This window comes from Dama dama, chromosome 6 (assembly GCF_033118175.1).
Source record: "Dama dama isolate Ldn47 chromosome 6, ASM3311817v1, whole genome shotgun sequence".
NCBI lineage: Eukaryota > Metazoa > Chordata > Mammalia > Artiodactyla > Cervidae > Dama > Dama dama.
The window spans coordinates 14,495,811-14,639,989 of NC_083686.1; the positions used below are offsets into that span (position 1 = coordinate 14,495,811).

The 144,179-nt window shown below is 40.3% G+C and overlaps 3 protein-coding genes across 4 annotated transcripts; 2 read left to right on the forward strand and 1 right to left on the reverse strand.

Annotated features, from left to right (window-relative positions):
- The first annotated feature begins 12,843 nt into the window (after positions 1-12,843).
- Positions 12,844-63,326, forward strand: SPARCL1 (SPARC like 1). The gene is made up of 11 exons (XM_061145535.1): positions 12,844-13,267; positions 40,278-40,341; positions 43,734-43,901; positions 44,409-45,374; positions 46,837-46,906; positions 47,915-48,033; positions 48,764-48,884; positions 50,999-51,135; positions 53,232-53,380; positions 54,509-54,657; positions 62,880-63,326. Exons 2-11 carry the CDS (start codon positions 40,288-40,290, stop codon positions 62,906-62,908), a joined length of 1,962 nt encoding a protein of 653 aa, XP_061001518.1. The 5' UTR covers positions 12,844-13,267; positions 40,278-40,287; the 3' UTR covers positions 62,909-63,326.
- Positions 63,327-66,827: 3,501 nt separating this feature from the next.
- SCPPPQ1 (secretory calcium-binding phosphoprotein proline-glutamine rich 1) lies at positions 66,828-76,452 on the forward strand. Its single transcript, XM_061145554.1, has 7 exons — positions 66,828-66,888; positions 68,586-68,618; positions 68,709-68,786; positions 70,972-71,016; positions 71,846-71,872; positions 73,760-73,789; positions 76,396-76,452. The coding sequence occupies exons 1-7, from the start codon at positions 66,832-66,834 to the stop codon at positions 76,450-76,452; spliced, it is 327 nt and encodes a 108-aa protein (XP_061001537.1). The 5' UTR covers positions 66,828-66,831.
- NUDT9 (nudix hydrolase 9) lies at positions 75,611-111,508 on the reverse strand. 2 transcript variants are annotated; one of them, XM_061145538.1, is made up of 8 exons: positions 111,395-111,508; positions 103,968-104,204; positions 93,633-93,728; positions 89,847-89,933; positions 87,359-87,470; positions 85,421-85,567; positions 83,885-83,969; positions 75,611-78,546 (listed from the first exon to the last, which is right to left on the reverse strand). In XM_061145538.1, exons 2-8 carry the CDS (start codon positions 104,162-104,164, stop codon positions 78,371-78,373), a joined length of 900 nt encoding a protein of 299 aa, XP_061001521.1. In that variant the 5' UTR covers positions 104,165-104,204; positions 111,395-111,508; the 3' UTR covers positions 75,611-78,370. The 2 variants fall into 2 exon arrangements, with proteins under 2 accessions (XP_061001521.1, XP_061001519.1); XM_061145536.1 differs by having other exon boundaries at positions 111,074-111,439.
- Between the last annotated feature and the right edge of the window lie 32,671 nt (positions 111,509-144,179).

Here is a 144,179-nt window from a genome sequence, read left to right on the forward strand (position 1 = left end):
ATAGTTCGTTACTGACTTCTCTTTAAAACAATAAAATGATCTGGCAACACTGGACATTTATTCCCCCATGGGAATAAGGATGCAATAGTAGAAGAACAGCTGACCACTTTTAGATCAGGGGTCCCCAAGCTCCAAAATCTAATGTCTGATGATCTGAGGTGGATCTGATGTAATCATAATGTAAATAAGCTGCACAATAAATATAATAATCTCCAAACCATCCCCCCACCCTGGTCCATGGGAAAATTGTCTTGCATGAAGCTAGTCCCTGGTGCCAAAAAAGGTTGGGGACCACTGGTTAGACGGATCATACTTTACAGTCCCGAAGTCCCAGGCACTTCCTCTTGTCTTCCTGACACAGGGCCCAGTGTCAGCTGCCGGTCGTCATTGTCCTGAGTGTGCTGCTTTCTTGCTTCTGACCTTCTCTATTCATTCCTGTGTCTTCCCTGGTGCTTGTGGGCAATTACATCTGTGAGTGTGAATCCAGAGGGACAGAAGAGTTGGCTGTGAGGTGACCAGTCCTTCCCAACAGGAAGGTGATCACATGAATGAAGAAGAAGGCCACGTGCTAAAAATATTTACCCTGCTGTTTTTTGCTGAATCTCAAACTATTAACATATAACCTAAGAAAAGCTGATAAAATGGAACAAAAAATTTATGAAAAATTTGACTACATTTCTTCAGAAAAGCAACTATAATATTTTCAGAAAGTTTACTGACCCTGTTCCTTTATATAAGTTTTAGAGTAATGAATGCTATTAGATATTGGAAAAGGTGTATGGATTCATTACATATTCTAATGTATTGTCTATAGATTATAAGATAAAATCAAGCATGTACCTGCTGATACTTTTTAAGTTGACCTGTCTTTATACTTAGAAATGTCTCTTAATAGTAGGCTTCCCTGGTGGCTCAGATGGTAAAGAAATCTGCCTGCAATGCAGGGGACCTGTGTTCGATCCCTGGGTTGGGAAGATCCCCTGAAGGAAATGGCAACCCCCTCCAGTATTCTTGCCTGGAGAATTCCATGGACAGAAGAGCCTGAAAGGCTACAGTCCATGGGGTCACAACGAGATGAACATGACTGAGTGACTATCACTCATATATATTAAAAAGAGTTCAACAGGAAAACATAAATGACTCAATCTTTCCAACCATGAATTATTATAGTCAATTGATTGTGTGTGTGTGTGTGTGCACACTAAGTCATGTCTGACTCTTTGCAGCCTCATGTACTGTGTTGTAACCTGCCAGGTTCCTCTGTTCATGGAATTTTCCAGGCAAGAATACTGGAGTGGGTTGCCATTTCCTACTCTAGGGGATCTTCCTGAATCAGGGATCAAACCCACATCTCCTGTTTGGCAGGTGGATTCTTTACCACTGTGCCACCTGGGAAAGTGATGAAAGTGAAAGTCGCTCAGTCATGTCCGTCTCTTTGCGGCCCCATGGACTACACAGTCCATGGAATTCTCCAGGCCAGAATACTGAAGTGGGTAGCTGTTCCCTTTTCCAGGGGATCTTCCCAACTCAGTGATCGAACCCAGGTCTCCCACATTGCAGGCAGATTCTTTACCAACTGAGCCACCTGGGAAGCTTCAGTCAATTGATTACACCACAGTAAATTGTATATTTTTAAGCATGAGATGTGCTTTAGTCAATTGTTGAGGCTGTTTAGTCCAGGGCACAAAACTGATTCTTGGGAGAGGTAAAAAAAAATCCTATTCTTTTTAAAATATAAAACACAAGTATGGATAGAGTACCTAAATGCATATCTAGGATAGCTATAGTATTACAGTTTCATGAAATGAGAAGGGTGGAGGCACTCAGGAAAACAGTTTCAAAGGGCCTTTGGGAGAGTGATAGTGAAAAAGAAGTTTTGAGAAATACTAGACTAGAAAGAACAGGTATTGTTCAAATCATCCATGTGTCTCCATTTGAGTTGCCAGCCAGTTAATGCCAGTGCAGATGCTGTGATGTTTGTGCTTCGTTGCCCAGTCGTGTCCGATTCTTTGAGACCCCATGGACTGTAGCCAGCTAGGCTCCTCTGTCCATGAGATTCCCCAGGCAAAAATACTGGAGTAGGTTGTCATGCCCTCCTCCAGAGGATCTTCCCAACCCAGGGATCGAACCCAGGTCTCTTGCATTGCAGGTGGATTCTTTACCATCTGAGCCACTAGGAAGGCCTTCTGATCAGTCCTGATCAGCCTCTCTCGTCATTTTCTAGAGATGGAGCCTCAGTTGTAGCACTGCCAATGCTCATGTGTACAACCAGCCCATGTGAAACCTCTCTAACAACCCCAGTGCTCTTCCATGACTGAATTATTGACAAAAATACAAATGCCCTTGCTCAAAACCAAGAAGAAAACACAAGCACTGGAGCACAGTTCCAGAACAGGATTGAATTATTACACAAACAGGACTTCTTAGTCTGAAACATCTTGCTCTGGGAACTTGACGCTACAGCCAAAAAAAAAAAACATCAGACAGATTTAGAGGGCGGCCTTTGGCTAAGAACAGCAAAATGACCTCACCCTTGAGATGGCCTGAGTATAAACTTCAGTCTTAGTGAACAAGACACATCCTGTGAGTCCAATGCACAGAAATATGAAGTCCAGCTGCACCTCACTTGGACACGAGATCCAAACACCAAATGTTTGGTAGATTGCGTTGTGTGTCTAGCCCAAAGTGGGATCAGAATGAGGGCAGCTCCATGGATCACACTGCTAGTGCAGGGCCACCCAGATTCCCCCAAACTCAATGAGGGCTCTGTCTGAGAAAAGACAGCAACCCAGGCCTCCGGGGACGGATGTGAGCAGCTGCTGTGTTTGTAGAGCTTAACTGAAAGGATGTGTTTTATCCCTCTGCCTAAAAGCCATCATCCCTCACACGGTTTATTAGCAGTTTTTGTGAAAGGACAAGGTGTTCTAATCTCTACAGCAGAAGGCTCCACAACGGTGGTTTCACCGTTTATTTATTCCCCAAATAAATCCACCACAGTTTATTATTATTATTAAGTTATTGCTCCTATTCCAGTCACGCATTAGACAAAGCATTATGCAGACATCATCTCTTCCTCAAAATTACTCAATGAGGTAGGTATTGGGTTGGCCGAAAAGTTCTTTTGGGTTTTTCTGCAGCATCTTATGGAAAAACTTGAGCTAACTTTTTGGGCAACCCATTATTATTAACATCTTCATTTGACAGATGAGCACTTGAAGACACAGAGAGGTTAAGTAACTCCCTCAAGGTCACACAGCTAGCAAGTAGCAGAGCTAGAACTTGAAGTCAAGTCTGTCAGACTCATCAATTCTCTACTGTACTTCATCCTGGGAGAAGAAGGATTTTGAATACATGCTCCATCAACTGAGAGCTGGATTTGTATAAATCATATTGAGAGGTAGTAGAACTTGTTTCTGATGATTTTCAATCACATCAGTGGTTAGAAATATCCTGTAGGCCTTTTTAATATTCTTTGATAATCTGGCATCTGATAGGGAAGTCAGCACAAAAGATTGAAGGTAGAAGAAAATGACAGGTATTGAATTTCAACTTTAGATGTCCTTCAATTTAGAATTTACCAATTCTGAGTCAAATCACTGGATTTATGTATCTACAGGTAACTTTTTAGACTGGGACTCTGACATGTGTCTTGCATCTTGGTAATGAATTTAACAATTCATGTTCATAGTCAAATACTATTTCACTGGGTCCTTTAGGAATCTTTCAGTGGTGATTAAAACTTCTCAGGGGACAAAAAAAAAGAGAGAGAGAAAAGATTTCTTGCTATAGTGATGAAGGACTTCAGGAATACAAAAATGGAGACAGACGCGTAACTACTAAATGAAAACCATCTGCTCATAAGCAGGTGCAAAAATATCATCATGAACTGGGCGGCATAAAAAACAGCTGTGGATTTTGATTAAGCTGAGAATAACCTTAAGCAATTAGAGAAGACAAAAATATGTATGAAATTCTCCTGTTTCCTTTCTCAAGCCATTTCAGCTTCACTTTTTTGAATTTCAACTTTATTCTTTAAACTCAGCTCTCAAGAACAGAGACACAGACATAGAGAATGGACATGTGGTCACAAGTGGGGAAGGGGAGGGTGGGAGGGACTGGGAGATGAAGACTGATGTATACACACTGCCGTATGTAAATAGATAGCTAGTGGGAACCTGCTATAAAGCCCCAGGAGCTTGGCTCGATGCTCTGTGATGACATAGAGGGGTGGGATGGAGCTGAGAGGGGGAGGTCCAAGAGGGAGGGGAATATATGTATACATACAGCTTGATCTCCTGAAGGAGATCAACCCTGAATATTTATTGGAAGGACTGACTTGAAAGCGGAAGATCCAATACTTTGGACACCTGATGCGAAAAGCTGACTCACTGGAAAAGACCCTGATGCTGGGAAAGATTGAAGGCGGGAGGAGAAGAGGGCAGCAGCAGATGAGACGGTTGGATGGCATCATTGACTTAAAGGACATGAATGTGAGCAAATCCCAGGAGATAGTGGAGGACAGGGAGGCCTGGTGTGCTGCCTGGGGGTCCCAAAGAGTTGGACACAACTTAGTGACTAAACAACAGCATAGCTGATTCACCTTGCTATGTAGCAGAAACAACACAATTTATAAAGCAATTATACACCAATAGTAAAACTTAAGAAAAACTGAGCCCGCCACCTGAAAGTTACACACAATCATTATTGTCCTTACATCCTTAAAATCTTTTCGCACGTTCCCAGATTCTCAATAATCACATCTCCAACTTTGTAATCTCTTGCATGGCTCTTCCGGGGTCATCCACTGTCTGGGAAGCTACTTTAGGTCCTGCTCTGAGACCCATGACTGGGTCACCTCTCACCAGCCATTGCCCCCTCTGATTTAGTTCCTGTTTAGCGCCTCTGCTGGGCACCACTGTTACTGCTTAAGCCACCAACCTCACCAGGCACTCTGCCTCTGCCCAACACTGTCGCTGCTGGTCGACATCACTATTGCCATTGCCCCAAGGGTCTGCACTGTACACTGTTGCTGCAGCCATTGAGATGCCCCAAGTAGCTCCATATGCTCTGGAGTCCTCCATACACCAGAGCCTGCAATGCCGTGCATGACCCTGAGTCACGTGGTATGCAAGCAGGACTGCTTATCAAATCAAGAGACCTAATTAAATAGCTTGTTCCATTTAAACCTAGTGTCCCTCTCTTCCCAGAGTGCACTTGAGTCCACTGAGGACTGGCCTAGGGTTAAATCTAAGAGAAATAAACTATTCCACCACTCCACAGGCTACATTATTGAGCTAATCTTATCTCCCTGGCTTCCTGTTCCCTTAAAATGAGTCTTTCCCAAGAAGTCCTTAGTTCTTCCCAAAGGATCCATCCCACTCATCCTGCAGGCAAGCCCAAATTTTTCAGTTGTGCATACAACTAGGGGCCGACTGAACCAAGATTTAATTGCAAATAAGAATTACATTTTTTTTTGGAGTTTTGCTAATATCAAAACTCAAGGATAAAAATCAAACTGTCACAGATTGTTACTGTCTCATAGAATCTTTCACTTCACTAGATTTTAACATTTTCCCATTACCTATCCACCTTAAGGATGTTGTAGGAAACAGCAAAAAGAAGTGTGATATTATAAGCATGCTCTAAGGGTACCATTTGCTTTTCTATATAGTACCTTATATATATATTTTTTTGAAACTTTTTTACCCTATGAGTTTACCATTCATCATAGTTTCCATATTCCTTTAGTCAACCAGAAGTTTATGGTTAAATTGCAACCCACCTTGTAGTAGGTCAAATTGTGTCCCTCAAAAAGATATTCAGGACCTCCCTGGTGGTTCAGTGGTTGAGACTCTGCTTTGCAATAAAGGGAATGCAGGTTTGATCCCTCGTCAAGAAACTAAGATCTTACATGCCATGGGAAATTAAGCCTGTGCCCTGCAACAAAGCCTGGGCCAATGCAGCCAACATTTTTTTTAAAAGATATATTCAAGCCTCACTATATTCAAGCCTTTGGTCAATGAAATGTGGACAAAAGTGATGTGTATCACACCCTGGCAGAAACTTTAAGAACTAAGCAGAGTTTCATCATTGATCCTATGTATAAAATAAGTAACTATTGAGAACCTGCTGCTATTCAGTGGTGACCCAAATGGGGAGGAAAAACAGGGGAATATATGTATACATAGAGCTGATCCACTTTGTTGTACAACACAACATTGTAAAGCAATTATACTCCAATAAAAATTAATTGAAAAAAAGAACTAAGTATAGTTTGCCATATTTCTTCCTCCTGTTTCTGGGTTGGTCAACCCAAATCCTGGAGTAAAGACAATGCAAAGCAGAATTTCAGTAGAATACAATAAACTTCATGGCAAATAGATGGAGAAACAATGGAAACAGTGACAGACTTTATTTTGGGGGGCTCCAAAATCACTGCAGATGGTGACTGCAGCCATGAAATTAAAAGATGCTTGCCACTTGGAAGAAAAGTTATGACCAACCTAGACAGCATATTAAAAAGCAGAGACATTGCTTTGCCAAGAAAATCTGTCTAGTCAAAGCTATGATTTTTCTAGTAGTCATGTATGAATGTGAGAGTTGGACTATAAAGAAAGCTGAGGGATGAAGAATTGATGCTTTTGAACTGTGGTGTTGGAGAAGACTCTTGAGAGTCACTTGGACCGCAAGGAGATCCAACCAGTCCATCCTAAAGGAAATCAGTCTTGAATATTCATTGGAAGGACTGATGCTGAAGCTGAAACTCCAATATTTTGACCATCTGATGTGGAGAGCCGACTCATTGGAAAAGACTCTGATGCTGGGAAAGATTGAAGGCACAAGGAGAAGGGGATGAGAGAGGATGAGATGGTTGGATGACATCACCAACTCAATGGACATGAGTTTGAGTACACTCCGGGAGTTGGTGATGGACAGGGAGGCCTGGGTATTGCAGTCCGGGGTCTCAAAGAGTCGGACACAACTGAGAGACTGAACTGAACTGAACTGAACAATAAACGTGGAGCAGAGATGAAAACAAAACTTTGTTGTAGGCTCCTGATATTCTGGAGTTCTTTGTTATCACAGCATAATCTGTCTTGATAGATGTATTTTATGTTTTTGCCTTCCTTTTTCTAATCTTCCAGAGCTCCTTTTTACCTAATGATAAAACAGCCAAATTGCTTAGCCTGACATACAAAATTCACCCAACCCTAACCAATCTTCCTCTTTTGATTTCTTTTTTTTTTTTTGCTTTGAGTTATAAGGAGAAAGATGGCAGTTAATTACATTCAGCACCTGATATTTAGCAAAATACTTTGCATATTTGCAACTCTCTTGCTTTTTAATTACTTCTGTGAGTCAAGTCTCTGCTTAAGACCTAGTAGAGGGTATGACTAAGCTCATAGGTGTGCTGGGCCAGGGGAGGATGGCTAGAGCAACTTCTGCAAGTATCCATAGTCAGAAATTGACCCCACATCTGAGACATTAGAAAAACTAATTCAGCCTCTCTCAGCACAGTCATCTCATTTCTAAAACAGGCATTTAACATCTACTGGGCTATTATGAAGATAAAATAGTCATATCTGATTCTTTGTGACCCCATAGACTGTAGCCCACCAGGCTCCTCTGTCCATGGAATTCTCCAGGCAAGAACGCTAGAGTGAATAGCCAGTCCCTTCTCCAGAGGAATCTTCCCAACCCAGGGATGGTACCCGGAACTTCTGCATTGCAGGTGTGTTCTTTATTGTCTGAGCCACCAGGGAAGCCATAGGAAAATAGAAAATAGTGATAGAATAAAGAAAAACTATATTCTCTAACAATAAAAAAGTACAAAGGTAAAAAAGAGAAAGTAACTGAATGAGTTGATATGATAGAATAAAGAAAAACTATATTCTCTAACAATAAAAAAGTACAAAGGTAAAAAAGAGAAAGTAACTGAATGAGTTGATAACCAAGACAGAACTGAGAAATCTGAAATGGTTCATTGTCAGATACGATGGTGGTGCAGAGGAATGGAAGAAATTCCATGGAAAGAGGCCAGTGACTAAGCCAGAACTGAGAAATGAGTGTGGTTTTCAGAAGTAAGGCCCATAAAGAAATAAATTTTAAAAATCTGAAAAATACATGGGATGTTATGGACTGAATTATGTCCCCCCCAAATTCATATGCTGAAGCCCTAAACCCCAATGTGACTGGATTTGGAGAAAGATCCTTAACAGGTAATTTCAACTAAGGTGAAATGAAGTCAAAGGGTGGGACCCTAATCCAATAGGTCCAGCACCCTCATAAAACATGGAAGGGACACCACGGGTGTTTGAGAGAAGAAAAAGGAAGATAAAGTGAGGACACAATAAGAAGACAGCCATCTACAAGGGAAGGAGAAAAGCCTCAGGAGAAGCCCACCCAGCAGCACCTTGGTCTTGGACTTCCAGCCTCCAAACATAAAGAAGGCTGAGCACCAAGGAACGGATGCTTTCAAATTGTGGTTCTGGGAAAGACTCATGAGAGTCCCTTGGACAGCAAGGAGATCAAACCAGTCAATGCTAAAGGAAATCAACCACGAACATTCATTGAAGGACTGTTGTTGAAGCTCCAATACTTTGGCCACCTGATGTGAAGTGCCAACTCATTGGAAAAGACCCTGATGCTGGGAAAGATTGAAGGTAAAAGGAGAAGGGGGTGACAGAAAATGAGATGGTTAGATCACATCACCAAGTCAATGGACATGAATTTGAGCAAACTCCAAGAGATAGTGGAGGCAGAGGAGCTGGACAAGCTACGGTCTATGGGATCACAAAGAGTCAGACACGGCTTAGCAACTGAACAACAACAAAGCTTCCCAGTGGGTGCGCTTTGTTATAGTGACCCTAGAAAACTAATACAGGGCATCAGCAAGGAGAAGGTCCTACAGGATAGGTCTTGGCCAATATAATCGCCGACACTCTGTTGTCACTACATCTTCCCTTCATCCAGACTCACTTCCTACCTGGGACTCTCCCCTATGTGAAATAAAATTCATATTTTATGGGACAACAAGAAAAATTTAAACGTAATTCTTCTCGGCCCTTCATTCTCCTCTCTCCCTCACTGTGCACTGTGTATCTATACTATACAAGCACCAGCCCTCCCCCATCAGCAGGATTACCTGCTCAGCCATAAAGAGCAATGTTCTCTCAGCACCAACACAACGACTTCTTAAAAAAATCACCTTCCTTCTTGATCTTGTGCAGGGTCATAGGAACCACCACGAGGACACTCAGATCTGGAGCAGGTAAACTGTCAGTAATAATGTCATCTGATTGTTCTATAAGTCTGTGAGTGCTTATATTTAAAATGGATAACAAACAAGGACCTATTGTATCGCACAGGGGACTCTGTTCAGTATTCTGTAATAACCTAAACGGGAAAAGAATTTGAAAAAGAGTAGATACATGTGTAAACATAACTAAATCACTTTGCTGTATTCCTGAATATAACACAGCATTGTTAATCAGCTATATTTCAACATAAAATAAATTTTCAAAAATATTATGTCATTTCATGTACAGCCCTCTGTCTCAAAAAACTTATATAACCGTGCCTTGACTTCTAATGGGTGGAACAAGTCTCGGAGCTTGCTGAGATGTTCTTCCTGGGCTATAATCCTCATATCTGGCTCTATTAAAGTTTTCCTTTTTTTTCCTTAGGTCAGCTGGTTGTTCATCGACAACTTGTCCAAGGGAACCATGCCCTCTTCTGACAATGACTGTACTCTTGTCTCTTAGGTTCTTAAGATGCAGGAACTATGACATTTCTCTCCTAATCAGAGATTTGTGCTGTGTATAACAAAAGGACTTATCCAATGCTTGAGGACTGATGAATTTGTTCCCTGGCCCTTAACCTGAATCAAAGGTTCTTAACTTCATGGAATCCCTTGGGGGAGGGGAGGGTCATGGATGAATTTTAGGAGCTTGGCCACAGCTTTCACTAAGGTAAAAGGGAGTCCTAGCATTAAAAGCTTGAAAAACCACCAACTTTGAAAAAACACTTCAAGGGTCTGACTTTTGTTGGACCCTTCTGACCAAAGCTGATTTTATGTGGGTCAGTTCATATGCAGGAATGTAATAAGCTCCTTTTTATCAAAGTTCTCCCATCACATTTACATACTGGATAAGTTTCTAAATCCCTTCCACAGCTCCATCTGTTAGTGCGGTATTGGTGTGGGCTTATTGTCCTCAGCTTCATGAGCTGTAAACTATTTTAGAAACAACAATTTTAGAAACAATTAGTTTGGACATCTGCCCATAAACATTCCCAAAATAAAGTCATACTTAGATATTGTGGATTCAAGGCCCTTTTACTAAATTCACACACTCCCTCTTTTCTCTATTATCTAGTTGTAAAAAATACAATGGGTCTTTTTATCATTATAGATTAATAAGACCTAGAACAAAATCCTGAGTCAAAATTCTCAAGGTTTGCCACCTACAAATTCCCTGGATACATATTTACATTTGAGAGATAAATCCAGTTTGCTCTAACCAAGTTATTTGTTATGTTAACAGATTTCTGTAAGAAATTTTATTAGGATCATTTGGTAAATACATAAAATATCAATTTTAGTATTAGAAAAAATAGTTTCCTTGGTCAAATCTTTTCCCCATAGCCCTGCAGCTGAAACTTTCCCTACATTCTCATTGAATTGATGTAATTACCTGAAACCAATCTCATGAAACCATGTCAAACAAACAGGGAATGTTGTTACAAGAAGTTAACACTTTAGGTCCCAGAGAAAATTCCCTTTAGCCTTTCCAGGTAAAATCTTTAGTAAAGCTTGACCTTCAGTAACGCTTGTCCTACGTACCCTGTAGGGCTTCCCAGGTGCCGCTAATAGTAAAGAACCTGCCTGCCAATGAAGGAGACTTGAGAGACATGATTCCTTCCCTGGGTTGGAAAGATTCCCCTGGAGGAGGGAATGGCAGCCCACTCTGGTATCCTTGCCTGGAGAGATATCCCATGGACAGAGGAGCCTGGCGGGCTACAGTCCATAGTGTCACAAGAGTTGGACACGACTGAAGTGACTTAGCTCTCACACACATACCCTGTAAGAGTCCCACCACACCTGAGGTCCTCAGAGCTTTTGAAGAAATGGTGCCCATGTCTCCCACACTCCTCAGACTCAGATGTGTGCAGAGGCAGAAAAGAACCAGAGTCTAACACAGCCCACCCCATTGATCCTTCTCTGAGGAGACTGCTCACACCCCAGACCTTGGCTAAGGAAAAACATCCCATTGTCTGAGGCAAAAGGACATCACGTCATTTCATCCTGCGCCTGGCAAGGCGGTCTGGAACAAGCGATCCTGATTGCAGAGACATTGAGACAGTTCCCAGCTGCACCGTGACTTGTTCGCAGTTCCTAGGCAACTTGCCCAGTTTCCTCTGCTCCCAAATTTTCCCAACTGCAAAACTGAGATAATTCTTATTACCTTTCTCTTGCAGCGATCTGAAAAATAAATAGGGCCAATGTTTCTAAAGTGACTAAAGACAATTGTCTGAGGGTGTATTTGCCTAGAATTACAGGTGGGGTTTTTCCTTCTTTTTGATAATGTTGTTTGGCTTTTGTGCTGATTTTGGCATAATAAAATTTGGCGTAGTAAAATTTAAAGCTACATTAAACTCTGACCTACCTAATGTTAATGGAACATTCACTTTATGCCAAGCACTGCGCTAGGCACATGGAGAAAACACAGAGGCACGTTCCCACCCTCAGGGACCTTGCAGCTCACTGAGAAGGAGGTGTTAGAGCCTAGATATTGAGTAGCATCAGTCAGCAAGGTAGCTGGGTTGGAATCCTGCCCCACAATCTACAAGCTAGAGACCCTGGAAAAGTCACTCAGCTTCACCAAGCTCCCGTCTCCTTATGTAAAGCATAATCACTAACATTTAAGGATCTGTTGGGTGGCAGGAGGTATTTACCTACTTACGATGCAGAACAGCTGCCTGAGATGGACACTATTATCATCTCCTTATCTATATCCCCATCTTATAGATAAGGATTCTGAAGCTTAGAGACATTATGTGACTCATCCCAGGTCATACACAGTTAGGAACCAATGTGCAAACCCACGTAGTGTGGCCTCAAACGTGCAGACTTTCCCACCAAACCACACTATCATCAAATGGATGTGATGGTCACTTCCTGCAGGCTTGGCAGGATCAGCTGAGATGGATGCATAAAAAACTATTAACCAGTGTCTGACACATAACAAATGTCCAATAAATGTAGAAGTTGCAGTGGAAGAGATGAGACACATATAGAAGTAACGAAAATGCTAAGTCTATTTCATGGGAAAGCTCCCTCTTACAGATCACACATTATACAGGGGGTTATGGTAGGGAGTTGTGTTGCGGAAAGAATAGTTTATGAACTGCAACATTTCTGGATCAGCATATAAGCGATCCATACTATGAAGGAATAATGCTTCATATATATGTAAATTTCTGAAGGTCATCTTTTGAAAAGGTTAAAGTACCTGCAATATCCTGCTGATACTAAATTCAGATGCATTCGTGAGAACAGTTTTTGCACAGGGGAGGTAAAAATGCATCTGCTACGATTATTCTTTCCCCTTCCTTAACCTCCCCACCACCACCACCCCCTCCCCCACAATTTCCTTTAGGAAGAAACCACAGCATGGAGTCTCTTTTCAGTCTCTTTTAAAATTAAACACCATCCCGCCCCGCCCCCACCCCAAAAGAGATCTTGCTTGTAAAACCTTTTAGAGTTGTTTGAAAAAGAGAAGGGGAGGGGAAAAAAAAAAAAAAAAAGCATAAGGAGCCAAGTGCTTATATTCTGGCCAAGTTATGAGCCTCTGAGAACAAGAGCTTGAGGGGAGGACAGTTAACCCCATTCTCTCGGGCAGAGTGAGCTCCTTCCCGCGGGTCTCCACTGCCTGCGACGCTCAGCGCACCCTCGCCCTCCTCGGGAGAGGCTGGACCGCCCGAGAACTGCGGGAATCTGCAACAAAAAAAAACGATGACAGTCTGAAATACGTCCCAGTGCCAACCTCCGAATTCGTCTGTCACCTCAGACCCTGACGAGTTGACAGAGCAGCAGAATTTCAACTCCAGTAGACCTGAATGTGTTTCTGGGCAAAGAAGCAGAGCTAAACAAGGAGAGATTTAAACAGTATTGGGCATTTGTCAAACTTATTTCCAGGCTGTGTGCAAACACAGGATTCGGCTGCAATTTTCTGCCAAGGCTCTGGGTCCAGCCACCTACCTGAAGGTAAATTTTAAGAAGTTTACTGTATCGGCTTAACTGTATTTGATAACCTAGTTTGCATGGTCGGATAGAGAAATCTAATATTTTTGCCTAATACAAAACCACTTGTTAACAAGAACAATGAAAAAAAAAAAAATCTTTTTGCATGATTTACAGAAAAACTACTTACTAGGGAATTTTAACACTAGAATTCGTGTTTTTTTCCCTATGGTTAAAGAACAAATACTAATAAATGATGCTTAGAAATGTAAAAATATTGTTGGCCAGACTAGCATTCAGATCTTGGTGAAGTCTGAAATCCTGAAATGTGTTTTGCAGAAATACTTGACTAACTGTACTAAATAAATCAAAAGGAAAATGGTTGTTAAAAATAAACTTTCAAATCAAAGTAATTTGGGTGTTTTCCCTGTTTAAGTTATCTGAAGTAATTCAGTCATCACCACTGTACCAGTCTTTTACCTAACAGCAGTGTAGAAATGGAACATTTTGCTTTTCCAAAAGATAAGGAAATTTCTATAGTATTATATTCATCTTTGATAATTTCTTTGGCTATTGTGACTATTTTTTTTCCTGATTCCCTTTTAGGGTTTTTTGACTCATTGTCTCTGGTCTCCTTCCATTATTTTTTAGGATACATACTCACATACACAAAATTCCTAATTCCTAATAATGTCTTATTTAGGAAGGGATTAAGGGGGAGGGGAATCAAAGAGCTAAAAAATTTTCATAACTCATATATTGTAAGGTGCCTTCATTTCTGACTCTATCTTCTAAAATAAAACAATAATGCAAGCCATGCTCCCTCATTCCTCCTGGGAATTAGAGGTCACCCTGCAGGAGAAAATCGTGCTTTCAACTGCAGATCAACGTTGTTGATACTATAACCAAGAGGTCTTGCAGAGAGTGTATCCCTTTTGAACTGCCATTAATCTGCAAAGAGGTTAAATATGTCACCTTGGCATTATATCCGCGCTCCCCTCTGGCCCAGGGCCTAAGTACGCTGAATAGAAATGTTCATTTGGTCCAAGTCAGCAGAAATCGGTTTTTTTTTATTCTCCCCTTTCTCATGGATATCAGTCTTTTTCAGTTCACAGCTTATTCAGCTCAACCCTGATGGTTATGATTACCATTTACTATGACTATTGAAAAAAAAAAAAGGACACCCCTTTCAGGAAAGATTTAAGTTTATATTTCTGTCCATTCAGTAAGATCCAGCAAAGCACAGCAGTCTGTTTCATCTACTGACCATCCAGTGCTGCTTTCCGCATTTTGGAAAAGAATATATACATGTTATTAATGAATCTTGTTTATTTTCTTTCAGGGAATTTTTGTACAGCCATTTAGCAATTCAAGACCTGGGCTTTCCTTTCCAGATCCTTTGGTGTTTAATCCCCAATAGGCACTCAGGCACAGTTTCACTTATCAACTAAGTAAAAATAATAAATAGTGATGACATAAATGAAATGAATAGTGATGTGTCTGGACAGTTTCAAACATTTTTCATTTCATTTCCTCTCAACTGCTTGTTATTTTTATTCAGTTGATCTGTAACGTAAAACATTGCTATTTTATTTGTTTAGCACAGGGTCCAGAATGTGTTGGGAATCTTTTTCCCCCAAGAATATAAGTGACTGTTTTTCAGACTCCACATATCATTTTGGAACAACCTCCAGTGAAGGAGAAGGAAGCCCCCGAAAGGAAGCCCCTTACAGAGGAGCTTCCCCTGTAGGCCTGACTGCCCAAGGGATGTCCAATTTGGCTAGAAACTGGTTCACACAAAGCCCACAGCGCATCTTCCCCCAAGGGCTGTGCTTGCAATAGTGGTACCATCTGAGGCTAACCTGATTTTTATCTTGGGCATCAAAAGATGGTCAGAAGTCTGGGGAATAGAGTGTGTGGTATGGGCTTGACTGATTGTAGGGAGATGGTATTATAAAGTGAGTAAGATCATGGGCTCTTTAAACATACAGATCTGGTTTACATCTGGGTTTTACCAGGGTCTGTGACTTTGTGAAAATGACTCTTTGATCCTCAATGCCCTCATTTGTGGAAATCGGGATCTTAAGATTGGTTACTGCTTAGTGATCTGTTGTGAGAATTGAGAAGAAATTAACTATGCCTGATACATTTGAATCAATCTATCAATCATAGCTAATATGAAAGCACTAGACTACCTATATGTTCCTAATGGAACTCTGTAGAAAGGGAATTTACTCCAGGTTTTCCCTCAGGGTTTCTTCCTTGTAGTTACACACTTGCTGTAAAATAAAATGTAAATGCCAGGTCTATGCCCAGAAGAGTAGGCAGAGCATGGGTTTCAGTGCCTTATACACCTGAGTTTAAATCCTGACTTCTGCCTCTTACGGGCTGTGTGAGCTTGGGGGGTCACGTCACACATTCTGGACTGAATTTACCCATCCATTAGGCAAATGTTGATAATAATGCCTACACTAGGGTCGTTGTAGGATTTAAATAAGATGTTTTTTTAATGTCAGGTACAGCACCTGGCAGAATACTAGACACAGAGTGAAGAAGTTTTTGTTTTTGTTTTAATTCATTTTTTGCAACATAGTTGTTTTGCAATGTTGTGTTAGCTTCTCCTGCACAGCAAAAGAAATCAACCGTATGTATACATATATCTCCTCCTTTTAGATTTTCCTTCTATGTAGGTCGCCGCAGTGCGCTAAGTAGAGTTCCTTGTGCTATATAGTATGTTCCCATCAATTGTCTGTTTTATACATAATATCAATATTTTATATGGGTCAACCCCAATCTAGTGAGGAAGTGTTTGATTACACACTTGGAATAATTTTTCTTGCAGTAAAATTGGGGGTCAAGAAAGAAATATTCTTTGAATTGTCTCTTGATCCAAAGAAATGAAAAAATAAATAAATCTGACCCTAGTGAATTCCCTTGTGTGTGGGTGGGTGGCGGCGGGGGGGTGGTGGGGGGAAGCTCAGCATAAAGTATTACTGCTTTATCAATTAGTTGCTTCATAATGGCCAAGTCAAGTGAAACCAAAGTGAGCTTTCTGTTTCAGGTTGTTGTTAAGAAGGGTGAGACGAAATGGGGCTTTGTGCTCAAATCTGTTTTATTGGCTACTTGGATGGGAGAGAAGGCCCCAACATTTCTCCTTTCTTATCTTTTCTAAAGGCAAGAATAGGGGTTTTGACTTGCTCTCAGGGGTAGTTTTTTCTTTCTCTCTCTCTAACTGAAATTCACACGCCAGGGTTTGGGTTTTGTTTTTTGTTTTTGTAAACCTCTCCCCTATGTTCCTAGGACCGAAATGTCAGCTGCTTTTTCTGGCTACATGCAGCAGGAGCCTCCTGTCGTCATAGCAATGAAAGCGTATAGAGAGACTCGAGTTTCACAACCCTCTCTGTGAAATCACTCTTAGTCGGCTTTAAAAAGCCTTCTTTAGAAATGGAGCCTCCCGTCCTGGCTTCTTTCCTTCCTATTATGCAACCAACTTATGTACACCAGTGGCAGTAGCCAAACATTTCCTTTAAAGAGTCAATGAATGGATGTAAAGACAATGAACAAGAAAGTTACTAAACGCTGACCATTTTACTGTGGAGTGCAGGGAACAACCACCAGGAAGGCCAAGGAGGAAAAAAAAAAAAGCAAGGACTTTCACTTTCTAGCACAGGCTGCACGCCCCACAATAGAGCCATTTTCTGAGTCCCCACTACCTCCTCCCAGCTTCACCATGCGTTTATCCAAGTGGTTATCAATCAAGGGGTATGATACAGGGGTAGGTTTCCTGGAATCCTGGCACTCAGACTCTCTAGATTTTTATCTTCTCCCCTCTTCACCTCATCCTCCCATATATAAAAGAGAGATAATAGTGGTCATAAAATTGTCATGGGAATTGAATGAGCTACTGTGTGTAAGACTTTTATTGCAGATTCTGCCCAGTGGTAAAGGTTGGCTGTAAAGCTCACCAAGCCTCAGTTTCCCTGGAGTCTTAAGTGGGAATAACAGCTAACTCATAGATTGTTGCAGGGTTCACTGAAACAATGGATGGAAGTGCTCAAGAAGTCGAAGCCCTTTTAATTCTCCTCTCATTAGGTCTAACTCTGATAAGAATGGCTTTTTTGAACCTTGAATCTCCCAGTAAGTAAACTACAATGAAAACAGGCCTCAGAATTGCCACTGTTTAAACATGAACCCTTGAGTATCTTAAGAGAATAAAAGGGAATAATTGAGGATTTTTACATTTATAAAGAATAAAAAAGATTCTTCTCAATTAATGCTAGGGCAAAAGGTATCTTTCATTAAAATGCTTTTTTTTTTTTTTTTTTTTTTTAAGTTTCTGGTAGACCAGTGGTTCTCTGGCTGACCAGTGGTTAAGGCTCTGTGCTTCCACCACACACTAGTTTGGGCATGGTTTGATCCCTGATCAGGGAACTAAGATCCTGCTTGCCACATGGTACAGTCAAAAAAAACAAAACAAAACAAAAATCCATTTTAGTTTCTTCAGTGTTGAAATATTACTTATTTTTTCAGGTCATGAAACAAATATTTTTATCTTATGTCTCAAACGACTGATATGATGGCATCACCAAATCAATGGGCGTGAGTTTGACCAAACTCCGGGAGATAGTGAAGGACAGGGAAGCCTGGTGTATTGCAGTCTACAGGGTCACAAAGAGTTGGACACAGCTGAATGAATGAACAGCAGTTCTGTGTGAAAAGCCTGGAGTACTATAGATGCAAACAGAGAAGGGTTGTGTTCTTGTGGCACTTACTATGTAGTTAGGGAGACAGGTAATAATCAAACCATCGCAGTAACAAAAAGTGGAAAAATATATATTTTTGTAAAGAACATATATGTGTGCGTGTATAACTGAATCACTTTTCTGTATAGCAGAAATTAACACAAAATTGTAATTCAACTAGACTTTGATAATTTTTTTTTTAAAGTACATTTGCTCAAACATAAGGTGACCTCAAACAAAAAGTCACCTTCATTTTTCTAATGAAAAGATCCTCAGCCAAAGTCTTTGGCCAGCATAAATGCACAGATGGATAATATATTGTAACGCATACCTAGGACACTTACTCTATTGTTACAAATACGCTATTTTAAATCCCATATCACTTAAAATATTTTATGCTTCTAAAAATGATTTTTCCATTCTCCTGTTTCATGAAACAATGTTTTTAAAACTCTCTCTGTGTATCTTTAGCATCATTGTGTTCACTGGATCCACTCTGTAATTATCTAATAGAGAATAGTGCATCATCTGTCTTCTCTAAGTCACTTCTCAGAAATCTGCTGCTGCTGCAGATTTGAGCCCCAAGCATAAATTCTCATCCTCTGGTTATGATCTCTACATTTAATTACCTACTACATGACTTTTTTCCAGTGCTCTTTAAAGGGCTTATTTAAAACCACCTGAGTCTATAAAGTGTGGTTTTCTAAAACAGTGTGATTCCAACACTTGCAAAAATGAAGTCATGCCTCAGGAATAATTACTAAATCTACTTTAAATATCTTCATCTCCTTTTTTCTTGTCCAGGTGACCTTCTTAAGATCAAAAATAAGCCTTGCTTGAGATCATTTCAGGCTGCTTGCCTGAAATGGTACTTTGTTGCTGAAAATGAAATAATTGAGACCATGACCTTTTATGCAGGAGACATCAGAAGTACTAGAATATAAGGCAAATCCCTCTTTTTTTGTGGCTTGATTTGGGGCGGGGGGTGTTTGCATTATATGGAGCATGAACTGTGCATAATTATATGCTGATTAATAAGTGTTAGGAAGGCAAAGCACCTTTGTTCTAAGAAAGTATATAAGGAAACTGACCTCCATTCAAGGTCAGTGATGGCTTCCCTTGATCCAAAGGGTAAACAAAGATTAACTCTATGAGAACTGTGTGTGCTGGATGGTAGTGGTCGGGGCAAGTGGGTGCTGGCAAAAGAATTCTGAGTGTGTCAGTACTTTGTGCAAAGACCCTGTAGCAGGAGGTATCATGGTATATTTGAGGGACAGAGAGAAAGCCAGCTCCTCTGAGAGGTAGAGCATGGGAGACATGAAGCCTATGCAGGTCCCCATAACACCCTATTCCCTAAGCAATAAAAGTACTTATCCTCTGCTTGAAAGGGAAGGAAAAGGAAGTCGCTCAGTTGTGTCTGACCCTTTGCGACCCCGTGGACTGTCGCCCACCAGGCTCCTCCATCCATGGGATTCTCCAGGCAAGAATACTGGAGTGGGTTACCATTTCCTTCTCCAGGGGATCTTCCCGACTCAGGGATCGAACCCAGGTCTCCCGCATTGCAGGCAGACGCTTTAACCTCTGAGCCACCAGGGCAGCCCTATCCTCTGCTTGAATCATGTTTAATATTCACTTCTGGTTAGAGTTGAAGATCCAGTGGGTATGAACCGTATCTATCCCTGCCTGCTGCTGCTGCTGCTAAGTCGCTGACTCACATCTGCTGTTGTTGTTCAGTCGCTCAGTCTTGTCCAACTCTTTGCGACCCCATGGACTTCACCATGCCAGGCTTCCCTGTCCTTCACCGTCTCCCAGAGCTTGCTCAAACTCACGTTCCTTGAGTCGATGATGCCAGCCAACCACCTCATCCTGTCGCCCTTTTCTCCTCCTGCCCTCAATCTTTCCCAGCATCATGGTCTTTTCCAAAGAGTCAGCTCTTTGCATCAGGTGGCCAAAATATTGGAGCTTTAGCTTCAGCACCAGTCCTTCCAATGAATATTCAGGGTTGATTTCCTTTAGGATTGACTGGTTTGATCTCCTTGCTGTCCAAGGGACTATCAAGAGTCTTCTGCAACACCACATTTTGAAAGCATCAATTCTTCCATGCTCTTCATGGTCCAACTTACATCTGCATAGTTGCTTAAGAGAGAAGACAGAACACAGACACATCCTCAAGTCTGAAACATCTTTGTTGAGTCCAACTCAACATCTGTATGGTCCAACTCTTACATCTGTACACAACTACTGGAAAAACCATAGATTTAACTATATGGACCTTGGTTCCAAAGTGATGTAGGTTCAGTTAGTCAAGATGACAGGCAGGTGAAGGTCAGAGCCTTAGAAAAGTCTGCATCTTTGAGTCTGAGTGTATCATACACTAGCAAGTCTGGAACACTTTGATGTCAAATGGTGATTCAGCAGAGAACTCAAAATAGAAAGCCATCTTTCTTAATCCTTCAGATTACTGTAACACCCAGCTATAGAGCTCTCCCAAGAGATTCACTAATACTTTAAAAGCCCTGAAGCAACAGAGTTTACTCTGGATCAGGTAACAACATGTATACCTTAGCCAAAATGTGACTAAGGGATTTGCTCTCTGATAACAAAGCCTTTGGCTATGTGTAAAGGCAGGGTGGAGGAGAATGTTCTGCTGGAGTCTCATAATGAAGTATCTATAATAACCATTTTGTTCACTCCATTCCCTTGAAGGGAAATTTTTCCATAGTTGCAATAATTACTAAAAATAGCAGCCTACAGTCTTCCCCTGATATAAACAAACTTCACAAAAGATACCTGGCCTTATTTGGAAGTGTGGACGTACATACTCCGGGAAACAAGCTACTAATAGTAAGAAGAAAAGTGAAGTAACAGGGAAAACGGTCAGTGCTTTTTCCTAGGGCATGTGTTATGTCGTGCTGAGTTCTTCTTACTTCCAATGAGGCAAGATGATCAGATCAAGTAGTCATCATCTGCCTTGAAAACCGAAAATGGTAAAGGACGTTTCTTAGTTCTCAAAGAGAAGGAGTAGGACTTATAAGTTTGGCTGAGGCGGCCAACGAAGGAACCAACAATGGTAGAGTAGATACTGGCTGCCTGGGGAACTCGAGTCAACATGAGGACAATTCAATCAGAAAAACTTGGAAGAATAACTGCCAGCACTAAGATTTCCAAGGAGTTGACATAGCCAACTCAAGAGATGGAAAAGAGTAGACTCCAAGCCCATTCCTGACTTCAAAGGCATGGAAGGCCATGTTTCCATTCCAGTTCAGTGGTCAGACAGCTTGTCAATGCTTAGGAGAAAAAGAAAGAGCAGGGGGATAAGAAGAGAGAAGAGATGTAGCAAGATACGGAGTACCCCATGGAGACAGATGTTTGGAGTAAGTAGATTTATATGGCAAGGCAACAAGCAGAACTTAAATAAAATGTGACATTTTAAATGTAAATTTAAACTCATGTTCTTTTCTAAAAAATCTATAGGAACTGAAAATAAATCAAATACAATACCTACTCTGACCCAACCCTATTCCAATTTAAACTTCTAGAAAATATTATGGAAACGAAAAAGGAACCAATACAAATAAGAACTCAAAATGAACCACAGTGCCCAAAATGTTTTCTGGTTGTTTGTTTAAATCCCGTCTAAATCTAGATGGAGAATGCCAAATTCTAGAATATGCCAAACTTTAGGTGCCCTTGCCTTCTCTAAGAGGTAGAAATTTTAGGAAACCAAGAGACAGACCAAGAGTCAGAGGGCTTCATTCGGAGGAATATCCCATGTTTCCTATCAAATGCCAAGCAATATTTAGCTGTTACTTGCACTGCTTTCTAGCCTCAACCTGAAGGACCACACACTTCGTCTTGGAGACCAGAGCTGACATTACTCTATCAGAGGTCAAGAGTAGCTGACACCCACATGGCCCATTCTACCTGTTTCTTTCAGACCAATCTGTGCAGGCTTGGCTGGGCTACCCTTCTAGCTAGAGGGAAGATTATTCAGACCCTTTTCTGTTTTTTTCCAGTGACAGAACTCATAGACCTGCTGAGAAATCTAATTACAATCTCCTTTCATGGTGAAATCCAATTACAACCTCTCCCACCGTGAAAGCTAATCCTTTAGATACAAAAGGAAACTCAACAACGCGGTTTCAGACTTGAGGATGTGTCTGTGTTCTGTCTTCTCTCCTAAGCAACTATGCAGAAAAGTTGCAGTGATCTTGACCTGCCTTGTTTAGGAACAATGGTCATACTATTACTACTGCCATTCCCATAAGAAGGAAAAATATGTTCTTATTTGATCCCAGGAGTTTCTAAACTCCTGTCTCAAGGATCCATTAGTTGAGCAAAGCAAATCCTCCACGTATACATTCTTGATTCTGCAAAGCGACTTCTCTTTTTGAATGAATGTGGAATGTCATGTCAAACAAGAAAAAAAAAATAGTGAGTTTGTAAAGTCAATATCTTCCTATAATCTTTTCCTGACATCTTTTTTAACATTTATTGATTTTCATTTCTTTATATGGCTGCTCCAGGTCTTAGTTGCTGCATTTGGGATCTAGTTCCCTGACCAGAGATCGAACCTGGGCCCCCTGTATTGGGAGTTCAGTCTTAACCAATGGATGGACCACTAGAGAAGTCCTTTTCCTAACATCTTTAATGCCCCATGCCACCCTTTCAGCCAACTCATTCCCTTGAGGATAATGAGAAACTGCCGTGCTGCTTGAAGAAGGGTCACCCCAAATTCCTAAAACTTAATTGAGATAAATGGAGACACTTCTCAAGATAGTCATTTATGGAAACACATATTTTACAAATACCTGGCAAAAGTCTGTAATTGTTGAAACAATGAAACTACCAACCACATTCCAATCACATCATTATTGCTACCACATAATCACTCTAGTCCACTGAACAAGTGTAAGACCCAGATTTGCAGCCTAACCCCCAAAATGGGCAATATTTTTAGAAGGAGCATCCAATCAACTTGCAAGTTTTTTTTTCAAGGGGTCACTTATTTATTTACTTACTTTTGACTCTGATGGGTCTTCGTTGCAGTGTGTGGGCTTCCCATTGTGGTGGGCTCTCTTGTTGCAGAACACAGGCTCTAGGGTGTGTGGGCTTCAGGAGTTGCAGCTTCCAGGCTCTAGAGTACAGGCTCAATAGTGTGGTTCATGGGCTTATTTGCTTCAAGGCATGAGGGATCGTCCCAGACCAAGGATTGAACTCATGTCTCCTGCCTTCGCAGGTGGATTCTTTACCACTGAGCCACCAGGGAAGCTCAACTCATATGTTTTTAATTGAGTATGAGCAGAACAAGAACACACAAATGCTTTTGTTTTGTTCTGTTCTGTTCTGTTTTATAATAGGGTAAAGTTTACCATGGGCTTCCCAGGTAGCTCAGCTGGTAAAGAATCCACCTGCAATGCAGGAGACCCTGGTTCGATTCCCAGGTCAGGAAGCTCCCCTAGAGAAGGGATAGGCTACCCACTCAAGTATTCTTGGACTTCCTTGGTGACTCAGATGGTAAAGAATCCACCTGCGGGAGACCTGGATTCAATCCCTGGGTTGGGAAGATCCCCTGGAGCAGGGCATGGCAACTCACTCCAGTGTTCTTGCCTGGAGAATCTCCAAGGACAGAGGAACCTGGCAGGCTACCGTCCATGGGGTCACAAAGAATCAGACACAGTTGAGAGACTAATCACAGCACAAAGTTTACCATAGTTTCATAATACTGCTATGCCCATAGAGTTAATAAAAGTAAATAAACAAGGATAAGAATCCACCATTCCGAGTGACCCTCAATAGCCCCCAAAGTAATGTATTTTTAACGTGATTCAAGTTGAGTTATCTAATTATCTGTATAAAATGATAGAGACACAGAGGGAAGATGACCTAAAATCTATAGAAGTCAGAATTGATCTTGATTATGGGTCAAAGCTGATTTCAAGACATCAAATCTTCATACTGCCTCTCTTGTTGTTGCTCTTTATTCGCTAAGTCGTGTCTGACTCTCTGTGACCCCATGGACTGTAACCTTCCAGGATGCTCTGTCCGTGGGATTTCCCAGGCAAGAATACTGGAGCGGGTTGCCATTTCCTTCTCCAGGGGATTTTCCTGACCCAGGGATCAAACCTATGTCTCCTGCATTGGCAGGTGGATACTTGACCAGGAAAGTCCCTCATGCTGCCTTAGCACAGTGGAATCATTTTTAACTCTCAAACCATTTGTGCAGTAGATTTTGCAGCCTTTTACTGGGGACCAAACAACTTTGAGCTAACTCTAAATCGACAAAACATTCTGTTGGAATTCACAAGGAACAAAACACAGATGCTGAACCCCGAGTGTCTTCTTTCCTTCTCTTTTTCTTCCTTGCTTCCTGGTTCCAGCACACATAAAAGCAAGCTTTTAAGGGGATATAGATTAAGATCTTTCTAGGACAACATTTCAATGATTTCTAAAATATAGGCAGAGAAAACTATGGGAAGCTTTTGTTTTAAACCAGGAGCTTAGAGCTTTTTGGCATAGACCTTGGCATACCCAATGGTCTTGCATCAGTATCTTTTTAGATAAGTACAGGGGGACAGAGAGGTGGAAAGTACGAGCATCAGCTCACCTATAAAAACAGATGATTGATGTCTTTCTGTGATAGGAAAACAATGCAAAGTGATTGATTTCAAAAATAAATGGTTTCTTATAATTTGAAAAATAACCTGGGTAGAAAGTTGGAGATTACCATGGCCTGAGATCTGGATATAATTAACTTCTTTTCTTTCTCAAAAGGTGACACACACAATTCCAGCCCATGCTTACTCTAAATTTGGTTCTTTGTTGTTTTATTTTTCCCAAATCCTGTGTTTAGATGGTGGCCAGAGTAAGTTCTGATGTCGTGGTCATGGCTGGAGGTGGCAAACTCACCTCACGCTTCCCAGCATCTTGTTAGAGGGGTTAATATCTCTAGAGATCCATAGCCAGTTATTGAATGTGGTGTGTACGTATCAGTGCCATGAAACCCAAAATAGCCATTGTCCAAAAACAATTAACAACAGATTCCCTTGTGTAGTATTTTTCACCCAAAATACAATTTTGTTTTAATTTGGCTAAGTAGATTACTCTTGATTAGGCAAATTTCTACACATTCTGGGACTAATCATCTAAAACCAGTATTCTTAGAAGTGTTCAGTCAACCTAAGCTAATAAGTTGTGTTTCCTTTGGTGTGGGAAAGGAAAAGAACAGAGAGACTCATTTACTTCCCAAGTCTCCAGATTAATCCTGGTGTCAGGACATTCTAGAGACTGCATGAAAAGGGAAATGGAAGAGTAAAGTGAAAAATGCCAAGTTCCAACACAAAACATTCCCAGAGCTAGTTGCCCATATTTCTTTCTAAAATTCTTCTATTCTATAACACCTTCAAATCCTGTGTGAAATCATCTTAATTGAGTGCTAATCACACGTAATATCTTGTATTTTTTATTGTCTCCAAAGAGAAGGACGGATATGTTCCATTTAAAAAGAAATATGTGCACTTGCTAAGATATGTAAGGGAGGAAAAACTTTTTCCTCTACCCTCTTATGTTAAGTAATTGGGGTCTGCAAATTAAACTGACCAAATACAGATTAATAGGAGAAAAGGGTTATTCCCACATATAGAGAAGCCAACAAAGGTTCAGTTCAGTTCAGTTCAGTCACTCAGTCAAGTCCAGCTCTTTGCAACCCCATGGACTGCAGCACACTAGGCTTCCGTGTCCATCACCAACTACCGGAGTTTACTCAGACTCGTATCCATTGAGTCAGTGGTGCCATCCAGCCATCTTATCCTCTGTCGTCCTCTTCTCTTCCCACTTTCAATCTTTCCCAGCATCAGGGTCTTTTCCAATGAGTCAGTTCTTTGCATCAGGTGGCCAAAGTATTGGAGTTTCAGCTTCAGCATCAGTCCCTCCAATGAATATTCAGGACTAATTTCCTTTAGGATGGACTGGTTGGATCTCTTTGCAGTCCAAGGAACTTTTAAGAGTCTTCTCCAACACCACAGTTCAAAACCATCAATTCTTTCGCACTCAGCTTTCTTTATAGTCCAATTCTCACATCCATACATGACTACTAGGAAAACCATAGCTTTGATGGACCTTTGTTGGTAAAGTAATGTCTCTGCTTTTTCCTTAAGTTGTTAAAGGCTTGCCTACCTAACACAGTGGCAGTAAGAGAAGGGAGAGAAACAGCTTCTATGGGAAGAGCAAAAAGATTTCTTTAGGAAAGACAAATAGTTTTTAGAACAAATGAGATAAGAGTTTGTGATACTTGCCTATAAAGATGTAAGTGTTTTTTCTATCTTCTTCAAAGTCATAGAACTCCCCTGAAGAGGAGTAGATCTTATGGTAGATTAACTCTTGGTCTCTCTTCTGGGAGTAGAAGCCACACTGAAGAGGGAATTTATATGACAGTTCTCACTTCTCAAATTTTCTGTTTTTAGTTAGACAAGGGAAGCTCTGAGAAGGTTTCTTTTTGCTTCTATTGAATTTCAAATGTCTTCATCCTAATAATCTGTATACCAACTCTAGGATTCTGAGTGTGTCCCTATAGCTACTATAGAAAGACTTGAAACAGGGCAGGACAGGGGAGCAGGAGGAAGTTTTGTTGGCAGTGGCTCTGAATTATATTTAAACCCATGAATCCTAAATTTGAATCAAAGACTGTGTGGTTTAAAGTCCCAGCAAGGAAATGATGGATCCAGGCAGGAAAATTGAATTTGTGGACTTGAGTGTGTTTCAGTCGTGTCTGACTCTCTGCGACCCCGTGGACTGTAGCCCTCCAGGTTCCTCCGCCCATGAGATTTTTCAGCAGGAATAGTGGAGTGGGTTGCCATTCCCTTCTCCAGGGAATTTGAGAAGAGTGAAATTAAGGGGTGATTTACTAAAGAGTGAGCAGGGCATAGCGAAGTCACAAGGGGTTGTAGGAATAGACTACTAAGAGCTAAACTTGTATGAAGCAGGGAGAGGAAAACTTTTTGAACTCAGAAAATGCTGTGTGGAGGACACTGATCTTCAGGTGAGGGACATAGTCACCAAGAGGGTGCTGAGAAAATATATTCCCTGATTTTACTCTCCTCCTTCCCTCCAAGCTCTCCTGACAATGCACCCCATTGGCTGAACCCAACAGAAACCATCATGCAAGAAAACCTGCTGATGCAGTTCACACAGGCCCTGGGGCAGCTCAGGAAGAAGAAGGCCAGAGAGTGGGTGTGGAATGAATCTGAGGGAGCAAATGGAAGATGTGTGGGTGTTCAGAGGAACAAAATCTCTTCCCAATGTGGGAAAGGCAGAATGCACAGCTGTAGACCAGCTGTGTCTTCTTCTTGCTTGAAAGAATTTTCTAGAACATCCCCTCTGACAGCATAAATAAGCCTAAGGGTTTCACCCTATTTTCAAAGAACTCCCCAAACCCCAGCCATGAAATCCATTAGGGTTTATTGTATCTGCGGCTTTCACAGAAGGCAGATGAGGAGTAACATTGCACCACTGGGGTGGGCCGTTGTTCTCTGATGCAGCATGTTGGCCACGTGAGAAGCCCCTGTGACCATGAACGGAATTCTGAAGGGACTTCTGCTTGGAGTGAGTGCTCTCATTAGCGGTTCCCAAAACTACTCCTCAAAGCCCACCATTGTTCCCCAACACCATGAGAATGAGGTTACTTGGAACTGTTCTTAGGTATGACTTGCTGTTTTTCTTAATCCTGGAAAAGAACGACCCCAGTGAATGATTCTTGGTACATTCACAGAGCCGAAAGCACTTGAGATTCTTTTCCCAACTAGCTGAACTCAACAACCAACTTACTCTGTTCACAAAAGAGCAGGGACAATTTCCATTGAATCCAAAGAGGTTTTATGTGCTGGTAGAGTTTAACTAATAAGGGAAATTCAAATAAGAGCAGTCAAAGGAGAAAGCTAAGAACCTGGCGTTGAGAGAAAAGACATTCCAAGGAGGTTGGGAACAAAATAAATTAGGGGGTTGGGAGAGGAACTAAAGGCAGGCAAAGAATGGGACTAATGTAACTGATCATTTCAGGGGCTAGGTCGGCTTTGAAAGGTGACTCGTCATGCTACGAGCCCTAGGAAGCAAATCACTTAGATATTAATTCTGTAATTGACAAGTGCCACAGGCCTTCAGGTGAGCCCTACTCAGGAGTGGATTCAGAACTTGCAAACCAGAAGTTGACACAATGTGTGGGCCCTTCTTTTTAAAAAATAGAAAACTTGAAAGCAGGCATAGGGTTTTGTAAGAAGCCTGCACAAGTAGGGAGCCCTGGAATTTGAGCTTCTTGGCTTTGTGGCACATCCACCTCTGACCGTACTCAGAAGTCTGTGCCTCAAAGGATATGCAAGAAAAGGGAGAGGAATGAATAAACATAAGTATGAGAAACCCCCACACTCACAGAGAAAAAGGAAATTGACAGATATCAGAATATGATTTGAGGAAAGAAAAATAAATACTGCCCAAGTCATTTCTTCCCTACACCCCAGGGCAGGGACGGGTGATGATTTTCCAGAGAACTGTCAAATGCCTCAGGAAGAGAACAGAGCCCTGCCTCCAAGAGTCCATCCCATACGAAGCTGTGAAATGAGACCGAGGTTGCTCTGTGGATAAAGAATCCACCTGCCAATGCAGGTGGGAGCAAATGGAAGATGCAGGTTCAATCCTTGGGTCGGGACATCCCCTGGAGGAGGAAGTGACAACCCACTCCAGTATTCTTGCCTGGAAAATCCCATGGAAAGAGGAGCCTGGTGGGCTACAGCCCATGGGGTCGCAGAGTTGGGCACATGTTAGCAGCTGAGCACGCACACTTGAGATTAGTGGGTGGCAAAGTAAGATAAGGAACTCTGAAAGGAATGATGAAGAGATGTCGAAACAGGATTATCGCACAGTTTTGCCTAAAATAAGTCTGTGGAGATCCTCTAAATATAGTTAAAGCAATCCCTCAATTACACATTACAGGATGGAAAGAATGTACTAATTTCTCCTGTGCTAGAAAGAGATAGATCCTTGAGAATGTCGAAGCCACCCCTTTGGAAAATCTTGCATCCTTTGGCTTCCATGCTCCTCAGTCACAACTGCGCACAGTGGTCAGAAGGATGGGCAGGAAGCTCTCATTGAATGGATGGATGGATGGATGGATGGATGGATGGATGGATGGATACTCTATGAAGCAGAAGTGAGGTGACAAGTGGGAATACATGAATGATGCATGGGTGAAATACTTACGATAGTACCTGGCACATAGTAAAATCTCAAAAAAGATAAGCCATTGCTTCAGTTACTATATTAACCAGCCAAGGGTGAGAACCTATTTTTTCAATAAAATAATACACTGATGTATATAAGTGTTCTACTTCTAAAGAATATTTCACTCAAGATATTTAATGCCCATGCCAATTCTTCATTGCTGCTTACAAATTGTGACTTTCAAGTAACACTTATTGCACAATTTCTCAAGATTTCATGGGTCAAGAGTCTGGGCACGTCACTCAGGGATACTGAATTGGCAGGTGAGCTGCTCTGCAGGGTCCATAGTGGCTCCACTCAGACACACTGTGCCTTTGCAAGCTTTGAAAGCTGGGGTCAGCAGGGGTCGTTAAACAGTGTCTACAGTAGGGTGACAGTCTCTTACAAAATGGCTTGGAACTCCCAAAGCAAAACGTTCTGAGAGATTCAGGTCAAAATTCCGAGGCTTCTTATGAGCTAACCTCCAAAGTCCCGGGGCATCACCTCCACTTCAATCATTTGGTCAAGTAAGCCACTAAAGCCAGTCCAGATTCAAGGGGAAGAGAATTTGACTTCACTTCTCAATGGAAGATGCAGCAAAAAGTTACAGTCATCATTACTATATCATATGTTTATGCATATTAAATGAAAAATGTTAGAAATTGTCTCAAGACAGCGACTCACATGAATTAGAATAGAGTTGACATTCGTGGGTATTTAGTTCTTAATGGAAGACCTGTTTCTGCCATATCAATGTCTCACCTGGATATTTGTTTTGGTGGTCTATGGGCCAGCCAGTAGAAGACCTCCAGGCATTTGAAATTTCAAATCCTGGGCTTCCGCAGAAAGGCCATACCTATGAAACAGAACATACCTGTGAACATACCTATGAAACAGCAGTCATCTTGTAAAACCCCAGATGAGTTCTTCTAAAAATTTGGTAATGAGACATTTTGTTTCTAAGAGAAGGAAAAGGCTCTCCTTGAATTTCCCCACCATCTCTCATCTTTAACCTCTGTATTCCCATGGGGGGAAAATTGGACAAAGGGAAGAAAATAATAACTGAAGGGAATTCCCTGGTGGTGCAGTGATTAGGACTCCATGCTTTCACTGCTAAGAGCCTAAGTTCAATCCTTGGTTGGAAAGCTAAAGTCCTGCAAGTCACGTGGCACAGCCAAAAAAAAAAAAGAAAATGATGATAGTTTAAGAACTCTGGGTAAAAGGATGAATTAAAGTCTCTGTGAATTATTACTTATTACAGTTAATTAATCTATCTTTAGCCTTATGAATGTTTCAATGAAATGATATCTTTTTTTATTTTTATAGTTAGTAAAATTGTCAAATGACTATTTGATCACATTTGAGTCTCAAAACAACCCTAGGAGATAAATAGGAAAACTACTATCGTTTTTCCTGGTTTGTAGATGAAGAAACCAGTGACTTGACCAAAGTCTCTTGGCTAGTAAAAAGTTTATAGTTCATGTCAGTGGACTTTCCTAGTGGTCCAGTGGCTAAGACACTGCACTCCCAATGCTGGGGTCCCAGGTTTGATTTCCGGCCAGGGAACTAGATCCCACATGTCTCAACTAAGATCCAGCACAGCCAAAAAAATAAATAAATGTTTTTTAAAAATTTATATAGTTCAGGTCTAGACTTAGATCTTCCAATTCCATACTATACTTAAATTCCAGGACTCCTTACTTTCAGCTATGCTGCTGCCTTTGAATAGTTCATACATTTGGGCAAAATCACATTTATCTAATTTCATATAAACACTGCATATTTAAGTCTTCAAGAATAATAACTCTATATTCAAAAATTTTTCTCACTTCTGCATTTTTATACAGTTTTATTTGCTCTTTCTGCAAAAATAACAATTTGTATTCTGTAGAGTGCACACCAAATTTGACTGTCTCAAAATACATGTCTTTTTACTTACCCAAGAATAAATGGTATTCATCATACTTAGCAAGAACATCATGGGTTTCATTTTCAAAGTATTTTGCAAGCATCAGCTAATTAAACCTTCTACAGTCTCCAGTCTGACTGTTGTTTTAAAAAATCTCTCATTTCCCAGAAAAGTTCTCCACTCTGTCTTATTTACACAAATCAGTATACTTGTTCAGTTCTTAAAATAAGAAGCAAAAGGCTGTGAAATTATTTTTGATCAGTATGTCGCAAATACAATTAGCTCGGTGACTAATCAATTAGCTAATACAAAAATGCTCAGTGACTAGTCTGAAGGACAAAGTGGAACACAGCAGGAGAGCTCAAGGCCTTTTGCCTTCTAGATACTGGACGGTTCCACAAAGTTCTGTCTTTAAAAATACAATACAGGCATCTGCTTTACAATTAAAACTTAAGGTGGTTTCCTGCTTGGATCATTCTAAATGACATAACCATAGTCTTCCTTTAAATTTTGTTTTTAACTTCATGTGGAAATAAACATGAGACCCCTAAAACACAGTTCCATCCTGGGACACAGTAAAGAATCAGGGACCATGCAAGAAAGGTTGAAGTTGACTCCCCAGAAACCTGCACAGCTGACCACTGAAGCTCATACAACAAACTCATCCTGTCTTCACATGTCTTCTCCATAGCTCTGCCAAGATTCTCAGCATTCTATAGTTCATTTGAGATAAGGCGAATGTGAAAATAGCTCTTAACTAAGACTAGAAAGACACTAACTTGCAAATTTTATCTCCTACCAATGGATTAGATGTATGTGCAAAACTAGAATTTAAATGTGTGGAATATAGGGCAAGTGAGTTGGTTTTACTGAGAGAACTAAATGTGAACACATTCTGGAATTAGGACTCCTGGGCAGCTTGAAATCCACAAGGGGAAGAAGACTTGAAAAGGAGGAGGAGAAAAAGTAAGGAACACTGAAGGCTGATTTCTCTTATACCACACTAAATATAGGGCTTCCCTGAAAACTCAGTTGGTAAAGAATCCACCTGCAATGTTGGAGACCTTGGTTCGATTCCTGGGTTGGAAAGATTCCCTGGAGAAGGGATAGGCTACCCACTCCAACATTCTTGGGCTTCCCTTGTGGCTCAACTGGCAAAGAATCTGCCCACAATGTGGGAGACCTGGGTAAGATCCCTGGGTTGGGAAGATCCTCTGGAGAAAGGAATGGCTACCCACTTCAGTACTCTGGCCTGGAGAATTCCATGGAGTGTGTACTCCATGGGGTCTCAAAGAATCAGACACTACTGAGCGACTTTCACCTTCACACAAAATATATGACATAAATGGCTATAATGATACTATTATTATGGGATTTTATTTTATTTATTTTTTTTTTTTTTTTGGCTTACTGGACCTTAGTTGAGACATATGAGATCTTAGTGTCCTGACCATGAATTAAACCTGGCCCTCTGTATTGGGAGCATGGACTCAGCCCGTGGACAACAGGGAAGTAGTCCCTATAATGATAATCTTGATGGCAAGCACCAGACAGAGCAATAGAAATAATACTCATTTACACATGTATGTTTTGAGTTTACAAAGAGCTTCGCTGCCTCAGTGGTGCCCTTTGACACTGGACTTGTTACTCCCATTCTGTAGATGAAGTTTGGCAAGATTCAATAATTTGCTCAAAGTTGTATTTAGTACTTGGCAGAGCCAGGGCCCAAAGCCAGACTTTGGATTTCCAGTCTGCAGCCTGTTCTATGAAACCATCTGAGAACCCCGGACTTGGAGTCCAGAGTGCCATGTTCTAGTCCTTACTCCCCTCTTAAGCCTTCACATGTGTGCTCAGTCACTCAGTCATGTCCGACTCTTTGTGACCCCAAAACTGTAGCCCACCAGGCTCTTCTGTCCATGGGATTTTCCAGGCAAGAATACTGGGGTAGGTTGCCATTCCCTTCTCCAGGGAATCTTGCTGACCCGGGGATTGAACCCGGGTCTCCAGAGTTGCAGGCAGATTCTTTACCATCTGAGCCACCACGGATATATGTAGCCAAATAAGATAGATACTTCAAGCTTCTGTTTCTTTTTTTTATTTTTTGGTCACACCATGCTGCATGTGGGATGTTAGTTTCCCAACCAGTGATGAAACCCACGCCTGCTGCAGTGGAAGTGCAGAGTGCTAACCATTGGACCGCCAGGGAATTCCCAAGCTTCTGTTTCTTTGTAGTTAAATGTTATCTATTCTCGTTTCCTTATTGGATAAAATGAGATGGTATGCAAGAAAATATTTTACATGCTGTGAAATGCTATATAAATGTGAGGAAGGTGTAAATATGTCCAACTTAATGAACTGATATTTCTAGGGGCCTCACCTCAACAGATCCCTACAATTAAGCTTTCTTCCCTCTTGTCTGGAAGAACAAAGAATCTCTCCTCTTCTGAGTATTATCAAAGGCTTCAGTTCAGTTCAGTTCAGTTCAGTCGCTCAGTCGTGTCTGACTCTTTGCGACCTCATGGACTGCAGCAAGCCAGGCCTCCCTGTCCATCACCAACTCCCGGAGTTTACCCAAACTCATGTCCATTGAGTCGGTGATGCCATCCAACCATCTCATCCTCTGTTGTTACTGAGCAAATATTTATCAAGGGCTTACTGACATTTTATCATCTTACTTAATCTCCATCATCACTTTACAGATAAAGAACTGAGGCTTCAAAAAAGCTGAATAATTTACCCAAGATTAAACAAATTAAGTACTAAAGCCCAGAAAGTCCCCTTTCAGAGCCTATGCTTTTAATCACTGAGCAATACTGCCTTCCCAATGACTGAGGCAGCTTCTCTGTTTTTCCCCCATTTTCATTATCTATTACTGCATAACAATCCACCCCAAAATCAAATGGCTTCAAACCGATCCCCTTATTTGCACGGGACTCCGCAATCCATTCTGAGTTCACCTGGGTCTTTCCTCTGTTGACTTTGTCTGGAGTCGGTCGGGAGGCTTCAGCCAGCTGGGAGCTCTGCTGGGGCTGAACCTCCTACAGGCTCTCATCCTCCAGGCTCTTCTTCGTGTGGCCACTTACCGGTCAGCAGTCTGGACAGGCCTCCAGTCCAGGCTTTTTTACATCATGGCAGATGGCTTCCACAGGACGACAAATCCCACTGTGTAAGTGCTTCCCAAGTCTCTGCTGTCATCATACTAGCTGACGTCTCATTGACCAAGTAGTCACAAGGCCAGGGGCAAAATCACAGTGTATGAAACCCAGGAGGTGCGGTTCAGTGGAGGTCATCGTGTTTACCACAGCTCCTGTCTTCCCATCTACCTTCTCATTCATTACTTATGCCTTCCCCTCCGCATAGAAAATGCTTGGATGACCACGTAGGTGTCCAACCCTTTGTGACCTTATGGACTGTAGCCCGCCAATCTCCTCCATCCATGGGATTCTCCAGGCAAGAATACTGGAATGGGTTGCCGTGCCCTCCTCCAGGGGATCTTCCTGACCCAGGGATCGAACCCTCATCTTTTATGTCTCTTGCATTGGCAGGCGGGTTCTTTACCACTAGTGCCACCTGAGAAATGGATCGGCATATTGGAATACAAATAAACATTTCCTGTGACTGCACTTTCCCCTCTAGCTATCATCTTACTCTCCTTCCTTTCATAGCCAGCTATCTTTTTTATTATTATTATTGATTGATTGATTTGGCTGCGCTGAGTCTTAGTTGTGATGTGTGGAATCTTCAGTCTTTTTCGTGGCACGAAGGATCTTTAGTTGTGGGATGTGAACTCTTAGGTGAGGCATGTGGGATCTTGTTACCTAACCATAGATCAAACCCCAGCCCCCTGCATTGGGAGCAGAATCTTAGCCACTAGACCACCAGGAAAGTCCCTCCCAGCCAACCATCTTAAGAGTGAACTACTGGCTGATTCATGTCAATGTATGGCAAAAACCACTACAATATTGTAAAGTAATTAGCCTCCAACTAATAAAAATAAATGGAAAAAAAAAAAAAAAGAGTGGACTACACTCACTGTCTCCACTCCATTGCTGTCTATTTACTCCCCAGTTACTGCAGACTGGCCTCCATTGACAGTATCGCACCAAAACTACCTACTCTTCTTCAACTCTCCATTAACCTCTGCATTTCCAAAGGTAATGGATAATCCTTAGCCATGCTTACTTTGACCTCTCAGTAGCATTCAACATTTTCTTTTTCTTACGTGACTCTCCTGTATTTGTATCTTTAGTTCTTCCCATTCTCCAACAGCACCTGATGATCTACACTAACCAGTGTGCTGGCTCCTGCCCCCTGTTCTATTCAACAGTATGAAATGTAAGCTTTTCATGCTTTCTTCCAGACCCGTTTATCTAAGTATGTGGAAGTCTCAGTTGCTCAGTCATGTCTGACTCTTTGCAACCCCATAGACTGTAGCCCACCAGGCTCCTCTGTCCCTAGAATTCTCCAGGCAAGAATACTGGAGTGGGTAGCCATTCCCTTCTCCAGGGCCTGGAACCCAGGTCTCCCACACTGTGGCAGGCAATCTCTTTACCGTCTGAGCCACCAGGGAAGCTGCTTATCTAAGTATATCTCTACTCAAATTCAACAAGTTCAAAACTAATTCATCATCTTTCTTCTAAAACTCTTATAATCCCTTGTCTTAGTATTAACACTACTGTGTACCCAGTGGCCCAAATTAGAAATATAATAGCCCAACCCTCTTCCTTCTCTTCTTTCCACAGTATACAATTTGTCATTAAGTCCTAACAGTTCTCAAAACTATCCACCGGTATACCAGCAAATGTTTTTACAACCAGCTTTTGCAGGGAGATGGTGGAATTAGGTAGCATTTGAAGATTTCCACAGTGTAATCCTCCTGCCATGGCTGATTTCAAGCTACTAATGTGACATCACTGAATAGACTTGGGAAGAGAAGTGCATTATCACACATTATATAGTATTTCCACCTACAGATACAACAGGCATAAATAACCTTAAGAGAATAAGTGGTAAAGTAGTAAAAATAAGTATAAAGAGGTGAGTTTTTAGTATTTCTTTTGTTTTTTAACATAATTAAATTGTAAGTGTATATAATTTAATTTTCAATGATGGCTTTGTTTAATAACCAGCTCACAAGATTCCTGGAAAGTTAGCAACTGGCTCTCACGAGCCAGGACAAGCTGGATCTGTCTCTCTGTTTTCCGTTCTCAAGACCAGAGGCAAAATTTAAGGCTCTGACCATCTCTCATCTTGATATTGCAATTTCCTCCTGGTAAGCCTTTCTACTCATCTGTCCCACACATCATTGCACCAAGGATCCTTTCTAACATTCAGATGTGATTATATCATTCCCCCACTTACAATCAGTCATTGAGGCCCCATAGTTTTTCAGCTGGAATTTAAAATTCCTAGTTTAACACACAAAGACTGGCCTTGTTTTGAGCCTTATCTCCCTCTGCTTCACCCACTAACACCCTAGGAACACAAACATACACTGTCTTACGACTCTGGACCGTCACCCATGCTGTTTGCATCCTCAGATTGCCCTTCTGTCTTTCATACAGCTAACTAGTACTGACTGGTTTTTCAAATCTCAGGTCAAAAACGTCCTCTTGTGAAAGCCTTTTCTATACAGGAGCAGTAGAGTGCAATGGTTAAGAACACAGCATAAAAGCCAACTCCTAGGTCTCAAACATTGGTTCTGCCACTTAGTAGTAACCTTGAACATGTTACTTAACCTTAATTTCCTTACTAATACAATGATGAAAATCAAGTGTTAGCTGGTAGAATTATTTAAAGGATTCAAAGAGTTAGTATGTGCAAAACCCTTAGAATGGTACCTAAAATTTAAGCCCTTAAGACTCAGTAACTGTTAGCAGTGTGTGTGTGTGCTAAGTCACTTCAATCTGGTCTGACTCTGTGTAGCCTGCCAGGCTCCTCTGTCCATGGGATGCTCCAGGCAAGAATACTGGAGTGGGGTGCCATTTCCTTCTCCAGGGGATCTTCCTAACCCGGGTATCAAACCCATGTCTCTTATGTCTCTTGCATTGGCAGGTGGGGTCTTTACCACTTAGCGACACCTGGGAAAACAATGTTAGTGTTATTAACTACCTAATTGTAAATGCTTCTTATCTGTATTTCCACTGCATTATGTACACACTCAACAGATTATACTAAATCATCAATTTACTCCATACCCTCGTTTGTAACTCTTCAGACAGGAACCAGGTGGCCCTGTGCTTAGGCAGTCTAGTAAGTGCTCAATAAATGAATAAAAGAGTGATTGAGTAATGCAGGCTCTGGCCAACTAGATACATTTTTCCTTTTTATTCATTTGGTTTCATTAGATTTGAGAAAGTGAAGGGAATTTGTGAGATCCTGTGATTAAATCAAAGGGAAATGTGTTCTCAAATGTAATTACCTATACATACTGCTATTAAAACTAAAATCAGAAGGAAATTAGCCTTAAAACCCACAATATTTTTGCTGGTTGATTCTGCATTTGTGTTGCTACCATTTTAAAGAAGAGTAGTTAACAGTCTCTTAGCCTAATTCCATCGTTACTTGTGATGAATGTCAGAAAGACTCCTGGAGTTAAAGGGAGCTTTGGTCAATGTGTGAGCAAAAGGACTTTAAATGTTCCACTGGAAAATTCTTCTGACCTCACAGCAAAACTTAAATTATATTATTTTCTAAGGCTCTACATTGTTGTCCAAGAATTGCTATTTGACTTTTATGGAAAATGAAAAAAAAAGAAAAAAGATGAATTGAGCACCTCCTAGGCATCAGGCATTTTTATAAACACAATTTCTTCTTCTTTTCTTTCTTTTTAACTGAAGGATAATTACGATACTGTGTTGGTTTCTGCCATACATCAACATGAATCCGCCGTATGTATACACAGTCCACTCCCTGCTGAGCCTCCCTCCCACCTCCCACCCATACTATTTCTTCTAATCTTCACAGAACTGAATTAGATGTTGTACTAGGGTTCTCCAGGGTGGTGGGGGGTGGGGGTGGATATATATATGTTATGTGTACAGAGAGAGAGAATGAATGTAAGAAATTGGCTCATTCAATTATAGACACTGGTAAAGTTCTGTGATTTGCCTTCACAAGCTAGAGACCCAGTAAGCATGGTGATCCCAGTTAACTTTGCAGCTCTGGTCTGATGGCCTGAGCACCAGGGACTCTGATGAATATATGTTCCATCCAGAGAGCGTCCATCCAGATCAGTGTTCCCGCTCAAACAGTGAGGCTGAGGGAGCAAATTCTCACTTATTCCAACGTTTTGTTCTATGCAGGTCCTCACCAGATTGGATGAAGTCCACCCACACTAAAGGGCAATCAACTTTATGCAGTTGACTGATTGAAATGCTAATCTCTTCAGAAACACACTCACAGATGCACCTAGAAATAATGTTTAACCAGATACCTGGGCATCCCACAGGCCAGTCAAGTTGTCACATAAAATTAACCATCACATAGCCAACAAAGACCTACTGTATAGCACCGGGAATTCTGCTCAGCATTATGTGGCAGTGTGGATGGAAGGGAGTTTGGGGAAGAATGGATACATGTTGTATATGTCTGAGTCCCTTCGCGGTCCACCTGAAGTTGTCACAACACTGTTAATTGGCTATACTCCATACAAAATAAAAAATTTTAAGAAAAATTAACCATCATAGGTGTTATCCCCATTTTCAGATGGCGAATCTGAGTCTCAAAGTGTTATGTAACTTGCCAAAGATTCCGTGGATGGCAAGTGTGGGTTCATGTTCAGATATATATGTTTCTATCCCAAAGTGCCATGCTCCTTCTACTAAGCCAGTAGTTCTAAATCAGGTTAGTTTGCCCTCCAGGGCGACTTGGCAATGTCTAGAAACAGTGTTGGTTATCATAACTGGTGGGGATCGGGGGACTTGCTATTGACATGCAGTGGGGAGAAGTCAGCGATGCTGCTAAGTACATCCTACAATGCACAGGACAGCCCCCACAACTAAGAATTATCCAGCCCCAAGTGTTGCTAGTGCCAAGATAAAGAGACCCTGCAGTAAACTGTACTATTTTATATTTTAACTGTTTTCTAAAACAGTAGAAAAATAATGTGCCGATCTAAAACATAAATGAATAGAGTTCCATAAATCTAATAAATACTGATGGAATGAGTGAGTGAATATTAAATTGTAGATTATGATTTTAATAGCTGTACCTGCCTTGGAAAATTTGGGAAGAGTAAGTGATGGGTACATGAGAAATTATTTTTAAAAGGGAGTCAATTTCTAGGTACAGACAAAAGCAAAATATTGTTCAAGAAAAGAAACATAAGTATGATTCAACACAAGAAATTACTGTTTGGCTCAGTTGTGAAAAATATTTACATTGTTATAATGCTAAATAATGACTTAAATAGGAATTATGATACAATTACTTTAGGAAGAGGGGAAAGAGGAGAAGAGTATTGTGTATATGTGTGCATGTATGTTATGTGTGTGTGTGTGTGTGTGTGTGTGTGTGAAGTGATAGCTGATACAGTATTAAATCAGTTGGAAAATGTTTATTATTAATACATTTTTAAATACCTACTTAAGCATTTATTTTAAAATATGAGTAACTAACAGAAGAAACTGCTCCCTTTCCTTAAAGCATCAAAGTATTATTTAAGCTCTAGGGATGCATTTATATATAAAACTCTGATTGTAAGAAAAATCATCTTAAAAAGTCATCTCCCATTTCTGAAACTCTGCCCTAAATGTGTGAGTTTCTCCAATACCAAGAAGCAGTTTGTTGAATCCAAACCTAACACACTATATTACTTCACTTTGTGACTTTTACATTCACTGTGAACACTTAAAAATCTTCAGACCTAAGATCTGCATACGCCTCCATCTAAGGAAGCACAGTCATCAACAGAGAGAGATTCTGCCGAACACAGCTGGGCCAAAAAATCCAGGAGTCATTCTCCCTGGGACACGATTCGGTGAAAACTGTCATGAATCTGTCTTTTCAGACACACAAAGACAAGTGCCTTTAAATACAAAAGACAGTATCAAGCTCAGTATTTGCTAAGAGTATCTTTTAACTTCTTACAAAGAAACTTTTACCCATGACTGTTAATTATCTTTTTGATTTACAGGTCTAGAACAATGAAGACTGTGATTTTTTTCCTATGCATTTTGGGAACTGCAGGTGCTATCCCGGTAACTGTCCTTTCCTCTGTTTTTACTTAAATCTCTCCCTCCTGACATTCAGTTTAAGAATCCTCCATTTTAAAAAAATGTTCTTGAGCTCGTGCTATTTACTTAGTAATGTGTTAATCATATCACTTGATTTTATAAAGCCTTAAACTGTTAAGAAGTAAATAGATCAAGGACAGTCCCAACCAAAAAATAAATAAGTAAATAAAAGTGTTCTTACATAATAGTTTAAAATTCTTTTTTAATTTTAATCATATTATTTTTCCCATGCAGGGAATGAATGACTAGTAAAAATGAAATAAGGCACTTTTTAAAAATAAATTTCTTTAAGAACTATCAGGCTCTACAAATATAAATATAAGTGAAACTGTTTATTAACAGTTTGTTAGCCAAATACCAAAGAGAAAAGGAAGAAATAAATTCTCCTATGGAAGTTCACCATACTAATATTAGAAATCTAAGAAATTAGTTTGAGAAATCTTGGAGCAAATACCCACCCTCTCCAGCAGTATTTTCTGCAATATCATTACATACCGACTGAGAAATGCTGAGTCTATAATAGAAACAGGAACCAAACGGTTAGGCACAGGAAAATGATATAAATAAATCAGATCCTAACTCATCCTTGGAGCTATGTCCAAGCAAGCATGCTGAAAGCAGACAGGACTAAAGCATTCTTTTCTTCACAGCCAGATATACTGGCCCCAGCATTCACCCTGTAATAAATCAGCCTCACAGAAATCAGATCATTTGAGACTGTGTCAACAGCCTCAAAATACCTGAAGGCTGTCTTTGTTTCTTTGTTTGATTATAGCTTGGATGATCATTTGGCTATCTCCCAAGAGATCTATATCAACCTTAATCAAACTAAGGGATTTGTGCCTTTTTTTCCTTTTCACCAAATAAAGGAATCAACCTTCTTAAAACAGACAAAGCATTTTATCTCTTATCCCTTCTCTCCCTCTCTATTACATCCAAGATTCTGTCCTTGCTTTTTGGATAGCTTCTGGTTGCCATCTGTGTCGGCAGAGATAAACACCATGCCATCCGGACCAATAGTTCTTAGAAAACAGAATTTGTGGCCACCCCTGAGAATCGTGCTTAAGTAACAAGGAGCTACTCCAGCTGGAATTATACATTGTCCTCTGAAATTACAGAAGTGGAATCACTATTTTCAGCGTAGAGGGAAGTTCCCACAGAACCATTGTTTTCTTGCCCTTGCAGCTGTTGTCACAAATGTAAACAGGCATCAAAAGTGTCTTTGAACCAAATGTTTGAATGACACGCCTGTCTACAGACACATTCCAGATGTTTCCCTATTAGGAAAACGGGTTTTAATACAGACTCAGTCCAATGGCAAAAAGCTAAGCATCTTTTCAAAGGATGTACCTATTAAAAATATTGTATCATTTTCCCCACCCGCCTGAATTCTCCAGAAATCAGTGGGTTCTGTATTGTTAGGAGATAACCATAACAGAATGATGAAACAGAATTTCGCCTTTGAAAATTCCTGAAAGATAAGCTTTCATGTTTTTCATGCATTTTTTCCAGCTTGTTGAGGGGGAGTGGAGGAGGCAGGGCACAGGCTAGGGGAGCAACTCTCCACGAAGCCAAAGATCCCCACCCACTACTGTCATCCATCAGGCCAAACTGCCACCGTTCTTTCTCCACATTCCCCTGAGGGCTTTTCTGGAGGGGTCTTCCCTGGTGGCTCAATCCGTAAAGAATCCACCTGCAATGCAGGAGACCCGAGTTTGATCCCATGGTCTGGAAGATCCCCTGGAAAAGGGAGTGGCAACCCACTCCAGTATTCTTGCCTGAGAAAATCCCATGCACAGAGGGGCCTGGTGGGCTACAGTCCATGGGGTCGCAAGAGTTGGACACGACTTTGCAACTGAATCACCACCACCTTGTGTTTCAGACTTTGCCTTCCAATGCAAGGGGTACAGGCTCAACTCCTGGTCAGGGAACTAAGAACTCACATGCCTTGCAGCCAAAAAACCAAAACACAAAACAGAAGCAATATTGTAACAAATTTAATAAAGACTTTAAAAAATGGTCCACATAAAAAATCTTTTTTAAAAACGGTTTCTCTGGATACTTTATTCAAATATATGATCATCCCTTTTAGTTGAAAAGGTAATAAGCAAGAGAGGAAGCCACATCTCAAAAAACCTCATACACTATATATTTCTTTATATTATACAATCAACAATATAGGACCTACTAATGGAGTAGACGAGTCAATTCAAATAAAATCTGAGTTTTATACCTACACTTGGACCTGTCTGATATCTGAATGTCCACAGTATCTCTCTGATAAAGATCTGTGATAAATACCTGCCTAAGATACCAGACAGTTCATATTATTACCACTGTAGGATATTACTACTGGCTATAGTGATTTTTCACTAGGATTATCCCTTTAAAATTCAGGAAATGTGTTATATACTTAGCCTTATCTTGATATTTCTGCTCATTGCACCTTAAGAGATGAGAAAGTAGAGATGAACAATTTGTCAAACCACCAACAGATAGTAAATAGCACAGTCAAAACTTGAAGGGAGGTCTCTTGGCTCTACGTCCAGTTGTTTGACTTTCCCATCAAGCCTCACTGCCCAACTCTTCATCTATGCCTCCAATCTTGCTAGAAAGAGAACCATTCCTCTAGAGGAAACAATATTCAATAGCTATTAAACCCTACTAGACCTGGCATCCTGTTTCATATAGTTTATTAATTAGTTTAAGATTTAATTATTTTTTACTGTTATACTTGATTTCTCAATGGATATAAGATGGATAGTGTTACAAAAATATATAAATACAGAATAAAGGATTTATAACTTTTTCTTCTAATTATCAGTGAGCACTTATAAGTTAACTTATAATTTATAAGTTATACGATAAGTTATATAATTTATATATAACCTTTAAGTTACAAGTTATAACCTATAAGTTAACTTAAGAAAATGTTCAATGCAATGATAACCTATGATTAAACTGACTTCAATCTGACTTTATGCTAAAGAGTTTTCAAAATCACGAAGTTTAAATGCTTTGTAAAAGTTTGAAATAATTCAGAAAATTATTTTGGAAATAATTTGAAAATAATTCCAAAAGTCAAAAGTTGCTATTCTTGAGATCATTTTGCCCTATTTTCCCCTAGTCTCTGCAATGTAACTTTTTCTTAGTCATGATTGGGATTTTGTTTTCACTTAAGATCATATTCTGACTGTTTTCTTATATCTTTAAAAATTCTAGAGAGTATCTTTTAGCTGATGTTACAAATGAAATATGTTACTACTAACAATGATGACAAGAAAAGATAACTAGACATTTTAAACATTAACATCTAGGCATGAATAACACAAATCAGTTTTTAATTGTTTTTTCAGACACAAGCAAGGTTCCTATCTGATCATTCCAACCCAACTGCTGACTCCTTGAGTTCCTTCCAAGAGGCTGAAACATCCGAGCACACTGCAATCCCTCTTGTAGAGGTTGAAGATGCAGAAAATGAAAAGGAAACTGCAACATCCATAGAAGACCATTCCCATCTTAAGGTAAAAGGAATATGGTTGTACTAGTACAATGTTTTCAGTTTCCAAAGGCCTCAATTTTAAAGCATGGTTAAACAGACTACCTTATTCACTCTAAGTTTAATTTTTTTAAGATGATGATCATAGAAATACATGTATACGTATGACTGAGTCCCTTTGCTGTCCACCTGAAACTATCCCAACATTGTTAATTGGCTGTACTCCAATATAAAATGAAAAGTTTTTTAAAAAAAGATAATGATCATATCAGCTGCCTCCAATCTCTAAAAGAATTGTGAGGATTAATGAGTTTTACTTCTTGGGCTGAAGTGGTACATAATTCTTATGTTTCACAAAATTCAAATTCAGGTTAAACTCACAGTTGTTGAATGTGAAAAACATCATAAATAAGTTTATAAGACATTGTGTGGAAAAAAAGAATAATGACTATTCAATGTTGCTTATGAATTGCAAATATGATGTGGATATAACATTATCACTTGTTTCAAGAATAAACTTTTTTCTTTTCAGCCTGAAAAATCTTCAGTGCTCAAGTCAGAGGAGGAAAACCATGATCAGTCAGAAGATCAGGAAGAGAGTTACAACCAAAATCTGGGATTACAGGACCAAGAGAAAACTGAAAGTGACTTAACCGAGAATTCGGAGTATTCACCACCTGAAGGCACATCGGACCTAAAAGAAGACATGAGTGAACCTCAAGAGGAGAAACTCCCAGAGAGCTTCCTTGCTCATGATGTTAGTTCCATTGTAGATTCTAACCAACAAGAAAGCATCACAAAGACAGAGGAAAACCAAGAACAACCTGTAGATGACTCCCATCCTCAGTTGAACAGTCAAGACCTAAGTGATCAAGGAAACCAAGATCAGGACACAAATGGGGAAGAGGAAGGAGGAAAAGAGCCAGGTGAAGTTGGTACCCACAATGATGATGAAGAACAGGAGACAGAGGTTCCCAAGGAGCCTTCTAACAATGAGCAAGAAGAAGACAGTACCCAATCTGATGCTGTTTTGGAAGAATCCTATCAACCAACTCAAGAAAGCAAGATGCAGAAAGAGGAACTTGAACAGGGTAGCCGAGAACAAGAAGAGGAAAACACCAATGCAGAAATGGAAGAAGAAACTGCATCAAAAATTGATAAGCCCAGTCAAGATACAGAATGGCAGAGCCAAGAAGGAAAGCCTGGCCCTGAAGTTATCAGCAACCATGAGGAGATGGATAAAAAGACCCTTTCTGAGCCTTTACTGGTGGAGCCTACTGATGGTGGTAACATCATGGCCAGAAATCATGGGGCTAAGGATGACAGTGATGATGGCCCCAGACACAATGCAAGTGAGGACTACTTCATCCCAAGCGAGGAGTTCCTGGAGAATGAAAGAGCTCAGTCCATTTACTATCACACCAAGCATGAGGAGGAAAGGGAAGAAGCACAAGAGAATGAGAACGTAGAGACCAGTGAACCTGTAGGAAACCAACAGGTGAGATTATTTTCAATGATGCTTGTCTGATAAAGTGGTTAGCTTTATAAAAAAAAAAAAAATAGCCATGACCTTTCTCTGTGCTCTTGCAATCTCTGTGCTTATCTCTCAGTACCTTAGTAAAATATCTGATAATTATGTATTTTTCTTTGTATCTCCATCATTAGCCTGAAAATGCCTGTTTTATTTGGGTTCCCCTAGAAGAGACCCTGGATTTTAGTGCAGTTTGTTTGAGAGGTACAAGGACAAAGAGGAGTGGAGAAGGGATTCAGGGAAGAAAAGGAAGGTAATCAGTGGTACATCAGTAAAACCATGTAAAGCAGGTTTCTCTGAATTATTGAATTTGGAGAGTGAAGGAGCTATGGCTTTTACACAAGCTGAAATTTACTAAGAGAGGTGTCAATTTCCAAGTATTTCCAATCTATCCTTGAGAAAGCCTTCTAGAGTATCATGGGTTTTCAGGCACCGAGATGCAGATACTGGCAGCTGAAAGTTCCTGGTGCTAACTAGAAAGGTAAATTCTAATAGATATGCGGGATGGGAGACGTGACAACAGCTGCTTTCATGCCTTGAGAGCAGACACTAGGTCATAGTCAGGCTGAATCACCAATATCTTGCAAAATGCCTCTAACATAATAGATCCAGCAATGTTTGTTGATTTAGCTTATAGGCAACGAACAAAGACTTCAGCCACAACTTTATTAAGCAGCCATGCACCAAAATCAGGGAATAGCAACAGGGAGGGGGAAAGGAAGAAACATACTGTTATTTGGTTGTTTAATCATTTGGAGCTTTCATGCAAAACCCTGGCAGGCACCCACTAGAAGCACCTGATACAGTTTTTTGGTGGGCAAGGTAGACAGTAATTTTGATTCCTGAGAACTCTGCTGCCGTTCTAAGTTAGGAGTTTTCTTACATTTTAGAAACCTGGTAAGAAGCTTTTCCCAACAGCTTCATAGAGATTACTGACGTAATCGTGTGTTAAGAGGATCGCATGGTGATACCACATTTCTACTGTCTTCCCAAACCAAAGCAGGAGGTTCCAACTTTGCTTCTGGTGTTGGTTCCAACTTTTACTGGGTAACCCCAGACAATTATAACTGAACCCAGTTAATAAAGATAGAAACAAATCCTGTTTTCAAAGGGCTACTGTCTCTTTCCACCGCTATGGCTCGTGTCTCCCTCTGAGATCTAAAATGATTGGGGCAGGGACTTCCCTGGTGTCCAGTGGTTAACACTCTGTGCTGCCAATGCAAGGGGCGTGGATTCGATTCCTGGTCAGAGAAGTAAGATCTCATATGCCATGCAGTGTGGCTAAGAAAAACATTTTTTAATGATAATTAAAGTAAAATAAAATGATTGAGGTATGAAAAGATCTGTGAAGGAATGCACAGTGAAAATATAAATAATGGCACAGCTTTCCTCTAAACAGACTTCCACTTCTGCTTTTGTTATTATACAGGCCAAGAAAGCAGAGAGCTCACAGAAAGATGAGAGTTCAACTGAGAGTGACACGAGGGTGCACAGTGTCGGTGAGAATGCGCTAAGCCACTGTCTACGACTGTATCAGGGGAGAGATGGAATGGGCCATGCTGGGCTATCCCCATCCCTTCATCAGAATTTTTTCTCTCCCAACTCTTCCCCTAGGAAATGCTCCCATAAATTGTCAACATTCTCCTGTGCACATTTGATAGACAACTGTGGTAACTGAGTTTACCAACTGAAAGTCCAGTTGCAATATTACTGGTAGAATTCTTTTTCTCGAAATCATTTTGCTTTGAAGAAGCATTAATTCTGCCTTATTGACACTCAAACCCATAACTTAAGAATTTAGATTCCATATTTAATTAAGATCTAATCTCAATCTTTGAGTTTCCTCAGTGGCTCAGATGGTAAAGAATCAGCCTGCAGTGTAGGAGACCTGGGTTTGATCCCTGGGTCAGGAAGATTCCCTGGAGAAGGGAATGGCTACCCATTCCAGTCTTCCTGCCTAGAGAATTCCATGGACAGTGGAGTCCAGTACAGTTCATGGGGTCACAAAGAGTCAGACACAATTGAGTGACTAACACTTTCAATCTCAGTCACACACCCCAATCACAAAATTTTAAATTTCAACCGATAAAATTCTCATGGCTTATTTAACTTTTGACCAATTTGTGCAGCATGGCATTGTAGATGTCAGACTATGACCATTACAGGCTGGCCAAGAAGAACTGTTTGTTCTTTTTAAATCCCCAATCCAAACTGCATAGAAATCTAGCCTATTGTGTAAAATAACCTCATACCAGAGAGTCCCACTTGGAAACCAACACATTCATCACGAGGGAGGGGATCTATGCAGCCTACAGCTGATTCACTTTGCTGTATGGCAGAAGCTAACACATTGTAAAATCATTATACTCCTCTAAAAAAATTGTTTTTAATTTCTAATGTTTCCCCAAATTTTCTCTTATTCATGAAAATGGAACTATCTGGGTGAATCTGAGTTTACGTACTCAATTTAGCTTTGTCCATGTTTCCCGTCCAAATTTTTCTGTTAGATTCTTGCCTGAGCTTCCAGTGCAAACGGGGACACATCTGCAAGGCTGATCAACATGGAAAACCCCACTGTGTCTGCCAAGATCCCGCATCTTGCCCTCCTACAAAACTCCTTGACCAAGTAAGTATTTTACAAAATGCTCTTTAAGGGACATCAAATGGTAGGGTGATTTGAATGAAAGTAATTTGCAATTGAAATGGACTTCACTGGCGGTCCGGTGGTTACGAATTCACCTGCCAATGCAGGGGACACAGGTTCAATCCCTGAACTGGGAAGCTTCCTCATCCCCATGCCATAGAGCAACTCAACTCATCAACAAGGGAAGCCACCACGATGAGTAGTCCTTGCACTGCAACTAGAGAGCAGCCTCCACTCGCTGCAACGAGAGGAAGCCCATAGGCAGCAGTGAAGACTCAGCACAGTCAAAAATTTTTAAATTAAGTTTAAAAAGAAGTTATCATCTAATATTTAAGTTTAAATTAAGTTTAAAAAGAAGTTATCATCTAATATTTAAATAATAGCCAAGAGAAACAAATGCCAACAAAATCAAAGAATTGCCACTGTGCTCCCAAATAATAATGGCATTGATGTAGGATTCATTTTGAAACTCATTCTATCCTTGGAATCATCTGCAGTTTTTATTCTGCATTTATCTAGAGCTAAATTGTCATCACTGTGGGTATAAGTTAGTTGATTTTGGGGGGCCTGATGGGGTAGTTATGGTTTTAATAGCATCCCCTAGCTGACCACGTTTTTGGCTCAGCAGTTGGTTAAACAGCCTTTAAGGGCAGAGTATTTTCCCAATGGACATCCGTCAACTTGAGGTTTTTCTCATGCTTATCTCTCCTAGGTTTGTGGAACTGACAATCAGACCTACGCCAGCTCCTGTCATCTCTTTGCTACCAAGTGCAGACTGGAGGGGACCAAAAAGGGGCACCAACTGCAGCTGGATTACTTTGGAGCCTGCAAATGTAAGAGTCCATCACTCCTGCCAGCTACCATTGCCAAAACAGTTTGGGGTGAACCTGAATCAAAAATATATGTACATATGTACTCATATATATAAATGGGCTTCCCTGATAGCTCAGCTGATAAAGACTCCACCTGCAATGCAGGAGACTCTGGCTCAATCCCTGGGTTGGGAAGATCCCCTTGAGGAGGCATGGCTACCCCCTTCTTCCCTGGAGAACCTCATGGACAGAGGAGCCTGGTGGGCTACAGTCCATGGGGTCTCAAAGAGTCAGATACGACTATGTGACTAAGCACAGCACAGCAGAGCACTCATATCTATGCAGACAACATGAACAACAAAATCTAATGTCGTTCTGAATCCAGGCTGTATATGAAGAGAACTGGGAAGGCTTTTTTTTTTTTTTTTTTTAATTAGAAGAATGGGGACTTCCCTGGTGGTCCAGTGGCTGGGACACCATGCTTCCAATGCCCAGGACGCAGGCTCCATCCACAATTGGGGAACTAAGATTCCGTGTGCCTTGCACCACAGCCAAAATAAATAAAATAAAAATGTTTAATAAAAATTAGAAGAATAATTCCCAGGCTTTAACCATAAGTGATTCTGATTTAATTGGACTGAGTTGGAACCTTGGCATTGTTCTTCCATTTGTTTTCAAAGTAACCTAGACAATTCTAATGTGCACCCAACATTCAGAACCACTATGATAATGTTATCCACTTAATAACTGAGATGAATCATTGGAATTTTGTTAAATTAGTTGCCCTCTTCCCAAGTTAAACTCTGCCAAGAAGTTTTAACGACAACTTATTCTTCCAGACTCTTTTAAAAATTGTCTTCCTTCCCCAGGATATTCTCAATTGTGTTTGCATCTTCTGGTCACTAAATGATTCTCCACATGGGCAGTGCTCACTAACCTCTCCTGTCCTTCCGGACACACAAGAGGAGTCAGTTTCTCAGCCCTCTTGATGTTAGATGCAGCCATATGAGTTGCTTTGTCCAGTGAAATCTGAGCAAAAATCATCCATGTGAGTTCTGGGCAGAGCATTCAAGAGCTGGTATATGGGGACTTCCCTGAGGGTCCAGTGGTTAAGACTTCACCTTCCAATACAAAGGGTGAGGGTTCAGTCCCTGATTGGGAAGCTAAGACCCTACATGCTTCTTTGCCAAAAAATCAAAGCGTAAAACAGAAGCAATATTGCAACAAATTCAGTAAAGACTTTAAAAATGGACCACATCCCAAAAAATTCTTAAAAAAAAAAAAAAAAAAAAGATCAGATCTGACTTTAAAAGAAAAAGACTAATGAGCTGGTGTATGAGCTCCCTTCACCTCGTGTTGAGATGGTATTGAGATGGTGGCATCTCCCCCACCCTGAGCCCCAGAGAGACTGAGATGAGCAGAGTTCAGTTGCCAACTTGTATGGGACATGTAGCAGGATTGAGAAATAAATGTTTGATGTGATATACAACATAATGGTATAATATTATGCTGTCTAATATATTTGAAAGTTGCTAAGAGAGTAGATCCTGAAAGTTCTCACCAGGAAGAAGTAAAAAGTGGAGGTCACTATACAAGGTTACGAATGTTAACCAAAATTGCTGTGCTATCCATTACACAATATATATGTAAAGTCTATGCTATACGCCTTAAACATACAGGGTGGTATGTCAATTATACCTGAAAAAAAAATGTTCCTTTAAGTCAAGATTTAACATTATTATCACAGTATTAGCTGACTTCTACCTTTTTCTCTTTTCTCCTAATAAATAACTCTTGTGACCTCCACCTCTGAATTCCACTCTCTGATTCTAGAGCAGTGGTTCTCAGCCCTGGCTGCACATCACAATTACTTACGGAGCTTTTAAAGCATCCTGATTCCTAGGCTCCACGCCAGATCAATCAAATCTTTGAAAGGCCACTGGCTTCTGGTATGGCTTTACAATGCTCCTGGCAATTGTGTTTCGGCAGCAGGATAAAGGACCACTGTTGTGACGGAGGACCAGTGAGGATGCTATCAGTCACCGGAAGGTGTTAAGCATCCTGTTATGAGGATTTTTCCTGGGACAGGAGTAAGACTTCAAAATTAAAATCAGTGTACTTTCTGTTGGGAACAGCTATTCCTGCTTGTACGGACTTCGAAGTGACCCAGTTTCCTCTAAGGATGAGAGACTGGCTCAAGAATATCCTTGTGCAGCTTTATGAACCTAACCCTGAACACTCTGGATATCTGAATGAGAAGCAGAGAAATAAAGTAAGTTATCCACGGTCAGCTACCCCGTCTGTCTACCGGGGAAAAAGGTATGGGGCGAGAGGAGGCAGGGGGAGGGGTTACCTTCCTCTGCAAAACCACACCTGGTTGATACATATGGATGAACAGAATAGTAGAGGTCATTGTTCATGCCCCAAAGTTTGGGACACGGCCAAACCCCCCCCCCCCAATTCCTACACACAGGGCAGGGGCCTTAGCAAGGGCTCTGGAACTTATAACCCAGAGCAAGTTCTACTGACCTCAATTCAGTGTTCATATCTTCAGGCCCAGACATATTATTTAAATCTAAACCTCTTTCTTGCCCTCATAGGCCAGACACAGATTTATGATATAAGATCAGTTCAGTTCAGTTCAGTCGCTCAGTCGTGTCTGACTCTTTGTGACCCCAAGGACTGCAGCACACCAGGCCTCCCTGTCCATCACCAGAGTTTACTCAAACTCATGTCCATTGAGTCGGTGATGCCATCCAACCATCTCATCCTCTGATAAATCCATTATTAACAATGTCAGTAATATATTAAGAGGGAAAAGGGCAGAATATTGGTTCTAGAAGTTCCTGGAGGAAAACTATCATCTGATAGTTATTGAGTGTATACCAGGTACCTGGAATTGATTTATATGCTAGAAATACAACAAAGAGGAACCCCCTGGAGGCTCAGAGCGAAAGAATCTGCCTGCAATGCAGGAGTCGCAGGAGACCCAAGTTTGATCCCTGGATTGGAAAGACCCCCTGGAGAAGGGCATGGCAACCCACTCCAGTATTCTTGCCTGGAGAATCCCAAGGACAGAGGAGCCTGGCGGGCTACAGTCCATGGGCTCGCAAAGAGTCGGATACGACTGAGTGACTTAGCACGCACAATACAGCAGTGAACCAAGCAAAAAATCTCTGGCTTCACGAACTTATATTCTAGGCAAAGAGACAATATATAGTTATATACATGCATGCTAAATCACTTCAGTCATGTGCAGCTGTTTGTGACCCCATGCACCACACATAGCCCACCAGGCTCCTCCGTCTGTAGGATTCTCCAGGCAAGAATATTGGAGTGGGTTGCCATGCCCTCCTCCAGAGGATACTCCTGACCCAGGAATCGAACCTTTGTCTCCCTCATTTCCTAACTTGGTATGTGGGTTCTTTACCACTAGTGGCACCTGGGAAGCCCATGTATGTGTATATAACTATGGGGCTTCCCAGGTGGTGCTTGAGGTAAAAAACATTAGATACCAAACAGGGAAATTTCAGTGGAGATACCACATGGCATCACACCAAGACTAACTTAAGACGAAACAGACACAGGATGGAAATACTTCAACCAGGGTCCCCAACCACTGGGATCTAATGCCTGATGATTGAGGTGGAGCTGATGTATGATACTAGAAATAAAGTGTGCAATAAAGGTAATGTGTTTGAAAATGAAATGAAAGCATTAATCTCTCAATCGTGTACAACTCTTTGTGACCCCATGGACTGTAGCCCGCCAGGCTCCTTTGTCCATGGGATTTTCCAAGCAAGAGTACTGGAGTAGTTTGCCATTTCCTTCTCCAGGGGATCTTCCTGACCCAGGGATTGAACCCAGGTCTCCTGTATTGCAGGCAGACTCTTTACCCTCTGAGCCACCAATCATTCCAAAACCTTTCCCTCCTCTGGGTCTATAGAAAAATTGTCTTCCATGAAACCTGTCCCTGAAGCCGTAAAGTCTGGGGACCACTGACTTAGAGGATTAAGTCATGCCAATCAGGAAGAGCAGGACTTTTCACCAACTAAGTGCCTAGATCAGTTCAGCCCTTTTCATTCAAACCTTCTCATTGTTTTAAGAAACATCATGGACATTATTTGGTTAAAACATCAAAAAAAGGTTTAAATTTCTTTGAGAACCACAGGATTTTTTTACTGTTAGCTATTATTCTATGTAGAAAGGCTGTAGTGTTGATTAATTAGAAGGCATGTAATTTATTCTCAAATAACATTCTGGGTTTGTTTTCCTCTGTTATGTTAGAATGACTCTTCAAGTAAAGTTTAGCAAGTGATAATTCCATTACACTTGTCTGATTCTCTGATGATCATCTCCCTTCCAAAGGTCAAGAAAATTTACCTGGATGAAAAGAGACTCTTGGCTGGGGACCATTCCATTGACCTTCTCTTAAGAGACTTTAAGAAAAACTACCACATGTATGTGTATCCTGTGCACTGGCAGTTCAGTGAACTGGACCAGCATCCTCGGGACAGGTAAAAAGTGTCCACCTCCCCATCACTTGGTCATGTCCCTGATGTAATGGCTAGTTGTTTAAACCAAGAGAATTCTCAACAGATTTAGGAAACTTCCCACTATCCCTTGTAGAACACAGAAATGCCAAACAAATATGGCTAGGAGTCTACATACAAAGCTGCTTTGAAAATAACAGAATATGGCCACACCTCTGCTTCCTAGTTCACTTGTTAGGGTCCAGCACCCCCCCACCCACAGAGACTCCTTCAAGTCTTTCTCATTTTTTGAAAAAATATTTCTTTATTTGGCTGCACCGTCTTAGTCACAGCATATGGGATCTAGTTCCCTGACCAGGGATAGAACCCGGGCCTCTGCACTGCAAACTCGAAGTCTTAGCCACTGGACCACCAGGGAAGTCCCAACTCGTTCTCATTCTTTTTTTTTTTTTTTAATTATTTATTTATTCATATTTTTGGCTGTGCTGGGTCTTGTTGCTGTATGGGCTTTTCTCTAGTTGTGGCAAGTGGGGGTTACTCTCCAGTTGTGGTACACAGGCTTCTCATTGCAGTGGCTTCTCTAGTTGCAAACCACGGGTTCTAGGACTTGTGGGTTCAGTAGCTGCAGTTCCCAGGCTCGAGAACACAGGCTCAATAGTTGTGGTGCACAGTCTTAACTACTTCCCGGCATGCGGGATCCTCCCAGATCAGGGATCAAATGCGTGTCTTCTGCACTAACAGGCCAACTGCTTACCACTGACCCAACAAGGAAGCCCTCTTTCTCATTCTCAATCCTAAATTTGCAAGATACTCTGATGGACCCCACTTGGGTCAAATGCCTACATCTGGAACAATTGGGTATGGCCGGTGGTAAGAGCTAGGTTGTATAAACATGATTCTTGAAGTGCATCCGGATAAATTTAGGGTGGAGGGAGGACAGTTTCTAGTGAAGAAGGAAACCTTATGCATTGACACTCAAAAAGCTGCATCTTACCCATAAATAGTTTATTTCATTTGTAGCTTTTCATGAACGTACTATATATTTGCCATCCTTGGCAACCTTGTGGAAGAAAAATGCCCTTGGTGATTGGAAGAGTCCACTTTTCATACGTCAATTACTCGGTTAACTGGCTGCCATTTGTCTCGTCGCAGGGTCCTGACCCACTCTGAGCTCGCGCCTTTGCGAGCATCTCTCGTGCCCATGGAACACTGCATAACGCGCTTCTTTGAAGAGTGTGACCCCAACAAGGATAAGCACATCACCTTGCAGGAGTGGGGCCACTGCTTTGAAATTAAAGAAGGTAAATTGATCATCAGTCCAGGGAGAGACGTGTGCTCCTCCCCCAGACAAGCCCTAAGCCCTGCAGTTCCCAGAGAGGTCCTGCTTGCTGTGTGTTCAGACTGCAGCCTAGAAGCCACACGGCAGCAGTGTCCTGGGTAGAACTGCTGTCACTGAAGGTCATTTCTTAACCTCTGTTCCAAAGCGTCTGCCAGTGTGCTCAGTCACTGGGTCATGTCTGACTCTTTGTGAACCCCTGGACTGTAGCCCACCAGGCTCCTCTGTCCATGGGATTTTCCAGGCAAGAATACTGGAGTGAGTTGCCATTCCCTTCTCCAGATCTTTCAGACCCAAGGATCAAACCTAGTTCTCCTACGTCTCCTGCACTGGATTTTTTTTTTAAACCACTGAGTCACCTGTTCTAAAGGGTAGCAAGGGTGAATATTTAAGAGTTAAGGGCTCCCTGTCTCCCTCTGTCCCCAGAAAAAAAAAAAAGAGATAAGGGCATTGAGGTCTCAGAAACTGGCTAAGCCTAAGAAAGTGATGTGAACTCTGAGAGCTGAACCAAATCTCAGAAGACTACCCTTCTGAGCAAGGAAGGAAGGATTTTATATCCTTCCTTAATTTGAATATTAGACCAAACTTTAAACATTGCATGTGAAACTGAAACTCCAATACTTTGGCCACCTGATGCGAAGAGCTGACTCTTTGGAAAATACCTTGATGCTGGGAAAGATTGAGGGTGAAGGGGGCGACAGAGGATGAGATGGTTGGATGGCATCACCAACTCAATGGACATGAGTTTGAGCAAACTCCGGGAGATAGTAAAGGACAGGGAAGCCTGGTGTGCTGCAGTCCATGGGGTCACAGAGGTGGACACAATTTGGTGTCTGACCAACAACAACATGAAGGGTAAAACAGCAAGCTTGATTCTGAAAATCAGAGATGCCAGAAGAATCTTAGAATTTATTACCAACACGAAAGATTTTCACCAGTTGTGCCCAGATATAACTCCTTTAATCCAAAAGGAATTCCTCCTGCAGTGGAGGAATTTAAATTTAGACATTTATTTTGCTAGGTTATGTCTTAATGTACTTCCTTTTCTTTTCCTAAGTTACAGTCAATTTTTTTTGAGCAACCATGCTTTTAATAATCAAGATATGAAAAACAGTCCAAAATGAGCAATCAAATCTGCTTGCAGAATATAAATCAACGATGAACATCAAATCTCTAAAGCAGAGGTTTGACCCATATGTTCACAACATACATACATGTAGGATAAATATACAACCAAAAAGTAAAATAAAGTAAGTTCATCAAAGGTCAGAGTTTCCCCAAAAGAGGGAATCTGTGGGACCTTCACTTTAAAAATATTCTTCATGCACATGTGTGATGCCTTGACATTGGAAAGAAAGAGTTGGAATATGAGGATTTAGTCATTTATGGATAAACAGATAAGCATTTCTCTACAATGTTTTTCTATGAGATAAACACAACTGTAGTGAGCCAGGAATGAATAAGCACCTGAAAGTGAAAGCCTAGTTGCTCAGTCACGTCTGACTCAGAACAGATGGACTGTAGCCTGCCAGGCTCCTCTGTCCATGGGATTTTCCAGGCAGGAATACTGCAGTGGCTTGCCATGCCCTTCTCCAGGAGATCTTCCCAATGCAGGGACTGAACCCGGGTCTCTTGCATTGCGGGCAGATTCTTTACTGTCTGGGCCACCAGAGAAGCCTGGTAACATAAGCATAATTGTAATGAGCAAGCAATGAAGAAGCACCTCACTCTGTGTATTAGTTGCCTACTTTTTGCATAACGAATTGCCCTAAAAATTAGAAGTTTAAAACCTCTCTCCCAGTTTCGGAGGATCAGGAATCCCTGAAAGAATTGCCTGGATGGATCTGCCTTAGGGTCCACGCTGAGGATCCACGTTTTAGGATCCGCTCGAAGCTCATTTACATGGCTGTTGGCAGGAGCCTTTAGTTCCTCACCACGTGGTCCTATCCGCAGTGCTGCTCCTAACACGGTATCTGGTTTCCTCCAGAGCAAGTGATCAGAGAGAGACGGAAAGAGAGAGAGAGAGTCCAAGACAGAAGCTGCAATGTCTTTTAGGACTAATCTCAGAAGTGACGTTTTTCTGCCATATTTTTGTTTGTCACACAGTCAAACCCTGCCACAGTGTGGGAGGAGATCAGAGGAGATGGGGATCACTGGGGGCCCTCATGGAGACTGGCAACCACATACTGTTTGCACCCTATTAGCATCATAAGAAGTTAATGGGAAGTTAAAAACCAGACTCAAGCAAATAATGCCAATTACCTTTCTGACATCTATTCTATAAACACAGAATATATGTTATCTATATGGCTCAGAAGGTAAAGTGTCTGCCTGCAATGTGGGGGACCTGGGATTGATCCCTGGGTAGAGAAGATCCCCTGGAGAAGGAAATGGCAACCCACTCCAGTATTCTTGCCTGGAAAATGCCATGGACGGAGGAGCCTGGTAGGCTACAGTCCATGGGGTCTCGAAGAGTCGGACACGACTGAATGACTTCACTTTGACTTTCATAGATATCTAACATCTGTCTTACACACTCATATACATCCCTAAAAAGGGTTAACACAGTTTTTTCCAATTCCCATGTTAAAAAGACAAAAATGAAAAAAAAAAAAGACAAAATGTACCCAAGCTGCCCCACCCCCTCCCCTCTACCAGAATCAAGGGGAAAACTTAGCTGAGACAGGACATATTTATGCACGCCCTCTTAACACAGCACGATTTTAAGGGAGCGATCCAAAGGCAAATTTAAACAGAGGCCATTTCAGGAACCCAGTTGCCCTTCACTGTTTGTTTTGAAGCTTCTGGCAGCTCTTCAGCACGTGGGCCCACTCAGGCCTTGTGCGGGCTGATTGTCTGGGAGAAGTAGGAAGAGCTTCAAGTTCAGCCACTCGCAAAGTCCCTAATGATCTTGTTTGTTCACTGTGGTTTGGCCATGATTATGTTATTTAGAAAAAAGGAAAGATTTATCACAGAGTAAGCCAATAAAGCAGATATTAAATATTCAGTCAGAACATGTAAACAAGTACTGATTTGGGATGCAGCTAGGGGAAAGAAAAAAAAAAAAAAGGCTGTTTGAAAGCATACCCTCTACTCCCTTAGGACTGAGAAATCCACAGGGCAAAATACATTTTAGCCAGTGTTGTCCTGAATTTTAACTTCCTTTGCTCTGAACTAGATGTGCTCAAATATTCCAACTCTATCATTAAAGAGCTCTGCGGATTAGGGCATGCCACTTAACCTCAGCAAGTCTCATCTTCCATGTGTGTAAAATGGGATTCAATGCAGAGGTGAGAAGTCTTATTTATTGAATACCTATGGCATACCATGGGCTGACATATATCCACGTGAATCTTTGGGAAAACCTTCCAAGTAAGACTAATAGGGGAAACAAGTCACATCATGCCGGTCCTACTAAGCCAGTTAAAGACATTATCCTCAGAGTATTGGATGATCACCAAAGTGCTTTAAACAGGGCAGTGATTTCACTGGATTTGTATTTAAGAAAGATTCTTCTGGTTGCATTGTGGATAAGCCAGAGAACCCTTGTGGTAAATCCAGGCAAGAACTGATGAGAACTTGAGTTAGGGCAGTTGTTCAGTTCAGCTCAGTCGCTCAGTCGTGTCCGACTCTTTGTGATGCCATGAATTGCAGTACACCAGGCCTCCCTGTCCATTACCAACTCCTGGAGTTTACTCAAACTCATGTGCATTGAGTCGGTGATGCCATCCAGCCATCTCATCTTCTGTCGTCCCCTTCTCCTCCTGCCCCCAATCCCTCCCAGCATCAGGGTCTTTTCCAATGAGTCAACTCTTCACATCAGGTGGCCAAAGTATTGGAGTTTCAGCTTCAGCATCGGTCCTTCCAATGAACACCCAGGACTGATCTCCTTTAGGATGGACTGGTTGGATCTCCTTGCAGTCCAAGGGACTCTCAAGAGTCTTCTCCAACACCACAGTTCAAAAGCATCAATTTTTCGGCCCTCAGCATTCTTCACAGTCCAACTCTCACATCCATACATGGCCACTGGAAAAACCATAGCCTTGACCAGACGGACTTTTGTTGGCAAAGTAATGTCTCTGCTTTTTAATATGCTATCTAGGTTGGTCATAACTTTCCTTCCAAGGAGTAAGCATCTTTTAATTTCATGGCTACAATCACCATCTGCAGTGATTTTGGAGCCCAAAAAAATAAAGGCAATTGTAGTGGGGGAAAAAGACAAGTAAACATATTTCAACTATATTTATTTTTTATTTATTTATATATTTTCCTGGCCTGGCCACACAGCATGTGGGATCTTAGTTCCCCTACCAGGGACCAAACCTGCGGCCCCTGTGTTGGAAGCACGGAGTCTTAACCGATGGACTGCCAGAGAAGTCCCCTCAAATATATTTTAAAATATCAACATATTCAAGATACAGTTGAGAATATAAATGTATTCAAGATGTATAGTATGTAGAAATAATAAGACAATGTTTAATAGGAAATACGTGGAGACGGGAAGCCGGCAGTTGAGAAACTGAGAGGAAGAGACATACAGTGCCTAGGTTCCTGGCTCAGGCCAGGCAGACTAAGGAGACGTACCTTCCACTGAAACAGAAAACACAAGAACAGAAGTTGGTTTGGGGAAAATGTTAAATCCCATTTGAGACACATTGAGTTTTTAAGTCCTTGGGTGACAGCATACAGTTGATAGTTGAATAAATGGGTCTGCTTTTCAAGACAGAGTTTGGGAGTTGAAATATGTATTGGGGGATTGCAAGCATACAGAAAATAACTGATACCTGGGAAGGAAATCAATTCCCTAAGGAAAGGGTGCCGAGTTACATGGGAAAGGGTCTTGCATTGAGTACCAAGGAGCAACATCCAGACAATGGACAGAGGAGGAAGGAGTTTGTGAAGGAGAATGAAGAGGCTCTTGAAAGGGAAAAAAAAGAGGATAGGGTCACATCTCTGGAGGTGTTTCAAAGAGGAGGAAGAGACCACAGCGCTACATGTTGCTGAGATGTCAAGTAAAGTTAAAAAGAATTTCCAGTGGATGTAGAAATAGGACACCCTCAGTAGCCTTGGAAGAGCGGTTTTTTTGTGAAACGATCAGGATGGAAGCCAGACATGGTAAGAAAGAAGAGGTGATGAGAAAGGCTAAAGAGAGGAGGTTTGAAGGCAGGAATGTGCTAGAGAGGGATACAGAGTTGAGAGAAGCCTTTTCGAGAATAAAAGATCCTTGAGCTCTCACTCATTCTCTCATTCATTCATTCCTTCAACAAATCTTTACTGGCAGTCTGCATAGTGCCAGGCACTGTTCTCAAGGCTGGATATGCAGCATAGTTAAACATTAATGGGAAGGGCCTGGTTAAAAAAAGAAAGGAAAGGAACGACTGAGGATATAAGAAAAAAGAGGAAAATAGGGGTGAAGAGACCCTGAACACAGGCAGAGGATTAGCCTCCAAGTCAACAGGAGGACTGAGTGCTGAAGAATTGATGCTTTCAAACTAGAGAAGCATGGTGCTAGAGAAGACACTTGAGAGTCCCTTGGACAGCAAGGAGATCAAATCAGTCAATCCTAAAGGAAATCAACTCTGAATATTCATTGGAAGGACAGGTGCTGAAGCTCCAATACTTTGGCCACCTGATGACTCATTGAAAAAGACCCTGATGCTGGGAAAGATTGAAGGCCAAAGGAGAAGGGGGCGACAGAGGATGAGATGGTTAGAGAACATCACCAACTCAGTGAACATGAATTTCATCAAGTTCCAGGAGTTGGTGATGGACAGAGAAGCCTGGTGTGCTGCAGTCCACAGGGTCGAAAAGAGTCGGACACGACTGAGCGACTAAACAACAACAATAGGAGGAACATCTAGCATCTGAACAACAGAAAGAAGACAAAAAGTATGAGTGCAAATATAAGTAAATTTATGAGTAAGCAGACTATTATCCCTACTTTACAAATGAAGCCAGTGCTCAAGAGAAACATACCAGAAATCTGTAATCTTCCCCCCTCTGGGTCAAGATGAAGACTGACATCAGGCAGAGAAGCTACCTGGTGTTCCAGACAGGGTAGTAAGCCTCAGATTAGTCCACTTTATATGTCTGTTCAAGAATTAAGAGTGGGCCACCCTGATAAAGAGTCTTCTATCCCCCAGAGGATGCTGTTTTCTTCCATAAGTGTAGCAACAAGTTCTCTTACAATTACTTGTTTGGAAATTTGATATAATTGGCACTCAGTTCAGTTCAGTCGCTCAGTCATGTCCAACTTTTGGTGACACCATGGACCGCAGCATGCCAGCCTCCCTGTCCATCACCAACTCATGTATACTTCTATTTATTTAGGTTATATCTCAACAACCCTTATATATTAGTCCAGTAAGTCCCCTACATACGAATGAGTTCCGTTCCCAGAGCACATTCAATTGGTTTGTTAAGTCCAACAACGTGTGCCTAGGTACCCATCTAATACAATCAGCTATATACAATTGCTCTTATGCTTGCTTCTAGACATCCTGGGTTTGTAATAAAGATACTGCACTACTGTACTCTATACAGGGCTGTACAGTAAAGTACACAAAAATATAGCTAATTGTAGAGGATGCAGGCATGTGACAATGTACACCAGATATGAATGAACTTACGTGACTGGACTTAAGAATGCATGTTCACATCTTTGAAAGTTCGCAACTTGAAGCTTCGTAGATAGGAGACTTACTATTTGGCAGTTCTTGGCTGGGTTTCCCCTCAACCTCCTCTATCAGCGGTTCTCACCCTACATCAGAACTACCTGTGTGCTCAGTTGCACAGTTCAGTTCAGTTCAGTTCAGTCGCTCAGTCGTGTCTGACTCTTTGCAACCCCATGAATCGCAGCATGCCAGGCCTCCCTGTCCATCACCAACTCCTGGAGTTTACTCAAACTCAGGTCCATCGAGTCAGTGATGTCATCCAGCCATCTCATCCTCTGTCGTCCCCTTCTCCTCCTGCCCCCAATCCCTCCCAGCATCAGGGTCTTTTCCAGTGAGTCAACTCTTCACATCAGGTGGCCAAAGTATTGGAGCTTCAGCTTCAGCATCAGTCCTTCCAATAACACCCAGGACTGATCTCCTTTAGGATGGACTGGTTGGATCTCCTTGCAGTCCAAGGGACTCTCAAGAGTCTTCTCCAACACCACAGTTCAAAAGCATCAATTTTTCGGCCCTCAGCTTTCTTCACAGTCCAACTCTCACATCCATACATGACCACTGGAAGAACCATAGCCTTGATCAGATGGACCTTTGTTGACAAAGTAATGTCTCTGCTTTTTAATATGCTATCTAGGTTGGTCATAGCTTTCCTTCCAAGGAGTAAGCGTCTTTTACTTTCATGGCTGCAGTCACCATCCGCAGTGATTTTGGAGCCTAAAAAAATAAAGTCTGACACTGTTTTCACTGTCTCCCCATCTATTTCCCATGAGGTGGTGGGACCAGATGCCATGATCTTAGTTTTCTGAATGTTGAGCTTTAAGCCAACTTTTTCACTCTTCTCTTTCACTTTCATCAAGAGGCTTTTCAGTTCCTCTTCACTCTCTGCCATAAGGGTGGTGTCATCTGCATATCTGAGGTTATTGATATTTCTCCCAGCAATCTTGATTCCAGCTTGTGCTTCTTCCAGCTCAGCATTTCTCATGATGTACTCTGCATATAAGTTAAATAAGCAGGGTGACAACATACAGCCTTGATGTACTCCTTTTCCTATTTGGAACTCAGTTACACAGTCATGTCTAATTCTTTGCAGCCCCTTAGCCCGCCAGGCTCCTTTGTCTGTGGGATTTCCCAGGCAAGAATACTGGAGTGGGTTGCCATTTCCTCCTCCAGAGGATCTTCCTGCCCCAGGGATCAAACACATGCATCCTGTCTCTCCACATTACAGGTAGATTCTTTACTGTTGAACCACCAAGGAAGGCACAACTAGCTTCAGAGCTTTCCTAAATGTATACATGTCATCATGTCATTGGTCCACCCCTGAGGATGTTGATTCAGGAGGCCAGGAGCTAGGCCCGAGGATATGTATTTTTTCAAGTTTCATGGGTGATGTTAACAGCCTTCCAGGACTGAGAACCACTGTTGTACTGCCTTATTCATGGCTTCCCTAGTTCTAACATTGTTTGTGTTACTGCTCTGACTACTTTCTAAAAGTATGTTTTGTGTTTGTTTTTTACAGAAGACATAGATGAAAATCTCCTGTTTTGAATTAAGATTTGAAAGAACTCAAAATACCCAGCCTCCTCCTTTGTTCTGACCACTTCTGAAGCATATCCAGTGTGACACTTGTAGATCTATAGTTAGCAAAATGCTTGCATGTCCGAGAAGACAATGAGAGTAATTGCTTGATAACAGTATAGGCACCAGGCATTTACCATTCGCTTTGGAAATAAAACTTTAAAATTAAAGAGTCGATATATGTAAAATATTGCACACTGAACAGGAGTTTAACTCATTACTCTCTGCATCCATTTATAATATACTTAAGGATTATAAAGCTAAAAAAATACACTCATTTTGTTCATAGTATCATGTGTACTTCAAAAAAGTGAAATAAGTCTCTTTGATACTGGTGTGTGTTATTGTCAATATCTTAATATCCTAATAAAAATCCATATAAATCCAATGCTTATTCAAGTTTATTTACAGTCATTTACTTAACTAATTATATGTGAATGACCAACCCAGGGCTCATAGTTCATATCAAATCACACCTTCTAGAACCTATTACTTAAAAAAAAAGTGAGAATAAGTTCATCAGTACCACTTTTCTAGATTTCTAGTTTGTTTTCTCTTTCTGATTTACTTCACTCTGTATAATAGGCTCTAGGCTCATCCACCTCATTAGAAATGACTCTAATGGCAATGGAGATGCAGACATAAGAGAACAGACTTGTAAACACGCTGGGGGAAGGAGAGGGTGGGACAAATGCAGAGAGTAGCATTGAAACAGACATTACCATGTGTAAAATTAGACAGCCAGTGGGAATTTGCTATGTAACACAGGGAACTCATATCTGGTGCTCTGAGACAAGCTCTAGGGGTGGGATGGGGTGGGAAGTGGGAGGGAGGTTCAAGAGAGAGGGGACGTATGTATAACTTTGGCTGATTCATGTTGATGTATGGTAGAAACCAACACAATATTGTAAAGCAATTCCCCTCCAATCAAAAAAAAATAAATTAAATAAACAAAAAGAAAAATTGTGAGTGTGGTTGAAGGGGATGTTTCCTATGGCAAACAAATATTCAGTTGTGAAATGGTAGCTGCTCATCAATGTTTTTTGTCATAATTTAAGTTTAAACAGAAAAAAACTAAAGCCAAGCACTCTTCACCAAATTCAGTTTAAAGTAAGGATGATTATACACTGCTTGATACAACTAAGTTTAGCTTCTGTGCGGGCGTGCATGTGTGTCTGATAAAAGGGAGGCCCAGCAAAATCTCTACACATTTCATGTCCTCAAAATAAAGAGACTGTAAAGATAACAGACAATGAAGAGCCCTGAGGTGTCTTGATGTCCGGTGTAGTCAGAGATGAACAGTACTAGTGTCTTGATAACAGGACAATGTGCCCTAAGAGAAAACTGGTATCTTTATTTGAGCTCTTCTTTAGTAACTATTAACACAGTAAAAGCCAGACTGTACAAAAAAGATAGCAAAAAAAGTTTAACAAGGGCTGAAACAAGGCAATAAAAAAAAGTCACCCAGTTAAATATCTACTTACCATATTCTTTTTTAATGTAAAATATCTTTTACATATCATCCTATCTTTTTTTTTTCTGGCTGTGCAACTTGACACCTGGGACCTGAGTTCCCTGAACAGGAAGTAAACTCAAGCATCCTGCAGCTGAAGTGCAGCCCTAACCACTGGACCGCAGGGCGTCCCCCACATTTCCCATCTGAAACGGAATGTGTCAACGCCATTGTCTTTTTCAAACAATCGAAACGGTGTTGTTATTTAGAGACGTTTTGTAATAGTCACTGAGAGAACATTCCCCTAGGAGTTTTATCTGAAGGATACTTGTGGAAGAGTTGGTTTTTTTTTTTTTTTTTTTTTTTTTCAGAATTATATTTACTATCTCTTTTCTTAGTTCAACGACTCACTTGTTCTTAATCAGACCACATCGCACCAGGTCATGTCTAAATAATTAAGTTCACTGTGATCAATCAAAATCTAATTAAGCTAGCCAGTGGGAATCTGCTGTTATGACTCAGGGAACTCAGACTGGGGCTCTGAGACAACCTAGACAGGAGGGACGGGGTGGGAGGTGGGAGGGAGGCTCAGGAGGGAGGGGACATATGGACACCTACGACTGATTCACGTCGATGTATGGCAGAAGCCAACACAATCTTGTAAAGCAATTATTCTTCAATCAAAAATACATTTAAGAAATCTAATTAAGCATGGTTTACAATCTCTTTCAACTACAGAAATAATTTAGAAATTATCCCAAAATTCAAAATGTTATTTATGCATGCCTACACAGAACTATCACCGAAGGTCCTAACGAATTAGAAACCAAGTATCTAATTGCACGTTTGTTCGGAATAGTAAAATTAAAAGACCTGATTTACTATTCTTAATGTTTTAAGTATTTTAAATATTTTTAAATAATGAAAGTGATTTTAACGCTAAGGACACTACCTAAATATTCACGAAAAATGTTTTATTTGAAAATAACTTTCATTTTGAAATAAAAATATTATTTAATAATAGAAAACCTTAGAACTTTAAAATATTTTGTTAAGGCTCCCACATGTATAACTGCCTTGGATGATATATTGTAAAAGCACTTTAATATCCTTAATAATCACAATTTTTGATTGTGAGTTGTTTGCGATAAAGACATTAATCCCAACCAAGGAGATTCAGTTATTTCTCAGTAATCAGTCTTTAAGCCTATCTCTGTGTAATTTAAATTCTTTAGACATTGGTGTTCCTAGTGTAGAACCAATTATTCAATTTAGCTTCAAATTCTGTGACTCATATTACCCATGACCACAAAGGCATTAGCAATATGGCTTAAATATGAGATGGGCATAGAGATTCTAGATCACACAGCTCTTTGAATTTGTTGCCCAAGGACCATTTGAAGTGAAGGTAATTGAAAAGACACAGTATACTTTGGACTGATTCTACTGCACTTGGTAAAAGTTATTGTGTTGGATAATTTAATGAATAGGTCCACTTTTCAAAGGAAGAAAAAAAAGTCAAGGGTTCTAATCTAGAAGGAAGAAAAATGCAAAGAAGAAACATGAAAAGGGGAAAGGGAGATGAGCTGCCTAAACTCGGGCAAAGTGAAATAGCCAAAGATAAATCTGAGTTGTTTCGAGTACATATGTGGTAAAATAGTTGAAGAGTGACTTGCATATCAAGAGATATAACTTGCTTCAGATGCTGGAGACAAGTCTTAATAGGAGTATGATGAAATTGATTTTTCTTCCAAAATTCAATTCCAGAGTACAGTGATTTGGTTTGAAACTCCTAAGGTAAGTTAATCTGAATTAAATGTAATTTAAGATCATAAAAAGGTCTACTTTCAGAAACTGCTGGCCAGTAAAGACCACATTGACTTGCTTTATTGAATTTATTCATAATGTGCATTTTCTCTACCAATCCAAAATGCCTTTCAAGACTTTCCCCATATCATTTTCTTCTTGAGAAATTGTAATTTTCAGTATTACCATGTGAAGACCTGGTAAATCTCATGGGGGTAGAAGCTCAAAGTGGATTTATTTGTATACTTTATTTGTATACATAAGAAATCTCACTTGAGCCAGTGGTTCTATATCACCGATAATAAGCATGCTATGATATTGATGTTTGATATGTGGGTAGAGATCACAAATTTGAGTAACTTCAGAGACCAAGCAGTACATGTTGAACCGTGAAATTACAAAGAAGAGTGGTAAGAGTAAGTAATGTTATGAACCAGAGAATGCACGTCTTGTCTAAACACCATTTTTAAAGCACTGACGTAGGCTTACAAAACCTGGATCTAGGGGCAGAATTTAGTCTCACTATCACTATTTCAACACCTCTGACTAAACAGTCTATTAATAATAGGGATAAGAACTGGAAAAAAACTAAAAATGATCTCCTCACCCTTCAATTCCAGACTCTTCCTTCAGAATGAAATGTCTTCTCCTGGCTGGCCTTTTGATTACGGCCACTGCTTTGCCCATCCCTGTGAGTACTGCCCTCAATTTTCCATTTCATTTCTGTCCTAGAAACAGTACCTAGAAAACACTTCCTGTATCTTTTCATTTCATGGAAGAGGAAAATGGACTCCAGGAAAATTGTAGAACTAGGAATTTACCACTCTTCATCAGTCCAAGGGTCTTCCCAGTACAAATCCCAGCCCTGCATGCCATTTGCAAGCTGCATGTATATTTTTAAAATATATATATGTATGTAGATAGATGTATATTTGGTTGAGCTGGTCTTAGTTGTGGCACACAGTATCTTTGAGTTCATTGTGGCATGTGGAATATTTTAGTTGCAGCATGCGAACTCTTAGTTGCGACATATGGGATCTAGCTCCCAGACCAGGGATCGAACCCAGGTCCCCCACACTAGGGGCACAAAGTCTTAGCCACCAGGCCACCAGGGAAGTCCCGCAAGGTGTACGACCTTGAGCGAGGAAATAACCCATGGCTTCCTAGCCTGTATCATGAGTTGTAAGAACTACCTCAGAGTTGTGCAAGGATGATAAAAATGCATCAATGCACTTAAGAGTCCTAATTGGAATATAAGAAGCTCTCAAATAAACTTTGCAATATAGAGCAAGTATTCCACACTGACCTAAGTCTTAATTAGGCAGTTTAAATTGCTTCATTTGCAGTATCCTCACTCCAACTCGTCTCATGTTGACTATAGACATGCTTCCTCATCTATACGAATGAGATCTGTGAGTTTAAGCTGTGTTTATTATGATCTGAATATGTAGGGCACCGAGGAAGAAGGAGGACTTCCCAGGTGGCACTAGTGGTAAAGAACCTGCCTGCCAATGCAGGCAACCCAACAGACGTCGGTTCGAACCCTGGGCTGGGAAGATCACCTGGAGTAGGAAATGGCAACCCACTCCAGTATTCTTGCCTGGAGAAGCCCATGGACAGAGAAGCCTGGCGGGTTACAGTCTAGGGGGCCCACAAAGAGTCCGACAGGGCTGAGCTGACTGAGCACAGCTATGAATAGTAGGCAGGAACACCTGCTCCCTGCACATTTTGTAACAAAGGAGCTCTCAGAGAAGTGAGGAAGCTTTCAACATTTTATTTGGGGATACCAAATTTAAGTTTACACTTCCATACTCTCTCTACTTTGAACTTTGAGAATTAAATTGAGAACACTGCTGATTTGCAGATAAAGAGGCATCCGATATGTAACTAATCGTATGAAATGTACAGACGAATATTCTTTGGAAATAAGTTTAAAGGTAAAAAGTACAATGTCTACATTACTGGACAAAAATTAATTCAATTTCTCTATTAGACTCAACTGCTTTTTTTTTTCTTTAGACTTTGTATTTTATATTGGGGTATAGATGATTAACAATGTTATGATAGTTTCAGGTAGACAGCAAAGTGATTTAGTCATACATCCATCCATCCATTCTACCCAAACTCCCCTCCCATCCAGGCTACCACATGACCTTGAGCACAGTCCTCTGTGCAACACAGTAGATCCTTGTTGGTTATCCATTTTAAATATAACAGCTTGTACATTAGACTCAACTGCTTTTTATTCCAGAGGGAAAGGTACATTGCTGATGAGTATAATGCTTGATAGTGGCTTGTGGCCTGTTCTCATTTAGAATCAAACCTCTTTGTAATGAATAAGGCATTGCCATATGTTGTTTTACCTTGTTGCTGTTGTTGTTTTACAAGCTTGAACAAGCTGGAGGAAGTTCCAGTGCTCAGGTAAACTTCTGGTTGTATTTTCAAATGATATATTCATCATTTTAAGTTTTTAAATGTTTGAAATGACTGATATCATGTCTCTTGTTACAGAGATTTAACTTTTACCCACCCCCAGGAGCACCATTTTTCCCTCAGATCCCATTTCCCCCACCTGTACAACTGCCCCTGGTAAGCATGGGTTTGGGGAATCTCAAGTTAGATCTGGTTATTAGTCAGATGACGGTTATAACACATTTTCCAAATTTGGACACAGACATAAAAGGCATTATGAAACCAGCAGGTAGCAGCTATTCCCACTTCCCTCCCTGCACAGCTCGCAGAGTTTGACCCGGGGACCAGAGTGATCAGTGTGCCAGAGTGTCCCCCTCCAGGGCTTCAGTGACTTCTTCCAACTTCTCCCTACATTGCGATCAAAGAAGTGTTTATACTGAATTACCTCGACTATGATGAACTTAGTTCCTTTCAGGAAGGGAATGCTGACTTTTGTCTATATTACCTGTTCTTTTTCTCCTTTTAAATCACCTTGTTGCCTTTTCTAAAAAGTTTTTTCTCCTCCCCACCCCTAATTTTTTCTCACAGGTCAAACAATAGAATTATTTTGCTCTTCTTGTACCCTCTTCAACCTCTTGATATCTGAATTCTTACATCTTGTTTAATAAAGGCCAGAACAACGCTAACTACATAACAGAGACACCTTTATTGGGACAGACAGGATTCATTTGGCTAATATTTACTGTCTGCCAGATAAAGTGGTCTATAGTGATTGCTAGAAAAACAAAAAACATGAGTAAGCTCGCAATCTGATAAAGAAAAGAGATTCATAAATGAAAAAAAAAAAAAAAAATGCATTGTGCTGGCCAAAAAATTTTGCTCAGGCTTTTCTGTAACATCTTAATAGAAAAACCCCGATGAACTTTTTGGCCAACCCAATAATTTGCTAAGTGCTTCTAAATGCAAATACAAAACCAACTGACTTAGGCTGTGTGTCAGAGGCCATTCACAGAGAAAAGGCAGCCACGCCAGGTTATGAGACGTGAGTGAGGCACTCCAGGCACGGAACAGTCAGTGCTGAGGATGCAGCAACTCAGGGAACAACCAGGGCAATGAGGCTACAACATGGGCCGGCGCATGAAAAATAAACAATAGTTAGGCAATGTTGCTTTGAAAAGTTTATACACATTTTAAAATAGCATCTTATTTAACTTCTTGTCTATCATCTAAATACTTTTAAAGTAGAAACACAACTTTGCATAATTTTTTTCATATTTAAATGTAACAAAACACCTTCCCTTTGCTTATATTTAATTTCAAACTGTTTTGAAATTTCAAAATTCCACTTTAAGTAGGCTTTTGTAAACTGTCACTAACGTGACTGTCCTCAATGGAACATTCTTTCCCTTTAATGTTTTCACATGGCCCAATGGACTCTTAGGCTTCCCAAGTGGCACTTGTGGTAAAGAACCTGCCTGCCAGTGCAGGAGACCTAAGAGATGCAGGTTCAATCCCTGGGTCAGGAAGATACCCTGGAGGATGGCAACCCACTCCCATATTCTTGCCTGGAGAATTCCATGGACAGAGGAGCCTGGCAGGCTACAGTCCATGGGGTCACAAAGAGTCAGACACAACCGAAGCATAAGGACTGAATGCAATGGACTCTTAAGACACTAAATTTCTAAGTTCTTGCATTTATAACTAACTGCTATTTATTTTGTTTCCAGGCACACTGTTTTTTGTTTTTTGGTGTTTTTTTGGCTGAAATAAGTAAGATTTGTTTTAAATTGATGCAAAACCCTGGAGCCTTGGTTTATAATTCGAATTTATTAATTGCTACTAAAAGCATATGCCTAAAATTATGTAAATCTATGTGTAATTCTTGCCCAGAGAATCCCATGGACAGAGGGAGCCTGGTGGGCTACAGTATACAGGATCGCAAAGAGTTGGACTCGACAGAAGTGACTTAGCACACACATGTGGCAATAAAAAGAATTACTAGTATTTGAAACAGACTCTCTTCCTTCCACCAGATGGCAGAACAGCATTAAAAACCAGGCAAAGATGGCCTACAGGAACTATCAACACATAGGGAGGGCTTCTGGGCTTTAGGTTTGACTAATTAAGCAACATAAGCATACTTTTTAAAAGAAAAAAAATGACTTGAAGTTCACTCTAAAGCCTAATTTCAACCAACTAGAAGGTGGGCTCCATGAGAGCATATAATTGCTCAATAAATACTGGGTGGGTGGATGGACAGATGAGTAATCAATGAGGGAAATCATGAGGGAAAAAAGCTAAAACAAAATGTTCTGCTTTGTTTTATTCACCACTCACTTCCCCTCCCCCCCTTTTTTTGTAGATTCCAATTCCTCTTCCTTTTCCATTTCCTAATAATCCAAATCAGGTAACTATACTTAAAGTTTTCCTTTAAGAAAGTATTTAAATAAGTACAAAACAAAAAACTTGAAAACTCTTGAGATTCATTTGGAAAGGAAGTTGATACCAAAAATAAAGGTTCTCATTATCCTTTGGGGACCATTAGTGGGAACTATTAATGAAGCCTCTGAACTAGATTTAAGCTTATGGTTATGGTATAAAAGGATTATGTAAATTTTACTTTTGACAAGACTTTACTGGATGAGGAAAAATTACACAGAATGACAAAGTCACAAACCAAAAAACAGTGTATAACACAGCATGTTAATTCAAAATTTTAACGATACTTCTATTACAATTATAGGAAATTATATTTTTAAAGTTGTGAAGTTGTTGGGAATTTCCTGGTGTCCAGTGGTTAGAACTGGGCACTTTCACTGATAGGCCCAGGTTCCATTCCTGGTCAAGGAACTAAGATTCTGCAAGCTGTGAGTCTTGCCAAAAAAAAAAAGATTCCCAAATAGTCTTTTTTCCAACCTCGTAAGCGTAGGTTTCATCATCTTTCCAAGAAATCCCAGCTACATTTGTAGTCAACAACAACAACAACAACAAAAATTTGGACTATATGTTTCCAGAGATAGCAGGTGTGAAGGCTGGATGGGTACCATGGCATGGGGGGGAAGGAGGAGCCTTAAAATATCAGTGACTGTCAATCTTACTGATGTAATTTTATATATGCTAAGAATTCCAAAAAGCTTGTTTTCATTAATCAAGTTATTATAAACTATATAACATACAAAAGATAAAATGCTGAATTATAATTTCTTGATTATTTGATTGTATCTTCTTTATTCTAGGTCCTGACACTTAATGATCTCATAGCGGTAAATACTGCTCTGTTAATCTATAAAGTTTATAAAAAATACTACATTCAACACCTACAACAACACATTACATTTAAGATGAGCCAGTTCATCATTCAAATTACTGTCATTAATCCAGTTCATTTGGAAATGAAATAAAGCACAGTTGTTAAGTTCAAAGCCAGAAAGCTATCTCAATGCATGCAAATAGTTCTACATTGACTTATTCATCTCCTCCAAACTATAAACTGACAAAATAACCTCTTCTATCACTGATGAGGATGAAGGTGAAGAGTCAAAAGATTTAAGAGGTATAGAAGAAACTACTTTAGGAGAGATGAAATAGACTTGACTATTTCTTCACTAATGAAGCATTTGCATAAATGCATAATATATTATAATAAAACCTAAATCCCAATAGATAATTTTTTACAGAACAGCACAAAGTTCAACTTTTTAATGAGGCCCTTTATTGATATAATTATTTTGAATCGCAGTTTATGAAAACATAGGTAAATCACTTGGGAGTTAAAAAAGAGAAAACTAAAAAATTTCATTTCCCACTTACTTTGCACACAAACATTTTCTGAAATCTAGACACATCTCACAATGGATGTATTTAACCTGGGATATCTTTTTCTTTAAGATGCATCATTAACTAAATGGTATACTTTATAGTTGATGGCATCTTAGAATTAGAGACCTGCAGTATTTCATAAAAATGGCAGAAAGTTAGGCCTAAATCATTGTGTGCCTATGGTAAAACTTTTCAGGATTTGTCTATACAGATTATTTAAAGGCAATCACCTTGAGGAATATTTAAGTGTTCCAAAAACTTTAAGGTCAAACTAAATAAGAGTGGAAGCCAAGTTTTAATTAGTGCTCTTTCTACAATCCACTCTAAGCATTATGACAGTCCATTTCCAAATGTAAACCATAAAAATTCTAGCATACTCCTAATCATGTTAGAATTTATATATATGCATATATATAGGAATACATATTCTAAAAATGTTTGGGGAAACTACTGTCAATAATTAATTATTGATGATTCCAAAATTGGCAAGTTCACCTTCACGTCAAAACATGGCTAAAAGAGCATTGGCCTCTGGTGGGTAAGTCTAGATTCTAAGCTCATCTTTAAATTAACTGTGTGACCTTGGGTAGATGTATTGATTTACCTCCAGTCTCTTCCAGTGAAAATACTGACTCCTCACACATATGACTTATTCAAAAGTTACCAAATCTGATTTGGTAATACCTATACTTTATTTTTCTGAACTTTATTTAAGGGCATTGTTCTTGCCTAAGAATAAACAGATCAGTGTTTAGCTTACACATTCTTGCATATATGTTGGGATGGACGGCACTATAAATAGAGGCATTTGCGTTTTTGACACAGTGGTCAATTCCTCAAGCAAGCTGCCAATCTCTTAAAACAGGACCACATGAAAGCTACGAAGCAATACTTAACCAGTGAAACTGCTTGCATGAGCAAATCCTTGAAGCAAAATCATAGCTGTCCTAAGATTCTGGTTCAAGTATCATTCACACAGGGAATTCACATATAATTTAAGAAAGATAGCATTTGTATGTAAGTGTATACAGCCAGTTTCTCAACCATTCACATCAATTTTCTGTATTTCAGATATAGTGAATACCATTACAAGGCAGTTACAAAAAAACAGTTCTATGAATTAAGGGAGTTCAAACCTAAACATTGCATATTCATTTTAAAATCTTACATTGCATAAATAAAACATAAGCAGCAAAATGGAATTAATTTTTCAGCAAAAACAAAGATTTTCATATAGAAAATATATTAGCTTACATACATACTAAGTTAAAAATAAGCTAAAAGGTAAACCCATTGTTTTCACTGATCCTTGGTATCTTTTTCTTTCACAGTTAATCATTTCTATCTTGAACCAACTTAGGGTAAGTATTTATTTTTAAGCTACTATAAACTACAACTCTACTTAATGGGCTGAAGCTATCTCAATAATTTTTTTTAGGGCTTCTTTGGGTAAGACTTTTTTGCTATGGTTATACTGATAAAAGCAAGTGATATTTAATCTCTGCAAATGTAAGAATAATTCTTCTGAACCATAAAAATTTATGGCAGAATGGAACCCAAGCAATCTACCTAAGGTAAAACTCATGAGTTATAAACTCATTTTCCTCCAAGATCTTTAGATCAGAATTTCAGCAGGTCTAAAAAGGCATTCTTTTCATAATGCCCATAGCATTTGATGAAATTTCAGCTTACAGAAATTACGTTAAGAAATTTCAAACAGTAAATTTTACCTCAAGCTTATTTTTGTCTTACGGAGCCCGCTCTGAAACTACCAAATCTAGAAATGCTCTCATCTCCAGGCAAGGCAACAAATGTCCTTAACACAAAAGCCTCAGCACTCTCGATGGAAACTCTACAAACCTTGAGACTTCGACTCTGATTCTCACCCAAGTTTGCTTTCATTTAAAATATATATAAAAGAGAGAAAGAGACCAAAAAGGTATATTCCTTTTAAATATCTAAATTCATGTCAAATAAAATTAAAATTGATGCTTTTGAACTGTGGTGTTGGAGAAGACTCTTGAGATTCTCTTGGACAACAAAGAGATCCAACCAGTCCATCCTAAAGGAGATCAGTCCTGAATATTCTTTGGAAGGACTGATGTTGAAGCTGAAACTCCAATACTTTGGCCACCTGCAAAGAACTGACTCGTTGGAAAAGACCCTGATGCTGCGAGGGATTGGGGGCAGGAGGAGAAGGGGATGACAGAGGATGAGATAGTTGGATGCCATCACCGACTTGTGGACATGAGTTTGAGTAAACTTCGGGAGTTGGTGATGGACAGGGAGGCCTGGCGTACTGCAGTCCATGGGTCGCAGAGTCGGACACAACTGAGCAACTGAACTAACTGAAAATTATATACAGTATGTATTTATTTTAACTTATCTCAAGAGAAACTGATGAATCAAAATATTCTCAATATGAATTTTGAGAAAGAAACTGGATTTCACCCAAGATTTCCTTCTGACAAAGCTTCATTGCCCCAAAGTACTTACTCTGTTTCTTACCACTTCAAATGATCTTATCAGGCCACTAAGGGTGAAGTGAGAGGAATTAAGCTCTGTGTTGCAGAAAAGACACTTAATGGTCCAATTTATCAGCATTTAGGTATAAAAGAACCACATTATTTTCTATCTCCCAACACACATGACTGTACCAATACTAATCCATCAATGTTAAATAAACACAATATGGGAGACATGGGAGGAGGCAAGAAAAAAATGATGGCAAAAATACCTAGTAATTATAATCTATATTGTTTATTTTGGCAGAAATAATTCTCTTACTACTAGGTCAGAAGTTATACGGTGAGTAAAATCTCCAAATATCTTTTTTTTTAATTATTTATTTAGCTGTGTCAGGTCTTAGTTGTGGCTGGCACTTTGAAACTTTAGTCTTCATTGTGGCTTGCAGGGTGCTTTTTTAGTTGCAGCATGTGAACTCTTGATTGCAACATGTGGAATCTAGTTTCCAGACCAGGGATCAAACCCAGGCCCCCTGTGTTGTGAGCATGGAGTTTTAGCCACTGGACCACCAAGGAAGTCCCTCCAAGTATCTTTTAAGCATTATTATACATTTTAAATACTTTTATCCTAAGAGTTTAATAGCCCCATACTGATGTTAATAATATGATTAAAGTAGATGTAAACAAGACCAAATAAATTACAAGTGCTTCTTCAAATGATGTACTTTAAAATCAATATATTTATTAAAACTTCACAAATATTTTGGAAAATAACAGCAACCACCACAAGTCCTTATACTGTAAGACAGAGTAGCACTTAGCCTCTGAAAGTGGTTAGAAATTTTAGGTGCCCTCTTTAGCAGATTTAGTATCTTGCTTCTATTTGAGTTTGAAATGCTTTAAAGTCTTAAGAACACCTGCTACCAAGACAAACACTGGGTGCAACCACTCATCTGTAGGTTAAGATATTATCAAATTGTCTCTGGGCCATGATTATGCCAACAAATTCACTAACACTAGGCAAATCAGATGTGGCCCTTAAATTTCAAGTAACAAGCCATAGATATACTATGGATAACATGAGTATTGCTTAAGTAATAAAGAATCTACCAAACTACAAACTTAAAGTAAGAAATAATAAAAGCTTCGTAACCTCAGTAAGGAATACAAAAGACAGAGAATTGTTTCTGGGACCTAGCAAAACCCAGCTCTGTTGCTTACTGAATAAACCTTGGAGCAACCTCTCTAAATTTCTGTGAAGTGGGAATAATAACCACCTAACTTCACAGGATTCTTGTGAGGATTGAGAGATATAATATAGATATTCAAGAAATGGTATCCACACTATTTATTTTACTAAGTGTCTCTAAAAAACAAAAATGTTCCTTATATGTAAAATATAAGAAAAGCAAATGTGAAGGCAATATCACCTATTATAGGAGCAGATATTCCTCCAGAAATGTCTTAAACTAAAATTTTAATCTGTTTTTTCTCTATTATAGATGGTGCTGGATACTTACAATGAGATTATCTACTTCTACCCTATCTACAGTGTATAGCAGTTTTATCACTTTGCATAGTTTGTAAATGTTCCAATGAAAACTATAAAATGCAACAAAAAATTTATTATCTATGGATCATGTGCTTTAGTTATTCTTTAAAGATAATTTTTAATATAACCTAAAATCTTTACCAATGTCAGTTTAGATGCATCAAAACTATTAAAACATAAGTAAATGTCATTCTTCAGGCAAGTACTCAAGCTTTTTCAAGAGCTTTTGTGAGCAGCTTGTTCTAGAAAATCCTATTCCGTGTCACTAAGAAGCAACTTCTTCCTGTCAAACAGTGAAAGTAGAATCAAATTCTTTCACACTGAGTCAAGGTTGTCCTACCCTTCACTCAGTGAGCAGACCACCTTTGTCAAGCACAAGTCCTGTATTACACACCCAAGGACCATGATTTTATGGATTTTAGAAAACTAATACTGAACATAAACCTTATAACTCTTTCAGAGGGGTTTGAGGCAACAACCTGAAATCAAACATTCTAATGTTTCTCAGCAAAACAGAGGGAAAAAAGCCTCCTGTCAGTTCGGTTCAAGTTTACCACCAAGAGCTTTGACACTAAATAAGGGGGGCAAAAGAAAAAAAAAAAACAGAAACCTTTTTTTATTAATTTATCTTAGCCCTCATTTTTGTTCTCTAGCTACAGCGTAAGCCTAATACCTTTTTCAGACATCTGAAGAAAACAACCATGCCTCTATTCCCTAAACCACCTTTTCTTCAGATGACCCGTCTACAGTCCAACAGGAATGAGGATGGAATTATGACAGTCCCTACCTCAGGTCTATAGGTGTTAGCACTATGGGACTTTCCCAATGGCTATATAGGCCAGAAAGTTATATAAATGTCCACTGAGACAAGGCAGTGTTGTTTTCCTTCCACTTTCCTGCTTCCAAGAACACCTGGAACATAAACTCTTTCCTTTCCTCAAGGAATGACAATGTTAACAGTGAGTTTCAAAAACTTAAGTCAGTCCTTAACAATCCCTTCCTAACAAGACACTTTAACTCCCAAAGACCTCCTGTCTCCATCTCATTTCACTTCCTTTCTGAACATCATTTTTAATTCATTTATGGTACATATAGTTACAGTAGTGAAAGTCGCTCAGTCGTGTCCAACTCTTTTGCGACCCCACGGACTATACAGTCCATGGAATTCTGTAGGACAGAATACTAGAGTGGGTAGCCTTTCCCACAGTTACAGTAGAGTGGAATGCATACATAAATTTAAATTACTAGTTTTCTGGACACATTTTTGTAATTCAGAATTTTTGGAAAGGAGGACATGATCTCTTGTTCATTGATCTTGATATTTTTCGACTAAAAGAGTGACTCAAATTTCCTCATATAACTTACAACTCTAAAGTCAAGAATACAAAAGGTTTCCGTTTTTGAAACCAGCTTCAACAAGATCATATAAAGCAAAGCGTGAACCAAATAATTTAAAGATAAATCAGATTAGACAATGGAGATTGGCACTCCTCTGAGAGACGCTTGATATGGCAGGAATATCCTTCATACCTCAAAAGTCAATGGGGAAAAACAAAACTGACAAACAAGAATTACACAGAAAGCAGAAATTATGGCTGAATAGAAATTTATCTAAATTTATCTTTGTTCGAATTCTGATTCTTCAAAGAGCATCAGTTGTTTCAATTTGGGTTAAGCCATGCTTAAGTAGAATACATACAAAATGATTGTTTATAGCACTTTTGACAGAAGAGCAGAAAATTCTGTGTTGTTTCACCACACCTGCTAATTTTATTCTGATGCAAAACCTAACTGCCTGTCATTTAATGAATAAAGTAATTTCCAAGTGCCCTGCCCTGCCCTTTTTATATATGAATTCTGATACTGTCTTCTTCTCTGTCCACGCTCCGTTCCTGGCTTTTGGCTTACATGGAGACTGTGAGCTATTAGCCAGGGCAGCCAGTCTCAGAGTCCTCACTCCAGTGTGCATCTCGTTTCTCTGCTACAAGCTTGATGAACTGAGCATGACTAGCATAAAGCTTGAGTTTATCGCTGATGTCCATCCATTTCACCTTTCCAGCATCATCTCCAGCTTCTAAGGTGAGGTTATCCATTATTTCACCTGGTTACCAAAGAAAAAACATCATCAAGAAAATGCAATTTATTTAGTCACTTCTGTTTCTGCATAATCCTGTACCTTCAAGTATTCTTACTCAAAATAATCTTAAGTCATCATTATATTAAGTGGCAGACTGAATTAAAAATGAGAATATTCCAAATTTCCCAAATGCCCAAATTTTAACCAAGTTTCTAAATTTCAAGTAAAGGTACCAATAAGAAAGCTTTTCTCAGACTTGCCTAGCGGTCCAGTGGTGAAGAATCTGCACTTCCAATGCAGAAGGTGTGGGCTCAGTCCCTGGTCAGGGAACTAGGATCCCACATGCCACAGGGTACAGCCAAAAAAAAAAAAGCTTCTCTCTCTCTCTTGCTCTTTCTCAGTTCAGCTCAATCACTCAGTCATGTTCAACTCTTTACGACCCCATGGAATGCAGCACGCCAGGCTTCCCTGTCCTTCACCATCTCCCGGAGCTTGCTCAAACTCATGTTCATTGAATCAGTGACTCCATCCAACCATCTTGTCCTCTGTCGTCCCCTTCTCCTCCTGCCTTCAGTCTTTCCCAGCATCAGGGTCTTTTCCAATGAGTCAGTTCTTTGCATCAAGTGGCCAAAGTATTGGAGCTTCAGCTTCAGCATCAGTCCTTTCAGTGAATATTCAGGACTGATCTCCTTTAGGATTTTGGCTGATTGGATCTCCTTGCTTTCCCAGGGACTCTCAAGAGTCTTCTCCAATACCACTCTATCTATTTATTTATGTATTTATGGCTGCAGTCCATGTATTTATGCTGCAGTCCATGGGGTCGCAAGGAGTCAGATACGACTGAGCGGCTGAACAATAATTTATGGCTGCACTTAGGTCTTGGTTGCTCTGTGTTGGCTTTCTCTAGTTGCAACAAGCGGGGGCTACTCTTCATCACTGAGCATGGGCTTCTCATTGAGGTGGCTGTTCTTGTTGAGGCGTGTGGGCTTAGCTGCTCCACGGCATGTGGGATCTTCCCAGACCAGGGACTGAACTCATGTCCCCTGTATTGACAGGCAGATTCTTAACCACTGGACTACCAGGGAAGTCCAGCTTTTCTCTTTAAAAAGTAAAAATATTACTCTTAAAAAAAAAAAAAAAGAGTTAACATTAAACATGAAACCTCACATCAAAATTCCAGAGAGATTAGATTTAAACATTTAAAAACTGAAAGAAAACAATTATAAATGATTCACTTAGAGTCAGTCATAAGGTAAGTACACTTTTCCAAGTATTACACCAAATCAGAAACCATATACCTATAAATATTTATTAAAATATTCATAATATTATTATATATTATATAATAATAAAATAACATTAAATAATATAATATTAATATTTAACACTAATATTAAATAATATCAATATATTATATGAAAATATTAAAATATTATAATATTAAAATATTTATAATTATCAAAAATTAAAAATAAATGTTTTCAACCACAACTAGCAATCTAAATGGCACATTTCTGTAGGACAGTTCGGCAGTATTTATCAAGAGCTTTTAAAAAGCAAGTGGGCTTCCCTGGTGGCTCAGACAGCAAACCATCTGCCTACCTACAATGCGGGAGACCCGGGTTCAATCCCTGGGTCAGGTAGATCTCCTAGAGAAGGAAATGGCAACCCACTCCAGTATTCTTGCCTGGAAAATCCCATCGACGGAGGAGCCCTGGTAGGCTACAGTCCGTGGGGTCTCAAAGGATCGGACACAACTGAGCGACTTCACTTTCATACAACAAATATCAGATTGCCTCTTATGCACCAGACTCTGTAAGAGGCCCTAGGGAGACCATAAACAACCAAATGATTTCACTTCAAAGGACTACCCTAAGGAAATGAAAAGACAAGCTTACTGAAGTATTCAAGACAACACCATTTATAAACAAAGAGGAAAAAGAGGACATAACCAAACTTTCCATTGAGAGGGCACAGATTAAATAAATGATAAGAGTCCCCTGGACTCCCATATGGTCATTAAAAATGAAGCAGCTCTCCACATTCTGACATGGAAATATGTCCATAATATATTAAGTGAAATTGTAAGTAAAAAAAGGAATGTAGAGTGTTAACCCATTTTTATTTTAAAAACATTTATACAAAATCTGGAAGAAAATAAATCAAAATGTTAATAGTCATTATTTTTGGGAAATGAAATAACTGCTGCTTTAAAATTGTTTCCACTTTATGTCACCTATTTTCTAAATAACTCATTATAAACACACATATCCTTTATAATGATTACATTTGTAATAATAAAATAATAACACTGCTTCTTAAAAGAATCAATCGAATAGTTTAGCACATGAAAGAGAAAGTGTTAGTCACTCACTCTTTGTGACTCCATGGACTGTAGCCTGCCAGGCTCCTCTGTCCATGGGATTTCCCAGGCAAGAATACTGGAGTGGATTGCCATTTCCTTCTCCAGGGGATCTTCCCCACCCAGAGATCAAACCCAGGTTTCCTGCACTGCAGGAGAATTCTTCACTGTCTGAGCCACCAGGGAAGCCCATTTCAGCACAAAGGTTTCTAAATCCCAGTGCTAAAATGACAGCTCTTTGTGTACCTTCATGGCAAATACAATAAACAATAACCAATGGAGAACCAGAATTAAGAAGTAAATCCGAATCTAAAAGTTAAATTAAAATACGATCATCTAAATAACAATGTTCTCCAACACGCTCTTTATCAGACCCAATAACATCTGAAAGCATCCTGTCCTCTGGTCAACTAATAAACTACACAAAGGGAAATTTTAAAAACTTTATATGTCTGACATTTAAAGAGCTTGCAAATCATCACTCCCATCTTCACACCAAAAAAATACAAACAAACTGAAAATCAACAACTCTTCTTGGATCTGCACAGGAGCCTGCTATGACCCCCTTTGCTTGGCAAAGGAAGCTATACTTTTCTACTTCACCCAAAACTCTGTCTCCAAGATTCGATCTGGCACCAGCTCAGAGAAGCTGAACTTTTAGCATCACTCTCAACTTACCACCACAGCAATAGAGAGTCCATAAAATAACAAGAGAGCATTAACTGAAAGAACTGCATGGCTCAGACCTTATTTAAGTAGTCTCTGCTGCTGCTGCTAAGTCACTTCAGTCGTGTCCAACTCTGTGCGACCCCATAGACGGCAGCCCACCAGGCTCCGCCATCCCTGGGATTCTCCAGGCAAGAACACTGGAGTGGGTTGCCATTTCCTTCTCCAATGCAGGAAAGTGAAAAGTGAAAGTGAAGTTGCTCAGTCGTGTCCGACTCTTCGCCACCCCATGGACTGCAGCCTACCAGGCTCCTCTGACCATGGGATTTTCCAGGCAAGAGTACTGGAGTGGGTTGCCATTGCCTTCTCCCTAAGTAGTCTCTAGGGACATCAAAAAATGAAAGGAGGCGAAAACAAAAACACTGGGAGGAAATTTTGGTCTCTGACACCTACAATTATAGCAAATAATAAGTATAGCCTAACTTCTAGCTATGTTTAGACAAACATAAAACCTCACACTAGAGGTCTATTTGCCTCAGTCCCTTTTACTAGATACATCATGTTCACCTTCCAAAAAAACTAGAAGGCATGCTAAAAGGCAAAGACCACAGTCTGAGGAGACAAAGGATCAGAATCAGGCCAGATATGGCAGAGATTTGAAATTATCAGACTGCAAAAATTTTTTTAAGTTTAGATAAAGAATGAAACAGTGAAAACAGTGATTTGAACAACTCAGACACTATATAATCAACCACTAGAGGATCAGTCATTGTTTTTTAACTTCAAAAATAAATAGCTAACAAATGTATCACTACTTAAGTTGCAGAGACCTGCTTCTAAATTGCATATGCATTATTTTTCCCTCTGAAATATTTAAGTTCTTAATACCAAAATGAATTGTTCTAATACTTTGGCTAGAGTTGTTGTAGAGAAGTAATGAAATTTGTGCTGGGAGTTCCCCCAAGTTCAGCAAGAATGTAAAAGTGACAAATCTTCTAGTTGCAGCCCATCTTTTAAGGAAAAAACTGAGTCCAAGAGAACATGTGATTTGCACAAGGTTATACTGAGACAGGAACAGAGTAAGGCACAACCTTTAAAAGAATGATACAGCCATTGAAGACACAATATAAACTCGTTAAACCCAACTAGGTCCAAGATGGCAGACTAGATCTTGAGCCTCATTATATGTTCATTATAATACATCAGCATATCCTAAATGACACACCCACAGGAGTCAGGACAGTTCTGAGGCTAACCATAAAAGGTCAAAAAGTGAGTGTGAGCCAATCCCTGGGAATCCCCTCCCCCTTTCCCAAAATAGCTGGAATAATTCTCCCACTCATTAGCCTATGAAATTATCCAGCCCATAAAAACCAAACACCCCATATTTCAGAGTCTCTTGCTTTCTGAGACAGCCCACACTCTGTCTTTGGAGTGTGTACCTCCCTGAATAAATCTGTGTTCACTCTGCTTCAGCTCGCTCTTGAATTCCTTCCTGCATGAAGCCAAGGACTCTCACTTGGCAGTCCATCCCAAGGACTCGCCTGAGATCTTAGACATGACCAGTCTCTCCCCCTCCATTTTTCCACCAACAATACAGCTCAGAAAGGAACCATGAATGGAACAATTAGTTCTCTGATATGGTACCACATCATTATGCTACAGATGAAAACAAAGTATCTAAAAGGTCATCCAATTTAGCAGTAAAATGTTTCAAGAGAAGCCACTCCATATATATTAAAATTGTAATTAATTTTCTAAATAGCAGATTCCCCCTTTCTTTTTATAATAAAAGATTTCCACCCACCTGCTAAATTTTTTAAATCCTTTGACCAGAAAAAAATCATCCATTTGAAGTTTGCTCAATAGTTGCAATTTTTTTGGTATTATTTTGCATTTTAAGAGTACATGATTATTATAAAATTATTTCAAACATTAAGACAGACATAAATCCCATTTCCTTTATTATACCCATACTTCCTACCCAAATCTCCAGTTGTTTTTGCTTTTGTTTTATACAAATGAACTCAAACAATTTGACAACTTTAAGGCACATAATTAGTTTATAATTTTAACCTTGATTTTATATGCTACCAGTGGATTAAAGGAGATTCATTACTGGTAACACTTTTAAAGCTTTCTTCTACATATTCTTTCATTTTTTTAACATATTATTTTAATATCAACAATTTGATTTCATACAAATATACTTCTATAATCACTAGATGATTGACTTAAAATACTGAAATAGTCCAGATTTAATTGTGTCCAGGTAGGGTGCTTGACAAATTGATCCACTAATTCAGTTAGTTTAATAAACATTAGTAAAATTACCTGTTTCATCATGGTAATTCACAGCTTCTGTCTCCATCCATGCATTATCAGTGTTTCGAGGATCATCAACATAACCTTTATATATCTATTTTTTAGAAGGAGACAGATGAAAAAAAAGTTTAGGGTGAAAAGGAAATGGTCGCAGAGCGTGCTGCCTTCTTCAGAATCAGAAATATCCATTGCAAAACAATGCACATTTAATTAACATTAATTAATTGTACACTTAAAAAATGGTTAAGTGGGCATAGTATATGCTATGTGCTTTTTATCACACACACACACAAAAGAAATGCAAATATTACAGAACCTTTAATGTAACATTCCACATGCTTGTTCTAAATGTCCCAGGGAGGGAATTCCCTGGTGGTCCAGTGGTTAGGACTTGGTGCCTTCACCAGGGCCCAGGTTCAACCCCTAGTCGGGGAACTAAGATTCCTCAAACAGAAAAAGTGGTCAAAAAAAGTCAATGTGAAAATGAAATTAAGAAAGTAAAGTGATTCCATTTATAATAGCATCAAACGAACAAAATATTTTTTTAAATACATAAATTTCCCAGGAAACAATATTCTCAAGAACATTCTGAGGTAGCTCTAACATTCACAAAACCCTCAGCACCTCAGATTCTAATTTCAGAATGTGAAAATAATCATATTTGGGCCATATGATTTTTTTTTAAGACTCTTCATGTAAGTATTTTTCTGTTTTAATAATTTCTGCCGGGGGTGTGAGAGGGAGACTCAAGGAGGGGATATACATAGAGCTGATCCATGCCGCTGGACAGCAGAAACTAATGCTGTAAAACAATTATGTGCCAATTTAAAAATAATTCCCATGATTACAGTTTCAGACATACAAAGATAGATTCTTCTAGTTAAACAAAGATCTATAAACAAGGTTAGTAAAGACCAATATTTAAGCTCTTGATACATGAAAAGACTTGGATCCAGCCATCTAACATAAATGTGACCCAATCCAGACAATATAAACAATTAAGAAATCCTAATTCTAGGAAGAAAACAAAGCCCATCAAACAAAAGCCAACAGCAACAAAAAATAAAATCCATTATTCTTATTACTAGTGCACATATACCTTATAGTGATTTTTTTAAATCACAAAGGATACATAAGCAAAACAGACATGAGACTTAAACTGTTATGAATGAGAAAAGCTCTGAACAACATAAGTTAAAATATAAATGTCCTTTCAAAAAAGCTGAATTCTTGCAAAATTTTTAAAAACAGAAAAGATTTACTGTTAGATGGGTGAACTCAGTATCACATTAGCTCACACTGAGTCTAATGAAAAACTATGAGAAAAAAACATATTATAATAAATGATGTAAAGGTGGGCTATAAAAATTTAAGTAGGAATCTATTCACAGAGAAGAGCTACAATTTAATTTGCTTATGAACATGTATTTCAAATATACAGGTATTTCACTTTATTCATAGAATATTCTACCAGATTTTCAGGTGAATTTTAAGTAATTTTCATTAATCCCCAGGTCTAAATCCTTCTTAGAAATCATTTCTTACCACTAGATGTTCCTGGCTGAAGAGCCAGTGCAACTTTTCCTGCAACTCTGTCTTCTCAGCACTGGATTTCTGTAAGGAGTTGAGCGCTTCCTCACCAAATTCTCTTTTCAGTGTGGCACTAATCTTCTCTCCTGGATCCACCATCCCCTGAGAGTCACATTTTTGTTTAAAATAAAAAAAGGAAAAAGCTTTCATTCAACCAATAAATATTTCCTGACTGGTACAGTGGACATACATTGCTCTGGGGTGGTGTTGGTTTAGGCGCCCAGTCGTGTCTGACTCTTGCAACCCAATGTTTTGTAGCCCGCCAGGCTCCTCTGTCCATGGGATTTCCCAGGCAAGAATACCAGAGTGGGTTGCCATTTCCTTCTCCAGGGATATGTTGCTCCATCTGCCCATAATATTCTGTAATATGTTCTTCTCTAAATCATTTGTTTCTAGTAGAAGCAGCTTAGCAGGGTATCAACCATATATATACTCAACCACAGTAAATGGTCCAAGGTTAGCCTATGATAACTGAGCCTGTCAGACTCCTTTCCTGGTATTTTCCAAAGTCAAGCTACAGAAGGAAGGGCTGGAGGCAAGAAAGAATACAACAAACTGATCCTTTCCCCACTGGTTATTCCATTACAGTCACAGTGACCTCCTCAACGTTCCTAGGATGTGCCAGGCATGTCCCAACCTTTAGGCCTTTGCAACTGCTACTACTTCTACCTAAAGACGCTTTCCCCAGATATCCCCATGGGTCACTTGTTCACCTCCTCCAGATCTTCACTTATGTCACCTTCTCTCAGGAGATCTTCTATAACCACCCTCTATCTAAAACTGCAAGCTCTCCCAACACTTCCTAGTCCCCTTCCTTGCTTTAGTTTTCTTAGTATTTATCCTCTTCGAACATACAATAACTTATTTATCTTGTATCGTCTCCCTCATTGGAGTGTGAGCACCAAGAAGAGAGCGATGCTTGTTCATATAGCTCTGCTGTATCCTCAATGTCTAAAATATTAGTTGACAAAAGGTGGATGATCAAAATACACTGAGATGAACGACTCTCAAAATTATATTCAATGACAACAGTTCCCTGACTGATCAGAATTTCAAATGACAACAAAAACGGAAGATCCTATGATGATGATATCATTGTATTTTACATTCAGCATGAGTCAAGTTTACTTGGCTCGTAATAATTAGCCTAAGCCTTTATTACAGTCAGCTACAACCTTCATTTTCTTTCCATTTTACCCTCCAAAGAAAGAAGCCATTCTTCCAGATAGCAGAATGTGTATATGACGAGTCATACTCTTATCAAACTATCTCCATTTCACAATATGGCATAAAATATAAAACCCGCTCTTGAACACATACACATTTTTTTAAAGTCACCTGAAATACTACTGATGTGAACTCAATAAAAGTATACTCTTCCTGATGATATTATACAAACTTAAAAAACTATAAGGGACAGTAAGTAATGTGTTATCTTTTTTTTAAATACTGAAAATGTTGCCTTGGTCTTAGAGCAGGGGATGGGTTCTAAGACAAGACTCAGCATTATTGAGTATCTACAATACCAGGTGCTTTAAATGCGCTCTCTAATAATCCTATGAAATAGATATAATTATTTTTAGAACAAAGGTCTGAACTCCACAGCACTCAGCTCCAACTGGAAAGGCTAAAACACAAGCCCAGGTCTAACATCAAAGTCCATGTTCTTTCTCAAGGGTTTTAGAATTAAGACTCAGATTCTAACAGCTTTGTTGTATTATTCTATGTTTGTCATTAACAATGATACTTCACTGCAAAGGAATTACTAACTGGAGTAAGGAGGAAAGAGACTAAAGGGAGGAGAAAAGATCCATATGCAGTAACCTTGCATTATACAAGTAAAGCAACTAAAAAGAACATAAAACATTGATTTGACTTTATTTTAATGCTTACCCCTGGGATTGCCCATTCTCCACAGTCTTTCCTTTTTATTGCAACAAACTGTAAGATGTTTTTTCCAGAAATGGGATGGGTGATTTTATTTCCACTTCTATCCCTTTTCCACCTATAAACAGTAATGTAAGATCATAAGTGATTCAGAACAAAGATCAAGGTCCTATATCAAGCTTAAGACAAAAATATAAAGATGTATTTTTCTTTATAACAGAGTGTATATAAGTTTACCCCAAATCAGCTAGTTTTATAAATAATATTGCTTTGCATTAAAAATATTCTTTATTTAGCACTGTTACAAACCAAGACAAATGTCTACTTTCCATAAAGTATATTATAGTCTCCATAATAAAAATTCAAGATATAGTTTTTACTAAAGTAAAATTTATCAAAAAGATTTTAAAGCAGAACAGAATTTAAAGGAAGGGTCATTGAGAGTTTCTTATTTTTTTATTCAAGGATCCTTTTTAAGAATTATTAATATAAGTAGTAAAAAAGATCTGCAATAATTGCTTTTAACAGTTCACCCTGTTTTCAGAAAAGATTATGTGATACAGGTTCAGTTGGTTTCAAAAAAAAAAAGATGCTTCTCAATCTTTATCCCCTTTTTTGATAAAAAGAAATTTCACTTTATCCTTTAATTTTATATTTCAAATTGCATATTTTTAAAACATCAAGGTAATGCTAATTTCAAAATGTGCTTTTTGTAATCAGAGCCTCCTTCCCAAAGATGTTGATAAATCTCCCTTTCCCCTTCCCTACATCACATCTACCTCCCCCTGGCAAATGTTAAGATTAGTTCTAACAGTCCCTTAGGCAAAGATAAAGATTTTGAACTTGCAATACAAAACCAAAACAGAAAGTCTAAAATCTAATCTTCACTCTGCATGAGACTAAAATATACCAGCTTAGATATGAGTGTCCAAGTTTCTTTATAATGTGGCTGAACACTATATCTAACCAGTGAAAGCGAAAGTCACTCAGTCACGTCCAACTCTTTATGACCCCATGGACTATACAGTCCACGGAATTCTCCAGGCCAGAATACTGGAGTGGGTAGCCTTTCACTTCTCCAGGGGATCTTCCCGACCCAGGAATCAAACCCAGGTCTCCCACATTGCAGGTGGATTCTTCACCAACTGAGCTATCAGGGAAGCCCCATCTAACCCATAATTCCCCCTAAAAGAGTTCACAGCCTAGGAGTGGAGCTAGACATGGAGGTGAATAAACTGTAAGACTGACAGCTTGATGAGTACAGTTAACTAGAAATGAAAGAACAATTAGTATAAGACAAATCTGATTTTAAGGATGCAGAGGGAGGAAACAAAGTTATAAAAATAAAATAATGTATTTAAGAAACTGAACATATACACAGCAGTATGAACATCAGTGAGGGAAAGATGGATGATGAGGTTGAAGAAGTAGGCAAAGAATTCCTCAAATTTACCTGCTTAGAGAGCCAGAGAATGTTTTAAAGCAGGTTAAAAGCTGTTAGCAATTTGTATTTTAGAAAACTCACTCACTTTGACAAAAGTTTGGAAGTTAGTTTGGAGATGATCAAGACCAAAAGCAAGAAAAGCCAGCTCAGTTCAGTTCAGTTCAGTCGCTCAGTCGTGTCCGACTCTTTGCGACCCCATGAACCACAGCATGCCTGTCCATCACCAACTCCGGGAGCCTACCCAAACTCATGTCCATTGAGTTGGTGATGCCATCCAACCATCTTATCCTCTGTCGTCCCCTTCTCCTCCTGCCCTCAATCTTTCCCAGCATCAGGGTCTTTTCAAATGAGTCTGTTCCTCATATCAGGTGGCCAAAGTATTGGAGTTTCAGCTTCCACATCAGTCCTTCCAATGAACACCCAGGACTCATCTCCTTTAGGATGGCCTGGTTGGATCTCCTTGCAGTCCAAGGGACTCTCAAGAGTCTTCTCCAATACCACAGTTCAAAAGCATTAATTCTTCGGCACTCAGCTTTCTTTATAGTCCAACTGTCACATTCATACATGACCACTGGAAAAACCACAGCTTTGACTAGATAGACCTTTGTTGGCAAAGTAATGTCTTTGCTTTTTAATATGCTGTCCAGGTTTGTCATAGCTTTTCTTCCAAGGAGCAAGCGTCTTTTAATTTCAAGGTTGCATACATATATATATGCCTGTGTATATACCAACACAAACACACACACATGCAGTCAGCTCTCTGTATCCACAAATGCAGAACCCACGCATAAGATGGGTCAACCGTACTGTTCCATTTTATGTAAGCGACCTGAACATCCACAGATTTTGCTACCTGCTTGAGGCACAAGGGCCTCTTCTAGAGCCAAGCCCCTAAAATACCAAGGGATAACTAGATATATAAACACATACATATGCATACATATATTTGCATATGCATATGCATATGATGGACATGTAAAAACATGGTTAGTGTCTGTATTTTTCCAATTACTTGTCTCTTTGTTACTGAAATGTGTTTTTAGCTCTTACCTGGTTATGATGGGATCTGCAGCATGATTGGGGCCCCATCGCCCCAAAAGCCCCCGGCCAACCAGTCCAGTCCGTCCTGCAGGATTTCTGGAAAAACAAAAAACCATAAAACCAACTGAATGTACTCATCTTTTTTAATCAAACTTGATATGGCCCAAAGCAAGGTACTAAGAGGGAAATAAGATCTCCACACAAATCCAGTAGCTCTGCTACGTATTTGACACTCAAAGTACATATTTCTTTACAGTGTTATTTAACTTTTCTTTCATGCCTGGGCTTGATCCAGGAGGAGGATCTCATTTCCAAAGTTGTTTTAAATCTGAAAGGCTGAAATGCTCTGCACCTAATCACAGTCTAACTCTGCAACAGCAACACTTTATCCAGTATATTCACACTTCTCTTCCCTTTCTCATCATCCTCTTTTCATACTCCACTCTCTTACAACCAGTCTCACTCATATGGTTTTGATTACATTTTAAAGTCCATTTTTTTCATAGTGGGTTCTAGATTTTTCTTATCAGTAATAGATATTGTGTAGCATATGAGGGTTTCCCAGGAGGTGCTAGTGGTAAAGAACCCACCTGCTAATGAAGGCAGATATAAGAGACACAGGTTCCATCCCTGGGTCAGGAAGATCCCCTGGAGAAGGGCATGGCAACCCAACTCTAGTATACTTGCCTGGAGAATCCCATGGACAGAGGAGCCTGGCGGGCTAGAGTCCATAAAGGCTGCACAGAGTTGGACATGACTAAAGCAACGTAGCCCACAGCACACAGCATATAACGAAGTAAAAAAACTTAATATTTCAAGATTTCAAATATACCAAATTCAAATTTTAAAAACAATTTTATAAAAATGCCAACAACTAACCTAATGCCACAACCCAATATTTAAAAGTCTATCAGATAAACAGGGCACACTCACACCTGAGTAATTTTCTTCCAGTCAATATCCCTTACATGTTTAACTTTCATTATGTAAAATGAAATGCCCTAATCTGCAATCTTATCTATTTAATATCTTTGGTCCTCCCAGTATGTGAAAGTAAATAAACAACTTGTCAGATTTTCCCTTTCAGCTTTTGTTTTTAAACTATTTTTTCATTTATGGTTGTACTGGGTCTTTGTTGCTGCAAGGGCTTTCTCCAGTTGCTACAAGCAGGGGCTACTCTCCTCTGCAGCGCTCAGGCTCCTCATTTCAGTGGCTTCTCTTATGGGAGCATGGGCTCTAGGTACGGGAGCTCCAGTGGCTGCAACACGGGGGCTCAGAAGTTGTGGGTCACAGGTTTAGTTGCTCCACAGCATTTGGGATCTTCCTGGACCAGGGATCCAACTCATGTTCCCTGCACTGGCAGGTGGATTCTCAACCACTACACCCTCAGGGAAGTCCCAGCCACTCTTTTTTATTTTGCTCTTCATTGCGACTGTTATGAAAATTGAGTCACTTTATATTGTTTTATACTGGACTCAGAAATATTTCAGCAAGACTTGCAAATAAAAACAGAAAGGCAAGACACTTGGCCAGGTTGCAATTATTCTACTTTTCAAATTCAGGAGGAGGGGCAGGGTGGTCAGTAACTATGTTTTATTCCATGTAACCATACACCCTTGAATACAAATGATCAAGGCCAATATTAAGAGTTTTTATAGATGACCAAGCCTGTAACTGATAAAATAGAAGCTGCAGAAAAGACATACAGATTACCCTACTGCCTGAGCAACAGAGAAAGTTATTTGCAGAAAAAACAAAAGCAAAGACAACATATAAAGGAAAGCAGACGTAAGGCAGAAAGACAGTTTTAATGGATTTTCAAACTCTACCCCTTTCCTTAAGTTAGCTGCATTTCTGCTTTGGATTCCTGACATGATTCTATAGGCCTGGAGTAAAGTTCACTTTTTTACTCAGGCAAGCTAGAGCTGGTTTCCGTTAGTCAGAGTCTTGACTAAAACAATAGGCTATCTTTCCTTTGCCTTTTCTGTCCTTTTATATGTGTATATATATTCTAATATATTTTGCCCAGAAGAGAACTTAAGGAGTAAGTCAATGAAAGGCAAATTTGACTTGAAAAGACTCAATAACACAGAAAAGTGAGTAAGCTATGAACAAAGAAAGAATTTAGCAAAACTGAAAGACCAGGTTGGTGTGAGAGGAGCACTACTATTTCCTTGCTTTAGAAGAACTAAAAATATTTTTAGCTTTTGCAACATTTCTACAAGGTGATAAGTATGATTACCAAATCTGTGATTTTTCTACTGTTTTATTGGAGGCGAGCTAATTTTTACATTTCTTCCTTTTATGATGACTTAAGAAAAACTGAAAATTTTTGAGTTGTGTAGAAAAATCACTTTTAAAAGTACAAAAAGAGGGATTTCCTGGTGATCCAGTGGTTAAGACTCCATGCTTCCACTGGGCACGGGTTTGATCCCTAGTTGGTGAACTAAGATTCCCACCTCCCACCCACTTGCCACATGACATGGCCAAGAGAAAAAAGCAATATTAAATTGTTAGGTTGTTTTTATTTTTGCTCTTACATATTTGGATAAATTCTTAACAGTATTACCTCATTTTATAAATAATCACTGAAATACAATTCTTAATCCTTTCCTTCTGATAATTTATTCTATTACAGTTGACCCTTGAACAATGCTTCCCTATAAACTTATAGTCCGCCATCTGTACCCACAGTTCCCCTGTATCTGTGGTTCCACATTCAAAATATTCAATCAAACTCAGATGGAGTAGTGTTGTAATATTTACTACTGAAAAAGAATCCACGTATAAGTGGGCCTGTGTATTTCAAGCCCCATTTTGTTCAAGAGTCAACTGTTATTATTTCTATTTCAAGGTAAAGTTATAAGAAAATGCATTCAATTCCTTCCAGCACTTACTCACCATATGCAAACTACTTGCATTTTCTCTACTTATCTGTAAATAGAACTAAAAATATCCACCCACAGGGTTATTATCATGATTTAATTAGATCACATATATAAATTCTTCCAGACAAGGTCTGGCATATACAAGCCCTCAGCAAATGTTAATTATATTGATAAAATAAATGTGTATTTTAAGGCAGGGCAAAAAAATTTAGACATAAAATTTTCTGGGTCCATCTGGGCCTCTCCAAGCATCCCTAATGTGCAGTGAATCTGCACATTAATCAGACCTCCTCAAAGATGAGAGTGCTTTCTTGACCACAAAGATTATTATTTTCCCTTTCTTCTGACACTAGCAATGTAACTTCTTAAAAGAACAGCATGCTTTCCCAACTCTGCAAGGGGTCATGGTGACTCACTGCTTGCTTTGTACATGCTTACCTGGACTATGTATCTTTGGGGAACCTTATGTAAAATATCAGTATCTTACCCCATTTTGATGTACAATCCTTTGTCTAGAAAATGTGTATGACTACACCTTCTAACAGGTCTTCCCTGGTGGCTCAGTGGTAAAGAAGCCACCTGCTAATGAAGGAGATGTGGGTTCGATCCTTGGGTCAGGAGGATCCCCCTTCTTGCTTGGGAAATCCTAAGGACAGAGGAGCCTGGAGGGCTCTGAGGTCACAAAAGAGTTCACCACGACTTAGCGACTAAACAACAGTATCTTCTAACAGGTGGAACATTTCTCAGAGCTTCCTGAGAGTCTGTCTTCCAAGTTGTAACTCTTAGTTTGGTTTACATAAAATTTGCTTTTTTCTTCTTACCTTGACTGTTAAGTGAATTTTCATTGACAATTATTTTCTACCTTTTAAAGACCCATTATTGTAAGATGCCCCACCCCAGTACCTACCTAGGTCTTCCATTTTCAACCTCATACAGGCCATTCTGGCTCTTTCTCTCAACCTGCCCATCCTTTTCATTAAACTTGGGAGAGAAGTTGCTTTCACTGTAACGAGAATACCAATGCAAAATAAGAAATAATGATCCAATACTACCAACAGCTTAATAATGCCAGCCAGTTATTTATAACAACCAGTATCCTTGAAACTAAATTTTTAGTTACAAACTTAGTTTTCATTTACAAACTCATCAACCCCTTCAAAACACTTTCTGGCAAAAATTTTTTGTTTAATCAAAAGACCTTATTAGACAAGAAGGTATGTTGTAACCCCTGTGGGGAAGGATTAATGGCAGGCAAACTGGAGCTGCTCCTACATACTACAGAAAAGAACACATTACTATCAGTAAAGCGGATTTGTCTGTGGGCACAATATGGCAATTACTAGTTCCTATCAATAAATACTTCTAAAAATAAGATTCCTTCTGACATTTTGCTGTTTCTACTGTTTCAAAGTAATTTTAATGTCTTCTAATGTACACTGCTTAATATCTGTATCAAAGTAAAACCCACAAAACATGAAAACACCCCACAAACTTCATAATAACCATGATGCAGATTAAAATAGATATAATAAGCTGGAAATAATAACCATGATATAGATTAAAACAGATGTAAACTGGAATTACTCCAGATCTTGATCTGGACACGGATCTGGATTAGAGAGTTAGATAAATATAAAATCTAACTGAGCTACACCTGCACACCTAAGAAATGTATAGTTTACTGCATTTATGTCACACTCAATAAAAATATTTTTTAAAAGCTATAAACTACTTTCTTCACCATTATGAAACTGCTGACATAATTGCACTGACAGTGAATAAAGAGTTATATAGCACTGGATAGTTCACGGGCAGTTCTGACACAAGTTTCACTTTCTTTCTTGCTTTAATTCCAGTAAGCAAGAGCATAGAAATATTTGTGCTCTGTTTTGGAAATAGTTTACAACTTGAATGATCCAGGCATTTTCCCAAGACTTCTAATATACCTATAAAATTAAACGGTAAAAGTCATGAAATTACAAAACCAGAGTTACAATGTTCTTGGGACTCTAGAAATTCACCATTAAATGTGGAATCTTAAAAACAAACAAAAAAAAAATGGTACAAATGAACTTATTTACAAAACAGAGTCACAGATGTAGAAAATAAACTTATGGTTACCAGGGTGGGGAGGGGGGATAAACTGGGAGACTGGGACTGACATATACACATTGCTATGTCTAAAACAGAAAACTAATAAGAACTCTCTAATACAGCACAGGGAACTTCATTCAGTACTCTGTAATTACCTAACGGGAACAGAATCTAAAAAACAGTGAATATACGTATATATATAACTGATTCAAACCAGTCAATCCTAAAGGAAATCAGTCCTGAATATTCATTGGAAGGACTGATGCTGAAGCTGAAGCTCCAGCTCCAATACTTCAACCACCTGATGAGAAGAACTGACTCATTGGAAAAGAACCTGATGCTGGGAAAGATTGAGGGTAGGAGAAGGGGACGACAGAGATGAGATGGTTGGATGGCATCACCGACTCGATGGACATGAGTTTGAGCAAGCTCTGGGAGTTGGTAATGGACATGGAGGCCTAGTGTGCCACAATCCATGGGGTAACAAAGAGTTGGACATGACTGAGCAACTGAACTGAACTGATAACTAACACAATACTGTAAATCAACAATACTCCATTAAAATTTTTTAACATAAAAGAAACTAAACATTGAATGCTAGTTAATGAAATACTTGTTGAAGTATACAGGCAGAGATGTACCAATATATCAAAAATCAAGATGGATGAAGGAGGGATAGATGGATATATATGTGATGAAGTAAGTATAATAAAATGGTAATAAGAAAATCAAAGTGGTGAGTTATGACTGTCCCTTGTAAAGTTCTTTCAAATTTCCTGTATGTTGGAAATGTTTCAGAAAAAAATTTTAGATAAAGAGAGCCATTTTCTGGGGGGGAGGAAGCATGAATCTAGTTATAATTTAAACATTAACATTAGTAAGGCTTGATTTAGACAGTGATACAAATTTAACTTATAAAAAATAAACTGAATAAAACAGAGGAAGACTCATTCAGTCATCCTCTACTTATACTGCATAGCACCCCTTGTAACGTCACTAATTCTAACTGTGCATGTGTATGTATAATGTACATGTAAATATATATTAATACATCCTCTAAAATGAGGGAAATGGAATTCATTTACAGGTAATAATTTCTCCACAAGTTAGCTTCATGATTAATTAACAACCCAAATATTATGACAAACACATCTTTGGATAAAATAAGGAAACTGTGGGTCAAAATCAAGTCACAGCAATACGTGACTGGTAAAGTTTAACAATCTAATGAACTAATACTAGATCAACCCAACTAGCAAAAATCTTTATTTAACTGACTAAACAATGCCTTGAGAGGACTATCATTTACAATAAATTTACCAATTAAATCAAACTTATAAAATATTCCAAAACTAGAGTGGCCATTTAGCAGAGTAGTTAAGGGCATAAATTCTAAAGTCATTCTGAGTTAAAGTCCAAGCTATCCCCTCTACTAGCTCCATGACCATATGTAAAGGACAGTTTCTGTGCTTCCATTTTTTGTGTGTTTTTTTTTTCCTATAAAGAACTAACAACACTGTCTGCCTTCCAGAATAGTTATAAGAATGAAACAATGCTTATAAAACATTTAGTACAGTGCCTAGCTTGTAGTCATACATTTTACAAATCTATCATTATATTTCTCAAAAGAAACATAAATATAAAATGTGAATCAACACAGCACTTCTCTGAATTTAGTCAAAGTATTTATTTTAATCAGGGTATACCTGCTTTACAATGTTGTACAACAAAATAAATCAGCCATATGTATACATATACCCACTCCCTCTTGGGCCTCTCTCCCACCCCCTCCCATCCCACCCATCTACATCACCACAGAGCTCTGAGCTGAGTTCCCTGTGCGCTACAGCAGCTTCCCACTAGCTATCTATTTTACATGTGGTAGTATATATAGGTCAATCCCAACCTCTCAATTCACCCCACTTCCCCTTCCCCACCAGGCCGTGTCCACATGTCCGTTCTCTACATTTGCGTCTCTATTTCTGCTTTGTAAAATAAGATCACCTATACCATTTTCCTGTATTCCACATACATGCATTAATATACGATACTTTTTTCTTTCTGACTTACTTCACTCTATGACAGACTCTAGGTCCATCCATATCTCCACAAATGTTACCAAATTTTGTTCATTTTTATGGCTGAGTAATATTTCCCTGCATATATGTACCACGTCTTCTTTATTCATTAATCTGTAGTTGCACATCTAGGTTGCTTTCATATCCTGGCTAACGTAAATAGCGCTGCAATGAACACTGGGGTGCATGTGTCTTTTTGAATTATGGTCATATGGTAGTCCTTTCTCAGTTACTTTCATTTGCAAATATTTTCTCCCATTCTAAGGTGGTTTTTTCATCTCATTTATAGTTTTCTTTTCTGTACAAAAGCTCTTAAGTTTAATTAGGTCCCATTTGTTTATTTTTGTTTTTATTTTCCTTATTCTAGGAAGTGGGTCAAAAAAGATACTGCTGTGGTTTATGTCAAAGAATGTTCTTATGTTTTCTTCTAAGAGTTGTATAGGTGTCTGGTCTTATACTTAGATCTTTACTCCATGTTGAGCTTTCTTTTTATATATGGTGATAGGGAGTGTTCTCATTTCATTCTTTTACATGTAGCTGTCCAGTTTTCCCAATACCACTTGTTGAAAAGACTCTTTTCTCCATTGAATATTCTTCCCTTCTTTGTCATAGATTAGGTGACCATAGGTATGTGGGTTTATCTTTGGGATTTCAATCCTGTCCCATTGATCTATATTTCTGTTTTTGTGCCAATACCATACTGTCCTGATGACTGTAGCTTTATAGTATAGTCTGAAGTCAGGGAGCCTGAAAACTCCAGTTCTGTTTTTCTTTCTCAAGATTGCTTTGGTATCTGGGGTCTTTTATGGATCCACAAAAACTGTAAAAAGTTTTTTGTTCTAATTCTGTGAAAAAGTCCATTGGTAATCTGATAGGGAGTGTACTGAATCTATAGACTTATATTAGGGGAATTAAAATGGAGGAAGTCTTGTGCAGACATCAGACGGAGGAGAGCAGGCCTCTGATCTACCTGGATACTACAAAGATTCTGTGCCTGCCTGCAAGGAAAGCAAGTCAGGTGGCACTTTAGATAAGACAAGGAGTGGGTCTTAGATTCTCTTAAGCCCCTGAGGGTCTGGCCAATTCCCCCAACCCCACCTCCCACCTCCAGGGTCTAAGAAATTGGCTCCTCTGTCCATGGAATCTCCAGGCAAGAATACTAGAGTGGGTAGCCATTCCCTTCTCCAGGGGATCTCCCCACCCAGGGATTGAACCCAGGTCTCCCACATTGCAGGTAGATTCTTTACTGACTGAGACACTTTCCCTACCCCTTATGACTCACAGGCGAAACAAACAGCAAAAAGTTAAAGTAAAACCAGAATGCATTTCTGTGGACAAATTGATGATGATATCAGTTTGCTGCTTGGGATTGTAAGTGGGAGACCCCAAAATTGCAATCTGAAGTCTCACACCACCTGGGACTTTATCCCAATTAGGACTCCAGACTGCTGTTAATGAGGGACTTACCAGCACTGTCTACGTCTGGAGGTTGGTTGGCCCAAATTTGGTGATGTATATGCTATTACTTTTCTCTTTGTTTCTCTTTCTCTTCTTTTAATAACTGTATACTGAAACTAAGTCAAATAACCTTCTATTAAATACTGAAATTGTTTGTGTGATGCATGGTTTCTTTGGTTAATAAATCCTTCAAAACTAAAATGAAAGGAAAACTTTCATCGAAACTACTGCTTTAGGTAGTATAGTCATTTTCATGATATTGATTCTTCCAACCCAAGAACATGGTATATCTCTCCATCTGTTTGTGTCATCTTTGATTTCTTTCTTATAGTTTTCTGAACACAGGACTTTTTCAAGTACCTCCTTGAAAGTAAAAGTGTTAGTCACTCAGTTGTGTCCAACTCTTTGTGACCCCATGGACTATAGCCTGCCAGGTTCCTCTGTTCATGGGAATTCTCCAGGCAAGAATACTGGAGTGGGTTGCCATTCCTTTCTCCAGGGGATCTTCCTTACTTAGGAATTGAACCCAGGTCTCCTGCATTACAGGCAGATTCTTTTACCGTCTGAGCCACCAGGGAAGTCTTTTACCTCCTCAGGTAGGTTCATTCTTAGGTATTTTATTCTTTCTGTTGCAATAGTAACTGGAATTATTTAATTTCTATTTCTGATCTTTCATTGTTAGTATATAGGAATGCAAGAGATTTCTGTGCATTAATTTTGTATCCTGCAATTTTACCAAATTCATTGATTAGCTCTAATTTTCTGGTGGCATCTTCAGGATTTTCTATATATAGTCATATCATCCACAAACAGTGACAGTTTAATTTCTTCTTTTCAATTTGTATGCCACAGTTAGGACTTCCAAAACTATACTGAATAATAATGGCAAGAGTGGACATCCTTGTCTTGTTCCTGACCTTAAAGGAAATGCTTTCAGTTCTTAACCACTGATGTTTGCTGTGGGTTTGTCATGTATGGCCTTTATTATGGTGAGGTAGGTTCCCCCTATGCCCACTTTCTGGAGAGTTTTTATCATAAATGGGTGTTGAATTTTGTCAAAAGCTTTTCTGCATTTATTGAGATGATCCTATGTTTTTTATTCTTTAACTTGTTAACATGGTGTACCACATTGATTGACTTACATATATTAAGGAATCCTTGCATCCCTTGGAAAAATTCCACTTGACCAGGGTGTATGATTCTTTTAATGTGTTGCTAGTATTTTGTTGAAGATTTTGACAACTATGTTTATCAGTGATATTGGTCTGCAATTTTCTTTTTTCGTGTATCTTTGTCTGGTTTTGGTATCAGGGCAATGATGGCCTAGCAGAATGAGCTTGGGAGTGTTCTATAATTTTTTGGGAGAGTCTAAGAAGGATAAATGTTATCTCTTCTCTAAATGCTTGCTAGATTTCACCTATGAAGCCATCTGGTCCTGGACTGTTGTTTGTTGGACAATTTTTAACTGCAGTTTTAATTTCATTACTTGTGATTGTCTATATTTTCTATTTCTTCCTGCTTCAGTCCTGGGAGACTGTACCTTTCTAAGAATTTGTCCATTTCTTCCAAGTTGTCCACTTTTTGGGCATAGAGTTGCTTATAGTAGTCTCTAATGATTCTTTGTATTTCTGGGGCGTCAGTTGTAATTTCTCTTTTTTCATTTCTAATTTTATTGATTTGAATCCTTTTTTTTTTTTTTTTTGGATGAGTCTGGCTAAAAGTTTATTGATTTTATCTTCTCAAAGAACCAGCTTTTAGTTTCACTGATTTTTGCTATTGTTTTCTTCATTTCTATTTCATTTATTTCTGCTCTGCCTATGATTTATTTCCTTCTACTAACTTTGGGTTTTATTTGCTCTTCTTGGTCTAGCCACTTTAGGTATAATGTTAGGTTGTTCACTGGAGATTTTTCTCATTTCTTGAGGAAGAACTGAATTGCTATTAGCTTCCCCCTTAGGATTGCTTTTACTGCATCCCATGGTTTTGAGTCATCCTGATTTCACTGTCATTTGTTTCTATGTATTTTTTTATTTCCTCTTTGATTTCTTCATTGATCTCTTCATTATTCAGTAGTCTATTATTTAGCCTCCATGTGCTCATGTTTTTACAGTTTATTTTTTCCTGTAATTGATTTCTAATCTCATAGTGTTGTAGTCACAAAACATGCTTGATACAATTTCAATTTCCTTAAATTTACCAAGGCTTGATTTGTGGCCCAAGTTATGATCTATCCTGGAGAATATTTCATGTGCACTTGAGATGAAAGTATATTCTGCTGCTTTCAGATGGAATGTCCTATAAATATCAATTAATTCTATCTGGTCTATTGTGTCATTAAAGCTGTGTTTTCTTATTTATTTTCTGTCTGGATAATCTGTTCACTGGTGGAAGTGGGGTATTAAAGTCTCCCACTATTACTGTGTTGCTGCCATTTTCCCCTTTTAGGGCTGCTAGCATTTGCTTTATGTATTGAGGTTCTCCTATATTGGGGGCAGAAATATTTATAATTGTTATATCTCCTTTCTGGATTGATACCTTGATTATTATGTAGCATTCTTGTTTCTTGTAACAGTCTTTATTTTAAAGTCTTGTTTATCTGATAGGAATACTGCTACTCCAGCCTTTTTTTTACTTCCATTTGCATGGAATATCTTTTTGCAACCTCTCATTTTCAGTCTGTGTCTCTGGGTCTGAAGTGGGTCTCCTTTAGATACCATATATACAGGTCTTGTTTTTGTATTCATTCAGCCATTCTACCTCTAATCAAAATGTTTCTGCTTGAGTTGTTTGTTTCCTTCTTTCTTCTCTCCTTTATCTATCCCTTTCCTATCTTCTCACACAGGTCAAATTTTATCATCATCTTATTGTTAGTAATCCAGAAAAACTTTCTGAAAAACATTTTCACTATGCAAACACAAGTCTAGCTATGTTGGAAAATCACCACAAAAGATGTTATTGATAACCCAAGCAGAAGAAATGAAAACAGAAACTACCACTTGTCATTTCATAAAATAAAAAACTCCATGATAAAATAGATTTACCTATTTGGAAAGATCATCATCAGTTCAGTTCAGTTCAGTTCAGTCGCTCAATCGTGTCTCTTTGTGACCGCATGAACCACAGCACACCAGGCCTCCCTGTCCATCACCAACTCCCGGAGTTCACCCAAACCCATGTCCATCAAGTCGGTGACGCCATGCAACCATCTCATCCTCTGTCGTCCCCTTCTCCTCTTGCCCTCAATCTTTCCCAGCATCAGGATCTTTTCCAATGAGCCAGCTCTTCGCATCAAGTGGCCAAAGTACTGGAGTTTCAGCTTCAGCATCAGCCCTTCCAATGAACATCCAGGACTGATCTCCTTTAAGATGGACTGGTTGGGTCTCCTTGCAATCCAAGGGACTCTCAAGAGTCTTCTCCAACACCACAGTTCAAAAGCATCAATTCTTCAGCACTCAGCTATCTTTATAGTCCAATTTTCACATCCACACATGACTACTGTAAAAACCATAGTCTTAACTAGACAGAACTTTGTTGGCAAAGGAATGTCTCTGCTCTTTAATATGCTGTCTTGCTTGGTCATAACTTTCCTTCCAAGGAGTAAGCATCTTTTACTTTCATGGCTGCAATCACCATCTGCATCAATGGGACCAGATGCCATGATCTTAGTTTTCTGAATGTTGAGCTTTAAGCCAACTTTTTCACTCTCCTCTTTCACTTTCATCAAGAGGCTCTTTAGTTCTTCTTCACTTTCTGCCATAAGGGTGGTGTCATCTGCATATCTGAGGTTATTGATATTTCTCCCAGCAATCTTGACTCCAACTTGTGCTTCCTCCAGCCCAGCATTTCTCATGATGTACTCTGCATATAAGTTAAATAAGTAGGGTGACAATATACAACCTTGACATACTTCTTTTCCTATTTGGAACCAGTCTGTTGTTCCATGTCCATTTCTAACTGTTGCTTCCTGACCTGCATACAGGTTTCTCAAGAGGCAGATCAGGTGGTCTAGTATTCCCATCTCTTTCAGAATTTTCCACAGTTTATTATGATCCACACAGTCAAAGGATTGGCATAGTCAATAAAGCAGAAATAGATGTTTTTCTGGAACTCTCTTGCTTTTTCGATGATCCAACAGATGTTGGCAATTTGATCTCTGGTTCCTCTGCCTTTTCTAAAACTAGCTTGAACATCTGCAAGTTCACGGTTCACGTATTGCTGAAGCCTGGCTTGGAGAATTTTAAGCATCATTTTACTAGCGTGTGAGATGAGTTCAATTGTGCGGTAGTTTGAGCATTCTTTGGCATTGCCTTTCTTTGGGTTTGGAATGAAAACTGACCTTTTCCAGTCCTGTGGCCACTGCTGAGTTCTCCAAATTTGCTGGCATATTGAGTGCAGCACTTTCACAGCATCATCTTTCAGGATTTGAAAGAGCTCAACTGGAATTCCATCACCTCCACTAGCTTTGTTCATAGTGATGCTTCCTAAGGCCCACTTGACTTCACATTCCAGGATGTCTGGCTCTAGGTGAGTGATCACACCTTCATGATTATCTGGGTCATGAAGATCTTTATTGTATAGTTCCTCTGTGTATTCTTGCCACCTCTTCTTAGTATCTTCTGCTTCTGTTAGGTCCCTACCATTTCTGTCCTTTATTGAGACCATCTTTGTATGAAATGTTCCCTTGGTATCTTTAAGTTTCTTGAAGAGATATCTAGTCTTTCCTATTCTATTGTTTTCCTCTATTTCTTTGCATTGATCACTGAGGAAGGCTTTATCTCTCCTTGCTATTCTTTGGAACTCTGCATTCAAATGGGTATATCATTCAAATGGGTATATATATCTTTTCTCCTTTGCTTTTCACTTCCCTTGTTTTCACAGCTATTTGTAAGGCTTCCTCAGACAACCATTTCGCTTTTTTGCATTTCTTTTTCTTGGGGATGGTCTTGATTCCTATCTCCTGTACAACGTCACAAACCTCCATCCATAGTTCATCAGGCACTCTGTCTATCAGATCTAGTCCCTTAAATCTATTTCTCACTTCCACTGTATAGTCATAAGGGATTTGATTTAGGTCATACCTGAATGGTCAGGGGGGTTTTCTCCACTTTCTTCAATTTCAGTCTGAATTTGGCAATAAGGAGTTCATGATCTGAGCCACAGTCAGCTCCCGGTCTTGTTTTTGCTGACTGTATAGAGCTTCTCCATCTTTGGCTGCAAAGAACATAATCAATCTGATTTCAGTGTTGACCATCTGGTCATGTCCACGTGGGGAGTCTGTCTTCTCTTGTGTTGTTGGAAGAAGGTGTTTGCTATGACCAGTGCGTTCTCTTGGCACAACTCTATCAGCCTTTGCTGTGCTTCATTCTATACTCCAAGGCCAAATTTGCCTGTTACTCCAAGTGCTTCTTAACTTCCTACTTTTGCATTCACCCCCAAAAGAATAAATAAACATGAATTGAATAGCTTTGGCAAAAATTCAAGTAAATGTGGAAACAGTTAAAGTCAAGCAGTAGATAAAAATTATTTTTCTGCTATCAAATGACAATTTACAAATACAACCATTACCTTCTCCAAAAGTCTCCTACCCAGCTAACACCAGGTAATTTACTCACCTGATCTGAGGATCTGCCCACCGAGGTCCAGCCAGGACAGAAACTGCAGTGTATTCCACAGGATTATAGTCACGCCACTCAACAAACCAGCCCACTTTATCATTAGGAACCTTGCTGCGTTGAACTTTTGAACCTGGATAAGGAGATGTCCGAGCCTTGTTGTGGGAATGTTTGGTACCATGAAAACCAGACATCATGTTGGAATTAACATGAAATCTGCAGGATGAAAGTGAGTTTCTGACAGGAAAAAAAAGAAAAATGTTTTATGTTAGTACAAAATACTTAAATTAACTTAAGAACCTAATTCACAGTCTCTAAAATACAACTTTTCAATTTCAAAGACTTAAAAATCCTAATTTGATGTATACTGGAATAAAGGTCCAATATCTGTGAAACTGTTTACAAACATAAAAATATTGCTAAATCTTACTAATTGAAACTTACAGAGTTTATTTTAGCTAAGAAAAAGGGACAGAAGTTTACTTTTGTTAGCACAAATGATGGAGAAGATAATTTTATAACAAAAATTCAACTATAAAAACAAATATAAAGAAAGACTATTAAAGCCTACAGGAAGGAATCCATTTTTAAAAAAATAATAAGCTAATGCTCTAACACAGCAGTCCCCAAGCTTTTTGGCACAAGGAACTGGTCTTGTGGAAGACAATTTTTACACCGCTCAGGATGAGGGGGCAGGGATGGATAATTCAGGCCTGGTGGTAATGGGAGTGCTGAGGTGGGGAACAGGTCAGGTGGTAATACAAGCGAACGGCAGATGAAGCTTCACTTACTCGTCCACTCCTCACCTGCTGTGTGACTCAGTTCCCAATAGGGCCCGGGGGTTGGGATCTCTGGTCTAAAGTACATATGTCAAAAATCAATGACAGAAATAGCACAAAAGAAGAAAAGGAAATGGAGATATACTGTTGTTAGGTTCCTACACTGTACTCAAATTAATGTAGTATTACTTGAAGCCAGACTGTGATATATGTACAAATTATAAACTTTAGAGTAGGACTTCCTGATGATCCAGTAATTAAGAAACCACCTGTCAATGCAGGGGACACGGGTTCAATCCCTGGTCCAGGAAGATTCCATATGCCATGGGGCAACTAAGCCCATGCTCTACAACTATCAAAGCTCAAAAAAGTCTCTGTCAGACAAATGCTGTATGATATCACTTATATGTGGAATCTAAAATATGACACAAATAAACATATCTACTAAACAGAAACAGACTCAGACTTGGAGAACAGATGTGTGGTTGCCAACGGGGAGAGGGAGGCGGAAAGGGAAGGAATGGGAGCTTGGGATTAGCAGATGCATGGATAAACAACCAGGTCCTAATGTATAGCACAGGGAACTATACTCAATATCCTGTGATAAACCATAATGGAAAAGGAATATGAAAAAATATATATATGTGTGTATATATATGTGTGTATATGTATATACAGGCCAATAGGATAGAATAGAGAGTCCAGACATAAACCCTTATATATATAGTCAGATGATTTTCAAAAAAGGGTGTCAACTCTCAAAAGGGAAAGGACAGTCTTTCCAACAAATGGTGCTGGGAAAGTTAGATATCCACATGCAAACAGATGAAGATGGACCCATACCTTACATATACATAAACATTAACTTGAAATGGATCAAAGACCCAAACATTAAGACCTAAAACTATAAAACTCTTAAAAGAAAACATAGAGGGAAATTTCATGACATTGAATTTGGCAATGATTTCTCAGATATGACCGAAACCACAAGTGACAGAAGAAAATCGGTAAATCAGACTGCATCAACACTAAAACTTCTGTGTATCAAAGGACACAATCAGTGGAGTGAAAAAAGCAAATCACAAACTATACTGTAGATGACATTCAAAGGGTTAGTAACTACAATATACTGAGTTCGTATAAACTGACAAAGGCTGAACTGGAATAGGAAATTGGGCAGATTATGACCAAATAATCAAAGAAAAGCAGATCCAACTGGCTAATAAACATTAAAAGACAGTTATAATCACTAGCAATTAAAGATATGAAAATTTAAGTAACCGTAAATTCTTTTTTCCATGTAGACTGACAAACCTTTAAAAAGGTAACACCATCTCCTATACATTGCTGGTAGAGATGTGAACTGATACAGAATTTCTGTAAAGTAATTTGGCAATAAAGATGAACATACTTACATCCTGCAACTCAAGTAATTTCATTCCACTAATCGAGCTCATAAAAATGAAATAACCAATTATGCATACAAAAAGTATTTCAGCAGTGTTTAATGGGAATTAAAGGAAATGCCCAATAATGTAAGGATGGCTTAATAAATATTAGAACAGCTACACCATGGGATGACTATTAAGTAGCTATTAAAAAGAATGACATCAAGTGACAGTATTTTCATACGATATTGTTGAAAATGAAAAGCAAGATGCAAGAAAGTGTGTATAACATGATCCCATCTTACGCAGAAATGGTAGAAAAAATAAAGAACATATATTTAAGACTATGTATATAATGTATTCATTTTTTCACTGCTGCCATAACAAATTTCCACAAATTCAGCAGCTTAAAACTACACAAATTTATTATCTTACAGTTCTCCAGGTCAGAAGTTAGACAAAAGTCTTACTGGGCTAAAACCAACATGTAGACAGGGCTGCAAGACTTTCATGTAGCCAGCAAGGCTTTCATTCAGATTTGATAAAGAGATCAGAAGCTGATCTTTACTTCTGTTTTATTATTTCCTAGCACGGTTTATTTTCTAAACAATTTTATTTTCAATCAACTTCAGAACAATTAAGGGACCTAAAGTTCTAAGAAAGAAAGTAAAAGTTACTCAGTCATGTCCGACTCTTTACAACCCCAAATTCATAGTATTACAAGCCTATCTTGCAAAACAAGCTTTCTTGTTTCTCGTAAAACAAGAAAAATCTCAACCAATCAACCAACCCTTACACCTAAAGGAGCTAGAAAATGAAGAACAAACAAAACCCAAAGCTAGTAGAAGCAAAGAAATCATAAAGACCAGAACAGAAACAAAAGAAATAGAGACTAAAAAACAACAGACAAATGTAACAGAAAAGAAAGTCCAGAAATGAACCCACACTTAAATGGGCAATTAACCTACAACAGAGGAGGCAAGAATACACACTAGGGAAAGGCAGCCTTTTCAACAAATGCAAAAGAAACAAACTGGGCTACTCTGTCACACCATGCACAAAAATAATTTCAAAATGAATTAAAGACTTAAGTGCAAGACCTGAAGCCATAAAACCTCTAGAAGAAAACATAATCAGTACCCTCTTTGACATTGGTCTTAGCAAGATTTTTTGGGGTATGTCTCCTCTGGCAAGGGAAACAAAAGCAAAAATAAACAAATGGGACTGCATTAAACTAAAAAGCTTTTGTGCAGCAAAGGAAACTACCAACAAAAGAAAAAGGCTACCTACTGAATAGGAGAATGTATTTGCAAACAATATATCTCGTAAGTGGTTAATATCTAAAACATACAAAGAACTTACATAATACAACACTAGAAAAAACAAACAACCCAACTTAAGAAATGGGTGGAAGCTCCAAATACATATTTTTTTCAAAGAGAACATAGAGATGGCCAACAGGAACATTAAAATACACTCAACGTCATTTTTCACTTTCACGCATTGGAGAAGGAAATGGCAACCCACTCCAGTGTTCTTGCCTGGAGAATCCCAGGGACGGGGGAGCCTGGTGGGCTACCGTCTATGGGGTCGCACAGAGTCAGACACAACCGAAGCGACTTAGCAGTAGCAGCAACATCACTAATCATCACAGAAATGCAAATCAAAACCTACCTCATACCTGTCAGAATGGCTATTATCAAAAAAACAACAAATAACAAGTGTTGGTGGGGTTGTGGTGAAAAGGGAACCCTTGTGCACTGCTAATGGGAATGCAAATTGATGCGGTTACTATAGAAAACAGTAGAGATTCCTTTAAAAAGTTAAAAATATAACTACTATATGATCCAGCAATTCTACTCCTGAGTATTTATCTAAAGAAAATAAAAACACTAATTAGAAAAGCATGCACCCCATATTCACAGCAGCATTATTTATGACAGCCAAGATATGGAAGTAGCCTAACTGCCCATCAATAGGTGAATGGATAAAGATATCATGCACACACACACATAATGGAATATTACTCAGCTATTTAAAAAAAAAAGAAGAAGGAAATATTTCCATTTGTGATGACATGGTTGGACCTAGAGGGTATTATGCTAAGTGAAATGTCAGAAAAAAAAAGGACAACTACTGTATGATTCTACTAATATGTGGAATCTAAAAAACAAAACAAATGTAAGAAAACAGAAACACAGTCATAGATACACAGATCAAACAGGTAGTTGCCAAAAGAGAGGGTAGTAGGGGGTGGAAAGAAGTAGTAAATGGATAAGATTAAGAGGTACAAACTTCTAGGTACAAAATAAATAAATTATGTGTATGAAATATAAGGTGTGGAGAATAACTGTTATCCCTGTATGGTGACATATGGTAACTAAACTCACCCTGGAGATCATGGTAAGATGTATGGAAATATCAAATCAGTACGTCGTGTAACAGGAACTAGCATAGTATTATATAGGTCAATTATACTTCAAAAAACTAACTCATAAAGGTTGTGGAGGGGAGGGGGGAACTGGGTAAAGGTGGTCAAAAGGTACATATGACTTTCCAGTTATAAGATAAATAAGTACTAGGGATATAATGTACAACATGATATATACAACTAATACTGCTCTATATTATATATTAAGTAAATCCTAAGAGTTCTCATCACAACAAAAATTTTTTATTCTACTTCTTTCATGTTGTATCTATAGGAGATGATGGATGTTCACTAAACTTATTGTGACAATCATTTCATGATGTTTGTGTTTCAAATCATTATGATATACACATTAATCTTATACAGTGCTGAACATCAATTTTATCTCAATAAAACTGGAGGGAAAATAAATTTTATATTACAGGTAAATAAGTTAGGTTAAAACCAAATCTATATACTAAGTCGTCAAACAAAGAATTCATCAATTTTTGTTTTTATTCTATTTTGTTTGTTGTATTTTATACATAACTGCATTATACAGCGAACTTTACTTTTATACCTTCATAGTCAAGGAGAAGACTCTTGAGAGTCCCTTGGACTGCAAGGAGATCCAACCAGTCCATCCTAAAGGAGATCACTCCTGGGTGTTCATTGGTAGGACTGATGTTGAAGCTGAAACTCCAATAGTTTGGCCACCTGATGCAAAGAGCTGACTCGTTTGAAAAGACCCTGATGCTGGGAGGGATTGAGGGCAGGAGGAGAAGGGAACGACAGAGGATGAGATGGTTGGATGGCATCACCAACTCAATGGACATGGGTTTGGGTGGACTCCGGGAGTTGGTGATGGACAGGGAGGCCTGGCATGCTGTGGTTCATGGGGTTGCAGAGAGTAGGACACAGCTGAGCGACTGAACTGAACCGAAGTCAAATCAGAGTCAAATCAATTCTAGTAAAAGTATTAGAAGCCTTCATCAAAATTTCCCCAAGATCTCCTTTACTCCTTTGATACTCAAACCATTCTTGCTTGAAACACTATGCTTTCATCGGTTTTGTCAACTCTTTTTTTTTTCAACAAGAGCATTATGTCTTTTATTTTCCACATACCAGTCCCTCTGTGCTTTGAGGAAAGTAACAAAGGATTCTACCTGCTTTTTTAATACTTCCGTTTTTTTCAAATTTTGCAAGGCAAAATTGTGCAGAAAATAATAGAGCTCCCATAGAACCCCAGCCTCCTCACCACAAACACGAAGAGCCCCAACACCGCCACCAACATGCCCCACCGGAGAGTTACATGTGAAACAAAGTGAAGTCGCTCAGTTGTGTCCGACTTTGCGACCCCATGGACTGGAGTCTACCAGGCTCCTTCATCCATGGGATTTTCCAGGCAAGAGTACTGGAGTGGGTTGCCATTTCCTTCTCCAAGGGATCTTCCCAACCCAGGGATCAAACCCAGGTCTCCCACATTGCAAGCAAACGCTTTACTGTCTGAGCCACCAGAGAAGTTAATACCTTTGAAATAAGGGGGCCAAAACATCCTACATGAGCAGTGGGACACTAACCACAGAAATCAGCCCTCTCTCCCTCCCCATTCACAAACAAAAAGTCGGCAGTACTTGTTGATCCCCAGGATAAAACCAAAATGTAAAGAAAAGGGCTAGAACCTCTATGGTGAGTTAGGTATTAAAGAACACAGCAGAAACTTCGGCTTAGTATCTGTACAGTTCACACTGAGGAAATAAAGTTGAGGCAGCTACAATCAGCAGAAAAATTGTTCCACAAGTGTAAAGTCTGGACCAGAAGAGGAAGGGGACGTTTCCAGCCTGTCCACCGGCTGCTACTTGCTCACACACCCTCAACTGAAACCTTCCAGTCCAGAAGGCTATCACTGGAGTTGGCGGGGCCAGGCGGAGACAGAAGAAAAAAATGGAAGAAACAAACAGAAGAAAATTTCCTTGTGTCTAATGACGTGACAAAAATAATTAAAAACACACACACTCCTAGAGGCAGCCTCACAACACTTGTTTATTACTCGATGCCAGGCATGGGCATGGTACCTAGGACATGTGTTCAGAAACCAGGAGAAGCGAATAAGAGGAGACAGTATGAGATACCACAGATCCCTAAATTTATCCAAGGCAAATTTTTTTTAAAAGAGGTAAGTAATAAATATTTTATCTACACTGAAATGGAGAAGTAGAGGAATGACGACTTACACTTTTCAATTTACACCATTTAAACGGTTCGCTATTTAAACTCTCTGGGGACAAATAATGTTAGTGACTCATGGCAGAGGACAGACTTCAAGGATCATAAGAAAGCGTGCCACCACTTGCTTTTCTCAAAAGACAAGTAAAATATTTTAGAGACTTAAAAAAAAAAAAAAAAGTGCGTATGGCTGTAAAAAGCTGGGACCCAAGCAGAGCCTCCTGAAACCACCCGACCAGAAGCTGGTTCCCAGCCGCAACGCAAAGACTCGGGAGAAGGAGTCAGCGCTAGAAGCGGGAATACCTGCACGCCGCGACGCTGCAGCCGCCCAAGTACTTGACAGTCACAGAGGCCAGGGCGACAGAGAGGGACACGGCGGCTAAAGTCTTCCCCAGGAAGCCTCCGGCCATCAGCGGCCCGGAAGATTCGCGGAGCGAGGTAGCTTGGGCCTCAGGATCCGCCCGCCCCACAGCCCCGAGCCCCGAGTGTCCAGCGGGTACTGGGACCGGGCGGCCCTCCGGTTCCGGAGAGGAAGTAGCTACGTCAATTTCATTAATACACAGGGACTAGACGCCCTCCCAAAATAAAAGCCCACTTCGAATCCCCAAGTGACGCGCAAGGTACCAGCTCCAGTAACGCTCCGCTGCGCGACGGCACTTTACGACAGCGCCGAAAAGAGAGGAGGTGCGGGCTTCATAGCGCCCGCCTTCTGCTTTTCATCCTTGTGGATCCCGTGATTGTGAGGGCTTTGGACAGGGGTCTCGGGGTACCATCGAGAAAGCGGTAGGGAAAAGGGAAGCTGAAAGAAACCGAGAAGTTGGGAAGGAGAAGAAAAAGGAAGGGGATTAAGAGAAGTGTGCCCTCCTTTTTTTTTTTTTTTTTTCAGGGAGGTGGGGGTTACAATCGTAGTCATATCTGATTACAAGTGGTTACAGGGGAAGGAGGTAGGCCAGAGACTTGGAATTCCCGTATCTGAGGCTTTTCAGTTCCTTTTTTACGAAGATGTTCACCTCATGAGTAAATTTCACGAGACTTTGGCGTGTGTGGCCTTAGCAAACCTGCGAAGGAGTAACACCAGCTATGAAATAAGCACACAGCGTGGAGGAGGGACAAGGGCAACATCTGATCTATAACTCCAGAGGCAGCGATTGGCCGAACCGGAAATTGTACATCAACATTGTCAGAACAGTTTGTAAAGCGATTTCTGTTTGACACTTGGTTTGTCATTATGTTTTTTTAGGTCTGAAATTATAAGATGCAGTAATATACACATTTTTTAATATATTTTTAATATTTTTCAGTATAGTTTATCACAGGATGTTGACTGTAGTTCCCTATGCTATACATTAAGGCCTTGTTTTTTCTTTATTCTAAATGTAATAATTTGTATCTACCAACACCAGACTTCCAGGAGCAAGTCTCTTCCTCTCCTACCCCTTGGCCACCACAGATCTGTTGTCTGTGGATCTGCTTCTGTTTCATAGATTCTTATGTGTCGTTCTTTTTAGATTCCACATATGGGTGATATTCTATGGTTAGTATTTTTCTCTTTCTGACTTACTTCGCTTAGTATGATAATCTCTAGTTACACAGCCCTAGGTTCTCGTTAGTCATCTACTTTATACATGATAGTGTATATAGGCCAACCCCATTCTCCCAGTTCATTCCACTCCCCTCCCCCTTCCCCCTTGGTATCCATACTTTTTTTTTCCTCTACATTTGTGCCTCTATTTTTGCTTTGCAAATAAGATTATCTTTACCACTTCCCTAGATTCCACATTTAGGTGTTAATATATTTGTTTTTCTGACTTACCTCTGTATGCCAGCCATCCATGTCTCTGCAAATAACACAGTTTCATTCCTTTTCATGGCAAAGAAGTAGCCCATTGTATATGTACCATATCTTCTTTGTCCATTCTTCAGCTGATGGACATATAGGTTGTTTCCATGTCCTGGCTGTTGTAAATAGTGCTTCTGTGAACATTGGGATGCATGTATCTCGTTATCTTATTAAAGTGTGTGTGGATATTTACCTTTTAAGTATGTAATCCACTGTTTCAGTAGTAGGGTATGGACACAGACATAAAACTTCTCACCATCTCAAAAGCCAGATTTATCAAACCGTAACAACTTTTCTGAAGACCATAGACTTCTTGATATATGAAAGCTCCATCTGAACCAATGTACTGAGAAACTGAACCAAACTTTTGTTGATGAAAATTCCGTTAACTAGCAAGTTAAGAAGAAAACAAGAGTATTTTATTTGAGCCAAACTGATGATTTTAACTGATGATGTGAGAGTTGAACTATAAAGAAAACTGAGCACCAAAGAATTGATGCTTTTGAGCTGTGGTGTTGGAGAAGACTCTTGAGAGTGCCTTGGACTACAAGGAGATCCAACCAGTCCATCCTAAAGGAAATCAGTCCTGAATATTCATTGGAAGGAGTGATGCTGAAGCTGAAACTCCAATACTTTGGCCACCTGATGCGAAGAACTGACTCATTTGAAAAGACCCTGATGCTGGGAAAGATTGAAGGTGGGAGGAGAAGGGGATGACAGAGGATGAGATGGTTGGATGGCATCACCGAATCAATGGACATGAGTTTGAGTAAATTCTGGGAGTTGGTGATGGTCAGGGAGGCCTGGTGTGCTGTAGTCCATGGGGTTGCAAACAGTTGGACACAACTGAGCGACTGAACTGATGAGGTTAATGCAGGAAGAAGATTTTCAGAAAGCTCTGAGAACCATTCTGCCTGTTAGAAGTTGAAGGCACAGTCAAAAAACTTTTTGAGACAGAGGATCATCCATCAAAATGACTAATATATTTACATAAATTTTACCAAGATATATACTCCAGGTAAGCACATGTCAAGATAGCCTTAAGTTACCATGACCCCCCTACAGCGCAAGGAAAGAACATTCTTCTTCTAAGAAGTTATATCACTAGGGTCAGAATAAAGGAAAAAAATTGATCTTTATGGTTGAGAGCTTTGTAAATTCTCAAACTGATCTTTGACAACTTCTGGTTAATGTGTAATACAAACTGCACATGAGGAAGGGAGGAGCCCCAATTCTCAGAGAATTTTGTTTAATTTTTTCTTGTCCTGCCTTAAAATATAAATTGTATTTCATTACTCTCTTTTGGCTTCTAGAAGCTTAAGGTCTTGTCCATAGAGTGATCCCAGCATCAACCCCCACCCACACCCTCCCCTTGAACCCCTTTTGTTCCAGGCAAAACCTGGATAGGCAGTCAGACCCCAGACCCCTCTCTTGGGCAGTTTAGAAAGCTTGCAATTAGAAATCTTTTCTCTGCCTTGGTGGTATAAATCTACCACCCAGAACTTTTCTTTAGTATTACTTCTTCTCCTCTGACAAATACCTGTTAAACCAGATGGCCTAGTCACATGGATCACCCACCCACCTCTCTACCACCCCTTAGCACACTCCAGCCCTTGAATAGTCTCCAGCCTTCTGTTTCAGGGAAGTAGAGTTAAGTTCATACTGCAGTATTGAAACAAAGCAAGACCCTATGGTCCTTGTCCCCCATATCCTCTGCCTGCCTTTTGTCTGTGAAAGAACTTTAGCCAAAGAATACGTTTGCTCAGAGAAGTGAGAACATGCAGAAACAAAGGAAAATAGTCACAGGGACCAAAGAATAATAGTTTGACAATTAAGTACAGTCGAGGACATTTAGCTCCTTCTCAAGGGCTATAGATGATATTCTGAGCCATATCCTGTGAGCTGTCTTATAGATACTGAACACTCCACAGGCTAGAGAAGTTAGCACATGATGAACAGATTGTGTGACATAAGCTGTCCCAATTCTGAGAACTGGCCTCAAGAAGTGGAAATGAACCAACCCTAGAACTGAAAATTAACTGTACTTAAAACAGTCAAGATGATGCTAGTTGAATCCCCAATGACCAATTTCCAGATGACTGTCAGAGCTGACGGTGCTGTTTTCTGCAGGCAGCCCCTCCCTCAGCGTAGAAAAGCTCTAGCCCCCTGATTGCCCACGGGGTGCTGCAGGGGGCAGCCTTTGGACAGGCATTGGCCACACCCACTGCCTCCCCATCCCCTTGCCAGCATCCAAAGTAAAACACAATTGCCTTTCCACCAACCTGGCCTTGTTATTGGCTTTTGCATGGCACACCCCAGAACCCCACTTTTGGTTACAGTGTTACTAAACAAAATATGTCTTTACCACTTTAGTGTTCAAATTTGATTATCTTTAACAATCTATCCAGGTAGCAAAGTACTATTGTTAAAATATACTTAAAACTTTTAAAAAATAAATATCTGGACTTGGCTTCCTGAAGTCAGATAAACTTTGTTGTCAAAGTTGTTGACAGCCACTAACCTCTGCTTAAACTTAAAAAACAAAATTCAACTGAGTGAATTTGAAGATCTAATTGGCTCTGTTGAATGATTCATGAATCAGGCAGTATCCCATCTAACAAATAGAAAGGAGCTCTAAGGAACTGTACAAATGGAAGGTTTTTAAAAGCAGGAAAGAAGAGCTCCCTGGTGGTCCAGTGGTTAGAACACTCTGCTTCTACTGCAAAGGGCCTGGGTCCAATACCTATTCAGGGAACTGAGATCCCCCATGCCTCACAGTGCAGCCAAAAATTTTAAAAAGGCAGGAAGGAGTGGGACAAGAAAGTCAAAATGAAAAAAAAGGGTGGGGGGATTATTCTTTCAGGCAAGATCACCTTTCTTTGGGAGAAGGATTGGGGTTTATGATGGGTATCACCTCACTGGTGCTGGTCAGGAAATGCCAGGCTGATTGGTTTTTAAAAATTACATTTCAAAGAGATGCTGAAACCACAATTGGGTATGAAGTTTTAGTTTGCTTCTGTGGGGCTTAGCATGAAGTGAACAAAGTGTTAGTTGCTCAGTCGTGTCCAACTTTGTGACCCCTTGGACTATCGCCTGCCAAGGTCATCTGTCCATGGGATTCTCCAGGCAAGAATACTGGGGACTTAACATAAGTGACTTCAGTGTGGACCTGTTGTCCCTTTTTCAACACTGAAAAGGTACTAGGCAGGCTCTGTTAAAAAAAGGCTCCGCTTATCAACCAAATTATCAAATAGTTCAGCCAACTTATTAGTCATTAGGGAGAAGAGGAATAAGGCAGTGTGAGTCACAAAACCTCTGACCAAAGAACAGAAAATTGGAAAGGTGTTCTCATAGAAGTTCCTCAAATCCTAGTCTCCAAACACTACGTTCCTTGAGGGGAAGTTGGAGTGGACACAGTTTAAGAAACTACACATGGAGAAGGAAATGGCAACCCACTCCAGTATTCTTGCCTGGAAAAGTCCATGGACAGAGGAGTCTGGTGGGCTGAAGTCCGTGGGATTACATGACTGAGCATGTGTGCACGAGGGTGGAGGGAAATGGGTTGGTAGCAATAAAGTGGTAGAACTAAAAAAAAAAAAAAAGAAACTACACAACCACTCAGGCAAAACCAACTCCCACGCAGACAAAACCAGCTTCCTGGCACTGGACCTGCACCACAGTTGGCTCCAACAACCAGGTCTCCTTCAGGTCTCCATCTCCCTTCAGAGATGTCTACTCCCAGGTCTGCACACACTTAAGGGCATCTTATAATAGTTGGTGAAACAGACAAAAGACTGACAAATACTTTTCAGTAGGGAAGCAGTGTAGGTGATTACTAGAATTGATAGATATGCTAAAAGAATTCCAACTGTTTTCCCCTTTTCCATTTATTTTGTATACAACATATATTAATTGGTCACTTAACCATTCACCAGCAACTGCTTCCCAGGTGGCGCTAGTGGCAAAGAAAACTCGCCTGCCAATGCAGAAGACATGAGAGAAACAGGTTCCATCCCTGGGTCGGGAAGATCCCCTGGAGAAGGGCATGGCAACTCACTCCAGTATTCTTGCCTGGAGATTCCCATGGACAGAGGAGCCTGGCAGACTACTGATAGCTTATGCTGAATGATGTCGGATTCATGATCTCCAAAGAAGATTTAGCTTTGGGGCCAGGGACCAGGCTTGATCACTCAAGAGCTTTTGTGTAACAGAGTTTTATTAAGGTATAAAAAAGGACAAAGAAAGTTTCTGACATAGACATCAGAAGGGGAACAGAGAGTGCCCCCACTCACTAGTCTTATTAAGCCCTTATATGCTTTTACCAGACCCACTCCCACAACATACATCTTAATATAACAAGATTAGAACTAACAATAGAAAGGTCTTACTAGACCTACTCCCACAACATAAAATAACAAGATTAATTAGAAGGTTCCAGTTAAAAAGGAGAAACATGTCCTTGAGCAAGATACATTGTTGTTATATAATCCTTAGTACAGAGCTTAGGATAAGAGGCTTATGGAAGCTTCCTGCTGGGAGAGACTGACTGAGGGGGAAACTGGGTCTTGTTCTGATCAGAGGGGCATGCTCAGTAAATCTTTAATCCAATTTTCTGTTGATGGGTGGAGCTGTGTTCCCGCCCTGCTATTTACCTGGGGTCAAATTAAATAAGCAGGCTGACAATATACAGCCATGTGATCCACAAGTCTGTGGATCTTTGACTGTGATCTTTGACTGTGATCCACACAGTCAAAGGCTGTGGCATATCAATAAGGACAGAAATGGTATGGACCTAACAGAAGCAGAAGATATTAAGAAGAGGTGCCAAGAATACACAGAAGAACTGTACAATAAAAAATCTTAATGATCCAGATAATCACGATGGTGTGATCACTCACCTAGAGCAAGATATCCTGGAATGTGAAGTCAAGTGGGCCTTAGGAAGTGTCAAGCGAGTGTATGCTCCTCGGTTCTTTGTCTCGTCACAACAAAGATTTGGAGTGACGGACATTAAAGCCCCTTGGCGGGTCACAGCTCTCGGAGGACAGACCGTGTTATAGCTCTTAAATAAATCACTGTTATAACTCAGTGTTACAGCTCTATTTATTTAGATGATAGCAGGAAAATCCATCTTCGAGGTGTGAGGGCACTTCAATCCAAAGACGGGAAGAGAAGAGCGCCCCATCATGTGGGGGAGAGAGAGAGAGAGAGGAGGGCTTTGGCTCCTCTTTTTATATGTTTCTTTGTTCCCCCTGGGCCTGTCCTATGCAAATTGGGCTTAGGCAGGAGCGCTGTGTGTTTTACCTGAGGTTCTCACTCAGGTCCTCCGACCTTCTTTTGTTCTATTTTCGCAGGCTTTCCCTTCCAGGTCTTTTAGCCACCTCCATTTTGGACTCTTTTTCCCTATTCCAGCTGCCTAACAGAAGCATCACTATGAATAAATCTAGAGGAGGTGATGGAATTCCAGTTGAGCTCTTTCAAATCCTAAAAGATGATGCTGTGAAAGTGCTGCACTCAATATGCCAGCAAATTTGGAAAACTCAGCAGTGGCCACAGGACTGGAAGAGGTCAGTATTCATTCCAATCCCAAAGAAAGGCAATGCCAAAGAATGCTCAAACTACCACACAGTTGCACTCATCTCACACACTAGTAAAATGATGCTCAAAATTCTCTAAGCCAGGCTTCAACAATATGTGAACTGTGAACTTGCAGATGTTCAAGCTGGTTTTAGAAAAGGCAGAGGAACCAGAGATCAAATTGCCAACATCCACTGGATCATCAAAAAAGCAAGAGAGTGCCAGAAAAAAAAAATCTATTTCTGCTTTATAAACTATCCCAAAGCCTTTGACTGTGTGGAGCACAATAAACTGTGGAAAATTCTGAAAGAGATGGGAATACCAGACCACCTGATCTGCCTCTTGAGAAACCTGTATGCAGGTCAGGAAGCAACAGTTAGAATTGGACTTGGAACAACAGACTGGTTCCAGATAGGAAAAGGAGTACGTCAAGGCTGTATATTGTCACCCTGCTTATTTAACTTATATGAGAAACGCTGGGCTGGATGAAGCACAAGCTTGAATCAACATTGCTGGAAGAAATATCAATAACCTCAGATATGCAGATGACACCATCCTTGTGGCAGAAAGCGAAGAAGAACTAAAGAGCCTCTTGGTGAAAGAGGAGAGTGATAAAGTTGGCTTAAAGCTCAACATTCAGAAAACTAAGATCATTCCTTCCGGTCCCATCACTTCATGGCAAATAGATAGGGAAACAGTGGCTGACTTTATTTTGGGGGGCTCCAAAATCACTGCAGAAGGTGACTGTAACCATGAAATTAAAATATGCTTACTCCTTGGAAGAAAAGTTATGACCAACCTAGACAGCATATTAAAAAGCAGTGACATTACTTTGCCAACAAAGGTCCGTCTAGTCAAAGCTATGGTTTTTCCAGTAGTCATGTGTGGGTGTGAGAGTTGGACTATAAGGAAAACTGAACACCAAAGAATTGATGCTTTTGAACTATGGTGTTGGAGAAGTCTCTTGAGAGTCCCTTGGACTGCAAGGAGATCCAATCAGTCCATCCTAAAGGAAATCAGTCCTGAACATTCATTGGGAAGACTGATGTTGAAGCTGAAACTCCAATACTTTGGTCACCTCATATGAAGACCTGACTCATGGGGAAAGACCCTGATGCTGGGAAAGATTGAAGGTGGAAGGCAAAGGGGACGACAGAGGATGAGATGGTTGGATGGCATCACCGACTCAATGGACACGAGTAAACTCCAGGAGTTGGTGATGGACAGGGAGGCCTGATGTGCTGCAGTCCTTGAGGTCAGAAAGAGTCAGACACGACTGAGCAACTGAACTGAACTGAACAGAGCTTAAGGAAAAATATGCCCTTGAACCATTAGCTCTGGGTTTAAAGAAAAAACGTTTTATGTGACTAAGAGGAAGGAACGTAGAAAAAAAAGTTTGTCCTTTTCTCCTCCTTAAGAGCCCTGGACCCCTCTCTGCTTCTTAAGGGCTCTGGACCCCTTCCTCCTTGAGGGCCCCAGACTCCTTATCAATCTACCTAAGAATTAACTCTCTCACTACAGACCATAGGGTCCCAAACTGTTGGACATGACTGAAGTTACTTAGTATGCACGCATCCCTGAAATGCCAGGAATACAACTGTGAATGTAAGGAAGGAAAAATTTTTCCTCTACCCTTCTATGCATGTATGCTCAGTTATGTCTGGCTCTATTGTGACCCCATGGACTGTAAGCTGCCAGGCTCCTCTGTCCATGGGATTCTCCAGGCAAGAATACTGGAGTGGGTTGCCATTTCCTTCTCCAGAAGATCTGCCCAACCCAGGGAGCAAACTCACATCTCTGAATCTCCTACATTAGCAAGCAGATTCTTTAGCACTTTGTCACCTTGGAAGTCCACCCTTCTAAATTTTATTTTTGGCTTATTGATTAATTAAGACAGATTAGCTAGGGAGGAATAAATTTAATTTCATACATATGAGAGCTTCACACAGACATGAGAGGGTCAAAGGCATGCAGGCAATTAAAGCTTATAGGCCATCCTGAGCTAAGGAGACAGATTAGACACGAGGGTCTTCAAAGAGAAGGAAGACAACTCACAGAAAGATTGGAAGAGCAAATGTTTGTCATGCTAGGCAGAGGCAATGGGACACAGTGAGGAATTCAAAATAAATGGATCCACTGAGCTCTCCCCAGCCCACCACACCTAACCCACATTCTTTGTAGTGATCTCTTTCTGGACCAGACACTCTATCTAACTTCTTTCAAGCAGTTTAAGGGTGGTAGAAAGCTCTTCCTGAGTCTTTTGAGCCCTGATTTTCTTCACCTCAAAATAATTCACATGCCAAACTGACACATTTAAGGGAGACTTGTTCTGAACTCCTTCCTTCATGAACAAGCTGGACCAGGTCCTGCTTGCAGGAAGCTTACTTTCAAGGGGAGGGAAATCAACTATAAATAAGTAAACAAACTGGAAATTAAAGATTAGAGGAAGTGCAATGAATAGACAACTTGCTGTGGAAAAGACTAATTGGAGCAGAAGTGGCTGGCTACCTCAGATGACAAGGGAGAAGTGTCAGACAAGGCTCTCCTGAGGAGTTCTGCAAGTTACCTATGACATGAAGTCGCAGCCCCTGAAAAATCTGGGAAAAGAGCTTCCAGACAGGATTACAAATGCAAAAGTCTTTGAGATAAGAAAGAGGTTGGCCCCAATTAAAGAAGGAAAAAACTTTCCTGGTGGTGGTACAGTGGATAGGATTCTGCCTGCCGATGCAGGGGACACGGGTTTGATCCCTGGTCCAGAAAGATTCCACATGCCTCAGAGCAACTAAGCCTGTCTGCCACAACTACTGAGCCTGAGTGTTGCAACTACTGGAGCCTGGCCTCTGCAGCAAGACAAACCACTGCAATGAGAAGCCTGTGCACCGCATTGAAGATCAGCCCCACTGGCTGCAGCTAGAGAAAGCCAACACACAGCAACAAAGACCCAAAGCAACCAAAAATAAATAAATAAAATTAATTAATTAAATTATTTTAAAAAGAAAAGAAAGGAAAAGGTCAGTGTACTATGGCATAGCAGTAAACCAGAGGAATCCTGATCTTCAAAGAAACCAGAGAGGTGAACCAGTATGGAGGACACAGCTCGCTGCTTCCCAGTACCTGTTTACCTACTCTCTCTTCTTCCATGTCATATGGAGAAATATGCCCAGTTAAAAACTTATCTCCTTGCGATCCCTGCAGCTAAAGTGGCCTTTTGACCTTTCCTGGCCAATGAAATGAAAGTGGAGCCTGCTGTATGGGTCTTCTGGGAAGGCTATTGTTTTCCTGGTGAAAAAGAGACTAGCTCATATGGCAGAAACTATTAACCCTTTGCCATTTCCCCCTCCCTCCTTTATTCCTCCTCAAAAGGAGGACACAATTTCTGAAGAAGGAGCAATCACCTTGAGACCGTGATGACAAAAGCCACATATAAAGTTGGCAGACAAGGATGTAAGAAGGAGCCTGAGTCTTTCATGACTTCCTCAAGTAGTTGCACCAATCCTGAATATACTGCTTCTGGACCAATGAGGAAAATAAGCCCCTATTTGGCTAGCTGCTATGGTTGGGTTTATTTTATGTGAAGAGCTTGACACAAGAATCAAATCACATAAGGTCTTATCGGCCATTAATACTCTGCCAAACTTTATTACTTATAATGTAAAGAAGTAAGTGTATAAAAGTTGGAACTGGACAAATAGAACATTAGGATGGGAGTTGGAGTCGGAAGCCAAGTTACTGGATTCTTTTTTTTTTTTTTTTTAATTTATTTGGCTTCACCTGATCTTAGTTGTGGCACACAGGATCTTTGTTGCAGCCTGCAGACTCTTATTTGTTTTTAATTAGTTGTGGCATATGGGATCTAGTTTCCTAACCAAGGATGGAACACAGGCCGCTGGCATTGGGAGCATGGAGTCTTTTAACTACTGAACCACCAGGGAAGTCTCTGGATTCCTAATATTTGAATTCACTACTGTTAGCTCTCTCTTTTTTACCATAATCCATTGCATCAGAAGTAGCCTAGTTCCCTCTTCTATTCCCTTATGGCAAGGAATTTCTTCATATCTTCCACGTTCTTTTAATCAGAAGAAATTTCACACCCACCAGTCCTATTTCTTAAGAAGTTATTGCATGCTGAAAGAAACTGTAAAGCTCTTTTTCACTTGACAAAGCCTGGTTTTCAAGATTAGTCCCGTGCTAGAGCCTCAGAAATCCCATTTGACAGTCACTACTTTGTTCTGTTTCATGTCTGTTCTTCCCTCTGAAACACTGAAACTATTATGACAATGGATGGGGTGACCCAGAGCAGTAAGTTACACAGAATATAAAAAACACCTCTAAAAATAATTCCAAAGTCCTGTCCTCATCATATTTCTTTTACCCCTTTGGACTTGTAATTTGGGCAAATTACTTAACTTCCCTATGCTTGTTTCCTTAGCTGTAAAATGAGGAAACATGATACTCAACATCATAGCACTATGAGAATTAAAAATAACTTTTGCTAAATGTCTAACAAAATTGTAATAATGGTGCCTATTCTTTGCTATGGTCTTTATACAGAGTACCACACTTAGCATTAGTCGCTCAGTTGTGTTTGATTCTTTGCGGCTCCATGGACTGTATGCCACCAGGCTCCTCTGTCCATGGAATTCTCCAGACAAGAATACTGTAGTGGGTAACAATTCCCTTCTCCAGCCCATCTTCCCAACTCAGGGATCAAACCCAGGTCTCCTGCACTGCAGGCAGATTCTTTACAGTCTGAGTCACAAGGGAAGTCCCATCACTATTCTTAATCATGACCCTAATCCCAAGAGGGCTCATGTGATTTTCCCTGCTTTAGAGAGGATGATACAGGCTCAAGAATATTAAGTAACATGCCCAAGATCACACAGTATATCTAATAATTTGTAAATGCAAATGTATTTGTTTCCCTAGCATGCTGTAACAAGTTACCACAAACTTAGTAGTATAAAAAATCAGAAATTTACTTTCTCACAATCTGGAGACCAGAAGTCCTAATTTAGTTGCACTGTACCCAAAATCAAGTTGTCAGTTGGGACTTCCTTGGTAATCAAGAGGTAAGAATCCACCTTCCAATGCCAGGGATGTGAGTTGGATCCCTGGTTGGGGAACCAAGATTCCACATGCCGTGGGGCAACTAAGCCTATGCACCACAACTAGAGAAGACTCAGGACAGCCAAAACAAAAAAAACCCAAGGTGTCAGAACCACACTCTTCCTGGGAGCTAGTGGGGACAATCCCCATTCTTTGCCTCAGGTGACTGCTGGCATCCTATGGCTTGTGGTCACAGCACTTTGCAGCACTCCAAATGATCACATTGCTTTCCTCTTCTCTGTTTGTGTCAATCCCCCCTCTAGCTCTCTATTATAAGAACACTTGGGATTTCATTTAGTGCTGACCTATATAATCTTGGGATTCCCTGATAGCTCAGTTGGTAAAGAATCTGCCTGTGATGCAGAGACCCCAGTTTGATTCCTGGATCGGGAAGATCTGCTGGAGAAGGGATAGGCTACCCACTCCAGTGTTCTTGGGCTTCCCTCATGGCTCAGCTGGTAAAGAATCTACCTGCAATGTGGGAGACCTGGGTTCGATCCCTGGATTGGGAAGATCCCCTGGATAAGGGAAAGGCTACCCACTCCAGCATTCTGAACTAAAGAATTCCATAGACTGTATAGTCCATGGGGTCACAAAGACTCGGACAGTACTGAGTGACTTTCACTTTCTTTCTGTATAATCTAGGCTAACCTTATCGCCTCAGCATCCTTAATTGCATCTGTAAAGACCCTCTTTCCATATTAGGTAACATTTACAGGTTCCAGGGTTTAAGACCTGATATCCTTTGGGGGTAATTATTCAGTCTACAACACCAGGATTCAAATTTAGGTTTGTATGACTGTAAGCTCAAATTCTAAACCATGCATTTGATCAGTAAATATTTATTACATACCTGATGTGTACAAGACAGTAGTTGGTACTGTAGATATAATAACGAGCAAAACCAATGATGTGGGAACTTCCCTGGTGGCTCACTGGTTGAGAATGCGAGCTCCCAATGCAGGAGGCCTGGGTTTGATCCCTGGTCAGGGAACTAGATCCCACATGCTGAAACTAAGAGTTCGAATGTGACAACAAACATCAAAGATCCTGTCTGCCACATCTAAGACTTGGCGCAGCCAAATAAATATTTTAAAAAAGAAAAGCAATCAGGAGCACTGTCCTCATGACTATAGACAGAGAGATAGATATTGATGAAACATTAAAAATGTAACCACACAAATAAATGCCAAGTTGCAACTATGATTGACATCACGAAGGGAGGTTCAGGGTGCTCTGAGAATTTATGATAGGTGGAAATGGTCAAGTCTGGGAAAATTCCACTTTTAAGAAGCAGCACTTGAGATGAGATCTGAAAGAAGAATAGGAGCCAGTTAGACATAAAATGGAGTAAAAGAAAAAACTCCTATACAGTCCTGTTGGCAGGATGTCTGGCAAATAAAAGTGTTCAGTAAAGCACTTGTCTGTTCCCTCTCCCCTCATTTCCTTAGAGAACCTATAGTGCAGCTACAGTGCTATTCAAAGAGGTATAGAATTACTATGGTGGGAGCCCCGCACATGTTTCTCTAGAGTCTTTCCGAGCAACACTCGCTGCAACAGTCCATGCAATAACTGTCTTCACAGGTTCATCCATAGCTGAACAATAAACAAATCAGTGATATAGCTTGCTTGCATGAGCAAGACAGGGCCCAAGGATCAAACTTAGTCTATTGTGTACTTGTTCTGAATGCAATCAGTGTTCCAGGATGAGACAGTACATGATCAAGGAGGATCAAAAAACCTTGAAAAATCATCCTCTAACAGAACATCTATTTTAAAAAGAAGAAGAAGAGGGCTTTGTTAACTCTTGGGCTTTTTATTAGACAAGTTGTTCAAAGATAATCTTTGCAAATGTTACTATGTGGTATATGAAAGAGATTTCACAGAATTTTTTCTGTGTTTGAAAGTAAATATTTTCCAAAAGTTTTCACTGATATTCTGTTAGAGTTGTTATGAGGAAGAAACAAAATTAGCTTATTCAACAATTAGCTGAAAAACAAGAATCTTGTTTCCACATTTAAAATCAGTAAATTTTTTTCTTTTTTGTGAGTTCCAGAGGGCCCATAAATAAACTTTCATCAGTATTTATAACTAAAGAAAGAACTTAGAAATATGGGTTTAGAACAAATCAAAACTACTACACATGGGAATTCTCTGATGGCCCAGTGATTGAGAATCTGAGCTCGCAATGCAGGGGGCATTTGATCCCTGGTCAAGGAACTAGATCCTCCATGCCACAGCTAAAGATCCCACATGTGGCAACTAAGATCCTGTGGGCCACAACTAAGACCCAGCACAGACAAATAAGTAAATGCAAAAAAAAAGCCAAAAAACTACTACACTCAGTTCAGTTCAGTTCGATCACTCAGTCATGTCCAACTCTTTGTGCCCCATGGACTGCAGCATGCCAGGCCTCCCTGTCCAACACCAACTCCCCAAAATCCCAGAGTTTACCAACTCCCAGAGTTTACTCAAACTGATGTCCCCTGAGTTGGTGATGCCATCCAACCATCTCATCCTCTGTCATCCTTGGTCATCCTCTGTCATCCTCCCCTTCTCCTCCTGCCTTCAATCTTTCCCAGCATCAGGGTCTTTTCTAATGAGTCAGTTCTTTGCATCAAGTGGCCAAAATGTTGGAATTTCAGCTTCAACATTAGTCCTTCCAATGAATATTCAGGACTGATTTCCTTTAGGATGGACTGGTTGGATCTCTGTGCAGTCCAAGGGACTCTCAAAAGTCTTCTCCAACACCACAGTTCAAAAGCATCCATTCTTGGGTGCTCAGCTTTCTTTATAGTCCAACTGTCATATCCATACATGACTACTGGAAAAACCATATCCTTGACTAGACAGGCCTTTGTTGGCAAAGTAACGTCTCTGCTTTTTAATATGCTGGATGAAGCAAAAGCTGACTATACTTGTAGCAGTGCTGAAAGGAAGAGAAGAGGAACTCTCTAGGCAAATCTCCATAAATATGAGTTCCCATCTCAGTCTTTCCATTCTTTTATTTCTCCAGAGTATCTGTGCTTTACAATTCTTATTAGTTAAAGGAGGGCATCTTCTGTATCGAATGCAATACCTTGTTTATTTAAGAATTAATGTGAATTTATAGTTGGGGAGGGGGAAGTTGTCCCCTCTCCCTATCTTAAATTCTTGTTGTTAGACTAATAATAAAATTGACACAAGACAGGTTAACAGGAGAAAAAGAAACATATTTTAACTCATGTACATGTAAATGGGACCTACGTGCATGCTCAGTCATGTCCAACTCTTTCAGACCCTATGGACTGTAGCCCACCAGGCTCCTCTGTCCGTGGGATTTCCCAGGCAAAAATACTGGAGTGGGGTGCCATTTCCTACTCCAGAGGAGATTCCTGGCCCAAGGATCACAGCCATGTCTCCTGTGTCTCCTACACTGGCAGGCAGATTCTTTACCACTGCACCACCTGGGAACTCCAAATGGGACCTAGCAAGTTAGTCACTCAGTCATGTCCTACTCTTTGCAACCCCATGGGCTGCAGCCTGCCAGGCTCCTCTGTCCACAGAATTCTCCAGGCAAGAATACTGGAGTGGGTAGCCATTCCTTTTTCCAGGGGATCTTCCTAACCCAAGGATCGAAACCACGTCTCCTGAATTGCAGGCAGATTCTTTACAGTCTGAGTCACCAGGAAAGACCCAAATGAGACTTAAGAAGTAGCCAAGGCAGACAGCTTTTATATTTTTTAGACAAAGAAACAATGTTTGGTGAGTAATTGACAGGACAAAGAAACTTAAGTTTGGGGTCCTCTGTTACTGAAGAATTTAAACAGAGTTTGGGCTTGGGGTAATGAATTAAAGAAGTAACCAAGGTTTGTTTATTCCTGCTTCTAGACCCCTATTCTTCCCTCTGAAGTAAACACAAGACATGATTCCTCATTCACGTCAGCAAGTGTTTCCTGTCCTGGTTAAAGGTACACTGAAGCACAAACTAGGGCTCATTCATGAGGCCCAGGACCCTGGACATTTGCGCCCCTCCTTTCTCAGTCCAGGAGATTTTATATGGGAGACATGGTATTCTCAAACACCTTCCTGTTTACACACTGGCCTATTTGGGAAAATAGACAAATTACTGGTAATCACTTTGAGAAATTCACATCCAAGTAGTACCTGGGTCTTTAACTTTAACGCTTTAAATATATAAATTTTTAACTATAAAATTTTACCATTAAATACAGAGCATAAATATGTGCATTTTTGTTTTGTGATTAAACTATGTGACATGTGGGACCTTTAGTTCCCCCAACCAGGGAACCTGTGCCCCCTGCAGTGGAAGCATGAAGTCTTAACCACTAAACCACCAGGGAAGCCCAAACTTATAAAGCTTTCCTTTTTTTGTCTTTTTTTATTTTATGTTACTTTTTTTTTTTTTTTTTTGGCCATGTTCTTGCTTGTGAGATCTTAGATCCCAAACTGGGGATTGAACCAGGCCCTTGGCAGGGAAAGCATGGAGTCCTGACCACTGGACTGCCAGGGAACTGCCTTGTGCTGCTCTTATGTCTGCAGATTTTTAAAAAATATTTGTTTATTTGGCTACATCAGGTTTTCATGTTGCGGCATGCAGGATCTTTAGTTGCAGCGTGTGAACTCTTAGTTGAGGTATGTGGGATCTAGTTCCCTGACCAGGGTTCGAACCCCAGGCCCCCTGCATTGGGAGCATGGCATCTTAGCCACTGAACCATTGAGGAAGTCCCATATCTGCAGATTTTTGAAATGTAAAGATAAATGGACAAATAGCTTAAAGGCTTCCCTGGTGGTGCTAGTGGTAAAGAACCCACCTGCCAATGCAGGAAATATAAGAGACAAGAGATGCGGGTTTGATCCCTGGATCAGGAAGGTGGCAACCTTCTCTAGTATGCCTTGTCCATGGAGAATCCCATGGACAGAGGAGCCTGGCAGGCTATAGTCCATGGGGTCACAAAGAATCGGACACGACTGAAGAGACTTTGCACGTATGCACAGTAAACATTAATTGTCAGACCTAAGTGGTGGCAAAATTCTAGATAAAAGTTACACTTTATACCATTCACCACTAAGAAAGAGGGACAATGCGTCATAGCCTCTTTGAGCTTTGCAGGTGGTATATATACAAGTGTAACTTGAATATACTTCTTTGACACATGTCTTGATTAACTCAGAACGCTGCCAGCTTTGAGTGTTGCCAGAATAACAAAGTACTCTAAGTCAGGTCCAGGCTGTGCTGCAAGCTTGCCTGCCTCTTGATCCATATGTCCCTGGATATGCATTGTGTAAGACTTAGCCATGATGGGTAAGGAAGCTGTGTGGAGTTCACAAAGCAAAACCTCAAGGGCTCTGGAGCAAGACTGTGCCTTCAACGGCAAAGAGCTCCTTGCTCTTAGAAAATTAGCTCCTGGCACGTTACTTGGCCCATGTGAATACCAAGTAGCTGACCATGGACAATCAAGTGACTAGGTGACCAAAGAGGGATACATGAACTCTATTTGTGCCATTAAAATAGCATTTAATATACTCAAGGCACAACTTTCAAATGATCTTCCAAAATTCTATAAGATTAGTAACTCTTTGGCTTGTTCCTTGTGTCTCCTTACACATATGTCCCAAAGAGATATCATTTACGTCCACTGTTCATTAAATTCTTAAAGAAATGGGGTCCTCTGTTTAATTTCTATGGTAGACATAGTTGTGATAATGAGAGAAGAATTCAGTGTGAGCAGGAGACAGACAGAGACCACATGGTGTAGAACTTTTCTGAAGAGGCCAAGGAGTTTAGATTTTATTCTAAATGCAATGAGAAGCCTCGAGTGAGTTAATCAGGAGAGGACAGGGTTTGATCTTCATTTCTAAAATATTACTCTGGCTACTATGAAGGAGAGTTGAGAAACAAGTGGTAGGTTGGGGGGGGGCGGTGTGATGAAGGCAGAATTTGTTATTTAAGATAAGAGATAGAGTGTGTTTGTGTGCCAGTTAGAATGATTCAGCATAAGTGCTATAAAGGGTTCCAGAGAATACCACTGTAGCATAAAAATTATTTTAAGTTGAAAGCACTTGAGAATAGGCTTTTTTCTGAACACCCTCATTGGCTTGGAGGCAGAGCCCCATCCCCCACAAATTCAATTGCCATAAATCCTCTCCCAAGAAGTTTTTGGAGTTTTGCACCTGGAGAAGATTGTCACAGATGTCTCAAAACTATCACGTCGTCCATCTATTCTCTTGCTGCTGCTGCTAAGTCACTTCAGTCATGTCCAACTCTGTGCGACCCCATAGACGGCAGCTCACCAGGTTCCCCCATCCCTGGGATTCTCCCACTGGATTCTCCCACTGGAGTGGGTTGCCATTTCCTTCTCCAATGCGTGAAAGGGAAAAGTGAAAGTGAAGTTGCTCAGTCGTGTCTGACTCTGCAACCCAATGGACTGCAGCCTACCTCACTCCTCCGTCCACGGGAGTTTCCAGGCAAGAGTACTGGAGTGGGATGCCATTGCCTTCTTTGATCTATTCTCTTATGGGCCTGTTAGTCTTTCCTAAAAGTCATCTGTTTTCCCTGCAGTGCCCTTCTCTCCCTCCCGTTTGCCTATTAAAATAGTATAGACGTCTCCAGTTCTAACCACCTCCTTGGGGCACATTTTTCTGTGAAGTCTTGTTGTTGTTGAGTAGCTCAGTCATGTTCGACTCTTTGAGACCCCATGGACTGCAGCACACCAGGCTTCCCTACCTTTCACCATCTTCTGAAGTTTACCCAAACTTACATCAATGGAATCGGTGATGCCATCCAACCGTCTCTTCCTCTGTCGTCCCCTTCTCCTCCTGCCTTCAGTATTTCCCAGCATCAGGGACTTTTCTAATGAGTTGGCTCTTCACATCAGGTGACCAAAGTATTAGAGCTTCAGCATCAGTCCTTCCAATGAATATTCAGGATTGATTCCCTTTAGAATTGACTAGTTTGATCTCCTTGCTGTCTAAGGGACTTTCAAGAGTCTTCTCCAGCACCACAATTATAAAGCATCAATTATTCGGCTGTCAGCCTTCCTATGGTCCAACTCACATCCATACGTGATTACTGGAAAGCCATAGATTTGACTGTAAGGACTTTTGTTGGTGAAGTGATGTATGTCTCTGCTTTTTAAAACGTTGACTAGGTTTGTCATAGCTTTTCTTCCTAGGAGCAAGAGTCTTTTAATTTCATGGCTGCAGTCACCATCTGCAGTGATTTGGGAGCCCAAGAAAATAAAGTCTGTCACTGTTTCCATTTTTTCCCATATATTTGCCATTGAGTGATAGGATTGCCTGCCATGATCTTAGTTTTTTGAGTGCTGAATTTTAAGCCAGCTTTTTCACTCTCCTCTTTCACCTTCATTAAGAGGCTCTTTAGTTCCTCTTTTGCCATAAGGGTGGTGTCATCTGCATATCTGAGGTTATTGATATTTCTCAGTTTGAGTTAAATATATGTCTTTTCTCTTGCTAATCTGATTTTTATGTGTTTAACTTGCAGAATCCCATCACTTAACATAAGAAGAGTAGGGAAAAAAAAAAAGGTTTTCCTCTCTGATGGTTAGAAAATTATTCAAAAGAGTGTCACAGGGACTTCCCTGGTGGCCCGGTGGCCAAGACTCCATGCTCCCAATGCAGGGGGCCCAGGTTCAATCCCTGGTCAGGGAACTTGATCCCAAACATGCTGCACTTAAGATTTTGCAAGTCACAACTGAAAAGACCTCACATGCTTCAATGAATACAGAAGATCCCATGTGAGGCAACTGACCTGGCACAGCTAAATAAATAAATAAACAAAATAAATATGTTTATTTAATGTGGAAAAAGAGTGTCACAGAGCTTACTCCTAGGGCTCTGGAGGACTTGCCTTCCAGGACAGAGAACTACTTGCCACAAAGAGGGAATAACTGCCAAAGTGAAGTTCTTCAAAACACTGGAAATGTAGGATACAGTTTTAGAGAAGGTTCAGAAAAAGAATGAGACCGGCATTTTACAGGAACAGATCACATTTAATGAGGCGAGAAGGGGCAGCAGTCAGATTAGTGAGCGGCTGCACTAACCCAAGAGAAGAGTAAGTGTATATAGGCATGTATGGGGAAATCTACTGTCTTAAGGGGGCCACTTCTTCTCCAAGGTTGTTCAGAGTAGTTATCTCTTAAATGGCTGGGGCAAGGAATTTTGGAGATCAGCCAGAGGCTGGACCTGCTGGGAGCTGGGCAAGTCAACCTTAATGTCTAATTTTTTTCTTTTGGTGAGAGTTTAACTCCAGGCTAGTTTGAGACGTGTAACTTTCCTTCAGCAAGGGCAGGGAGAACAGGAAGAGATGGGATCCTGTGTCCAGTGGGGAAATGGGAACAAGAGCTTCACACACAGAAACAGAAGAGGCAGTGAGCCTGCTGTCAGATGCAGTTTGATCGGTTTGGTAGCTGGGAGATGAGGACCTTTCTGGTGACTGCTGCTGTTTTTGTCAATGGAGACTGCTTCATCAGTGGGAGTGAGGGTCAGAAAAGAAGTATAGGCATTTTAAAGACAGAAGACATGTGGAACAGCCCCTTTTCGAAAGAGGGGGGGGACAAGAAACACCATTGGACATTTCTTCTCAGGGAGTACTTAACAGCTATTTGAGATTTGTGTTCTCGAATTCGGTCTGCACACTTGAGGCTGTTTATTTGTTTTCAGGAATGCTCAGCTTCTTGGTGTAAGCACAGAGAAGCAGCAGAACTTAACAAGAGCTGGATTGGAGACTTCCCTGGGGGTCCAGTGGCTAAGACTTTGGGCTCCCAATGGAGGGGGTGCAGGCTCGATCCCTGATCAGGGAACTAGACCCCACATGCCACAACTAAGACCCGGCACAGCCAAATAAATAGTAAATAAATAAATATTAAAACAAAAACAAAAAAACCAGACCTGGACCTTCACCAGGTGTGTCTAATGGAGGGAGGGAGACTCTGAAGGATGAAGACCACAAAGAGTCATGGAATCTGAGCTGGGTAAGGAGAGGAGGGAGGAAAGAGTCAGGTACTCAGTGATCAGAAGTGGGAGAGTCAGCTGACTGAAGGACACCCCTCAAGCAGCTGCTGTAACAGGCGAATTTAAGTGGGGAAATTAGCAGGAGGAGAGAGGTGTCAGTAAGAGTGGGAGGCTCCAAGTAGAGGTTGGGCTACGTTGCAGTTTCTGGGGATGTCAAGATCATGAACACAACCCTGGGAAAGGGGGTTACAGAGAACTGAGTAGAAGACCCACCTGTCATTTGGGGGCCTCATTCTAGTCTCATCTCTGCACACTGTTCTCCCATGTGTAACTGTTTTCACCATTGCACAATAGTGGTGGATTTGGCAGCTCTCGAGGGACAGCATCAATGTTTATGAAAGAGCAATGATCTCTCAAAGATTATCAATGGCAGGTAGGCTTAAGGCAGAGCAAATAGACTTGTAATTCACACAGGGAAATCATGACGGAGTTCTGGCAGCCTCATAAAGTTCAAGAGAAAATCGAGAGTATAAATCGGGGACTTCCCTGGTGATTCAGTGGCTAGGACTCTGAGCTCCCAATGCAAGAGGCCCTGGTTCAATTTCTTGTCAGGGAAGTAGATCTCCCACACCGCAACTCAGAGTTCACATGCCGCAGTTAAGGACCCCACATGCCTCAGAAGATCAAAGATCCTGTGTGTTGCAACTGAAGCCCAGCCCAGTCAAATAAATGTGGAGGTCAAATAAATGTACCAAGGTCACAGGATACAAATCTCTGGAACTCACTAAGCTCTGGTAACAACTGTGGCCAAGAGCCCTCGGATCTAAACCAGGTCTAGACCAGTTCCCTGATCCCATATTAGGTAAAATACCTACCCTATTACCCACCCTATAGTATCCTAACCGAACACCTAATGCCATAATTCCTGTAGGAACTTTCCCTGTCTTGAGGTCCCATCACTTCATGGCAAATAGATGGGGAAACAATGGAAACAGTGACAGACTATTTTCTTGGGCTCCAAAATCACTGCAGATGGTGACAGCAGCCATGAAATTAAAAGATGCTTGCTCCTTGAAAGAAAAGCTATGACCAACCTTGACAGCATATTAAAAAGCAGAGACATTACTTTGCCAACAAAGGTCTGTCTAGTCAAAGCTATGGTTTTTCCATTAGTCACGTATGGATATGAGAGTTTGACCATAAAGAAGGCTGAGCATCAAAGAATTGATGCTTTTGAACTGTGATGTTGGAGAAGGCTCTTGAGAGTCCCTTGGACTGCAAGGAGTTCAAACCAGTCAGTCCTAAAGGAAATCAATCCTGAATATTCATTGGAAGGACTGATGCTGAAGCTGAAGCTCCAGTACTTTGGCCACCTGATGCGAAGAGCTGACTCATTAGAAAAGACCCTGATGCTGGGAAAGATTGAAGTCAGGAGGAGAAGGGGATGACAGAGGATGAGATGGTTGTGTTGCAGGAAGGGGGACCCCTTCCAGGGCCCAAAACTGGGCTCTTGTCTAACACTTGGAAATGAATTGTCCAAGGAGACACATGTGCTGACAAAGCAAGAGATTCTATTGGGAAAGGGTTCCCCGGGCGGAGAGCAGGAGGGTAAGGGAACCCAGGAGAACAGCTCTGTCACATGGCTTGCAGTCTCGGGTTTTATGGTGATGGGATTAGTTTCCGGGTTGTCCTTAGGCAATCCTTCTGACTCAGAGTCCTTCCTGGTGGTGCAGGCCTTGTTCATCCAAGATGGATGCCAGAGAGAAGGATTCTGGAAGGTGGTCGGAGTGGTGGTGTCTCCTTTTGACCTTTCCCAAACTCTTCTGGTTGGTGGAGGCTTATTAGTTCCCTGTTCCTTACCAGGACCTCCTGTTGTAAACCAGCTCATGCAAATGTTTCCTAGGGTGCCTGGCCAGGGTGGGCGGTTTCAATCAGTGTGCTTCCCCTAACAGTTGGATGGTATCATCGACTCAATGGGCATGAGTTTGAGCAAGCTCCAGGAGATGGTGAAGGACAGAGGAACCCGGTGAGCTACAGTACATGGGGTTGCAAAGAGTTGGACAGGACTGATTGACTGAACAACCACAAGCCTGTGAAAGGGTTCAGCTCTCCCACTCTAAAAGACTTTATTCTCCTTTATTCTGCCTCTTGTCTGGAAATTCTTTTCCAACCCACCTACAGACCACAACAATACATAAATATTAAAACATATGTTTATAAACCAATCTGGCCTGGAAGGTTACAGACAATAAAAGTGACAGAAACAGAAGCGTTTGAGTGCTTTTGCTGATGATGAAGTAAACTGCTCAGTAGAGAGAAAGAACTGAATTAAACAAATTCCCTCCGATTTCTAGGGTCACGATTTAGGAACAGATAACCCTGCATACTCTTCTGTTTAGTCCCTCATCTCTCCATCCGTGTCTGTGCTCGGTCGTGTCTGACTCTTTGCAACCCCATGGACTGTATGTAGCCCACCAGGATCCTCTGTCCATGGGATTTTCCAGGCAAGAATACTGGAGTGGGTTGCCATTTCCTCCATGGGGAGGGTTTTCGCATGAAATGAATCCAGATTTAATAAATATCCACAGCAGCCTGACAAGGAAAACAAGTAACAATAAAACGAAGGTGGAGATTATAGAAAACTGATTCTGAATCTCTTTTCCTCATACAAGGTTTACCCAAGTCACTAAATAACAGAAAACAGTAAACAAATTAGATGGAAACAGCATTAAGTTCCAGGGCAGAGTAAATGTCACTCTCTTTCAAAGCCTGGTTTAAAAATTGTATAGTCTGAACATTACATATACAGAATTTCTTATTTAAGATATTCAGCTCCAATTCAAGTCTCATTTATGAGGCAGGTCTATGAACACCAGTTGATTTAACATGTATGTGGTTTCACAGCTTTACCATCTTGTTCACTAATTTACTGATAGAGACCACAAACTTAGATAATTTCCTTATAGTGTGTTTTCTTACTGGCCATTGGATTTATAGATGACAATTTTCTGAAATTTCCACTACCGTGGCTGAATTATTCTTAGTAATTATTAACTTTTATACCCATCTGACCCTCTTTTCTTTGATTCAATCAATACCTTTTATCACCTTTAAAAATACAGAGTTAGGTTTACTATTCCAGCTCAGGGTAACTGTATTATATTTTTAAAGAATCTAGTGAGTAAAATTTCAGTTATCTTCCAAAGTGCTACTGAAATGTTATTCACTGCCCCATTGTTACAGCAGGTGAGTAGCTAGGTATGAGCAGAGAAATGGAGGCAGGGGCCAGAGGGCAGGAAATTATACATCTTATAAACAGCGAGGGCCCATAGACAGACAAAAGAAAGCAGGAACCTTCAGATTGACAGGAAACCACACATTCTGGGTGATAACGCCCCAATGGCAAATAAAGAAGATGGGGGAAAGGCAGGACTCTCCTGCATTCAAATGTAGCCTTTCGCTCATTGTGCTTTCATTCCCAGGTGGCGCTAGTAGCAAAGAAGCCGCCTGCCAACACAGGAGACAAAAGAGACACGGGGTAGGGAAGATCCCCTAGAGGAAGGCATGGTAACCCACTCCAGTATTCTTTCCTGGAGAATCCATGAACAGAGGAGCCTGCCAGGCTACAGTCCATAGAGTCCAAGAGTCGGACACGACTGAAGTAACTTAGCAGTAAGGTTAGCCTTACAGATAAGAAGTGCCCATCATGCACTGATGCCATGACACTTCTGATCTAAGCTAAATAAGGACAAAAATCCCTCCTCTCCTCGGGAAAATGGAGCTGGGATGAAAATCACGAAAGATGACTTCCAGACTCCTCCTTCCCTCGTGACTATTCCACTCCTTCATTTGTATGCCTCTCATAACCAGCTCGGGGCTTCCTAGGTAGCTCAGTGGTAAAGAACACCCCTGCCAATGTAGGAGACTCAGATTCTATCCCTGGGGTGGAAAGATGCCCTGGAGAAGGAAATGGCAACCCACTCCTGTATTCTTGCTGGGAAACGCCATGGACAGAGGAGCTTGGAGGGCTACAGTCTATAGGGTCACAAAGAGTTGGACACAACTGAGTGACTAAATAACAGTGACATAACCTAGTTGCCAAAGAAACTCAAGGCTGCTCTTCATCTGTCTGCCCACTCTTGCTCTGAGAGTGTATTCTTGCTTAAATAAACTTTCACTTTACTTTCTTAACCTCTCTGCTTTCACAATGAAGAATCTTAAATCCACCCAGAACACCATTATGAAGAAATATATTTAAACACCATTCTTTAATCACTTATACTAGCAAAAAAAACTACAGTGAGGAACTTCCGAGGAACTTCCGGATGGCCCAATGGTAAGAGTCTGCCTTCCAACACAGAGGATAAGAGTTCAATCCCTGGTCAGGGAATTAGATCCTACATGCCTCAACTAAGAGTTCACATGACACAACTAAAATATCATGCATGCTGCATATTAAGACCTAACACAGCCAAAATTATATAAACAATTTTTTAAAAAGTTACAGTGAAAAAGCTGAAAACTAAAGGAAAGACATGATCCCTTAGCATTAGGTGTGATTTGCAAATAAGGAGATAAGTAAAACCCACCAGCAAGAGTTAATTTGCTCATACTACAAACAAGGAAACTTCTTTAAAAAACCAAAATAAATAAGGAAACTTCTGAGACTAACTAGGGCTTGGATAAGTAGTTCTCAATTGAGGATTAAAATGAACCAAAGGGCAAAACAGAGGCCTTCCTAAGGAGGAATAACCAGGATCTTCACAACAATGGGTAATTTGGGGGGGGGGAGTATATTAACAATTAATAATATTAATATGCATTAATTCCCAAAGACACACTTAAACAGTAATTGATTAGATTTTTGTTCAGTTATTTCAAATAACATTAAAGGAAAGCATGAAGTTTAAAAATTACTTTTAAAAGTCAAAATGACTTCAAGCCTAAAAAAAAAAGCCTAGAAACAAATATTCAGTTGCTTGTCCTAGTTGTCCTGGGCCTAATGGCCAATATGTACAGGGTAAGAAACCCCAGACCAGCCTGACTTTAAATGCTGTTTGTGTTTCACTCAAACATGCCAGGAACGTCCCACCTCAGGGCCTTTGCACTTACAGATATGCACTGACTTGCAGTATAAACCTATTTCTTTCTGTAGATCCTGACATAAAATATTTTAAAGACACTATATTACATCAAGCTGCTCCCACTTCTGTACATGCTCTTGCCTGAGGTTTCCTAAACCCAGGAAGAGAAGTATATTATATTTCTATATAATGAAATTCATTGATAAAGTGGTTGTATTTTTTAAACTAGATGATTTTGTCTTTCCATCATCTTTCACACTTTATATACTACTGTGGCTTTATTTGAGTATATCACACATTTTAGATTTCATGCAAAAATGTGAAAGAAAGAGAATTCCCTGGTGGTCCATTGGCTAGGACTCCATGGTTCCAGTGCAAGGGGTTCTGCGTCCAATCCCTGGTCAGGGAACTAGATCTCATATGGCAGAACTGAAGCTCCTGCGTGCTATGATTAAGACCTGGCACAGCCAAATAAAATAGATAATTTTTTTTTAATGTGAAAGAAAAATGTTGTTGGAGTGGTATTTTCCTCACAGTCTTTAATTAAAAAGAAGATAAAGAGTTTGGTTAGATGTACTCAGCTTGTGATTGTGAGAGAACTCAAGGTACCAGTGTGTAACAGGAAGGTGGATAAAAGGTATAAAGTTCAGGAGAAAGATCAAGATCAGAGCAGTACATTTGTGAGTCACTCTGCTATAGACTGAATATTCCCATATTCATATCTGGAGGAGGAAGTGGCAACCCACTCCAGTTTTCTTGCCTGGAGAATCCCATGGACAGAGGAGCCTGGTAGGCTGTAGTCCATGGGCTTGCAAAGAATTGGACTTGACTGAGTGAGCTTGCACCCATGCATATTCATATGTCATGGTATTTGGAGAGGGGGCCTTTGAGATGTAATTAGATCATGAGGGCAGAGTCCTCCTGAGTGGAATTAGTGCCCTTATAAGAGGGTTTGTATTTGGGCTGTTGACAAACACCCCAAAATGTGGAAAGGAGCTTTGGAACTGAGCGGACCTGGAAAGAGTTTTGAGGTACGTGCTAGAAAAAGCTATATGGGGGCTTCCTTGGTGGTCCAATGGTTAAGAATTTGCCTTCCAATGCAGGGGCTGTGGGTTCCATCCCTGGGTGGGGAACTAAGATCCTACATGCTACAGGCAACTGAGCCCATGCTCCACGACTAGAGAGGCCTGAGCACTCTGGAGCCCGAACACCACAACTAGAGAAGCCTACTTGCCACAACAAAGAGCCCCATGTGAAGAGGGAAGACCCAACACAGTCAAAAAACAGAGAAAACAAAAAAGAAATAATTCACGTTGTTATGAATGAATCATTGAAGATAATTCTGATGAGGACCCAGAAAGAAAAGAGGGGAGCTATAGAAAAAAACCTGTCTTTCTAAGAATACCTCAGTAATCCTGACCAGAATGATGGTAGAAATATTGAAATGCAGCATCACCCTGTGGGGCTCCTGGGAATGGTAGCCTTTCTACATACTCCATTTCTTGTTTGTAGGAAGCAGGCTTCAGCCTCCATCACTTTGCCTGAGTTCCAAAGAGCAGGTTCAAACACTTGCTAATCAGGGAAGGAGGGGATGCCAAGATAAGGGAGGAGAGGTCAAGAAAGAATAATGCAGCCTTGGAGCAAGGGCTGAGTTCTGCCTCAAGTTCAGTTCAGTCGCTAAGTGAACTGAAGTGTCCAACTCTTTGCAACCCCATAGACTGCAGCACACCAGACTTCCCTGTCCATCACCAACTCCCAGAGCCTGCTCAAACTCATGTCAATCAAGTCAGTGATGTCATCCAACCATCTCATCCTCTGTTTGTGCCCTTCTCCTCCTGCCTTCAATCTTTCTCAACATCAGGGTCTTCTCCAGTGAGTCAGTTCTTCGCATCAGGTGGCCAAAGTATTGGAGTTTCAGCTTCAGCATCAGTCCTTCCAATGAATATTCAGGACTGATTTTCTTTAGGATTGACTGGTTTGATCACCTTGCAGTCCAAGGGAGGTGAAAGAGTCTTCTCCATCACCACAGTTCAAAAGTATCATTTCTTCACTTCTCAGTTTTCTTTATAGTCCAACTCTCACACCCATACATGACTACTGGAAAAACCATAGCTTTGACTAAATGGACCTTTGTTGGCAAAGTAATGTCTCTGCTTTTTAATATGCTGTCTAGGTCAGTCATAGCTTTTCTTCCAGGAGCAAGCGTCTTTTAATTTCATGGCTGCAGTCACCATCTGCAGTGATTTTTGAGCCCCCCCCAAAAATAAAATCTCTCACTTTTCCCATTGTTTCCCCATGTATTTGTCATGAAGTGATGTGACCAGATGCCATGATCTTAGCTTTCTGAATGCTGAGTTTTAAGCCAATTTTTTCACTCTCCTCTTTCACTTTCATCAAGAGGCTCTTCAGTTCTTCTGCCATAAGGGTGCCTCAAGGGATACACTTAATATCTTTGATCTCCTCTACAAAACTAAAAACCCCAAGGAATGGAAGATTCTAATCACCTGATGAAGCAGTCTTCATTCCACAGAGCAAGTCCCAGTTTGATAACTTCAACAACCACAGAAGCTCATCAGGAAACCACCTGAGGCCAGATTAAAGGAATGTAGGCCCTGCACACACTCAGATCCTTATCAACAAACCCCCCCTCCTTGAACCATTGCTATAAAACTTCTTACCATATCCTCCCAAGTAGGGGGACACACAGTTTTGAGGGCATCAGCCTACTGTGTCCTCCTTTGCCCAGCAAAGCAATAAAACTACTCTTTTTTTTTTTTTTTTTTTGAGTATAATTGCTTTATAATGTGTGTTAGTTTCTGCTGTGTAACAATGTAAATCAGCTGTATGTATACATATATCCCCCACTTGGACCTCCTTCCCACCATTCCCATCCCACCCGTCTAAGTGATCACAGAGCACCAAGATGAGCTCCCTGTGCTAAATAGCAGGTTCACACTAGCTATCTAATTTACACATCAGTTCAGTTCAATTCAGTCGTTCAGTCATGTCCGACTCTTTGCAACCCCATGAACTGCAGCACACTAGGCCTCCCTGTCTTTCACCAACTTCCGGAGTTTACCCAAACTCATGTCCATTGAGTCAGTGATGCCATCCAACCATCTCATCCTCTGTCATCCCCTTCTCCTCCCACCTTTAATCTTTCCCAGCATCAGGGTCTTTTCAAATGAGTCAGTTCTTTGCATCAGGTGGCCAAAGTATTGGAGTTTCAGCTTCAACATCAGTCCTTCCAACAATGAACATTCAGGTCTGATTTCCTTTAGGATGGACTGGTTGGATTGAAGAAGTAATTCATAGGGCCTGGACTCCATCTCAGGCCTGTCTGTGCTGATCGTGCGCGGCCACCTCTCCAGTGGACTCTGAACTCTGTGCTTAGCACCTGTGGGAATGACAATGGAAGGATAAGACCCCCCTCTGGGCAGGGGAATCTTGAAGAAGAGAAAACAGACACTAATCACCCCTTCCTCCGGACACTATCTATCAGAATGTAAGCACAGGCTTATCAGTTATTAACTGTTTGGAATGTAACTGCGGGTTTATTGATTATTGACTGTTTGAACACGTAACACGTGAATGATGGGGTTATTGTAGTTGTATTTACCCTTCTTTTGTTTATGTAAGTCTCAAGGGAATTGGGGTAGTGGGTTTGGACACATGGGGTATAAAAGATTTTCACAAATGCTGGTCAGGGTCCTTGGCTAAGAGGAGACTCTGCCTTGGGCCCGCCGGTGTAGTAAACTGCACTCCACTATCTGCATTGTCCTTCTGAGTGAGTTTGTTTCCTGGAAAGCATGGCTATAACAGGATCTCCTTGCAGTCCAAGGGACTCTCGAGAATCTTCTCCCACACCACAGTTTAAAAGCATCAGTTCTTTGGTGCTCAGCTTTCTTTACACATGGGAGTGTATATATGTCAATCCTAATCCCCCAATTAATCTTGTCAGCTACAAACTGGCACTTGCCAATAGCATTTGCCAGCATTCAACAGCAACAAGGGCATTTGCCATCAGCCTGTGCTGCTGTAGCTGCTGACCTTTGAAATTTCCTGAAGGGATTTCAGGGTAGAAAATGAGGCACTCTGTGCTTCAGAGAAGCTGGTAGAACAGGTCTTTAGAGAGTCAGATAATCTTTTTCAGGAACTTATTTCATGATCCCAGCACTAAATCCCTTCTTGGTGACATCAGCTTCTCCTGACTAGCAGAAAACCTTTGGAAAATGAGTGCCTGATCTCACTGAACTCCCCCTTTACCAAAACTACCCTCCCCCACTGCCTCTTTGGAACAGTTCCTCATAGCTATCTGAGGCACTGTCTCCCAGGCTGCAGGCCTCATTTTGCCCCAAATAAGACTTAACTTGCAACTCTCAAGTTGTGCATCATTTTAGTTGACAATCCCAATGTTATAGCCACACTTGTCCAAACCCACCAGCCCAAATCCCTTGAGGCTTACAAAGGAAGGGTAAATACAATCACAATAACCCCATCGTTCACGTGTTATGTGTAATCAATAAGCCCGGGGTTACATTCCAACCAGTTAATAACCGATAAGCCTGTGGTTACATTCCTTTGGATACTGTCCAGAGGCAAGATTGATTAGTGCCTGTTTTCTCTTTGGCTTCAAGATTCCCCTGCCCAGAGGGGGTCTTATCCTTCCATTGTCATTCCCACAGGTGCTAAGCACAGAGTTCAGAGTCCACTGGAGAGGTGGCCGTGCACAACCAGCACCGACAGGCCTGAGATGGAGTCCAGGCCCTATGAATTCCTTCTTCACCATGACCCAAAATCTGAGATTCAGTTCAGTACTGGTGCACAGAGGCTGTGTTCTGACATCCAGATGGATGTTGAAGGCCATTCTGTTGAGGTCTTGATGCCAAAAGCTCAGCTTCTCTGTACAGCAGTGCTGAATCGAATCTCAGAGACAGAGATTTGGGTGAAACAGAAAAAGATAGCTTCTTGTTGCTTTGCCAGGCAAGGGGGGCCACAGCAGGATCCAGCTCTCAAAAGCTGTGTCCCAGCCTGGAGGATTTGATGAGAAGTTTTATAGCAATAGTTCAATGGTGGGGTTGTTCACATGATTAGGGTGTGCAGCATCTCACGTAGTTGGTCTCCTAATCTTAATGAGCCTCTCTTGTCTCTTTTGACATCAAGGCTGTATATATTAAATATGCTTATTTAACGTATATGCAGAGTACATTATGAGAAATGCTGGGCTGGATGAGGCACAAACTTGAATCAAGATTGCTGGGAGAAATATCAATAACCTCAGATATGCAGATGACACCACCCATATGGCAGAAAATGAAGAAGAACTAAAGAGCCTCTTGATGAAAGTAAAAGAGGAAAGTGAAAAAATTGGCTTAAAACTCAACATTCAGAAAACCAAGCTCATGGCATCTGATCCCATCACTTCATGGCAGATAGGTGGGGAAATACTGGAAACAGGGACAGACTTTATTTCTGGGGGCTCCAAAATCACTGCAGATGGTGACAGCAGCCATGAAATTAAAAGATGCTTACTCCTTGGAAGAAAAGTTATGACCAAGCTAGATAACATATTAAAAAGCAGTGACATTACTTTGCCAACAAATGTCCATCTAGTCAAAGCTATGGTTTTTCCAGTAGTCATGTATGGATGTGAGAGTTGGACTATAAAGAAATCTGAGTACCCAAGAATTGATGCTTTTGAACTGTGGTGTTGGAGAAGACTCTTGAGAGTCCCTTGGGCTGCGAGGAGATCCAGCAAGTCCATCCTAACGGAGATCAGTCCTGGGTGTTCATTGGAAGGACTGATGTTGAAGCTGAAACTCCGGTACTTTGGCCACCTGATGTGAGGCACTGACTCATTAGAAAAGACCCTGATGCTGGGAAAGATTGAAGGCAGGAGGAGAAGGGGACAACAGAGGATGAGATGGTTGGATGGCATCACCAACTCAAAGGATATGAGTTTGAGTAAATTCTGGGAGCTGGTGATGGACAGGGAGGCCTGGTGTGCTACAGTTTGTGGAGTCGCAAAGAGTCGGACAGACTGAGCAACTGAATCGAACTTAGCTCTTTTATCTTGCCTAAGGTGGTTTCTTGGCTCCTCCCTTGATCAGCAACTGTTGAAATCTGCTCTTTGGAACTCAGGGAAAGTCATGGATGCTGGAGTCTTGCCTACAAGAAATGGGGGACAAAAAAGTCCTTCCATGCCCAGGAGTCCCACAAGGATCCATTTGGTTTCAGTCTCAGGTGGAAATGAACAATATATTATTGGAAATTTCTATAAAATGGCAAAAAAAACTTAGCCAAATTGTGTTCAAGTTCTAGTGTTTTGCTGAAAGTAGCACTTGCAAGCAGTGAAATTGGATATTTAGCTGAAGCTATTACTAAGCAATGGAGAAGGAAATGGCAACACACTCCAGTGTTCTTGTCTGGAGAATCCCAGGGATGGGGGAGCCTGGTGGGCTGCCCTCTATGGGGTCGCACAGAGTCGGACACAACTGAAGCGACTTAGTAGCAGCAGCACCATTAGTAAGCAAAGTGTTAAGGAGTGACCTGGATCTTCCTGTTAGGGGAAGCACACTGATTGAAACCGCCCACCCTGGCCAGGCACCATAGTAACTATTTGCATGAGTTGTTTTATGACAGGAGATCCTGATAAGGAATACGGAACTAATAAGCCACCACCTACCAGAAGAGTTCGGGAAAGGTCAAAAGGAGACACCGCGTGTCTGTCTACTTCCCAGAATCCCTCTTGCTAGCATTCATCTTGGCTGAGCGATGCGTGCGCCACCAGGAAAGACTCTGAATTAGAATGATTGGCCAAAGACCACCC

Coding starts and splice junctions, on each gene's coding strand:
- NUDT9 (XM_061145536.1), bottom strand. CDS start 111,180: ATGGCCGGAGGCTTCCTGGGGAAGACTTTAGCCGCCGTGTCCCTCTCT. Junction 104,205..111,073: donor TGCAGCGTCGCGGCGTGCAG/GTATTCCCGCTT, acceptor TTTTCCTGTCAG/AAACTCACTTTCATCCTGCA. Junction 89,934..93,632: donor GTTGAAAATGGAAGACCTAG/GTAGGTACTGGG, acceptor TTGTTTTTCCAG/AAATCCTGCAGGACGGACTG.
- SPARCL1 (XM_061145535.1), top strand. CDS start 40,288: ATGAAGACTGTGATTTTTTTCCTATGCATTTTGGGAACTGCAGGTGCT. Junction 46,907..47,914: donor CACGAGGGTGCACAGTGTCG/GTGAGAATGCGC, acceptor TTTTTCTGTTAG/ATTCTTGCCTGAGCTTCCAG. Junction 48,034..48,763: donor CTACAAAACTCCTTGACCAA/GTAAGTATTTTA, acceptor TATCTCTCCTAG/GTTTGTGGAACTGACAATCA.
- SCPPPQ1 (XM_061145554.1), top strand. CDS start 66,832: ATGAAATGTCTTCTCCTGGCTGGCCTTTTGATTACGGCCACTGCTTTG. Junction 71,017..71,845: donor TTCCTAATAATCCAAATCAG/GTAACTATACTT, acceptor TCTTTATTCTAG/GTCCTGACACTTAATGATCT. Junction 71,873..73,759: donor CACTTAATGATCTCATAGCG/GTAAATACTGCT, acceptor TTTCTTTCACAG/TTAATCATTTCTATCTTGAA.